General features: G+C 62.2%; 2 protein-coding genes across 2 annotated transcripts; one reads left to right on the plus strand and one right to left on the minus strand.

Annotated features, from left to right (window-relative positions):
- Nucleotides 1-8043: 8043 nt before the first annotated feature.
- Nucleotides 8044-38523, plus strand: PGS1 (phosphatidylglycerophosphate synthase 1). The gene is made up of 10 exons (XM_037157828.2): nucleotides 8044-8195; nucleotides 15822-16011; nucleotides 18666-18743; nucleotides 20057-20156; nucleotides 20970-21159; nucleotides 22074-22252; nucleotides 23847-24368; nucleotides 31105-31253; nucleotides 34338-34466; nucleotides 37978-38523. Exons 1-9 carry the CDS (start codon nucleotides 8062-8064, stop codon nucleotides 34455-34457), a joined length of 1662 nt encoding a protein of 553 aa, XP_037013723.2. The 5' UTR covers nucleotides 8044-8061; the 3' UTR covers nucleotides 34458-34466; nucleotides 37978-38523.
- On the minus strand, nucleotides 37616-119239 carry DNAH17 (dynein axonemal heavy chain 17). The gene is made up of 80 exons (XM_053660379.1): nucleotides 118895-119239; nucleotides 118168-118361; nucleotides 117251-117443; nucleotides 116936-117035; nucleotides 116618-116703; nucleotides 116363-116488; nucleotides 115581-115733; nucleotides 115388-115474; nucleotides 114645-114812; nucleotides 114275-114391; nucleotides 111769-112034; nucleotides 111059-111254; nucleotides 109476-109622; nucleotides 107791-107899; nucleotides 107224-107327; nucleotides 105214-105354; nucleotides 103394-103537; nucleotides 102311-102493; nucleotides 100398-100652; nucleotides 99460-99629; nucleotides 98645-98867; nucleotides 97056-97172; nucleotides 96877-96963; nucleotides 95462-95614; nucleotides 92210-92458; nucleotides 91026-91148; nucleotides 90280-90627; nucleotides 90089-90180; nucleotides 89595-89721; nucleotides 88842-88994; nucleotides 87408-87533; nucleotides 87196-87303; nucleotides 86330-86461; nucleotides 86005-86165; nucleotides 85363-85519; nucleotides 84636-84740; nucleotides 82598-82755; nucleotides 82083-82221; nucleotides 81734-81961; nucleotides 81195-81332; nucleotides 80088-80220; nucleotides 78941-79068; nucleotides 78158-78306; nucleotides 77559-77841; nucleotides 77300-77473; nucleotides 76866-77073; nucleotides 76218-76383; nucleotides 75977-76079; nucleotides 75230-75377; nucleotides 74809-74900; nucleotides 73605-73766; nucleotides 72866-73030; nucleotides 72554-72745; nucleotides 69057-69323; nucleotides 68131-68292; nucleotides 66519-66752; nucleotides 65801-65965; nucleotides 64471-64566; nucleotides 64119-64336; nucleotides 62068-62275; nucleotides 61794-61909; nucleotides 60085-60277; nucleotides 59603-59838; nucleotides 58822-58944; nucleotides 55028-55232; nucleotides 54535-54699; nucleotides 54217-54357; nucleotides 53890-54060; nucleotides 53249-53371; nucleotides 52602-52795; nucleotides 51124-51272; nucleotides 50134-50261; nucleotides 49199-49426; nucleotides 45048-45239; nucleotides 41815-41994; nucleotides 41287-41469; nucleotides 40165-40347; nucleotides 39598-39741; nucleotides 38968-39193; nucleotides 37616-38070 (listed from the first exon to the last, which is right to left on the minus strand). Exons 1-80 carry the CDS (start codon nucleotides 119237-119239, stop codon nucleotides 37823-37825), a joined length of 13389 nt encoding a protein of 4462 aa, XP_053516354.1. The 3' UTR covers nucleotides 37616-37822.
- Nucleotides 119240-126953: the final 7714 nt, after the last annotated feature.

Raw genomic sequence — 126953 nt, forward strand, 5'->3', positions numbered from 1 at the left:
CCCTGGCTGCCCCAGTGCAGAGCTCTCAGCCGAAGCCCCTGCCCCAGCGGGCCTGATGGTGGGGACCGGCCTCATTGGCAGTAGCCGTGACAGAAGTGACAGAAGTGACAGTTGCGGGGCAGGAGCAGATGTTTGCGAGTAGAGGTCACGGAGCAGGTTGACCCCAATCTGTCTCTTTCCTGCTTCAGACAATCCCTGCAGGCAGGCAGGAGTCGGTGGCAAGACCAGGACAATGGCTTACCACCAGGAAGCGGCATTCCAGTTTGCTGGCCTTTGTTCCGCCCAGAGGGGCCGCAGAGCTAATGAAAAGGTTTGCGGCTCGGAAGTCCTTGCAGTGGAAGAGTTCTTTCAAGCCTGACATTCCAGGCCCAGCCGGCCTCTGGCATTTCCCAGAAAAAGTGCCCAGGGAGGGCAGAGAAAACAATTTGCCAGCCCCCCACCCACTCTGCCCTCTCAGATTCCTCTTCCCTCTGGGGTTGGGCTGGGCCCGAGCTCTCCACGCTGGGCCTGAGCTCTCGACCCTGGCCCTGGGGGACCCATTCTTCCACCCACAGCGGATCTGGGGGCTACTAGGGGGGGTTCCAGGAGGGTGCCGAGAGTGTGAAGTGTGTGGGGTGCAGAGGGGAGGGGAGGGGAGGGGAGTTTCTTCCCACTGGTTCTGTGAGGAATCCACATCTGGTCCAACTTTTGAACGGGCGGGTAGAGGAAGAAGGAAGCTAGCTTCCAGCCGGCTGTCTCCCCTCACCCCAAACCCACAAGCGCGGCTCTCATAGGGCCGGGTTGGGAAGGTCTCCGTCTGCCCCGAAGCGGCGCTGTGCCTGCACCCGCGCCCGCCCGGGAACAGACGCCGGGTAGCGGGCAGTTCTGGGAAGCAAGGCTGTGGTGAACCATCTGGGCTGCGATGGAAATGAGGTCTGGCCGGGTGCCTGGAGCTAAAGTGCTGGTGCCCAGGAGAAGGGGAGCCCAGGACGGGGTGAGGAGCGTGGCTGGCTCCAGGGAGCTGGGCTCCGGGGCCCAGGCGCCGTTGGAGAGCCAGGGCTGGTGGGGGAGCGGCTGGATGCGGCTGTCTTGCTTGCCCTATAGTAACCAAATGGGCTGGTGCAGCAGCAAGACCACTGGGAGCCCCTGACCCTGGGGCTCCTGGATTAGGTGCCGCTCCCCGCCTCCCCTGGGTGGGTATCTAGCACCTGAACGGACCTCCAAGGGCTCAGACTTCTGCAGCGGCGGCCTCTCCGCAAGGACCTCCTGAGTCCTCCCCACCCCACCTTCCAGGTGTGTGGCCCCCCTAGGAATGTCTCTGGCTCCTCCGCCCCGCGGAGTGCGCATTGGCACTAACTTTTGTCACCAAACTATTTGGGCAAATTCCAAAGGAAAATTATATTCTGTCTCTCTGGTTCCCAGTCGGCCACAAGGGCAGAGGTGGGCGGTACCGTGAGGGAAGGAGGAGAGATTCCAGACATGACCGTGACCGAGAGTGGCTCTCCCAGGCCACACTCGCCAGCCTTGCCCTGGTGCAGTTCAGACTCCCTGGGCCAGGGCTAAGGAACCGCTCCCGCCCACTGTAAAGCAAATGCCGCTGGCCATCGGATTCCCGGGCGGGCGGGGGGACCCACTCCCAGTCTTTCTTTTCTTTTCTTTCTTTTCTTTTTTTTTTTTGCACACACAGGCTTCTCATCAAAGTCCTGCTGTTATAAGGAGAGGGGGGAAAACTTCCACAAAGATCATTTGGTTGATTTCCGTCTGTTTTCCTCTCTGGGCACCGGACTGACCCGTGGGCAGATCGGGCGCCCGTGGCTGCCCGCACCAGAGAGGTGAGGGACGTGGAACCGATGAGGACAGCCGGGTGGGCTGATCCATGGGCCTAGGTGTTAGTGGAGCCACCTGAAATGCCACGGGGCTAGGGACCTGTCGGGACCAGGCCCTGCTCGGTGGAGGGCTGGGCCTTCAGAGGAGCAAGACCAGCGCGCCTCGGGTACCGCAGGCAGGGCTCCCTTACAGCCGGGCTGTGCGCGCTCCTCGCCGGCGGGTAACGGAGCGCCGCGGTGTGATTCCAGGCTGGCACACCTGCGGGATCCGGGTGTGCATGGAGAGCCAGGAGGGCCCGGTGCGCGAGAGTCGGGGAGCATCCTGGGTGACCGCAGCCTCTCGGGGACTCGGGGGCGGGGCCAGCTCTGGGCCCCAGCTCCTCCCACCTCCTGGACTTCCTAGGTCAGCCCTGCGTCTTTGATGGGGGTGCAAACGGTTGACAGAGGGCAGAAGTGTAGGGACTGGGCCTCGAGGCCTGGAGTGGGCCTCCGACTTACGCGCAACAGTCGCCAGGGAGTCCATTGTCACCCTGCCTCCCCAGTCACTGCTGGTTTCTGCAAGATTTATTTTACAAAACCATTCTTTCCTTCCTTCCTTCCTGCCTCTCTCTCACTTCCTTCCTTTAACAAGTGAGTGTGGAGCACCTGCCAGGGGTCCGAGACTGAGCTGAGCAGGTGTCCAGTGTCGATGCGTCTGGGCACTCAAGCCGCGTGGATTCTTTTCAGAAGGACGAGACATCATCGCAGTTGGTGTCACAATTAGTTCATTTCTGCTGCACTGAGTGCCGTGAAGATGAGGAGCAGAGGTGTGGCAGCCTCGCCGCGCCTTCCCGGGTCTCCCGGCCAGTAGGTGCCTGGAGGGAGCAGAGCCTGGCTGGGGGGGGTGGGGGACGGGGGGGGGGCTCACGCCGCCAGCTCCAGGGCCCCTGCTCTGCCACCTCGGGCCTTCTTCGCTGGCCACTGCCGCCTCGCACCGCTGCCCACCCACGGAAGGCCTCAGCTGCCTGCTTCCAAAGTCAACCCGAGGGGGCGACAAGCGGAGAAAATGAGCACTCCATTCCTCCCCCGCATGGGAGGTGGGTCAGGCACGTTCTCTGGCTGAGGGGACTTTGTAAACTTAACATGCACTTTACGAATAGGCCATGGAGCCCCTCGGTTCGACACCCAAGAGGTACAGACAGGTGGCCTCCTTTTGTTGCCCTGTCCCCCGGGGGGGTTCCAGGGACACGTCTTCACAGAAGGGGGGCACAAAGTGGCGGGCCACCGGCCAGAGACACATGGTTGGCCTCTGTTGGAGACGACAGTTAAACAGCTGGAAATTGCACATCCACCTCGGAACTGGGGGCTTTCTTTGGAAAGATCAGATGATCTGGCATCAGTGGACCCTTGTTCCGGCTGCTCGCTCTCCTTGGGCCTGGGCAGGGGCGGAGGGCCCAGGATGACGGCCCGCCCCCGCCCCCACGCACCTCCCCTCTCTTTCAGGAGCTTTGGGCAGCTCTCTGCCAATGTACCCCCCACCCTCCCTTCTCTAGTCTATTATCTTGTCTCCTAAACTCCAGGAAACCTGAAATACATCGAGCCTGGACCTGCCTGTCCAGAGCCTCTTCTCCCACCTGCCGGGGCCTGGTCCCCTTGGGCCTCCCCTCAAGCAGACCCATGCTGCCCAGGGTTCAGGTGCTAGCTAGCCCGGGGTCACGCTTAGCCTCTTGATTCGATGCACAGTGAGGGCTGGACAGGGGAAAGGTCTGCCCGGGAGCCCCCCGGCCCCTGGCCTCAGCCACCCAAGCGAGCCCCAGGGAGCTGGGATTCCCTGGGACCTAAGTGGCCACAGGCCACGGCACTTCCCCACGCTGGGCCGCCGGAGCCCGGGGAGGCCTGCAGCTCCTCGCCGGGGTGGCGCTGGCTGCCTGCCATGCCACAGAGGCTGAGCTTCCCCTGAAGATGAGAGGCGTATTCTTCTCTCACCGGGACAGAAGCGGGCTGGCATGCTCTGTCCGGGCGGCATTTCCAGAAATCTGGGCTCTGGCTTCTGGTCAATGAAATGCCACATGGCCCTGGGCCTCAGTGTGGCCAAGGAGGCCTTGTGCAATAGGTGTTTCGTGTTGCAGATGACAAGATTTTCGCCCTTGAAAAAGCGATGTGGACCCCCCCCCCCCACCGCTGCCCCCGCCACGGGAGTGGTTGCTGATTTGAGCTTCAGCATTTGGCAAGTTTGTTCGCTACGACCTTCGGCTCCTCCGGGCCTCCCGCCGACTCAGGGCCCCGGTGCTGGAAGGCCTCGTGACTCCCAGTTTTAGGGCCGTTCAGGGAAAAGCTGTTTTCCAAAGCAGAGGGTGGCACATTAGGGTGCACGAGCTGGCGTACTGTTTTTGTAAATAAAGTTTTATTGGAAACATGGCCGCTTTGGCTCCGGAGTTGAGTCATTGCCAACTGGCCCACAAAGTATAAAAGATTTACTCCTGGGCCTTTTAGGAGAACGTTGGCCAGGCCGTTCTCTGAGGCAGCTGGAGCCTTATGCCAGGGAGGGCGGGGGGCAGATCTTAAGTTTTTGTTTTTTGTTTTTAAGATTTAATTTATTTATTTTTAGAGAAAGTGGAAGGAAGGGAGAAGGAGAGGGAGAGGAACACTGATGTGGGAGAGAAACACCAATGGGCTCTCACAAGCCCCCAACCAGGGGACCTGGCCCAGGCAGGGGACCTGGCCCAGGCACGTGCCCCGACTGGGAATCAAACCGGAGACCTTTTGATTCACAGCCCGGCGCTCGACCCACTGAGCCACAGCAGCCAGGGCCAGGTCTTAGTTTTAGGGAAAGGGTATCAAGGACTGAAAAGACCAGAGTAACAGCTCAGTGGGGAAAATGGATCCCAGGAAATGAAGGCAGGAAAAGGGCCTGTGGCCTGAAGGGAGACCTAGGGCTCAGGCGAGCCCGCCCCGAAAGGTAGGCCCGCACTGCCAGGTTTGCTAACCGATCTGTGCAGCAGGTCCCTAAACCCCCAGGAGGCCAAGTCCCACTGTCCCCCCAGCCCCCACTCGGGGGTGGAAAAGCACAGAGGGCCCTTCCCTTCTGTGGCCTAGAGGCTCTGGGGTGACCACCTTCCGCAGCAGGCGCCGTGCGTTAGTTAAGCCTGGGTCTGTGGCGCTTGGGTCTCTGGTGCCAGGTCCTGTCGTGGGCACTCAGGGGACACAAGGCTCTAAGGGCCCGTGTTGGGGGGGCGGTAGGAGACAAAACACAACAATGAACCAGTGAATAGGGATAGATCACAGCGAGTGGTGGGAAGAAAATAAAATCAGGAAATGTGTTACGGGGCCTGGGAGACGTTTCTAGGGGGACAAAGGCCAGAGCCTGGGGGATGAAAGGAGCTGGGGGAAGGCACTTGTCAGCACAGGGGACAGCGGACACAAAGATCCCACGGTGGCCACGCGTGTGGGCAGTCTTGGGGGGGCAGAGGAAGGCCGGGCTGGTGAGGTCAGGCGGTGGCCACTTGGGCTCACTCCAGATCCAATGAGGAGAGCGAGCTGCTCAGGGAGAGCTGGTTACCCCCCCCCCCCCAGGCAACCTGACAGAAGGAACTGTCTCACTCCAGGCAGAAGCCGGGTAGCCCAGCCTGCTCCTCCCGCTTGAGGGTGCTAGCAACCCTTTGTCTGAGAGAGACCCTCGCTCACAAAGCCAGCTCCGACAGGAGGCCCTTCCCTGTGCACCGGGCAGGGAAGATCCCAGAGTGCGGGGTGGGGGGGGGGGTGAGTCACAGACAACAGGGCACAGGCCCTCGGCTCAGGATGTCCGGGCCTTTCCGGCCAGGAGGCCAGCTCTTCTATCAGGGGCAGCAGCCCACCACTCCCTGACGTCAACATTCCTTCCAGAGAATGGGTTTCCTTTTCCGTCTGGGAAGACATGATTTCTGTCATCTGTCCATCGACCCCCTCATTCGAACCCTGGCACCTCCTGTTTGGGAAGAAGCGAGTGGACTAACGAGAAGGCAGTGGGTGAGGGGGACTCAGCTGATGTGCTTCCGAGGCTCGCCGGGGCCTCGGAGGACAGATGCTTCCTCCAAGGTCATCACGTGTGACCGGAGAACCCTCAGCAGCCATGGTCGGGTTCGCCCAGACTGTCTGCTCCCCCAGCAGCTTGAGAGGGGGGGACTCCCAGGCTGACTCTCTGGGGCATGTGCCAGGTAGAGCAGGCCCTGTCTGCTCTACCTGGTCTCACCAACCGCCCCCCCCCCCGTGGTGCCCCCTGGAGAAAAGAGTGTTTGTGCTCTTATCATGTAAATGTCGCCATTGGAAAAAAATTGCTCAACCTCTGAAAACCATCATTTAAAATTTCTGCAATCTCTAAATGTGCATGTGCGTGCTCTGGGGCAAAGTTGGGGTTGCTTCACTCTGGTGGCCCCGCTGACAGTTTCGGCCAGTGAGTGTGGGTCAGCAGGCACTGGGAGAAGGGCTGCTGTTTGCACTCCATGCAGAGCCTGCAGGTAAGTCTCCCAAACACAGTGCTGTCGACCTCAGGGTGTGTTACTAGAACTTACGGGAGATGGGAAATGCCCAGTGGGTCAGAACCACGGTTGTTGGTCTCAATCTGTCACCCAGCAAAGCACCACGTGCCAAGGGGGGAGGGGGTGGCTCTTTTCTGGATGGGCAGGGGGCTCCCGTAGTCTGGGAGGGGCTCGCCATTTCGCGCCGTGGCACAGGGGTCCAGCGGCGCTGTTCTGCAGCGTCCCCGTGCGGCGCTGTGCTGACCTGAAGCCGTGAAACGGATGGTCTCATTCCAGTTACTGGAAGTTAGGAAATTTGATGATTCACCACTTCTAACTTGGAATAGTTGAATCAAATTCCATCTTCTATTTGTGAAGCTATCTCATCTTAATGGAAACATTAAAATCAATCCGAAATGCTTGTTGGTTGTAAACGGTTGGGGAGATTCTTGAATAGCACCAAACAACCCGTGTTAACGTTTTGGTGTCTTCCCGTCTGCCTGTGTGCACACTCTGTTTTCAATTTTTAATGAAATAAGATAAGCTTTGTACGACTCTTTGGTAATTTGGTTTTACACTTCATGTCAATAAACGTTTTTCTAGAACAAACATTCTTTTTTGGTTGTTGGTTTCTTCCCCATTGTTTTTGTTAGAACAAACATTCTTCAAGGACTTGATTTTTTTAATGGATACATGGTTTTGCAACCTAGTGACGTATCATTACTTATTTAACCAACTCCCCCACTGTTGGTTGCATTCACATATTTGTTTTTTCAAATTGTAAGACAAAGTTCATTTAGAAAGTTACAAAGGTAGTAGATTGCAGTGAGCCAGGTGGGCTGCCTAGGCTGAGGAAACGAGTTATGGAGGCAAAAACAGGGCCCTCGGAGTTTAGGAGAGGGAAGGGCCAAGGTAATGCGCCTGGGGGTGGAGTGGAGAGGTGAAGGCTCGGGCGTCCACATTTTTGAGCTTAAGAACCAATGCTGAGATGAACATTATTTGGGGGAACCTGTCCCTGCTTTGCATGGGATAAGTTGGTGGAAGTGGAATTTGGAATATTTTGTATTCAGTGTGTCTGCATCCTTCTAACCTCGAAACACAGCCCTTCCCCCTCGCAGTATGTAGGAAATGACTATCTCCTCTGGCTTTTCCAGTTTCCACAGCCAAGCCCACGTGGGGCTCCTGGGGAGCCGCACGCTACGGGCCAGAGCTACCTTTCCCGCCTCAGAATCCTGGGACGTTTTCCTTTTAAACAACTGGCCGCCAAGTGTCCCTTGGCCGCAGGGATGAGCTCCCTCAGCTTAACTAGCCAGAGACCCGTCCCTTCCGGGGCTGGGGCTGGTGACAGCAGGTGTCTCGTTGCCTACACACCCGGGGGGAGGGGGGGGGCTGCAGGCCGCGGGACTGACAAGGTGAAAATGGGGTTTTCCGTGCTTTTGCGTGAAGTGCGTCAGCGGTAACCCAGTTTTGCACAAAGTCTAACCCACACCTCGGCGGGGTGGGGGGGAGTGCCTCGTCCGCAGGTTCAGCCGAGCCGGATCGCAGGGTCTGCAAGGGAAGGTCCCCACTTATCGATGCGGAGTCAGAAGGATACTGGCGACTGCGCTCTGGCGCGCAGCACACCTGGGACCTCTCGCGCGCCCCGCCCCGCCCCTAGACGGGAAACCAAGGCTGCAGGTACCTGGCCGCCTCCCGGCCCAGGTCTGAGCGCGCGCCACCTAGTGTCTGCGCGCGTCGTTGTTAATAAAGTTCTTGCGCGCCGGAAGCGGAAGCGGCGAGTCTCCATGGCGGCGGCGGTGGCCCGGCCAGTGTTCTGGAGGCGGCTGCTAGGCCTCCTGCCTGGCCGGCCGGGGCTGGCCGCGCTCCTGGGGCGCCTGTCCGACCGCCTCGGCAGGAACCGGGACCGCCGGCGCAGGAGGTGAGAGGGGCGCGGCCGCCCCCGCCCGGCCGCGGCGTTGCGGCGTTGCGGCGTCGCGGCGTCGCAGCGAGGCCGGTGTGTCTCCGAGCCCCGGCCCGCCGTCCCGGCTTCCCCTTCGGGCTCCCCCAGGGCCCGGGCCCCTCTGCCCTGCCTGCGCCCCGCGGTGCGCAGAGGCGAGCCGGCCGCTGGTCGCGTACACGTGCGCGGAGGGCTTGTGCGCGCGCTCCGGGAGGGGGGTGTGGCCGTCTCGTTGCTGGAGGCGGTTCGGACTCGGAGGGGTCTTTTCTTTGAGCAACCCCGGCCGCGCGGTGACCCCGGGGCGTGAATCAGCCCTGCTGGGATTGTGTGCATGCGGCATTTCTCACATCCGGCCAGCGAGGGCTGTGAAGCAATCCTGAGTCAGTGCCACTCAGGCCGGGGCAGAGGAGCCACTCGAACCCCCTTCTCCACAAGCTTTCCAAAGGGCCTGCGTTCTGGAAAAGTACTGAAGTGGGTTATGTAAATGGTAAAGTAGGCTTGGAAGCGGTGTGTTCGGGCAGTGGTCTTTCAAAGCAAACATTTGCCAAGAACGTGGCGAAGTAAGAGGCCTGCTGCTATCGCTGAGATTTAAAAAAATTCTCTTGTGTTCATATGCTTTTTAAAAAAAATTAAATTCTCGCATTACACTTGATCCTTGGTGTGTGTGTGGGGGGGTTATTTTCGAAGCACACCCTTTAATACAGTTTGCATTGTCTCAGATTTGTATCTGTGGCTGCTGTGTGAGGTTTGACCCTCTGGCCTTGGGTTCTGCCACCTGTAGTCCCATCTGGTTGCCGATTCTAGGGAGGGAAAGGAACTTGCTTCATAGGGGATGACGGTGGAAGATTTACAGCAAAATCGTTTGGTTAGGGGAACTTCTAGGTGACAGATGGAGCTCTTGGAAGCCTGCTGATCAGAAAGGTTGTTAGATTCACAGTAGTGCACCCAGGGGAGTGGGGGTGGCCTCTCCGTTTTCTGTAACTGGCTCTGAGCAAAGACCACTCCAGTGAGGAGTGAAGTCAGATGACTTCTATGTCCTAGCCTTGAGCTACTGAGAAATTGGGATTAAAGTTTCAAGATTTGTTCTCTCCTGGAAGATGTTCAGGTGATTTTGTCATTTCCCTGTATGTGTTTAAACTGCGTGGAAACCATTATTAATCATTGTTAACGTTGGAATTGATTGCTAAAGGGTGTTGGGCAACCTCCACAAATTCTTCTAAAAAAGACACTTCTCTTGGGTGGTTTTCTTTTGGGGGGGTGCATTGTGGCCGCAGGGGCAGTCTGAGCTGACTCCCCAAAGTGCTTTTTGTGAATAGTGGAAGTGGGTGCAGTGTCCTTGGCCCCGTGTTTCCTTTTAATGAAGTGGGGAGAGGCTGCTGTTTTTCTGGGCCCACAGCCCCCCCAGGAACCCAGGTAAATCACACACCCAGAGGCACAAATGTCAGAGACTCGTGTCTGGTGGTCCTTGGAAGTCATGCCTGTGCTTCGGCCAAGCACTGTCACCAACCTGTTGGTTTCTGACTCTGCCTTTTTCAGTTTTTGTTGCGGTTCTGCGTGGCCTCGCTGTTTGGGGTTACTCATGTCTGCAGGGTGCTCACCCGTGGCCACTGGCTTTCGTTTCTTCCCCCTCTTCAGTTGCACCTCCCAATTCCTCATTCCCCGAATGATGCGGTTTCTTGTAACTCCGATCACTGATTCATTGACAGTAGTTCTGTGTAGTTGTGAACTGAAATTACTTTAGATTCCAGCCTGCCAGTCTGACTCAACTGTTGGAGCGCCTGGCGAATCCCCAGGGCCAGCAAGATGGCAGTGAGAGGGGAGAGGGGACGGTGCCTTCACTGCTGTGGTTTCTTTTCAGTGACAGGCAGCCATGGTGACAGAGGACTCCCCTTACCACATCTGCTAATTACTGACCCAGAAACACTGCAGTTGTCCCTGAGACAGGCCTCCGACTCCCCCCCACGGACTCCTGGGCCCGCCCCTTCAGCAGGTGTCTGGAGCCCCACTGGGCCTGGCCAGGCACCCGAGAAGCAGAGATAAGACCTAGGGAGCTCAGACCTGTAGCAGCAGCAACAGCCCAGCAAGGCAGGGAGTTGCGGTGGCGCCACAGAGGCACGCCTGGGAGTCACAGGAGGCCTCCCACTCGTGACTTCCCATCCAGTCACGGCGAGCTCTGAGCCGTGTTTCAGAGAGTGGGAGTGGGTGTGGGCACGGTGGAGGATGGGGGGTGGAGGGGGACGATGGGGGGACTGCTTGTCTGGAAGGACAGTGAGTGACATGAGCTGATGGTCATAGCAGCAGCGGATTGGCATCCTGAGCTTCCACAGGTTCTCCCCCCATTTCCAGGGGCTGCTGGGGGTGCTGAGTGGGCCCGGGGCGGGGGGGAGAGGAGTTGGGTGTAAGCCAGTCCTCTGGGGAGGCCAGCTCTGAGATGCTGTGTAGTTTCTCTTGCTGGTGGTCTGGGCCTAGGAGGGGCGAGGCTGATGGGAAGCCAGGGCCCTGGGAGGGGAGGAGAGGGCTGTGGGGTGGGCTGTGCTTCTGACTTGGGTGGCTGCATGGATAACCCTGGGCTTCGGTCAGACGGGGAGTGAGGAAGGACCAGGTTTGGGGGTGCTGCCAGGGAGAGTCAGGGGCACGTTTAATGTCCAGGGGCGCCCAGGCGGAGTGCCCGGTGTTGAGCTGACGGCAGTGGATCTGGAGCCGGGGCGGAGGGCGCGGAGACAGAAACCTCAGGGGGTTTGTGGAGCCGTCAGGCCCCAAGCACTGGCTCGCTGTTCAGAGTCGATGAGACCTAGTGGGAAATGGGTCGAGGGGGCGTGAGTTCATCACCTTGAGCTTGCCTGCCATACAAGGAAATAGTTTTTGTGTGGCCTCCTTAAAAAAAAAACACCTATTTTCAATTTGAGCTACGTGTGCAAAAAAGTCTTTGTTTTTGAAACTCAAGTTCTGTTTTTCTTATTCTAGGGGTGCGGCCAGGAGGGCTGGGGGGCTAGCTTCTCTGACTTAGGAGGGGGAGACGGAACCAGCAGATCCTTCTTTCAGTCAGACTTTCTTACACATGACGACAGATCAGCATGCTCTTGTTCAACTGGGTAGCAGTTTCTGCTCTGAGGGACCACCAGGTTTCCAGAAATGACTTTTTCTTTGAACTTGACGATGCTGGGACCCAGTCCTCCGTACTCATCAGAGTGTAGCGGGGTCACCTCTTGGTCTATTTATAGCCCTGGAACGGGTGGGAGGGGGAGACTTCGAGTTAAGGCATGATTTCCCCCAGATAATTCAGATTTGGCCTTGCCGGGAATTGAAATGTGATTTGCAGGGGGCCAGCTTTTGGGCTGGAGCTTTAATTAGGTTCGCGTTGGCCTGCGCCCCCTCCGAGCAAGTCGGTCCAGGCGGAGACTCAGGCCTGGTCGGCGGCTGTGTGGACGGGCAGAAGGCAGCCTGGGCTGAAGTGTTCGGATAATCCCCCGGTAAACACACGCTCTGATTGATGTAGAGGGGCCGGTGTCAAGGCTGCCGGGAAGTCAGGCTGGCGGAGGCGGCTTGGATTCCTAGAACAGGATTCTCGTCCAGCGGTCAGATGGACCTCGTGTGTTTGGCCAGCCTGCGGTGCGGTGTGGGTCATCCACTAGATTTCTGTCACCTTAATGTAATCGACTTTCTTTTGAGCACGTCAGGAGCAGAGTCACCGGCCAGAGCGCAGCTAGACGCTGGCGGTGCAGCCCCGGGGGCTCAGCGGGCCGGGGTCTGTCGTAACCTGCGAGAGTCCGGGAACCCACTCACTTCCCCAGCAGGTCAGGTCTTGCGTGAGTCAGGAAGGGCCGCCCGGGCTGGGCGCAGGAAGTGCGGGGCTGCCGGGTAGGTTCTCGAGGCTTTCTCAGGAAGTGTGGTGACTGTTGCTCTTTTCTCATTAGTTCACTTTTTTTTTTTTACACATTTAAACGTGTATAAGGGAAGGGGAAGGGTGGGTTTTTCTTAAAAAAGTAGTTTCTGAAAATACGGCAATCCAGAGAGCGCAGTTTCTTTTAAAACTTCCGTCATTTGGAGGGGACCCAAGCCACAGGGTTTGTACCAAGAATCTTATCTTCAAGTCCCCAAAGCCTCGTGGGGCTTTGGACTGTGGCTCCGAGCCTGTGGTTGTGGACACTCAGTCACACCCGTGATGGGGCCGGAGACTTGGCACCCCACGCTGCCGGCGTGGAGGTGAGGCTCGTGTCCGAGGCATCTCCAGGTTCTTCATTCAGAGCCCCACATGCCCTGTTTGGAAAAAGCCCTGGGCAGCTGGCCCACGTGCCTGAGTTCCAGGGTCTGCACTGAGCGTGGGGGACAGCTGGACTCAGGGAAGAGGAGAGGCATGGTCGCATTTTCCCTCGCACGCGCGTGGCCTCTGCTCCCCAAGGTGCCCCGTGTGGGACGCTGTGCCCACAGGGTCTTGGCAGCTGCTCTGCTCCGGCTGCTGGTCCTGAACTCACATCCCATGTCCCTCCCATGCCTCTCATGAGGGGCTGGGCAGCGCTGTCCTGTCTGAGACCAGGAAGGCTGCCGCCGTCTTGGCTTACTGGCGGCCCCTGGTCCAGGGTCTCAGGGACAGGGTTGTCTGGGCACACTGGGCTTGGTTGGGGCTGTCCAGACTGGGCTCCTCTTGGACACGGAGGGAAGCAGCTGCCCTCACCCCCACCCTCTCCCCTCCACACTTGGAGGGTCCCCTTGTCGTCCCCCATCACCCACCTTCCGTCCTCTCCCCTGGGCCCCTGTCTGGGTGGAGGAATGGGGCTCCAGGTCAGGAGTCCTTGGTGCTTAGGCCCAGACCACTCTGCAGATTCCAAGGGAAGCCTCAAACCATGTGGCTGCACCCACGGAGTCAGGTGCCCTCTGGGTGTTGGAGCTCGCTCTTCGCCGAGGGCGCCCATCACCCTCGCTCTTAGAATCACAGGCTGGGGATCGGTTTGCATTGTTTGTCTGGGGGCTGAATGCCAGACACCCCTGCTCTGCCTGAGCCCTGTTCTCTAAACACCCCTGCTGTGCCAGAGTGGGGAGGGGGCTTACTGGGAGCCTCCAGCTCCTGCCCTTCCCCCTCCTGTGACTAGAAATGGGAGCTGGGCAGCGTCGAGGAATGGGGACAGGAGCCCAGGTCTAGGTGTGGGATGCTCGAGTGCGTCCGAGCTGCCGGTCCCTGAGCGTGAGTGGGCCCGGCTCCCTGCCGCTCCAGATCCCTGGGGGCAGCTTCCTGACCCGGGACAGGAGGGGCGTCCTGGGGTCGATGCTCTGCCTGGGCCCAGGGCACCTGTGCACTGGGCTGCTGCCAGCAGTGGGGAAAATTCCCAGGGGCTCTTTGCTCTTTGGTGGAAAGGGGGAACTAACCCCCAAGGGGCTCTGGCACAAGTGGACGAAGACAAATGGGTCCCCAAGCAGGCTCTGGGGAAGCCCGAAGTGGGTGCTCCGGTGGGGCGGGCCACTGGTGCCCCTGTGGAGGCATTCGGCTGACGGTCACCTGGACACCCCAGTGGCTTTTTGTGGCCGCTCCTCTCGAGCTAAAACAGACCTGTGAGTCCACAGATTAAGCAGGAGGCCACCAGAAAAAGTCCTCAACACCCTGGGCTGAGGCCCTGGTGGGATGTTCCAGGGAGAGCCACCTGGTGGGCGAGGCCTGCCCATGGAGGCCCCGGGGCGCCGAGTGCTCCCATCTGCACCTGCCAGAGCACCTCTCTGCCAGCAGGACCGAGGTGGCTGTGGGCTGACACCTTTGCAGTTTCCTGCCTTTTCCGGCGGTGGAGGCTTTGGCCTTCCCCGCCTGCTCTGAAAGGCCCCCTGCCCCAGTGGCCGGCTGTGCAGGGCATCGGGGAGCCGGCCCTGGGGCTCAGGCAGCGTCACTCAGGCACATGGACCGTGTGTCAGCGTTTTGACCCTGTTTAGTTAATTTTAGCATTTTGTGTGTCGTTCCCCCATAATTGCAGGTGTGTGAGCCTGCAAGGCTGCCAGGGTTGAGGGAGGCGGGGCCCAGGCCTGGCCCTTCTTCCGGGCCCTCCGTGGCGCATAACAGGCGCTCATGTGGCGGCTTGGATGGAGGCCCGTGTTGGCACTCGCTCTCTCCGGGGTTGTGTGCCAAGGAGGAGTTTCCTCATCCTGCCTTTTGCAAACCTGTTGAGTCTCTTGGCCCGAGGGAAGGGCGTGGGGACTGCCTGCCTGGCCGGGACAGCAGGTGACTCCGGGTTCCCTCCTTAGGGTCCGAGCGCTGCACTGGTGAGTGTTGAGAACCCGGGAGAGAAGTCGATCTCAGCCACTGTGGGGTTTTCCCCCTCGGATAGGCCGTGTTTAATGAATGACCTTAGACCTGAGGTTCCCTCTGGGGCCTCGGACTAGTAGGCTGGCTGCAGCCTCCCGGGTCTTCAGCCTTCCCTTGGACTGGAATAGCACTGCTGCCCTGGGACTCGGCCCGAGCTCGGCAGGGGATGGCCTGCAGTTTGGGAAACTGAGAGGCAACCCCTGGCTGGTGTCTGGGGCTGTCCTGTGGGTGCTCGTCTCCTGGGAGCTGGGAAGGCAGCTGTGCGCGCGTGCGCATAGGTGTGGTCGCCACCGCTGCAGACCGGCAGGAGTGGGAGGGACAGCTGCCCTCCCGCCTCTGCCCTCCAGGGCTCCCAGGACCCGGGCAGCCGGCACCTTCCACGCCGACTGGTTTTCTTGGCACCGAGTCGGCCGTGACACACCGGTGGGCTTTCTGGGAAGCACAGCTGTGGGTGTCTGGCATCGCACAGGGCCCTGTGTGACCCAGGAAGATTCAGGCTTGGATGCAACAAGCAATGAAGTCATCTTCCTGGAATCTGTGGCCCTGTGGCCCCTGAGGGGCTTAAGCATCTTTTCCCCAGAGCCCTTCTGGGGGCCAAGCTGGAAGGTCACACCCGAAGGAGGGTTTTCCTGCCATGATTTTGGGAATTCGGGGTAGGCCGGGTTTGTGCTGCAGGCTAGCCTCCCTGTCCCTGTCCCTGAAGGTGCCCCGCCCTGGGGCTGCATCTCTGCAGACCTGTGTCCTGTGGTCTCAGCCCCGCTGCTGCAGGTGCTGGCCCAGGGCTGCCCAGAGAGGGTGCGACCCCAAGGAAGATGTGTCTGCGGGGAAGGGACAGTGTGGTCACTGCTGTTGCCTCTTGAGGTGGCCTCTTCCCACTGTAGCTTTTCTCTCCATATCCGAGTAGTAAAGAAAAAAATTACTTTTACCCTTGAGAATATTTTATTTTTGGGGGGTCAGATATTTAATTAATTAAGTGTACGAGGGAACCATTTTTCTGGGTCTCGCAGCAAACGTGTCCTTGTGTCCCCTGGCCCTCCAGGGGTCTTGCTGACCATGTGTGGGGGTGGTGGTAGCCATGGAGTGGTGTCTGGGGGCTCACTGGGGGCTGCTGCAATCAACCTGATGTTTGGGGTGCTTGGGGTACACCCACAGGCTCCGCCATTTCTCCAGTGGCTCAGCCAGTGGGGTTGCAGGAGAACCTTGAGTTGGACTCACTCACTGTGGTGTAGAAAATCTGAAATTGGTAAAAAACCGCCAAAACTGTTGAGAGAGGCTTCCAAGGAAGCACTTGAGAATTGTAACAACCTCTGTGTCTCTTGAACCAGGTCGCCATGGCTGCTGTTGGCGCCTTTGCTGTCCCCAGCCGTCCCCCAGGCCATCTCTCCACCTTGCTGCCTGTGTCCCGAGGGCGTGCACAGGTTCCAGTGGATCCGAAACCTGGTGCCAGAGTTCGGGGTCTCCAGCTCGCATGTCAGGGTGCTCTCTTCCCCCGCCGAGTTCTTCGAACTCATGAAGGTGAGCTGCGTCGGAGCGACAGAGTGACGGGCGTTCCAGCAGGGGCTTGGGGTGTGCGGCTGGGCGAGTCCCGGGCAGAAGTGCCTTCTGCTCTGGAAGTCTTGGCTGGCTGCCCAGCTGACCCTGTAGGCTCAGCCAGGTGGTCTTCAGTGAAGAAATGGCCAAGTAGGGCTGTGGTCAGCAGCTACCCTGCAGGCTCACAGAGAGTGGCCCGGAATGTGGGGGCGCAGGGCAGCTCTGGGTTCTGGCCCTTGTGCACCGAGTGTCCGCTGCCCTGTGTTGAAGGCAGAGCCCACGAGAAGGGCAGCAGGAGAGGGGAGCACCACACGGCATCTCCCTGCCGAGACGGCTGGGGAAGAGCACGGCTGGTCCTGGTCTGGGCACCGCGGACCTCCGCCCCAGGGGACGCTGCTGTAGCCAGTAGTGTCTTCCTGGTGGGTATCACACACAGGACACGAGGACCGAAGTGGCCCTTGGTGGGCTGTGATATGTGGGAAGTGGCCAGAAGCCTCAGGTTTAGTGAAGAGGTGCGTCCAGTGAACTGGAAAGTCAGGACCCAGGTTTCAGGCGCTCGCTCCCTGCCTCTCTTCCGGGCCGTCTCCCGAGGTTCGTGCCAGGCGGCGGCATGCAGAGCCCTGCGCCTGGGGTCCGCTCAGGCGTCTCTGCCGCGGCTCCTGATTTGTGGTTGGACTGCTAATTGGAACGAGTCACTCAGCGCTAATTAATTTTGACCGACGTGAAAACCCTGAGCTCACACTGACAGTGGTGTCTGTGTGAAGGCGGAACGAGGTCGGACCGGCCGGCTGCCAGGGGGCCACCAGGGGTGTGCGCGGACCCCCGTCCCTGTGGAGCGCGCTCGGAGGTGCGTGCGGACCCCGGTCCCCGTGCCTGTGGAGCGGGCTCGGCCACACGGGCCCACGTGTGTGTGCTCTCCTCCTGCCTTGCTGCTCTGTGGGTCTGCGCTCGGGGTCCAGCCTGGCTGGCTCCTCCCAGAGCGCCCTGCGTGTGTGTGCTTGTGCATGTGTGCGTGCATGTCAGTGTGCGGGGGTGTGTGCATGCAGGTGTGCCCCCCCACCCTGCCTGCCTGTCCCGTGCGCCTGTGTGTGTGCATCGCTCATGCAGATGCTGTTCGCTTCTTCTTGGTTCTCTGCTTGGCCCGAAGAACCTGCTTCTCCTCAGTGTCCTGATCACCTCAGGATGAATGGCCGAGTCTCCATGTGGGGGCCCACTTATGCCTGCCCGGCAGGTGCGGGGGCTTTGGGGACCTAGCAGTCTGCAACCAGGCTGTGGACAGACACAGGGGCACGGCGCACTGGAACGGGGGTGCTGCTCCCCAGGACGGGCAGGATGGCCTGTGTCCCCGGGGAGGTGTGCACTGGGTGCCGCCTGGTCCCCAGTGGCCGGTCCGGGGGCGGTGTCTGCAGGGAGCAGTCTGGGTCCCCCGGCAGGGAGCAGTCTGGGTCCCCCGCACCGAGCTGCCTGGCGTCCCACCGGCTGTGCTCCTTCCTTTCTCTCTTTCCACATGCACTTGCCCGCGTGCCTCCATCTTGCTAACAAAACAGAGGGAACTGGGAACATCCTTGGGTTTTCTGCTTGGGTGGAAGCCTTCTCCCAGGGCTGTGTTCGCGTGTTTCTCTTGTCGGTCGTGTGGGCTCTGGGTGTGGGTCCCCACCGGACAGGGAGGCAGGCCCACGCCATGCTTTTGTCCACACTCCACCACCAGGCTGCGCTTTCTGGTGTGTCGTTGCCAGCTCGGCCCTGGCTCCCGTGCCCGTCCTCTCTGCCCTGGCCACTGCCTCCTTCCTGGTGGGGTCGCTTCAGCTTGGAGAGGGGTCAGTTGTCCTCCTGTGGCTGGAGCAGGTCTAGGGAGAAGACACCAGCTGCCAGGACCACTGCGATGTGTCACCCTCGGACGTTGGAATGTGTTGTTGCCAGGTCCCGACATCTGTCTGTCTGCGTTTCAGGAGCTGGGCTGCTCATTCTGGAACTCCAGCCGCGCCGGTGGGGGGTGCGCAGGGCCCAGGTTTGCACCTGCACCCGCCCCCTCTGGCCGCTCCACTGGGTGTGTGCACTCCCATAAATGCACCTTTGCTGGTGTGTGTGGGGAGGGGCGGGCGGGAGTGTGGCTCGTTCCTGGTTTGGCGGTTCACTCCTGCTTCTCAGTAATGTGGCGCGCACACTCCTGGGCCAGGCTGCGCGGTTCCCTCCCTTCCCAGGGGCTGCGTTGCGTCTGGTGTGGGTGGGTCAGGCTTTACTCCTGGCAGAGCATTTTTCGGAGGACCGCGGTCCCTGGTGTGGTAGGTTACCGCATGGACACCTTTCGGGCTCACTGTAGACCAGGGGTGCCTGGCCTTTCGGCGTCTCTGGGACACACTGGAAGAAGCAGAGTTTTCTTGGGCCGCGTGTTAAGTATGTTGAGACACAGGATCACAAGAACATCTCGTAATGCTTCGGGTAAATTTCTAGTTTGGGTTGGGCCACGTTCACAGCCAGTCTGGGCCGCACGCGGGCCCGACACCCAGCTTTAAGTATTAATTGGTGAAGATGCAGAACAGCTCAACGTGGGGTGTTTTTGCCTCCGAGGCCAAAGGACCGAACTTGCTCAGCAAACTGAGGTGGTGACTCTGAGTTCCAGACGCCCTCTTCTCTTTCAGGAGCAGATTGGAGCAGCCCGCAGGCGGGTGGTGATGGCCTCCCTCTACCTGGGCACAGGCCCTTTGGAGCAGGAGCTGGTAAGCCTTCCGGGGGGGGGGTGGGGTGGCCCTGGTGGAAGCAGCGGGTTGCCTGCAGACCTCACGCCGCGCCGCAGATGGGGCTGGTGCAGGGCAGCCTTTCCTCGCCCACGTGGGGCAGTGGGCCGGCAGGAGTTCTCCCCGCCCAGAGGCTGGGTGTGCTGGGAGGGGCCCCGCCCCTGCGGGCCGGTGTCCCCTCCACCCAGCACTGGACGCCCCGGCTGCTCTGCTGGCCGTCCAGGGCTCCCCAGGTCTGACCTGGGGGCTGAGGCTGGTTTTTACACATTCGAGTGCCTCGTGGGAAGCGTATGGAACACCAGTTTGTGTGTCCGTAAATGAAGCTTTAGTGGAACGTTGCCGCTCTCCTCCCAGCACATTTGGTCTGCGGCTGCTTTCTCGCTGCCACGCAGAGCCGGGCGCTGGCGACAGGCCGTGTGGCCTGCAAAGCCCTGTGTTTGCTCACTGACACTTAATGGAAGGAGCTCGCCGGCCTCGTGCTGGGCACTTGAGCCAGAGTGCTGGTGGGGCAGGCGTCCGGTGCCGGGTCTGCAGCCGTCCGTGTTCTGCCTGGATTGGCTGACAGGCCATGCTCATCACCGGTGGTGGACCGGCGGGGGTGGGAAGGTTGGCAAAGGCTGTGCTTCCTGCGGCTGGGTTCCAGCACAGGTGCCTGTGTGTGGATCGCCCGTGGGCTGAGCAGCGGGAGAGTGGATGAGGTCAGCCGGTTGTGTCTGTGCCCCCCGGGTCTCTCTGCTCCGAGGCCATGCGATGGGCCCCCTGCCCACGGCAAGTGCTGTTCTGGCCCAGCACGCCTCGGGTGGGAGCTGGGCAGGGCCTGGGGGCGCCAGGGAGGGCGGGTGAGTGTAGGTGTGCCCCCCTTCCCTTCCTCTCTGAGGCGGGGTCCCCCCTGTCCCCCAACACTCTTGCCCACCCCTCCTGGAGAAGGCCACGCCCCGGCCCGTGGACCGCGGCTGTGTCCGGGAGTCCGTCACTGAGCACACAGTCACTGGTGCTTCTCGGGGGCTGGGCGCAGGCTGGCCTCTGAGGGCCGCCCGCGGAGTGTGTGGCAGCCAGTGGCTGGAGAGCCCCTTGGGGAGGGGGGCGTCCGTGCCTGACCCGTCCCCCTCGGGGCCCAGCCGGAGGGGTGTCAGGTGGGGTCCTCGGGTGACCATTCCCACGGCGTCTCAGATGAAGGCGTGGGCTTCTAGGCACAGACGGAAATGTGTTCGGAGAGGGCGGTGGGGTGTCGGCCGGCCGGGTGCCGGCCTTCTGGGGGTCTCACGCTCTGCCCCTCGGGGCCCGTTCCTCGGCAGGTGGACCGCCTGGAGAGCGCCCTGGAGAGGTCGCTCCGAGCAGAGCCCCCCTCGGACCTCCGGGTGTCCGTGCTCTTGGACTTCACGCGGGGCTCCAGAGGTGGGTCTGCCGCCTCCCCGTGCGCCCCCTCCGCCCCCTGTTCTCCAGCCCCAGAGCCTCTGCCCCGGGCAGCATGCGCGCCTGCCCCCCCTTCGGCATAGGGCGAGACTGTGGCAGCCTGTCTGGCCAGCCCAGGACCGTCCCGTTGTCCAGGTCGGGAGTCCTTCTGCAACGGGGGCTGCCTGCCCAGCGGAGAACGGCTGGGCCAGAAGAGAGTGTTGTGGCCTCTCGTGACTGGCCTGCTCCGGGCAGGGGGTGATCTGGGTTTGGACACGGTGCTGGGACCGTTCTCCTGGCCCCGTTCCTTTGAGCGCCTTCTGCCTCGGGGTGGGAGGAGGTGTGGCCTCTGGCAGCCAGGCCCCGCTCACCACGGCCTCTTGTCCACTGGATGAGTCTGCTTCCCAGGTGGTCAGAACGGGGGCTCCAGGTGTGCGGCGTTGCCTGGCCCAGCCTGGTGCTCTTCCCCTGCAGGGCTGTGCAGGCTCAGGGTGGGCAGAGTCATCTGTGCCCAGAGGGGAGATGCCAACAGTGGGGGTGGGGTGGCCCCAGGAGGAGGTCGGGTATGGTGACCGGGAGGGGGTGGAAGGGTGCTGGTGGGTGAATCGGCAGACGTCTGCTGTGCTGACCACATCAGCCCTGCCCTGAGATGGGTGGGTGCCCAGACCAGACGTGGGCCGGGAGCCCCTCTGGCTGACCGGCCCGGGTGGGCGCACAGGCGAAGGGGGCCCATGGCAGGTGGCTCCACACTGTCGCCAGCTGCTTCTCCTGGTGCGAGTCGCCTGTCCCTTCCCCTCCGCTCACCCGCGTGTTCAGGCCGGAAGAACTCGCGCACGATGCTGCTGCCGCTCTTGCAGAGGTTCCCAGAGCAGGTCCGGGTCTCCCTCTTCCACACCCCGAGCCTCCGCGGCCTCCTCCGGCTCCTGGTCCCCGAGCGCTTCAACGAGACCATCGGCCTGCAGCACATTAAGGTGTACCTCTTCGACAGCAGTGTCATCTTGAGCGGGTGAGCTCCCTCCCTGTCCTGGTCCCCAGGGAAGGGAGCCCCGTCTCTGTGAGCTGTTGAGAACCTGCCCTCCTGGCTTTAGCCCGCCTGCCGCTGCGGGTGTTCCTGGGAGCGGGGAGCCCTCGGAGGCTGGGTGGGAGACAGCAGGTCGCGGGGTCCGAGAGCAGCTCGACGCCTGCCGGCGGATGGGGGATGAGGCAGGGCTGGCGCGTGTGTGCAGCAGTAAAAAGAACAAAACCTTGCCGCTTGTGGTAGCAGCAAGTTTCACGCTAAGTGGATGGAGTAAGTCAGAGAGATGATCCCACTGATATGCGGAGTCTAAAAAAAACCCAAACGAGTCAACAAAACAAAACAGAAACTGACCCAGATACGGAGAGTGGGCTGACAGCTGCCTCGGGGGGAGAGGGTGGGAGTGGAAGGACCCAGGGCTGTAAGCGAAGTTGTGCCGCCCGTCCTTGGTTGTGGAACCAGAAGGGGCCTCCGGTGCACTTCCTGTGTGCGCCCCTGTGTGGAGCCCTGGTGGCGTCTCCTGCAGCTCCTCAGGGACCCCGGGCGGTGGGTTCCTCGCTTCGGACTTGAGAAACCGGGGATCGGGGAGGACGGTGACTTTGTCGGCAGAACCACCAAACAAACGAGCGGAGAGGCGGAGCCGGGAGGGGCCCGGGTCTTGCCGAGTGTCCAACACGGGCACCGTCACTGTGCAGTGACCTGGGCTGGTGGGGCTCTCGGCGAGGGCGGGCTCTGCGGCCGCGGCCTGTGTCGCCTCGGGGCCACTCACGCCTGTCTGACCAGTGTCGTGCTCAGTAGCCAATCGGTGGCTGCCGCAGCCACCGTGTCCTGCCCCTGCTGGCGCACCCGAGACCCACACCCACTGCGGCCCCGGCCTGAGTCCTCGCCCCCTTGCCCTCCCCCAGTGCCAACCTGAGCGACTCCTACTTCACCAACCGCCAGGACCGGTACGTGTTCCTGCGGGACTGCCCCGAGGTCGCAGACTTCTTCGCGGAGCTGGTGGAGGCCGTGGGGGACGTGTCCCTGCAGCTGCAGGCAGATGACACGGTGCAGGTGGTGGAGGGCATGGTGCACCCTTACAAAGGTAGGGCCAGGCCTCGCGGCCCCCGAGCCTGGGGTAGGGGCGGGAGGGCGGGGAAGAGCGCGTCTCTGGTGGCCTGGCCACAGGCGGGGAGTCTGGGGTGGCGGGGCCTGCTTCTGCTTTTGTCGCAGGAGCCAGACAGATGACTCACTGCCATCGGCCATGCTCTGTGGGCGAGGGAGCCAGCCGGGAGGGTGGGAGCGAGGGCTTGGGGCTGAGCCCGGGTGCGCGAGCAGGGAAGCCGCCGTGCGGTGTCTGCCCTCCCCAGGGCCAGCTCTCCAATCTGCCTTGTAGGGGCCCTGTGGCCTCCTGCCTGTACAGTGACCTGGAGAGCCCTCGGCCTGGTCCTGGGCCGGCCCTGGCAGTGAGGCTCCCGGGGGCATCTGCATTCCTGCGATTCCTGTGGCCGAGACTTCCCGGTGGCCTTCAAGGTCTGCTGCTGAGTCTGCAGGCCTCAGCAGTGTGGGTAGGGGTCAGCCAGGCCCGAGAGGAGCTCCTTACGGCCCACCTCGAGTGGCAGCATCTGGAGCAGGCGGCCAGAGGCCAGGGGGCCTTGGGGCCCACCTGAGCTGGGTACCTGCCTGGTGTGCCGCCGGTCCGGACGCTCGGCTAATAGTGTCCTTACAGAATTCACAGAACCCAGTTTTCTCTCTCGTTATGTGAACCAGTGTTCTGCACGTTAGCCTCCATTTTGCCCTTTGGCTCTCAGAGCCAGAAATGTTTGCTCTGTGTCCCACGTGGAAAGGGTTGGCTGACCCCTGTCAGAGCCAGCAGGCCAGGCACGAGTGTGCTCAGGATGGGCCGAGCTTGTGGGAGGAGGAGGGGTGGGTGCTGGAGGGGCAGTCGCAGGTGCAGGCCCAGAGCCCCACAGTGCAGGGGACGCTCCCTGGAGGGGGCTGTGCACAGACTGCCGCCCCTTCCCCCCCCCCCCCGGTCGCCCAGCAGGGACACCCTGGGCCAGCTGTGCCCAGGCCGTTTCCCCGTTGGCCTCCCCTAGAGCCCGCCTTCGACAGCGGTGACGTCCCGCTTCTGCCCTGCTTCTATTCGCCCGGCACCATTTCTTCTCTTACACTGACATTGGGTCTCCTGCACCCGACAGCAGCACCCCCAGCTGTGCCTTGCCACTGGGAGTGTCTGGTCGTCTGGTCTGGACAGCGCAGGCACCAGGCCGGTGTCCCTAAGTACACAGGCCCTCAGAACCCCTCGGTGCGCCGTGGCCCAGAGGGCACGTGCTGCTGCCCACACCTGCACTTCTGTTTGCTCGCGCTGTGCTCACTTGTGTCCTTATTGCTTACAGCCCCAGGCGTGGGGCTTGTGCGTGTGTGCACAGGGGTCAGGTTCCGGAAGCCCCCTGGTCTTATCCCCAGGGTGCCTGCACCCGAGGTGGCCCATGTCAGAGTTTTCTCGTGCAGAGCAGTTTGCGGCCTTTCCCGTGCCCGAGGGCAGGCTCCCTGTGCTGAGGCCCTTTTCTGGCACTTGCCTGTGTGGCCGGGTACCCAGTGGAAATGCGCTCGGCACCGACCAGCTGTCGAGGGCCGGGCGGGAGTGCAGAGCTTCCATTTCTGCCCCTTCACTCCCCCTCCCTGTGCCTCTCCAGGTGACCGGGCGGCGTACTGCAAGGCAGCCAACGCAAGGGTCATGGGTGTGATCGAGTCGGCGCGGACCCGCCAGCAGAGGCTGCATGCGCAGACCTTCCACGGTGACGCCCTGGTGCAGAGGGAAGACGCCGCAGCCGCGGGGGACTGCAGGCCTGCGCCCGACACCTGGATCTACCCCCTGATCCAGATGAAGCCCTTTGAGATCCAGATTGACGAGGTGGTCACTGAGGCCCTGCTGACCGAGGCCGAGCGGGGCGCCAGGGTCTTCCTCACCACCGGCTACTTCAACCTGACACAGGCCTACATGGACCTGGTCTTGGGCACACGGGCCGAGTACCAGATCCTGCTGGCCTCCCCGGAGGTGAACGGCTTCTTCGGGGCCAAGGGCGTGGCAGGCGCCATCCCGGCGGCCTACGTGCACATCGAGCGGCAGTTCTACCGGGCGGTGTGCAGCCTGGGGCAGCAGGGGCGCGTCCGGCTGCAGGAGTACTGGCGGAGGGGCTGGACCTTCCACGCCAAAGGTACCCGGGACCGCGGGGCAGGGCGAGGCCACCCCCGCCCTGCCTGCCCTCGGACGGAGCTCTGGGGCACGTTCCACTTGTCCTGCTTGGTGTGTGTCCCTTGGGCAGAGTCTCACGCTTGTGCACTGAAGTTCAAGACTGGGGTGGCTGGGTGGTGGCTCTAAAACCCGTTCACCTGGCTGCTCTTCACAGCAGATGGCGGGGCGTGTGACTCGGTCTCTCCTGGATGTGGGCATCCTCTCTCGCGGGTCACACCCTTCTCGGGGACAGGACGGGTGGGGATTTGTGTTTGGTACTGAACAGCCCACACCACGGTCCTTTGTTTACAGTGGAGAAGGTCAGGGCTGTGCCTGTGGAGAGCTCACGTGGACGCTGCTGCCCCCCCAGAACGGGCTGGGCACTAGGACCCTCTCAGGCGGCGCATCCCAGGGGCACCGTGGGGGTGGGACTGGACCTGTGCTCTACAGAGGGGTTGCTGCTCAGGGGCCCTCACAACCCTGTTGGGTGGTCCTGAGTTCTGCGGGGAGGGGATGGTGGAGAGGCCAAGCCGTGCATGGGGCGCCTGGCTTTCCTGACTCCCCTGTGGGGGCTCAGGAGCCTGCTTGGCTCCTGAGCTGGTTCTAGAGGAGTAACTGAGCGGGGGACAGAGGGGTGGTGTGGCCTCGGTCTCCTGTCCCAGGTGGGGACCCTGGCTGCAGGCGGCCGCCACCCCTCATCTGTGCTGTTAGACTGGAGGTGGTCTCAGGACCCCTGGTTTGAAAACTCCCCAGGAGCTCGCGGTGCTTCCTGGGTGGCTTGTGCTTCCTGTCGGGGGCCCATGGTCAGGGAGCTGCCCCACAGGGCTGTCCAGGAAGTACCCAGGTGGCACCGGCCAGACCAGGCCCCAGGTCAGCTGTCTTGGCAGACAGGCCGGCCAGTGGAGGGGCTGTAGAGAGCGTTCCAGGGTTGGCTCTGGGCTCGTGTCAACAGCAGCACTGCCGAGGGGTGGGGCCCTGGAGACGGGGCTGGGCAGCAGGAGCCGCTTCGATTTTCGGAGGCTGCTCTCGAGTACGCATGTCCGAGTGCACCTGGGGGTGCACGGTGCTCACGTGTCTGCCCCGTGGCTCCCTCTGTGCAGGGCTGCTGTCGCTTGGGCCCCAGGTCAGCCCGGCCCCCCAGCCCTGACTCCTGTGGGCCGTTTCCCCGAAGCTGCGCTCTGCAGTGACTCCCCAGTTACTGTTGAAACAGAAACACTCAACCGGCTTTTCCAGTGCGTCGTGCCTTTTCCCGGACTGGTGACTCCCGCCACTCCCTCCCCCGCCCTCCTGTGGGCGGGGCCCGGGAGCCGGGGATCGCTGGGGAAGGCCAGGAATCCCAGGGCATGCTTATGCCTGTGCGGGAGGGAGGCGGGAGGAGACGAAAGGAATGAATGGGGGAGGGTTCGTGGAGAAGGGGCCTCCTCTGAGAGCCAGGCGCCAGTCCGCGGCGGTCATTTGGAGCTGCGGTGAGAGGCAGAACCCTGCCTGCTTGATGGCTGTGATTGGCAGTGGGGGTCTTAAGCCAGCCTTATTTTCTTTCTCTGCTTTTGATGGGCATGGTCCCCGGCGCAGCCTGTGCCACGTGAGCAGGCAGACTGTCTGTGGCCTGGATGTAGACGGTTGGAGCCGTGGCCCTTTTGCCGACACCCTCTGCAAGGGCCATGCTTGGTACCGGCGGTGTGTCTGTCTGGGTGTGCCCGAGTTTGGACCCTGGAAAACTCCTGCCTGGGGCTGGGTGGCCATTACCACCCTTCCCCTACCCAAGTGCCTGAGGACAGACCAGGGCCGCTCTCGGCCCCCCTGCTCCCAGGAGCCCCTGGGCAAGGAGAGCGAGTAGGGCCCCTGCTCGCTGCCTCTCGGTCCAGTGCTGCATACCCTTGGGCGTCGTGGGCTCACCGAGTCCTGTTGGCGGCCCCACAGGCCTGGTTTTGCGAGGAAGCTCTGCTTGGTCCCTGCCCACAAGACACTGGCTGGCCAGGTGGGGAGGAATGGCCTTGTCGTGGGGAGTGACCACTCCGGGCAGCAGGTGCCAGACCACTGTTCACTCGGTGGCCTGCATGGGTGCAGGTGTGCCCTGCCATGTTTTCTGAGTCCCTGTCCGTTGGCAGTGCTGGGCCGAGGCTCGGGCCGTGCTGCAGAGCTGCGTGCTGCTGGGGGGGCCCGGGCGGAGGTGTGCACTGGGGGCCTGCCTGGCTCATTTCTCGGCAGACGCGGTACATGTGCGTGTACTATGATCCAGCTGCCTCAGCGAGCCGGAGGGGCCTCCCACTGTTCAAAGGCACCTGCTAGAGCAGGGGTGTCAACCTCCTTTCCACCGAGGCCACATCAGCCTCGTGGTGGCCTTCAAAGAGCCGAATGTAATTTTGGGACCGTGTAAATGTAACTACTCCTTAACTAGGGGCAAGGAGCTGGGCCCTGCCGCCAGGTAGAAACAAGGTGCCGGCCGGATCAAACAAGGCGGGCCGAGCCCGCAGGCCTGGTGTCTGCCGCCGGTGTGCCGGAGACTTCTCTCTCGCCGTGTGGCTTGCGTATTTCGTTGGGTTTTCACAGAGGCTGCCTGTTGAGAGCTCTGAGGAGACCCGTGTGGACTGAGTCAGTGCAGAGGCTGCTGCTCTTGGAGTCTTGGAGGGGCAGGACCTGGGGCACTGCGGGGTCACCGTGGGCGCTGGGGGTTCACGTCGCTTCACGTCCATCACTTCACTTCCTCGCTGTGCAGGCGTCAGTGGCCAGGTACCGGGGTGCACAGTAGCTCACCCGGCAAGCTCTTTTCTTGTAACTGAAGGTTTTTGCTTTTCTGTTTGTTTTATTTATTTGTTAGAAGACTTCATTTTTTTTAGAGCAGTTCTGGGTTCACAGCCCAGTTGGGAGAAAGGCACAGAGGTTTCCCGTGTCCCCTTGTCCTGAGCGGAAGCGGCGAGCAGTGGGCGCGCCCGGGCCGGTGCCCCCCCACGCCAGGCGGGGGCGGGGCAGGGCTCTGCCGTGGGTGTGCGCCTCAGGGAGAGGCTCGGGAGAAACTTTGATTCATCTGGGCGCAGTGTCCCAGGTCTGCGTGTGGCCGGGAGGGGCGCGGCGGGGGGCTGGAGGGTTCTGACTCGTGAGGACAGCGGCCTGTTAATGACGACAGCGAAGCTGCCACTCCCATCCTGCCGTCCCGACAGGCTGCTTGGCACAGGCTGGAAAGGGAGCTTGAAGGGCAGCTGGGCAGCGCCGCCCGCTTGCCTGGCCCTGGTGGGTCTCGTCCCACCTGGGAGCTGGCGGGTGTGCTCACCTGAGGCTGAGCCTGCGCCAGCTCGGGGCCCCTGGAGGGCTTGGTGCTGCGCCGGCAGCCGACAGGCAGCGCCGTCCACTTGAGGAGCGGCTGTGACATCTTCTGTCCCCTCCTGCTCAGGCAGGCTGAGAGCCCCGAGATTTACTGCAGAATACTGGGGGGGAGGGGGCATTTTGGATTTTTCTGGGTGTAGCCCCCAAAGAGGCCTCTGGCCCAGTGCCCAGGAGCCCCCTGCCTTGCAGCCTCAGAGTACTCGGGGGTCATCTAACGGTCAGTTGTTGGCAGGGCCTCGCGGTGCACACAGGCTCCCCAGACCCTGGGCGAGGCCACAGGGCCAGGCCCTGGGCACAGGGCAGACCGACGCTGCCCCCCAGAGGCTTACAGTGGAACAGGGCAGGTCTTGGGCAGGGGGTCCAGTTCAAACACAGTGCCAGGTCCAGCGGGTTCAGGAAGGAGGTGGGAGATGAGGGTCCCTGCTGGCAGGGGTCTCAGGTGGGGGGGTCGAGGAGGGCCTCCCTGAGCAGGTGGCACTGGGGCACGGAGACATGCAGCCAGACACTGAAAAGCCACACTGGGCCCTGTGGAGGGCAGTGGTGTTGGAAGGTGGCCGGGGGTGGGGCGGTCGGCGAGGGCTGGGACCATGCGGTCAGTGCTGTGGGAAGCTCTCGGTCCCCTGGTTCCCTCTTCAGAGTGAGGCTTCGCTGTGTGCGGACGGTACTGTCGGGCCCGTGGGGTGGAAGTAGGTGTCCCCCTTCCTCAAGGTGGGGCTCAGGGCGTGCAGCAGGTCGTCTGGGTCCGTCAGCTCCCAGCGGCCTCAGTGCTGCTCCCCAGGCCGGTGGTCCCTGGGATGCTGGAGGCGCCGGGCCTGGGTGCCGAGGCGCCGGGGCTTCACAGCGGATCTCGGGCCTGCTGGGAAGTGTCACGTTTCCGGGTGGCGAGTCTGTCCCCCAGTGCTCCTGACCCGAGGGATGGACAGGCTCCACAGCGCCCTTGGCTTCCCAGCCCCAGGCAGGGCGCAGCGCAAGGCCTGGGCGCCCCGGGCCAGCGGGCCTCGTCCGGGAGGACCTTGCTCCCGGCTCTTGTGGCCCCGGCACTGTGAGGCCACCCGCTGCACCGTTTATGGTCTTTATCTTCCTGTTTTAAAGAGCTTATTGTTACTATTTTTTATGTTCAGAGAGTGGGGAAGGGAGGGAGGAGGAGAGGAGAGGTCACTGGGGTGAGAGAGACACAGTGACAGGCTGCCCCTCGGACACGCCCCAGTCGGGACCACAACCCAGGCCTGTGCCCCGATCGGGAATTGACCCGGCAACCTTCCGTGTGCAGGGTGATGCGCAGCCAGCTGAGCCACACCGGTCAGGGTGGCCTTTATCTCCTGAGGGAAAGAGGTTTCAGTGGAACTAGGTTCCAGAGGAAGTTGGTGGGGGCAGGCTCCCCCGAGGGGCTCGTGCTGTGCAACCTGTGTGCCCTCTGTGACCCCGAGCCCTCGGCTAAAGCCCAGCCTGGGAGGGGGAGGCGGGGGTGGAAGCCCTTGTGGGTTGCTCTCCCAGGTTCTGGGGGGCAGGCGGAGGGGGGGTGGGCGGGGGTCGGTGGCACCAGCAGGACCTCAGACTCACTGCACGTGAAGTGCAGGTGGGTGGACACCTTGTCCGTGGTGATAGTTATTTTCAGGGGGCAGCAGTGAGGGAAAATAGGCCTTAGAAAGCTTCTTCAGGGCAGAACGAGTTGAGGAGCAGAAGCGGAGGTGCCTGTGGGGGCTGTCCGGGTGGGCTGTCCAGGGAGTGGTCCCTGTTCATGCCAGTTCCACAGGTAAAAGTGCCTGTGTGACCAGGCCCTTCAGACCCCATGGTCCAGGAGCCCGGGATGGACACAGGGCGGCGTGATTCACACCCACCCTAACCTGGATCACCCACGTGGGTGTCAGGCATCCCCTTCCTTGCCCCCACCCCCGTCCTCCTCCTCCGAGTGGCCCCGGGAGAACCCAGAAGAGCTGGGGCAGTAACGGGAGGTGGCCAGAGCGCTCGCCTTCCCTCGAGCCCAGTTGCCTGTCCCTCTGGCTGCAGGCTTTGTGGGCCGTGGGGCAGCGGAGTCAGCGGGGATGGGTGCGGAGGATGAGGGTGGCGGCTTGCTTGGACCTCCCTCCCGGGCGGCTGCAGCAGAAGGCCAGGGTCCGGGACCGACAGGCAGCCCTGGTGGCGGCTCAGCAGCGGCCCAGTGGGGTGGGCAGGTGGCGGAGTGTCATGCACAGGCAAGCAAGTGGCTTTGATGTGGCCCTTTCGAGTGTGTGTGTGGAGGGGTCAAGTGCATTACAGGAAGAGGGAGCCGAGCATCGTCATTTCTTGCCCAAGATGTTCTTGGAAGTGCTCTTGCTCCGGGTGAGAATTAGGAAATGGCCTTCTATTTCAGGAGCTTGGTGTGTGTTACTCGTTGTTGATTGCTTGTGGCCGTGGGCCCTTTGCAAAGGTCATGCTGGCAGAGAGGCCGGTGGGGGTGGGAGGGTGCCGGGGGCTGCTGTGTGCGGGGGCCCTGCCGAGCGGCCAGGTGGCCGGGTTCCCGGTGAGCGTGCTGGTGCTGGTGCACGTGCAGCCTGTAGGGAAGGGGGGCCGGGGCCAGGGCTGCCTGGGTCCTGGGGAGGCTCGGGGAAGAGTGCTTTTAGGAGCAGCCCTTGTGGGCTGGGCTGTGCCAGCCGGCCCCAGCCTTGGCCCTGGGGGGCGGAGAGCGGGGACGGGGTGCAGAGCAGGGGGCCGGCCTGCGCTTCATGTGACGTTGTAGGTTCCGAGAGAACCTGTGATCCCCATCACGGGGTGTCCCTGTGGTCACGTCAGACTGTACCCCATTCCCACGGTGGGGGGCAAAGCAGCCCCTGCCACATGACCAAGTGCACCATCGGGCCTCGCCTCCGAGTGCTCCGCCAGCTCGGGGGCTGGTCCTCGGGGAGAAGGGCCTGTCGGGCTCTCTGTCCACGGGCCCCCAGCGGGTCAGGAGGCTGAGCTGGCAGCATGGTCTGCCCCTCGGCGCAGGGCCCCACAGTCTTCAGGTGGAAGCAGAGTGGGGCCCTGTGCTCACCCCGCACCTCTGCTGCCAGCCCCTGGGGCTCAGGGAGGACGGGGTGAGTTCCAGTCCCGGGCTTGGCGTAGGCCACTGAGAGGGCAGGGCTGCGAGGCCCCGACTCGGGGGAGGCCCCGACACGGGTGCCAGCAGCTCCCTTTCGGGGGCCCACCGTGGCTGGCTGGGGGGGGCAGTGTGGCCCAGAGAACAGGACCCACCCAGTGAGCCCCCTGAAGGGGGCGCTAGGCTGCCCGAAGCCCCTGGGGCCAGGAGGGACAGCAGGCCTGGGGGAGCCACGGGAGGGGGTGATGGGGGTCTGCTTCTCTCCCAGGTGGAGCGAGGCGTGGAGTGGCCTCCCAGGCGGCGCGGTGCTCACTCCTGTCTGCACCTTTCCTCTTCCCTGCAGGCCTCTGGCTGTACCTGGCAGAGAGCAGCCTGCCCTGTCTCACGCTGATTGGCTCTCCTAATTTTGGGTACAGGTCAGTGCACCGGGACCTGGAGGCCCAGATCGCCATCGTGACGGAGAGCCAGGCCCTGCAGCAGCAGCTTCATCAGGTCGGTGTGGCCAGGGCGCCCGGGAGATGGGGGCGGGGCGGGGGCTCAGACCTGCCCGCGTCCTTGTGGTCTGCGGCGGCTGTCTGAGGTGCCCGTGGCGCTGGTGCAAAAGAGACCTGCAGGGCTGCCTTTGGAGCTGCGCCTTGGTGGGCAGAGGACAGCGCTGTCCCCAAATGAGCACAGCGGGGGTTCCCAGCCTCTCTCAGGGCCGAGGGCCCCTGTGGAGGGACGTGGGCGAAGCAGGGAGGGCTCCAGCCGACACCCCATTGTTCCCAGAAAAGAGCCCCCCAGACGGGAGGGAGCGGCTGAGGGGCTGCGGGGCAGTGTCCCCACAAGGGAGACACAAGTGGAGAGGGGCGGCTGGAGAAAGGAGACATTCCCAGAGGGTCGGCGGTGGTCTCGGTGCTCCCCAAGTGACAGTCAGACTTGTTATCCTCCGAAGGACAGTCACAGGAAGTCACCGGAGTTCGTGAGGGGTTTTGCGTGAGTCCCTGTGCCCAGTGCTGGCAGGTGTCCCAGGACGCGGCTGGGTTCCCGTGTGTGCGCCCGGGCGGGGCTCCGGGCGGCGGGTGCGCAGGCAGCCCTGCTGCGGGCCTGCCCCGCAAGCCTTCAGCCGGTGGCCTTGTGCAGCCCCTGTTCCCGAGTGTTTGGGAGTCACTGTTGCGAAACAGCTGGGGCCTCTGTGGACGGGAGGAAACGGCCACAGCCTGTCCCCGGGTCAGCCTCCTGCGATCTGGGAACCTCGTCCGGCCAAGCAGGGCTGTGGTGCCGGGAAGGGCTCACGACCAGGGGCCAGGGGAAGTGGCAGCGGTCATGCTCTGGGTGGCCACCCGGAGAGTCCGATCTGCTTAGCAGCTTCCTGGCTACAGGGAGGCTTCCAGCAAGTGACCAAGGAAAGCCTGCAGCGAGGTTCCAGCCGGGGATGCTGGCCTCAGAGCCGGGCTGGTGTGAAAGGTCCCGTCTGCAGCCCCCATGGCAGCGAGTGGCGCTGGACCCCGCCTCTGCCGTACAGAGTGGGCCGTCGCCATCACGGGGGGGGGGGGCCCTGCCCACAGTGGGTCTTCGTGTGAGCTTGGCCTCGGGCCAGGACCGGTCTCATGGGTTGGGGCCGATTTAGGGGAGCAGCCCCGGCCTGAGCCCGGGGCCCTGGGACTGCCTCTTCACCCTACTTCCTGAGTTAGGGGACTGAACCCACATCCTGGTTCTTGGGAAAGGCTGGGCCGGTTGTGGTCAGCAACTGCTTTCCCAAGCGACGTGTTTGGGATGTTTTCTCTCTCTTCCCAAACCCGACTCCCCGGGGCTTTCGATGGCGGGGGGCAGCAGGCCCGGCCACTGCGGCTCAGCCGTCCTTAGAGGCGGGCTGGTTTCTGGCCTCGGAAATGCAGAAGTGTGCTTCTAGATGATTCCACCTACATGTTTAATGTTTTGGGACTGCAGCTGCCCCCCCTCCCCCGGGAGGCCTGTCCAGTGCCCAGTCCTGGGACTGCCCAGCCACCCAGAAAGTCCCTAAAACCCCGCTGCCCGCGGGCCTGCCCTGTAGCCGCCGCTGCAGCACCGCTGGGGGTGCGGGAGGGGCCCGCTGGGTCACAGTGGGCGCAGGGAGGGGGACGTGTTTTTATCAGAGCCTGGAGCGCCTCCCTTTGCCCAGCGCACACAGTTGATGCTGTAAGCTTCCTGGTTTTGTCCGGAGAACACAGTTTACCACTCGTGACCCCAGAAAAACTCCCACAAACGGCATCGTGACTTCGTTCAGCTGACTTCCTTCTCCGTCCACATGTGGGGTCGGGGAGGAGACTCAAGTGTTTCCGGTAATTTAATTGGAATCTTGGCTGTGTATTCATTTGAAAACCTAAAGCCGGAGCCAGTCCGTGGAGACTTCTGCAAACCAGCCCCCCGAGACCAGAGCTGGCTTGTCTGTTGGCGCACCAGCCAGGCTGCGGGTCCTGCAGCAGCCGCCCGCCCCGGGGTTAGAGGGGGGCGGCAAAGGGCACCCAGGTTTGGGGGCTGTGCAGACCCGGGCCGGGGAGTGTCACGTCCATGGCCACCAGACCCCTGCCCTGGGCGGTGACTCAGAACTGGTTCTGTAAGGCTCTCCTGGGGGCCGGAGCAGCTGTCAGGGATGGCCTTCGTGCCTGTCCCAGGGCACGCGTCACCGAGTGCGCAGGCGCTGCTGGCCCTGCAGTAGACGGATCGTCTCCATAGCCGGGGCCGAGCCGTGGGTCCCGCCGTGGCGTTAGGTGGGGCGGCTCACAGCCGGGGCACAGAGGTCCAGGAGGGGCCTCAGCCCCTGTGGGCCCTTGTTTCTGAGACGGTCCTGCCTCCACTGGCCGTCCACGCAGTCCGTGACGAGGCTGAGAAAAGTGTTTCTTCGAAGCAGACGCAGGCACTGCCCGGGGTGAACCGCGGGGTCGTGCCTGCCCCGTCTCCGTCCCGTGGGCCGGCGGAGAAGCGGAGCCTGGGTCTGGGTTCACGCGGTTAGACTTACAGCGTGTGTGTCGCCTCACATGCAGCGTCTTTTTGCTGAATGTGTTGTGCACTTTCCCGTGTCTCTAGAGGAAGGCTCTGGGACACGGCCACCCGTGGAGAGTGCTGGGCCGGCCCCTGGGTGTGTCGTGTTCCAGTGGCTGCCTCGCACCCCACTGGTTCCCGGTCGTTCCCAGCTCTGTGGGTGCAGTGAGAGGGTCCGTGTGGAGCCCTCAGCCCGGGGTTCCGTGCAGCCCTCCCGAGGGGTCAGGCCTTGGGAGCGGTGCTTCCAGAGCTCCTGAGACTGTCCGCATCTGCCCCGGCCGCCCCGGGGGATGGCGCTGTGGGCGCTCGGCCGTCTCGTTTGAAAAACGGCCCTGATGGGCAGCACCTCAGGCAGCGAGGGTGGACTTTTAAGCATCTTTTCTGCCAGCCGTGTGTCTTGGATGCTGAACTGCCTGTTCCATGCACGTCTCGGTCCGTAGGTTCAGGGACGTGGGCTCCTCAGCCTTTCTCAGGAGCGTTCGGAGGGGACCCTGTGCATCTGTTCGCTGACACTGGGTCTGGGGCCGCGTTGCTCGGGCCCCGGGCGGCCCCTAACCCGTCGGTTCCCTTCTCCAGGAACAGGAACAGCTGTACCTGAGATCGGGTGTGGTGTCCTCTGCCACCTTTGAGCAGCCGAGTCGGCAGGTGAAACTGTGGGTGAAGATGGTGACTCCATTCATCAAGAACTTCTTCTGAGGACCACAGGTGCTGCCTCTGTGCGCTCGGCTCCCCAGGGACTGGTGGGATGGGGGGGTTCCGGGACCTCCTGTGGGAGCCCCAGGGCTCCCGCCTGGTCGGGGTTGCTGCGTATGCCTCTCGCATCGAGGATGCTGAGTGGGGCCGCCCTCCCTCTTCTGTCAGGGAGCAGGCTGGCCGGGGCGGTCAGCATCCAGGGGCCAGGGCCCGGCGACCTCGGGACACCAAGGGGAGACCCTGTGTGCCCCCCTGGAAGCTGAGCAGGTGCTGAGAGGGCAGGATCGGGAGGAAGGGACGCTCAGCCGGCCTCTCTGGGGTTAGGGGTTAGATCCCCAGAGCACGGCCGCGGCTCCCTGCCAGTCCTGTGCCGCATGTCCCAGGGGCGCCGTCACAAGCCAGCTCTGGTGATGGGGCGCACGCACTCCACCCATTGAGAGAACTGACTGGGCGTGGGGGGGCGGTGGGCAGGGCACGGCCACCGTGTGTGGCAGGTCTCCCCCAGCTGTCCTCTGTGTCCTGGGCCCTGCAAGTTCCGACGCCACCCACAGATGCCTCTCACAGGCTCAGGCCCCCGGCTCCCCAGCCCTGGTGGCACTGCCCTGGCGGGTGGCAGTGGTGGGGCCTGGGGCCCGTGGGGAAGGGCGGGAGAGACGGGTGGGAGAGGAGAGCGCGGGGCGGGGAGGCGCCGCTCAGTGTTCACAGTGTCGGTTCCTTCGGGTCCCCCTGGGGTATAAAGGCTTCAAAAAAACTCCTACCCCCAAACACGCTTCCAGCGTCACACCTGCTTAAAGCAGGAATTCCTTTGGGCCATGAGATGCCTGGGAGGTGCTCACAACGCCAGTTGGTTTTTTAAGCATTTTTTTCCTTTCAATTTCTTGATGCCTTAGACCGACGTCTGGATAGGGCCCCGGCCTTGTGATTGGTGACATGTTACCCAGGTCCCGTTTAACATGTGGGTTTTTCTTTTGTTTGCCTTGAAGCCCCTTTGTTGAAGAATGGACCTCACTTTTGTTGGGTTCACTTAAAACACTTTTGTGTTACCTCAGCACGTCCTGGGTGCTCATCAAAGGCCAGGGTGCCCCGCCACACGTCTCCAGGGGCCGGGACCCGCTCAGAGATGGGCCTTCGGGGGGCAAGGTGGGGCCCGACCCTGCACGCTGCCTCTGGAGTGGCCTCACGTCTGCCTCCTGGGGGCTGGCAGCGCCGAGGGCCCCCTCACTGGCCCTTGAAGACGGGCTGGCCCAGCCGCACAGGCAGGCCCGGGTGTGTGCCAGGCAGCTCCGGGGCCGGGCGGCTGGCAGGGCTGGGGCTGGAGGTGGGCGGTGGCCGGACACACTTCCCTGGGGCCGCAGCACGTGAGCGAGCCCTGTTTACACTGCGACTAGTTAGTGAACTGTCCTGGGGGACAGTTGGACCAGAGAGGCCAAAAGAATGTGCCGGGCCGGGCTCTGTTTGGAGAGAGGCTTTGGGTGAGCAGTGCCGCACCCCAGGCTCTGTGGGGCCCCGCTCGTCCCCTCTCTTTGCCTCTCCTAATTACCTTCCAGACAGCCCCAGGCAGGTCTCTGCCCCCCACCCAGGAGCTCTCCCCCAGACCTCAGTGCTGGCCTCCCCGGTCAGCCAGGTGCGGGGCGCAGACCAGAAAGGCAGTGCTCCCTTGGCAGCGGGGCGGGCTGGCCCAGGCCCTGCCTCCCTGTCACCGGCCTGCACCCCGGAGCCGAAGCTTCTCTCGGGAAGTTTGCAGATAACCATCAGCCTGCGGTGTGTTGTGTGATACGACTATTTTAGGCCCTGAAGGCAAAACTGGGAAAACTTCCCATTTTGTGGTTATCACCAGGGATTGAGATGAGTTGCCTGGGGGCCAGGCCTGTTCGTCTCCCGCTCCCTCCACAGCTGTCCCTCCGGCCTGCACGTGAAGGGCTGCAGTGACCCCTCCCGGCCGGCAGAGGTGGAAGCTGGGCAGCCAGGCTCCTGGCCCTGGTCCCTGCCCTCCTGGACACCCCGGATGGTTGGTCAGTTGTGAATTGCCAGCCTCAAGTTCAGGGCTTCCAGGGCCACCTGCTGAGCCATAGACTGGGCAAGAGTCCTCTGTGTGTGCCGTCTGTGGGCCCTCTGGCTTCCGTCTGATCTGGCGTTTGTGGGCCCCACTAGCAGCCTCCCTGTGCCCCTGCTTCCCAGTTTGTCCCCTCATGCCTGCCCCCCACAGCCCTAGCCAGCCTCTCGTGGCAGCCCAGCCACCTGCTGTCAGATGCTGAGTTGGTGGTTCTGGGGGCAGGTGATCGGGGCTGCAGGCCTCAGCTGGGTGTGTCCCAGGGCAGCTGGTGGTGGCTCCACAGCCCCCCATCCCCCTGGGACAGGAGCCCTGAGTGAGGAGGGGCGGCTGCTCGCCCCCTCTTGCACCTTCCCTCCTGGCCACTGTGTGCAGCCACTGGTGTGTCCCAACTGCCTTTCCTTGGAGGTCCCAGTTGGGTCCCTTAGCTCTGTCCACCTGGACAGGGTCGGGGACTGGACCCAACACGTGGGGTGAGGGACTTGCCCACGGGCTTGTTCCCGGGGCCACAGGCGTTGGTGGAGAGGCCTCCTCGCTGGTCGGGATCAGGGTCCCTTCGCTGTTGGAGGGCAGCGGTGCCTCGCCTGGCGACCTGCCAGGCTCGCCCGGGGTTGTCGGTGAGACCACTGGAGGCACATGCCGTGGGGCACAGGGCAGGGGCTGGAGAGGAGGAAGGCGAAATGCTGCCCAGTAGGAAGAGGGGGCTTGTGGACTTGGGGTTTTGTGTGGCTGCCCAGGACAGTCATGGCTAAGTTGGTCCCTGTTCCCAGTGGTTTGGGGACGTGGGCAGGGGAGGGAATGTGCTTCAGCTGCATGGAAACGGTTCCTCTGAGACTGGAGAGGGCACTGGTGGAACTGAGACAGGGATGGAGGGCGCCCTAGGGGACTGTGTGGCCATGGCAGCTCCTGTCCTCCCATGGTGGGTCACCGCGTGGTGGCCGAGCCCTGACCCTCGGTGCTGCTGGTAGGAGGAAATTAACTGGCCCTCCAGGGAGGTCAGGACGTGGGGTTTGGTCCCTGGGACACTTGCCCTGGTGGCTGGGAATCGGCTCCTGTCCCCAAGCCTGTGCTGGTCCGAAGCTGCTTGGGTGACTCAGACACAACTTGGTGACGCCGGTGCTTTAATTGGCCCACACCCCCTTCCACACTGCCCCCGCCCTGCACTCAGGGGCCCCCAGCTCTAAGGGGCCCTGGTTACTTCGGGGAACGGAAGGCACCTGCGGCTGCTGCAAGAGCCAGCGCTGGCTGCAGGACGAGGTTTCTGGTGGTCAGCACGACCTTCGGAGAGGGTCCGGCGAGGGTCCGGCCGGGGCGCGGACTAGGCCTGCAGGAGCAGTGCCACGGCTGCCAGCACCCACTTGGAAGCCTTCTCTTTGGTCTTCAGGTTAAAGGTCCAGACGTAGGTGGGGCCGCGTACACGTGTTTTGTACACGGGACACTCATACATGTTCTTGGTCTCCATGCGGTCCACAGGGATGGCCTTGACGAAGATGACCGGCATGGCTGGCGTCAGCTCCTTCAGCCGCGCCTCAGCGATGACTCCAGTCTGGGTGTCCCAGCGAGCCCCTGCGGGATAGTGCTGGCGGTGAGCCAAGGGGAGGGCGTGGCCTGCCCTGGCCCCGCCCCCACGGGTAATAGCTGCAGCCCGCTTGCCAGGGGCGCAGGAACAGTAAACTTGGGGCTGTAGACCAGGCGCTGTGGGGGGCGGGTGACTGCCTCTGTCCACGGCGCACTGGCCACACACTCCGTGCTCGCCCCATCGCTCACTCCTGATGCTTGGAGCCTGGTCCCTGACCTCTGCTCAGTGCAGGCCCGCGCTACGTTGCGTGAATCACGGGGTTAGGAGCCCCAGCTCCGCCCCCTGCCCCCTCGGTCCTGTGCGCATGCGCAGTGCAGCCTCCACAAGTGCCCGCGCCCAGTTCTCCCTTTGCCCGGGCCACTGTCTGTTCCCACCTCGGTGATGGTTATGTTATATTTCCTGTCTGTAACTAATTTCAAAATAAATACGGAGGAGGGCGGCATGCCTGTCAGTAGTGATGTGGGAGCAGCCCGGACACCGCGCAGGGCACGGCACTCGGCTTGCTCAGCAGGACGGGCTGGCCCCCCTGCTCGATAGAGGTGGGGCGGGGACAGGGGCCCTGGCCGAGGGGTCTCCGGGCCCCTCACCTGCCAAATGCACATCTGTCCTGGTGTCCTTGCCCCCTGGTGTTCCTGCCCCCTGGTGTCCCTGCCTCCTGGCCTGGGAGGCCAAGTCCCTCCTCTCAGACAGTGCCTCCCATGGGGGCGAGCCTGCTCCTTGCCTGAGGGGCCGTGTTTCCATCCCCCAGACCTGTCTGTGCTACCCTGTCACTGTGGTCTGCTCTGGGCGCCTGTCCTGTGCCCCTGCCCTGTGCCCCCGCCCCCGCTCCGCTCACGGCATGGGCGGCTGTCATGACCAAGAGCTGGTCCTGGAGACCCCCTTACCTTCCATGAAGAGTCCGTACACGTAGGAGCCCTCACGGGGTGGGGCGGTCACATCCTCCCGGTTCTTTTTGGTCACCTCCACGGACAGACACATCCTGTCCAGTGGCCACTCGTTCTTCCTGGCCATGGACTGCATGATGGCGGTGAGGAAGGACTGCGGGTTGAAGAAGCCAGCGAGCCACACGGCGGTGGGCAGGGCAAAATCCGTGGTCCAGGCCTCGAGCTCCTGCAAGGAGGGGAGGTGGGCTGGTCATGTGGGGCCTCTGCCCCACCTTGGGCAGGGTGCTCGAATGGCGCCTTGGGGCCTGTGGCCTGGCTTCCTGCCTGCCTCCGATTTACATGGGGGAGCGGGATGCTGGGACCAAGTGGGGCGGGGCACACGCTGGGGAGGACGTGGGGACTTGCAGGAGGCTATTGCTTTGGTCACCTGGCTGCTTCCAGAGGGCACGGTGGCTTCCTGAACCCTGTTAGCGCCAGCTCTCTGCTGGTGGGTCGGAGGGAGCTGCTTGCACTCCGGCCCTCCGCCGTCCTCCCTTCGGAGGCAGGCTGGCGTCCCGGCCCGCTCCGACCAGGCTGAGCCCCGCCCCTGCCTGCTTTTCCCCGCTGAGGGGCTCGGGAGCCAGTGCTCACCCTGATGCGGAGCAGCAGGTCGGCGTACCAGGCCGCCAGGCCCATCATGGAGGGGTAGGCCCGGGCCACCCACGTGTCGGGCACGGTGTCGTAGAACAGAGCCGTGGACAGGTCTTCCATGTCAGGGGTGATGGTCAGCTCCCCCTGAGGGACAGACAGGCAGGCAGGGCTGTGCCTCTGGGCTTGTTGTAGAGCTGGTCAGCCAGAGGCCGTGTTTCGCTGGCTCTGGGCAGGGAGGGGGCACCACCTGTGTGTGTGGTGAGGATGTAGCTGCGTGTGGGGTGTGGGTCGCTGGGCTGCTGCCGCAGTCGCCCCGTGGGGGTCACACTGGTGCCTCCTGCTGGGGAAAGCCTGCTCCAGACGCCCACAGCTCCACTCAGGGGAGGCAGGGCCAACACCGTGGCCCCGAGCTGCCCGGTCACCTGCAGATGGTCGTTTGTTCTGCGGTTGAGGTGGTGGGTCCACCGGTGGCAGCCAGACTACTGTCCCCAGGCCTGCTGACCCCTTGGTGGCCAGCCCGATCCCCATGGTGTGTCCTGGGGCCCAGCTGGTCCCTGCATCTTTTACCTTCAGCCCCAAGTTCAGCTCCTTCAGTGAACGACGCATCTCGTTGGTTAGGATGTTCATTCGCTCACATTCCTGAAAGGCAACCACCACGTAGGGGGTCTTCTCGGCGGCCTTGGCCATGATCTCGGCCATGTTGAACATCTCCGGGGTCTTCTCGAGGATCTCATCCAGCACGGCCTTCACCTGGAAGTCGGCCCCCAGCAGCCCTGTCACTGCCCATCCGCCCTCTGGCGTCAAGGTCAGGGCCGCCCCCATTCCCAGCCCCGAATCCGGGAGCAAAGGCAGTGGAGTTGCCCAAGAAACAGGACCACGTCGGATGAGGGGAAGGGAGTCTCGGCCAACAGGCTCTCAGTGTCCTGGCCTTGAGACACGCGGCCTCCTCCCCTGTGGGGTCCCCGGGCGGCCGTGGGGCTGGACTGTGTCCTCTACATTAGCCGTCTGCAGGGGCCTGCCCGGTGGCCAGGTGCACTCCCTGCCTTTCAGGAGACTTCTGGTTTCCATCATTAGACCAAGAAAATGGTCACGGGGCCGAATAGCACCGAGGGTCTTCCAGGCAAGAATCTGGTCTCCAGCCCTGGCCAGTGCAGCTCAGTGGACTGAGCACCGGCCTGTGAACCAAAGGGTCGCCAGTTCTATTCCCAGTCAGGGCACGTGTCTGGGCTGTGGGCCTGGTCCCCAGTGGGGGGCACACGAGAGGCCCCCTTTCTCTCCTTTTCTCCCTCCCTTTCCCTCTCTGTAAGAATAAATTAGTAAAGACCTTAACACAAAAGAATCGGGTCTCTTTCCCTGGAAGTTCACAACTTGGCTGATTGTTAGCAGCGCTTGTCCAGGACACATGACAAAGGGCAGAGGGGTGACACCTGCTGAGGCGGGCCGGCCACGTGGGGACACACTCGGCACCCTGACGGCCTCAGAGCTGCGCTGGGTGCCCGTGGGGCTGCCCACGGTTCTGGAGGGCTGTCCTGGGACAGCCCGCCGCTGTACCCTCTGCACCGGGGTTTGCGTGCTTGGGCAGGGGCTCCCCGGGCCCGTGAGGCTGCACCCGCCCGGAGTCTGGTTCTGAGGTCCGAGTGTGGCTGCCGACCGGGGGCACACGTGTGGTGGGCAGCCTGAGGCTCCTACCTTCTCCTCGCGAGACACGCCGGTGCCAGCGCCGGAGTCCGTCTCCTTGGGCTGCATTTCCAGAACAGTGCGGAACAGCTTCTCCGAGGTGACCGTCAAAAAGCCAATCTCTGCGTTGGGGTGCAGGCCGTACAGGTAGGGACTCTCAGGGGGCAGGTTCTCGTTGATGTACTCGTGGTACCCCTGAGAAGGGCAGCAGGTCAGCAGGCTGCCCGGGCAGACCTGCGCGGGCCGGGGCCTCCTTACCGGACGCTCCGCCCCCATCTCGCCCTCTGCTCACACCTGCGGGCCCCCGACCCGCCTTCCTCCCCTTCCTGCCCTTTGCTCTGCAGCTACTGAACTGACTGCCCCCTGCCCAGAAGCCGCATTTCAGATTCTCTTTGGTGCCCTGACTTCTCACTCTATGACTGATGTCCTACTGGCCGCATCTGCTGGGCATCGGCCAGGATGCCGTTGCCCTCTGGCTCAGGGCCTCACCGAGTGAGTCCGTGTTTAACGGGCAGTCCGTCCTCGGGAAGCCCTCCTCACCTTGTAATCCAGGTTGGGGGGGATCTGAAACCCGGGGGCCAGCTGGACCTCCCCCTCCAGCATCTCCACCCGGATGTACTCCAGCAGGTAGGTCCTGCAGAGCCGCCTGTCCCAGTCGTCCGTGATGTGGCCACCGTACATGATTTCTCCAAAAAGGTAGCGTAGGTCGTCCCACGGCACCTTGCAAGAGAGGGCGGAGTCAGTTCTGGGAGCGCCCGGCCCTCCACCTGCGTCAGTGCGAGGCCGGCCCCTGCACTGTGGCCTGTTACATGCCCGCCAGGGTCACCTGCGTCCCTCATCACCGGGCCGGGGCTTCCTGCCTCCCCACCCTGGCGCGTGTGACTCGGGTGGCAGGGGATGGCCCCTGGCTCTCTGTACTTTGTGACTTCACCAGAGCCCTGCTGGTGTCCCTGGTGCCTCCGGGCCTGGCTCGCCCCTGCACACTCCTCCTGTGTCGGCCGTGCTGCGGCCGGGGAGGGCCCCCGGGACTCCTTCCCTCCACCTCCACTCTCTGCAAAGCAGTTCGGTGCTGCAGCAGCTGGGCTTTGACTCCCACGCCCCGTGTGGCTTTCTGGTCCACGGGTGGGGGGTCTCCCTTCGGGTCTCATGGACTCTGCCCCAGCCCCCCGTTCCCTCACACATCCTTCCATTCCCAGCAGCTCTGAGTCCACGTGGCCTCAGGGCTTTGCAGCAACCAGCTATGAGCACGTGACCACTGACCAGAACCTGGACTCCCCAGGGCTCACGAAGCAAAGACCCAAATGGGCAGGCAGCAGGACTCTGCTGGCCGTGTGCCATGACACACTTGTACTGGTCACCCGGGTCCTGGAGTGCAGCCAAGCAAACCGACTTGCCAGCCCGTCGGCTGCCAGTCTGCACCCATCCAGCCTCGGCCACCGTGGCCATGCCCTGTTCTTCCTTCCTCGTGGTTGTTACATCCCTGCTGGCCACTCGCCAAATGCTGCTCATCCGGCGCAATTCGGCCCCTGCGGCAGAGCCAGGGTTTGTTCTGGAGCAGCCACGCCCTCCCACTGACCGACAGGCATATCACGGGAGCCACGAGTGACGGCCGAGTGTTGTCTCAGGTGTTCTAGCAGCCACTTAAATAGGAATGTGCCTTCCAAAGGTGTCAGCGTGACAATTATTAGTGAGATTGTTTACGTGGTTTTATTTCTGCCCCTGCACCGAGGGCGAGGTGCTCTCTGGGTGACCCCGTGGCTCGCTGTTTACCAAATGCTGACGGGCTCAAGTTCACCGAATAAAAACGAGTCGATTAATCAGCTGTGTGATTTGCTCTCGTGGATTTTCAGTCATAATGTTGATGTTCTCTTAAAGTAGCATTTTGTCACGATGTGTTTTTCTCTGCTCAGTTCTCTGGGGGTTGAGTGGCTGCTTTGGCATTTTACTGTTTTACTGACTCACCTCAGGGGCGGCTCCACCCCTCCTGGGAGCACACCCCACCCTGCCTCCCTGCCCCCACGAGAGCTGCCTCCAGGGGCCTGTCCGTCCCCTCCGGGTGGGGACAGTGAGCTAGCCCCAGGGACACGGGTGGGCGGAGTCTCTAGAGGGCCTGTTGGACATGGCACCGGGCCCCCCAGGGAGTCTGAGGAAGTCTCGGTTTGTAGCAAACACTCAGCAAGGGAAGCACAGATCTCCTTCCTCAGGGTTGGAAGGACCGAGGGACGGGGTGACCTTGTCACTTAACACTTCCAGGGAGTTCGGACATAGCGAGTGCCCTCCCGGTACCGCCACCTGCCCCCTGCACTGCCCTGAGTGCAGGGCACAGCAGGATGCTGGTGTGCGAACGGTGGGAAGGGCCTGCGTGGGCCTCTCACGACACCGCCCCTCCCCCCACTCGAGTGCCCCTGGAGACAGCAGCCTCGGTGATGGGACGCCCTTCCCGTGGGCTGTGTGTCCATTTACATGGGAGCTTTTGGCTCGGATCCTGTCCCAGCTAAAGTGGCCACCTGCCCCGTCTGACCAGCACAAACCAGAGACCACCGCCCTTTCCCTTCCCCCAAAGAGCAGCTACAGGACCTGGGGCCACCACGGGGGTGGAGGGTGAGGCAGGAGATGGCTCCTGCCCCCTTGGGCCTCCTGCCTCCTCCAGGTCTCACCTGGGAACCAAGTAAGCAAACAACATTCCAAGTTCACACGTGGGCGACAGCCACCCTGTGAGGCCCAGTTCCAGGGCAGTTCCCTGCCCTCCCAGGTCTGGGCCGCCTAGACTGGGGGGTCCCTTCTGTCAGCCATGGGACAAGGTGACCATAGGTCATCAGAGGTCACTGCAGGGCTGGGTTCCCCTCCTGGACCTGCCTCCGGCTCCCTTACAACAGGGAGGGAAGCAGTAGGGCTCCTGGGCGTGGCCAGTGCTTCCCAGCTTTCCTGGCTGAACCCCTGAGGCCTGCAGGCCAGGCCTTGGTTGCCAGGCTCCGGGAAATCAGCTAGTGAGGGGGCAGAGCTGCACCCTGACCCCGGGCCCCTGGCACCAGTGTCCTTTCTGACTGCACTACAGAGGGGCGGCCTGGCCGAGGTGCTGGGAGGGGCAGCCTTCCCGGGCGAGCCCAGCGCTGCTCTGGCTGCCTGTCTTTTCCCCTGCCTAAGGTGCTGGGGGCCACAGTCCTCGCCACTGTGGCTTCGGGGGCCAGGTGTGGAGCAGGAGCCCAGGGCCTGGCCCCAGGGGTCTCAGACAAGCTGCCAGGCCGCCCAACCGGGGGGCAGGAGCCACTCGCTGCGGGCCCGGTCCCACACCTGAAGTTGCTCTGAGGCCAGGCCTGCCGCGCCCTCACGGCTGCAGGCCCTTCCCGGAGGGCGTGCTACTTTCTTTTCCACCCTTTGCAGCCAGGTGCACCTCAGCGCGCAGGCATTCTCGGTGGAAAGGACAGGAGGCATCCCCCCCACTCCTCGCATCACACTGACTGAGCAGCAGCCCGTCTGTTCCCGCTCACTCCGCCCAAAGGGGCGGGGATTTCTCGGGGGAAGCCCCGCCCAGATCCTGGACACCTGACCCTCATGGCGTGGGACAACAAGCAGAAACACTGCCCCACGCCTGACACGGGGGAGGCGGTGGCCGAGGACCAGAGGCCAGTCGTACCAGGCTGGCGGGCTCGGTTCGAGGTGACCCTTCCAGCTCACGTTCCCCTTGGCCATGACACATCTGTAACATCTCTCACACGCCGGGCAGAGACCAGGGCAAAGGGAGGAGGGCTGAGCTGGGCCAGGGCGCACCCTACCTTGGCGTTGGCCTCTAGGTAGTTGTACAGCACGTTGATGGAGATGGTGAGGTCCCCGTTGTTGAAGGGGTACGACCTGTTCCAGCCCTGGGCCCCAAACTTGCGCCTCTCGGCCACCACTGCGTGGAAGTAGCAGAGGGCGAACAGGATGCACTTGAACTCAATCTCCTTGCTGCACATCTCCAGGGTGTCCTGCAGGGGGCGCACACTCCGAGTCAGGCGGGAGGCGGGGTCCACAGAGCAGCCAAGCTGACCCCAGGGTCCCATCTGCCCGCTGCTTCACAAAGGGTGGGGTGCAGGTGGGGTGCGGGCAGGGGACAGAGCCAGCAACGGCTCTGGGCCGTCCCTCAAGTCTCTCGGGTCCGGGTCCGCAAAGCCTGGGAGAGGAGACTCAGGACACGGACAGAAAGGGTTTTATCACTTTGACCACAAGTCAGTCTCTGACTCTCTGGGACACTGTCCCCAGAGGACAGCCAGCGGACACCCAGGGGCCTGCTCAGCACCCCCCACCCCGTCCGCACAGTGCCCAGCACCCTTCCTCTCGGGAGTCCCCACCTGGGCCGGGCTTGCCCTTCTGGGCGAGCAGGTGCTCAGTGAGGACGGGCCGGCCCCGCCCAGGCTGGGACTCAGGTGTGTGAGATTTGACTGATTACGATTATTCTTTGCTAAGGGGCAGCTGCTGAACACACCGAGGCTTCCAGAAAGAAGCTCAGCTGTGTCTGCTTGACCAAGAAGACATCACTGGCTGAGGGCCTTGAGCTGGAAGGGGGCGGGAGGGGCTGGGAGCTGACAAACGGTCACCATGACAGGAGTGCAGGGGAAAGGCCCGGCTATACGGAGGGGCACCCCTCACCCTGGGGAGCCACTCCGGGTCTCAAAGGCCCCGAGGCATGTTCTGCTCCCAGACCTCCGGCCCCTGGCTGATCCAGACACGCCCCCTGCTCTCAGGGGTCTCCGCCTTTGCCCCCACTGCCCAGCAAGCCCCGGCTCAGGTGTCCCCCGTGCCTGCCACGCCCTGGGTGCACAGCACTTCCCGCATGGCTCTCCCTGCCTTCAGTCCTTCTGGACGTCACTCGGACCCTGGAGGGTCCTTTAAAAGCCAGCAGGGAATGTTTTAGTCAACAAGCCAGCTGTTGTCATTTATCATTTCACTTGTGGAGTGAATTGGATACAGAAGCTACGCATTCTTGGCACAGTGCACTCTGTAGGTAGATGGCTGTGTTAGGGGTTACCAGGGAAGACAGGGCTTCTAACTCAGAACTACACTTTAGACCCCCGCCCTGGCTGGTGTGAACCCCAAATTCACCAGTGCGATTCCTGGTGAGGGTACACGCCTGGGTTGTGGGCTGGGTCCCCAGCTGAGGGCCTGCGACCCATGTTTCTCTCCCTGCTTCTTCCTTTCCCTTCTTAAAATAAATGAAATCTTGCCTTGGTTGGTGTGGCTCAGTGGACTAAGCACTGGCCTGTGAACCAACGGGTTGCTAGTTCAATTCCCAGTCAGGGCGCACACCTGGGTCTCAGGCCAGGTCTCCAGTAGGGGGCGTATGAGAGGCAACCACACGTGGATGTTTCTCTCCCTCTTTCTCCCTCCCGTCTCTTCTCTTTAAAATAAACAAGATCTTGCCCTGGCTGGTGTGGCTCGGTGCATTGAGTGCCGGCCTGCAAACCAAAGGGTTGTTGCTTCAATTCCCAGTTAGGGCACACAACATGCCTGGGTTGCGGGCCGGGTCCCCAGTAGGGGGTGACCCTCACCTTTCCTCTTGCTACTTTTAGGATTCTCTTCTCTTTAGTCTCGGGTAACTTAAATTATGATGTGCCTTGGTGTGTTCCTCCTTGGAGCCAACTTTTTTGGGACTCTCTGAGCTTCCTGGACTTCCTGGAAGTCTGTTTCCTTTGCCAGACTGGGGAAGTTCTCCTTCATTACTTTTTCAAATAAGTTTTCAATTTCTTCTCCTCCTGGCACCCCTATGATTCGGATGTTGGAATGTTTGAAGATGTTCTCCTGGAGGTGCCTCAGCCTCTCCTCATTTTTTTTTTTGAATCCTTGTTTCTTCATTCTGTTCCGGTTGAATGTTTCTTTCTTCCTTCTGCTCCACACCACTGATCTGAGTCCCAGTTTCCTTCCCGTCACTGTAGGTTCCCTGTACATTTTCCTTTATTTCACTTTTCACGGCCTTCACTCTGTCCTCTACTTTGTGACCACACTCAGCCAGTTCTGCGAGCATCCTGATCACCAGTGCTTTGACCTCTGCATCTGATCGGTGGGCTATCTCTTCATCACTTCGTTGTAGTTTTTCTGGATTTTTGATCTGTTCTTCCATTTGGGCCTCTTTTTTTTTTTTTTTTTTTGTCTTGGCGCACCGGTTACGTAGTAAGGGGCGGAGCCGTAGGCATTCGCCAGGGTGGGGCAACACGTCCCTGTGTTGTGACGCTGTATGTGGGGGAGGGCCCGAGAGGGAGCAATGCCGTCTGCTTAGCTCTCAGCTGGCTTTCACCCACTGCCCCTGCTTCCCACAAGCAAATTAGGCCTTGCTGGTCCTGATTCCCAGGCGGGTGGGCTTGTGTACGTTCTAGGACCCTGTGGGTCTCCCCAATGGACTCTCCTGTGAGGCTGGGAGTCTCTCCTGCCGCTGCAACCCCCACAGATTTTTATACCCACAGGCTCTGAGGCTTTATTTCCCACGCCACAACCCTGGGGTGCTCAGCCTACCTCGCTCCCGCTCCTGGTTTACCCACATGCTGACGTAGGAACACTGATTTGCCCGCTGCCGCCTCGCCCACCTGGTCCTCCAGGGGTTGCCTCGCCACAAATCCTCTCCACCCGGCGGCCCGACTCCACCCCTCTCGCCAGTCTGCACGAGTGTGTCTTCTTTAACTCCTTGGTTGTCGGACTTCCGCACAGTTCGATTTTCTGGCAGTTTTGTTTTTATATTTGTTTTTTGTTTTCAAGTTTGTTGTTGCCCTTTTGGTTGTGTGAGGAGGCAAATTGTATCTACCTACGCCTCCATCTGGGCCGGAAGTTTGTCTTTTTCCCTCTCTTTCTCCCTCCCCCCTTCTTTCTAAAAATAAATAAATAAAATCTTTAAAAAGAGGTTTTAGCCCTGGCTGGCATGGCTCAGTGGATCAAGTGCCTGCCTGAGAACCAAAGGGTTGCCAGTTCGATTCCCAGTTGGGGCACATGCCTGGGTTGCAGGCCAGGTCCCCAGTAGGGGGCATAGGAGAGGCAAACACGCACTGACGTTTCTCTCCCTCTCTTTCTCCCTCCCTTCCCCTCTCTCTAAAAATAAATACATTAAATAAATACAAAAGGTTTTAGACTCCAACTTTTCGATCAGGTGTGTGCACCCAGAAAGTTCTAGCAGGAGCAGGAGATGACAGAGGCCGGGAGAGTGAGCACCAGTGCTGAGGGTGAGGGGCAGAGGGCCAGGACACGGTGGGGTGGGCAGCAGAGAGGGTGGCAGCCTGGGGCAGAGGTGTGGGGGAGAGGGCAGGCTTGCGTGAGCCAAGATCCAGCCGAAACGGAGGGGCCAGGCCCTCAGACCAGGCGGGTGGGGGGCCTGCATCCCACCCTGGGGGACCGAGGGGCCCGGGTCAGCGGCCCCCTGAGGCAAGTGGGGACCTGCCTGGGGATGGAGGGAGACCTGGATGGAGCACAGAGCTCAGTGAGGCCACGAGGAGGAAGGGTAGGGGCCAGCGAGGCCTCGGCTTGGCCTGGCCGAGCCCACTGACCACTGCAGAACCACCCTCGGGAACTGGCCCCCTGCCTCGGGCGCCCGGACAAACCAAAGCCCCAGGACGGTGTCTACCTGGGCTGACCTCACAGGCCCGGAGGCCGAATAGACGTGCATTTCTGGTCTGAAAGCTGCGAGTGACGGGAGCTCCCAGGGCTCTCGGCTCAGTCTTTCTGGGATGTGTTGGCTGTGCAGTGCCAGGTGTGTGCGTGTCTGAGCATGCATGTGTGGGTGTGCATGTGTGTGGGGGCGTGTGTGTGTGCATCACAGGCGGTGTGGATGGGAGGGAACCAGAGAGGAACGCCCTCCGAGTTCAGAGTCTGGCCCTGGAGCTGCAGACCCAGCGACTGGCGTGCTCTGGGGCCCCCGGGGCCGCTCAGACGGGGCCGGGCCCAGGGCACAGGCGGGAAGCCGCCCTACCTGGGTGAAGAGGTCCAGGGCCTTGTGCAGGTTGGCGTGCATGCCGGTGGGCGGCTCGTTGGTGATCTTGATGGCGTTCTCCAGGATGCCCTGCGGGATGATGTGCGCCTCGGGCGTGGGGGCGGGCTCGGCGCTGATGAACACGCGGTAGTCCTCGTGGCTGCCGGTGCTGTACCGCTCCAGCTTCTTGTCCAGGGTGCTCAGCCACCGGGCCACCAGGTGGACGTTCTGTGGCCGAGACCGGGGCTTAGCGCCCCCCCACGCTCTGCCCTGCCCTGGGCCCTCAAGGACAAGCCTCTTGGCCGTGTCTGCCGCCTAGTGGGCCTCCCCTCACTGCACCGCACTCCCCACCCTGATGCCCGCCCTTGTAGGGGTGCTGGGCATGCAAGGTAGTTCCAGTGGAGCAGCCGCAGCCCCAGAGCCGATTCCTCTGCTCAATTAATCCGAGACTCCAGCCTTTACCAAGCGCACCCTGCCCGCCCTCCGCTGGCACTGGCTGAGGCCCAGTGGCCCCAGCACTCCGCTGGGAGGTTTGGGTAAAGAAGAAGGGACCGGGCGAGGCCGCCTGGTTGGAGTTAGCCTCACCGAGGGCTCCACGGGAGCCAGATGGCCCGGAGGTGCCAGCGGTCGAGGAGGGGCGGGGAGGCAGCTGCACCCAGGACGGGGTCCTGCTAGGGTCCACTGAAAAGTGACACACAAGCCTCCCCGCCATTGGCTGGGGGTGGGAGGGGCACTTTGTCACTGGTGTCTCTTGCTCTTAATGCTTTCTCTTCCGGGGCTCTCTGGCACAAAGCCCCGTGTCTTGGTCACCACTGAGGGGTCCACACTGTCACCCGCACGGTCCCGACGCCCCAGGCAGAGCTGCACTCAGGGCGGGTGCCTCCGCCCACCTGTGACGGTGGCCCGAGTGGCCCTCGGGTGCGGGCGCCCAGTACCTGCAGGATGACCCAGTGCCCCTTCTCCGCAGCCACGTCCAGTGCGTTCTCGGCCACCACCTCCTGCCCCTGCCCCAGGGACACGTTGTGCAGTTTCCCGTTGTCGATGGTGAACCCCAGCCTTTTCCCTGGAGGGGAGGAGAAAGGGGAAAGTCTGGGGGAGACCGGGTGACCAAGTCCGGGGTTCCCCGTCCCCCAGCTGGGACGCCCGCACGCTCCCTCATTTGCCTCTGCTGTGGCACAACACGCACGGCTCCCACGCTGCCGTCTTAAATGCCACCCTAACCCGCGGGGCACGGCGATGGTCAGCACATTCATGGTGTCAGGTGACCCTCTCTGGTTCTGGGGCACTTTCATCAGCCCCGGAGGAAACCCCACACCCATTAAATGACTATTCTCCACCCCTCTTTCCCCAGCGCCCAGCAGCCGCTGATCTGTCTTCTGCCTGAGGACTCGCCAGTCCTGGAAGTTCTGCACAAACGGAATCACGCGGTGTGGGGCCTCTGTGCCCGGCATCTTCCCCTTGGCACAGCGTTCCCAAGGTTTACCCCTGGGCAGCACAGCAGGGCCGCACTCCTTTTTCATGGCTGAGTAATATTCCACCACATGGATTGGTCACACTGTGATTGTCCCTTCCTCAGTGGAAGGACATTCGGGCCACATCTGCCTTGTGGACATTGTGAGTGACCGTCTGTGTAAAGCGCTTGTCTGAACGACTGATTTAGTTCCTCTGGGGTCTGTGCCCAGGACTCGAGGTGCTGGGCCATGCGTAATTCTCTGTGTAAGTCACCGATGAGCTGCTACGCTGCCTCCCACAGCGGCCGCAGCATCGCACGCCCCCACCAGCGGGGGCCCCGGCTCCCACCTCTCCCCCTCCTCCCAGCACTCGTCATGTTCTGGGTTGGTGATAACAGCCGCCCCACAGGTGGGAGGGGGCATGTCCCTGCAGTGGTTCGGATCCGCATTCCCCGATGACCGGACGACACTTACCCAGGGCTTCCACGTCTTTCAGGGGGTCGACCCCGGGGGAGAGGATGAAGAAGATTGGGGTAGAGGGGCTGCTCTCCTCGTAGGACTTGGAGAACTCGACGCTCCGGCCCTCCACAAACTTGCTGCCCATCTTCTCCTCCACGAAGTTCCTGGGGGGACACGCTAGGTCAGCGTGGACCGGGGGAAGGGCTGTTTTTCTGTGGACTTTCTAAAGCAGAGAAAGGCCGCTGTCCTTGTGCAAGGGAGGGAGGATGGGAGGTGGTGTCCGCTGGGACCGTGTTTGCCGTGGGTCCCCCTGGCCCCCTGGCACCTGGCAACGCGCTCTTCCTCGGGTGGCCCCGTGTGCGCAGGTGCGAGGCACACAGGCCAGCTGGGGGGGGTACGGGCTGAGATGGGGCCGCTCTTGGGGCTCACAGGTGGTCGCGCCTCGGGGCCAGGAGCCCATGGCCTCTCAGGGCCCTGAGCGCCCCCAGGAAGGGCTCCGTTTGTAACGCTTCCCTGGGCCCCGCACGTTTCCTGTGAACTGTGCAGACAAAGGCAGCCGGGCCAAGGGCAACATAGATGGGTCTGTGTCCCTGACGCCCCCTGAGACGGGCGGGGGCCATTGAGGAGGAAGGAGGCTCGAATCGTGGCCATCTTCTTTAAGGACCATGAAATGTGGTCAGAGAACCCAAGGAAAAGAGTGGATCTGACCTAAATCTCTCTTCCCGTCTGGACCCCCATCGCCTCGGGGTCCATCAAGCCCCTTCCCGTGGGGACCCAGTGCTGTCTGGGGTGGCCTTCTGCACGGCCCCCTCCCTGACCCCGCCCACCTCGGTCCGGTTTTAGGCTGGTGGGAGGACTGGCTCCCGAAAACGTGCGCTGGGCCCAGTCGGTGGAGAACTACAGGAGCCAGGGGGTCACCCTGGGTGGGGCCTCACCCAGATCTCAGGGGGCCGAGCCACCGAGTTCTGAGTGAGTCCTAGGGGGCAGCATTAGTCCATAGGGCTTCTCCGCCCGCCCAGTCTGAGAGGGACCACCAGAGGCCACGTCCCCAGGACAGCTTGCCGGCCTGCAGGTGGGGGCTCTCCAAATGCTCTCGGCACCCCCCAGGCCCTTCCGGTGGACCTGTTCATTTAGATGCCACCCACAGTCCCTTGGGGAGCCTATGGCCAGGTGGGCCGCCCCATCCGGGACCCTCTGGGACCCTGATATCTGTCATTGTCCCCCACTCTGGCCTTCGCTGGCTTCTGATCCGGACCTAGGCTGCCCTCCCTCCACGTGACTGGGGAGGTCCCCCTGCTTTCTCCCACCTCACAGGAGCCCAGAGCTTGGTCGGGGGCGCCTGGCACAGGGCCAATGCTCCGGCCCCTCTGGGCCCCACTTTTTCCCTGTGCGCCGGGGTCCTCACGGAGCCATGCCGTGGAGGCACCGTTACCAGTGTGGCCGAGATAGTGCCCCGCCCCTGCCCCCCCGCCCCAGGCCGGCCGGAGGCTCACTTGATGGCGTAGGTCATGCGGTCGGGCCGCATGCACCGCACCATGCACAGCTTCTGCAGGGCCGTCTTGTTCTTCCACTCCTTCGGGAAGATCTCCTTCTCCGGGGCCTCCGACTCCACAAACTTCTTCCAGCGCTTGGCGGACCCTTCGATGTCGTTGTCCAGGTTTTTGAACTCGTCCATCTCCGAGAGCGCCTGGGGAGAGACGGCCCTCCCGCGCTGAGACCCTGAGCCACCCGCAAACCTGGGACAGCAGCGGGGACCTGGGAGCCCCGGGGACGGCCTTCTCCGGGCCTTTCTGAGCAGAGACGCGGGGCCGTGCACGTGTGCACGGGCATCGGAGGAGTAACCTCGGCACTTGGCGTTTTCCTGGAAACTGCAGGCGGGGGAGCTTTGGGGGGGGTGACCCCTGGACTCGCCCTGGGCCTGTCCTGGCTCAGCGTGTGCCATATGGGGACGTGTGCAGGGACCAAGAGATGGCGCTGTGTTTGGATAGGAGAGCACAGTCCCCTGGGACTGGCGGCAGTCGGTGTCCTGGGGCCCGGCCCCTAGCGCCCCCAGGTTAACCGAACGGCCTGGCTGGTGAGCCTGGTGAACGTGCCCAGTGGGAATGCAGAGAGGGGCCCAAGTTCCCGGCTGAGCGCCCACCTTGATGCCGCCCCACCCCTGGCTCTGCAGGAAGTCCACGGGCGACACCACGCCGGCCTTGAAAGGGAACCGCAGCAGAAAGTCCAGCTCCACGGGGTTCAGCTCCTTCTTCATGGACAGGACCTGTGGGGGGGGGCCAGGGCCGCTCAGCGTGGGAGGGGTGAACAGGGGTCTGCAGCCTGTCCCGCCCCTTGGGGTCAGGGCAGAACTTTGTCTTCTTTTGAAGATTTTATTTATTTACTTTTAGAGAGAGAGAGGGGAAGGAAAGGAGAGAGGGAGAGAAACATCCATGTGTGGTTGCCTCTCATGCGCCCCCTACTGGGGACCTGGCCTGCAAACCAGGCATGTGCCCCAACTGGGAATTGAACCAGCACTACTTTGGTTCGCAGCCCATGCTCAATCCACTGAGCCACACCAGCTGGGGCTGTTTTGTTTTTTTAAATCGTGGTAAAATACACGTAACAGAACACACCATCTGAACTCCAGTGAAGGGCAGTGACCTCGGAACATTCGCGTTGTTGCACGGCCCTCACCTGAAGGGACGCCCAGCACCCCCCCCCCCCGTGGTGGCTCCCCATCCCACGAGTCACTGGGCGTGGGGGCTGCCATCCCGCACTCGGGGTGCAGCAGCGGGGCAGTACCTGGAAGGCGACTTGGGCCAGGAAGATGAGCTTGTCCCGCTCGAAGAGCCCGCGGGCCGTGTACATGTAGACGGAGTAGGTGATCTCGTCCGTCAGGTTGATCACCCGCTGCCGGACCTCGTCGGCGGGCACCGTCTTCTGTATGGCTTTCTCGAAGACCACGTGGAAGGCCTGGGGAAGGCAGGTGGGCCCGGGGGGGGCGCTCCAGGACCGGGACCAGGACCCCTGCCCGGCGGGTGCCCCAGCTCCCGGTCCCCACCCCCGGCTGCTGCCTGTGCCGCCCCCTCGCCCTGGGGGTGCCCAGACCCGGAGCCGGCGCAGCCGCACCTTGAGGGAGAACTGGTAGATGGGGTTGATCTTGTTGAGGTCGTTCAGGATGAAGTACAGCAAGGATGCCCTCTCCGCGGCCGGCCGGTAGTTCTCTCTGGCCTCATTGATTTTAACTTCTGTGATCTTTGCCTCTCGCACCTGGAAACCAACCAAAGGGGCTGCCGTGGAAGCGGAGGTGCCCGCCCCCCACCCCACGAGCAGGTGGGCCAGCCTCCCGTCCAGCCCCTCGGCTCCCTCGGAAGCCACCCTGGGTGCTCTTGGCTGATGCTGGGTGCTGGGGCCGAGCCTGTGCACCCTGGCCCGGGGCCGGCCCACCTTCTCCTCGATCTCGCTGGCCGTGTGTTTGGTTGTCTCCAGGTTCTCCACCAGGGCCGTGTCTCCCAGGAAGTTTCCGGAGGCGGCCGACAGGCGAGCCAGCAGGGAGTCCTCCAGCTCCTTGAGAACGATCTTGAACTCGTTCTGAGACTTGGTAAGGTTCGCCTGCAGGAGGGGCAGAGATGGGGCCCTTCTGTGCCCTGAGTGTGGCTGACCGGCACTCGGGGGCCAGCAGCAAGGCCTGCCTCGTGGGGCGGTGGGCTGGTGCTTTGGGCCACCTGGGCACCACTGTGCCCCCCGGCCTTTCCCAGAAGTCATTTCATTGACAGCGACACATCGGGGCAGCCAGGGAGGGAGTGGCCGTTCTCTTGTCCGAAGTGCAGTTCAGTGTGACAAGCAGAGGTGGCTTCACAGGGAAGCGGAGAGCCAGGGAGCCTCCGTCACCCACGCCCCCTTCTGTCCTTGAGGTCGCCTGCCCCGTCTGGCCTCGTACCTTCAGCTGCTCTAGGTCCGGGCGCTCCTTGGCCACCACAGCGGCCAAGAGTTGGTCCTCGAGGCCGTCCCTGGTGACCAGGAAGTTGATCAGGGTGCACTGGGCCTGCATCTCGGGCTTGTAGTGGGGGTTGAAGTACTTGGTGTGCAGGATGAGGCGGAACTCGGGGTGGTACTCCACCTCCTTGTCGCCGATTTTAATGTACCTGGAGGTCAGCAGAGGAGCGGCTCAGAGGGGCGGCTCGGGGCGGCCAGACAGAAGACACCGAGCGCCCTCCACACGCGCCTGGTGGCCGGCTTCCCCCCGCTGCCGCCTGCCCCCTCCCGCGGTTGCTGGAAGGGACCGTGACTTTCTGTGCTCATCTTCCTCTCTGCCCCGTGACCAGCCCGGCTGAGAGGTGCGGCTGCTCCAACTCCGGCCGGCTTGTTCTGATCTCTACAGCAGTGTCCTCTCGGCGGGGCCGTCTCCCTGGGGGGCTGCTGCAGAAGCGCTCAGCCGGGGCCGTGCCCCGGGGCCTTCCCGGAGAAAGGCCCATGCGCCCCGCTGCAGCGAGCCAGCAGGTCCCGGCACCTCCCTGGGGGCTGCTTCTGTCTGGCTCCCCGCTCTGCTCCCCTCTTTCTGGTCACATGCACACATGGGGGCCTAACGTCGCCCTGGGCGCATCGGCCCCCCTGCCGGGCCCTCCTCAAAGCCCAGACCGCAGTGTTTCCTCGCCACTTCCGTGCGGGGCTTCCGCACGGGCCCCTGTAGCTGAAGGTGGCTCCCGTCAGCTCCGATGCTTACACTCTTTATGCTGATTTATTTATTTAAAAAAATATTTTAAACAGAGATTTTATTTATTTTTTTAGAGACAGGGGAAGGGAGGGGGAAAGGGAGGGAGAGAAACATCCATGTGTGGTTGCCTCTCACACGCCCCCTACTGGGGAGCTGGCCTACAACCCAGGCATGTGCCCTGACTGGGAATTGAACCAGCGACCCTGTGGTTCCCAGGCTGGCATTCAATCCACTGAGCCACACCAGCCAGGGCCCTTCATGCCCATTTAATTCCTTTAAGTTAGAAAGGTAAATATAAGCTCAACGCCTCAGGCACGACTAGAGAAACAAAACACGGTCCACCCACAGGATGGAACATTACTCGGCCAGAAGGAGGAGCAAGGCTCCGGCACCGGCTGCGGTGTCAAGGTTGCACCTGAGCGGCATGGTGCCGAGTGGCAGAGGCCGGCCGCACAGGGCCGCGCAGTGTGGGTTCCGCTGCTGGGAAGTGTCCAGGGCAGGCGGCTCTGTGGGGACAGAGAGCAGACTGGCGGCTGCCAGGGGACGGGGAGCAGTGGGGTGACAGCTCCGTGGCACAGGGTTTCCTGCTGAGCAATGGGAATGTTCTGGAATTAGATCTAGTGGCGGCCACACCACACTGTGAATCCACGAAATGCCACTGAATTGTACAGGTTAAAACGGTCCTTTTCAATGTGCAAGGTACGAACTTCACCTGAACTTAAAAAACTAAAATAGACTTCTGGCCAAGATGGAGGGGTAGGTAGACACACTGTGCCTCCTTGCGCAACCAGAAGAAGGACAACAAATTAACAAAAAACCCAGAACTGCCAGAAAGTTGAAATGTATGGAAGTCCAACAACCAAGAGGTTAAAAAAGCAACATTTATCCAGACCAGAGGGAGGGGCGGGGACGGGCAGCCCAGGTGGCAAGGTGGCAGCTGACGGAGCAGGCGGTCCCACATTTGCATGCAGATAAAGGAGCAGGAACTAGGGAGCCAGACAGGCCCGGCAACCCAGGGCCCCAGTGCAGGGAAATAAAGCCTCAAACCTCTGATTGAAAACACCTGTGGGGTTGAGGCAGCGGCAGGAGAAACTCCCAGCCTCACTCGAGAGTTTGCTGGAGAGACCCACTGGGTCCTAGAACGTACACAAACCACCCATCCGGGAACCAGCACCAGAAGGACACAGTTTGCTTGTGGGTAGTGGGGGAAGTGACTGAAATCCGACAGAGAGTGGAGCAAGAGCCATTGTTCCCGCTAGGATCCCTCCCCATGTACAGCGTCACACCAGGTTGCCCCACCCTGGTGAACACCGAAGGCTCCGCCCCTCACTACAGAACAGGTGCGCTGAGACAAAAAAAAAAAAAAAAGGCCCAAATGAAAGAACTGATCAAAGATCCATAAAAACTACAACTAAGTGATGAAGAGATAGCCAACCGATCAGATGCAGAGGTCAAAGCACTGGTGATCAGGATGCTCGCAGAACTGGCTGAGTGTGGTCGCAAAGTAGAGGACAGAGTGAAGGCCGTGAAAAGTGAAATAAAGGAAAATGTACAGGGAACCTACAGTGACGGGACGGAAACTGGGACTCAGATCAGTGGTGTGGAGCAGAAGGAAGAAATAAACATTCAACCGGAACAGAATGAAGAAACAAGGATTCAAAAAAATGAGGAGAGGCTGAGGCACCTCCAGGAGGACATCTTCAAACGTTCCAACACCCGAATCATAGGGGTGCCAGGAGGAGAAGAAATTCAAAACTTATTTGAAAAAGTAATGAAGGAGAACTTCCCCAATCTGGCAAAGGAAATAGACTTCCAGGAAATCCAGGAAGCTCAGAGAGTCCCAAAGAAGTTGGACCCAAGGAGGAGCACACCAAGGCACATCATAATTAAATTACCCAAGATTAAAGAGGAGAGCATCTTAAAATCAGCAAGAGAAACGAGACAGTTACCTAGAAAGGAGTTCCCGTAAGTCTATCAACTGATTTCTCAAAAGAAACCTTGCAGGCAAGAAGGGGCTGGAAAGAAGTATTCCAAGTCATGAAAGACAAGGACCTACATCCAAAATTGCTCTATCCAGCAAAGCTTTCATTTAGAATGGAAGGACAGATAAAGTGCTTCCCAGACAAGGTCAAGTTAAAGGAGTTCATCATCACTGAGCCCTTATTATATGAAATGTTAAAGGGACTTATCTAAGAAAAAGACCAAAAGTATGAACAATAAAATGACAACAAACTCACAACTGTTAATAACCCTACCTAAAAACAAAGACTAAAACTAAAACAAACTAAGCAAACAACTAGAACAGGAACAGAATCACAGAAATGGAGATCACATGGAGGGTTATCAGTTGGGGGGGAGGGGGAGAGAGGGGGAACAGGTGCAGGAAATAAGAAGCATAAATGGTAGGTACAAAATAGATAGGGGGAGGTTAGGAATAGTATAGAGAATGGAGAAGCCAAAGAACTTACAAGTACGACCCATGGACATGAACTAAGAGGGGAAATTGCGGGTGGGAGCGGGGTACAGGGTAGAGGGGAATAAAGGGGGGAAATGGGACAACAGTAATAGCATAATCAATAAAATATATTTAAAAGAAAAAACTAAAATAAGTCCAAGATTTGCAAAATGTATAAAATAGAAAGAAAAATGTAGCCATTAAGAATTACCACCTAGGCCCCCTGGCCGGTGTGGCTCAGTGGATTGAGTGCTGCTCTGCAAACCAAACAGTTGCAGGTTCGATTCCCTGTCAGGGCACGTGCCTGGGTTGCAGGCCAGGTCTCCAGTTGGGGGTGTGAGAAAGGCAACCAGTCGATACTTCTCTCCCTATCTTTCTCCCTCCCTTCCCCTCTCTAAAAATAAATAAGTTAAATTAAAAAAAAAAAAGAACCAGCATCTGGAGGTCATCACCAATAAAACGATGCATTTATCCCTGACTGGGACATGGCCCCGCGATCGCGTCTCCCCTCTGAGCTGGGTCCGTCACACGCGGCAGCATTTTGGGGAAGGGACTCGAAACTCACTTCCCCTTTTTGATGGTGTTCCTGCCCAGCAGGGGGTCCAGCACCGGGTCCACGGTCTCGCCGATGTTCTCGATGAGCAGGGTGTCCCCTTCGGAAACGGCCTGCTCGATGATGTCCAGGTAGCTGTGCGCACAGGGCCCAAGGCCGTGAGCCCCAGAGGGCGCCCCGGAGGCTCCGGAGGAGAGGCGTCCGAGGGGCCGCGGCTCAGGGCCCCGAAACCCGTCCTTTCCTGAGGGGAGCGCAGGGCTTCTGTGTAAGCCTCCCCGTGGGGTCCGGGGGGCAGAGGGGAAACGGGGGCGCAAACGCTTTCGCGCCTGCCCCCGTCCGACGTGCCCTGTCCTCCGGACAGAGGGACAGACAGACAGACGGACGGCGTGCAGGGCGGCCCTTGTCTCGGCCCCGTTCCTCATCGGTGACGAGGAGACAAACGAGACGAGGGACGAGAAAACGAGCAGCTGGAAGCCACTTGGGCTGCCAACGGCCAGGCCGGAGTCCAGCCGGGACGGGAGCCCAGGGCGGCGCACCTGACCCCAGGAGCTGCAGGTCACGGGGGTCAGAGCCCCAAGTTTAATTCTTTCCTCTTGGTGCCATTCCAAGGGCCAGATAGTTTTTAAAAAATCCACCTGTTGCTAGGATGTGCATTTGAAGACCCACTGGGGGCTTAATGAGTGTGAGCCCTCCAGGGCGCGTCTCCCAGCACAGCCAGCTGCAGCTGCTTTGGGACCCCGACCCCCCCACCTCTGCCCCGGCGGCCCCTCCCACCCCAGTGGGCTCCCGGCACCTCTTCTGCCCCAGGCGGATGGCTTTCAGCTCCTCCCCGTATTTGTTTTTGATCCACTTGATGCCCTGCAGCTGGGCGTCCACGATGAGGGGCCAGCGCTCCGTGTTGCACAGGATGGTGGCGTTCTCGGTGGACATGCGGTCACTGGGGAGCCCCTGGTTGTTCCAAGTGGCCACATCCGCGTCATCAGTCAGCAGGCTCAAGGGGTCCAGGCCCTCCGTGATGGGGATGGGGACCTGCCGAGGGGAGGTGCTGTCTCTCAGAAGCGGTGGTGTGGCCTCACCGCCCTGCGGACACAGATGGTGGGTGCAGGCCACCTGCAAGGCCGCTGCCACTCCCACTGCCCTGACGGGCGTCGGCCACAGCAGGCCACAGTCCGGACCCCGAACGGCCAGAGCCTCAGTCTCGGGGTCAAAGGGGAGACCTGGCTGGGCCGGCCCCTTGGGGACCACCCTGCATTTCCTGAGTGACGGGCCGCTCACCGCTAGCTTGTTTATGTAAGGGACCCAAAACTTCTCCATCAGCTCGTTCCGGTACTTCTTGGTGAAGTAGCCCACGTATGACACGAAGGCTGAGATCAGCAGGACGTCCCCGCACAGGGTGACCCCCTGGCTCCTGTAGTTCTCCACCGACTCGGCCCAGCGCACGTTTTCGGAAGCCAGTCCTCCCACCAGCCTAAAACGAGACCGAGGTGGGCGGGGTCAGGGAGGGGACCGTGCACCCAGGGGGCTCAGACGAGAAGAACAAGGCGGGCACGCCCCTACCTGTGCCCCCTGAACCCTTGCTTAGCACACCCCTCACTTTGCCCGATGCTTCAACAGTGACAGCCCCGGGGGAGGGGGTGGATGGGGGGTAGAATTCTGGGGAAGAAATGCTTCAGGGAAGCAAAACCAATGCTTTCTGGAGGCGGCACTGGACACACCGGGTCTCCCTTCCCCAGGCCGTCTGCGCGGATCCACCGCTGCCCTGACGCTCCGACCGCTTCGCCCACCAGTGGGAGCTGCTCCCCAGACACCACTGAGCACTCTGGCTGGTGGGAAGGCTGTGTGGCGGCCACGGTGGCCCCGGGACAATGCAGCCTCCCAGGACACCTGGCCGCGTGGGTAGCGGGCACTCCAGGGTGTGCCTCAGGCCTTGGGACACCAGCTCAAGGCCGGGCCCTTGACCCTCAGTGGCCCACCACGAGTTCCAGAGTGTTGACCTGAGTTTGCAGGAACGACGGGCTGCTGGATGTGGCTGGTGGTGGTCTGTCTTCAGCGTCATCCCCACTGACTCAAAGGTGAGGGCCCCACCCCTCTGGGGCCAGCCTCATGCTGCCTGGGGACCTCCCAGGGTCCCCATGTCATGCTGACAATGACCACTCCACCGTCAGCAGCCACTGTGGAGGGGACAGGACAACCTGAAGCCATGTCCTAGGCGGACCCTGCCCACAGTCCCTGCCAGGCTCACTTTCGAAAACACTTTTGAGGACAAAGCTGTGGAGCCGCACCGCTCATGGGGCGGCCTCGAGTTCTGGCGGCCAGCACCCCGACGTGCTGGCCTGGACCGAGCCGGCCGTGGCGCAGACACACCCGGGGCTCATGGATGCAGAGAGAAATGAGCGCAGGAGATGTTCTCACATTCATCACTCATCCACACGACCAGGTTTGGGGTTAAATAAAACATTATCAAAAACGTTTTCATCTGCTTCTCCGCGCTGTTTCAAGGTGGCAACTAGGAAGTTTTGAAGGACAGATGTGGCTCACATCATGCTCCCCCAGACAGTCCGCTCTGGAGGCCACATGCTCGGGTCACACGATGCCCCGTGCAATCAGCCTGCGGGCCTGCACCCACCTCCACGGTGCCGGTGGCCTGGGGACACAACCGGTCCCCCCTGAGTGGGCGCCCCAGGCAGGCAGGGCCTTCGGGACACAGTGCTGTGCCAGGTGCTGTTTCCTGAAGGTCACGGAATGCCCAGGTCCACCCGGGGAGTGAGCGTCACCAGCTCCAGGAGGTGGGGGCTCGGGTCAGCAGTCAGCCATTCCATTTATCCCAGTGACCTTGTGCTCAGAGAATGAAAGCTGGGGTGTCACTGCCCCCACCAGGGGCTCATCCCTCCTCCTCCAGAGGCCATGTGGCAGGTTCGTCCCTTTCGGGGCCAGGAGGAGCCCCTAAGGGACAGGAGGGTGGCCCTTGGGGCGGAGCCAGCTACCTGTTGGCCAGCGAGATCACCCTGTTGGTGGAATCGGCCTCCTGCTGGCACTTGATCTTCTCCGCTGTCGCCTTTTCGAACGCCGAGGTCAGGTTGCTCAGGTTGGCATTGAGTTCCTGGAGAGACAGGGTGGAGGGTCTGGAGGTGGAGCAGGGCAGCGGCCCCCTGGTGGGACGGGACCCCCCCCCCGCATCTGCCCGCAGGCACCTTCCCCGGGCCTCTGAGGGATTCCCGGCAGCAGCGGCAGGGGGTGCGGGGCGGGCCTCGCACTCACCGCAATCTTGTTCTTGATCCTCGACAGCTTGTCCTGGGCCTCGGCCAGCTCCGCGTTGGCCTCCTCCAGCGCCTGCCGCTTGGGGGCCACGTCACAGTAGACCTCGTAGAAGCGCACGATGTTGATGCACCAGGAGCACAGGCCCGCGGCGGCCGTGGACTTGGAGCGGATGAACTCGGGGTCAAACGTGGGGTTGCCCTGGTAGGGCCTGGAGAGGGGGGAGGGGCGCTGGCCTGGGCTCTGCAGGACACAGGCTGGACGCCCATGCCCCGAGCCTGGGCCCCGCACTGTGTGTGGCCACTGGCCACAGGGGCAGCCGTGAGAGAGCAGCGGGTTTTTTCCCCCTTGGTATCTTAGCGACTACAGGGAGAAGGAGAAGGGAAGAAGGCCTCTGGGGTGTGATCTGGGGGGTGCAGGGTCTGGAGGGTAGCAATTTAAGGCACTTCATCCACTCTGTCCCCGGCTGTCCCACAGCCAGTCTTGTGGTCTGTCGTTCAGGGACCTATGTGCAAGCTACCTTGGTAGAGAGACCAGGGAAGGTGCGCACAGGGGCAGGGTAGACGGTCCAGAGACCAGGACTGTTTACATGAGGACGACACCCTGGAGCCCAGCAGGGAACCGCCTGCAGGGAGGATCAATCCTGCGGAGAATTCAAAGTGCTGGAAAGAGGTATTCCAAGTGATGAAATCCAAAGACCTACAACCAAGGTTGCTCTATCCAGCAAAACTTTCATTTAGAATGGAAGGACAGATAAAGTGCTGCTCAGATAAGATCAAATTCAAGGAGTTCATCATCACCAAGCCCTTATTATATGAAATGTTAAAGGGACTTATCTAAGAAAAAGAAGTTAAAGAAACATGAACAGTGAAAGGACAGCAAACTCACAGTTATTAAGAACCACACCTAAAACGAAAGCAAACTAAAAGGACAGCTAGATCAGGAGTGGAAACATAGAAATGAAGATCTCAAGGAGGGTTAGCAACAGGGGAGTGGGAGGAGGAGAAGGGGGGAGAAGGTACAGAAAATAAGTAGCATAGACGGTAGGTAGAAAAGAGATGGGGGGGCAAGAATAGTATGGGAAATATAGAATCTAAAGGACTTGAGACACATGGTCATAAACTAAAGGGGGTTAATGGTGGGGACGGGGGGGTAGTGTGGAGGGGAATGAAGGGGGGAATAGAACAACTGTAATGGCATAATTAATAAAAAATAAAAAATAACCAAAAAACAAAGTGCTGCGGAAAGGCGACTTGGACTCTGCGCCCCCCCCGGGTGCATTTCACAGGGAATCGGGCCAATGTGGCACGGGGTTTGCTTGTTTCACACACACCGGAGAGTGCGGGGCGGGGGAGGGGGCTCGGGGGTGGGGGGCCACGAGCAGAAGACGGTCACGCCAACGTCGACACGACTCGGCTGTTAAGAACGAAGCTGATGGAGAAGTTTCTGGTTCCCCAGCAACGTCAGGTTGAGAAAGTAAAAGCAGAACAAGTGGTATTTCCCCTCCGGGAAAAAACTGCAGGAAAGGGACCGAGGTGCCCTGATCGTTGACTGTGGCAGCTCCCTGGAGGTGGCTCTCTCAGGGCTTCCCGCGTCTGTCCTCTTATACTTCACATTTTATTTCCAAACGCTCTTCAGTCACCCAGGTGTTTCCTCAGTGAGCAGGGGCTCGGAGGGGCTGGGGTCTCGCCAGGGGCCCTGGGAGCGGCCCCTCCTTGGCCGGGGTCGAGCCGACCCTGAGTCTGGGTTGCCAGGGGAGATGCGGGCAGGCCCCCCAGAGGTGTAAATGGAGCTTGTGCAGTGCCCACAGGCAGAGCCCCGCCAGAGCTAGTGCACTGGCGTCTACGGGTAAAATGCAGGTACGTGGAAGCCCCCTGCACGCTGTCCCAGCCCCCCACCCAGAGGTGGCACTGCCAGCTGGGTGTGTCCCCCCAGGAGTGGCACACCTGCAGGGGCAGCCAGGCGGGCCCAGGCCGCCACCTGCTGTCTGCAGGGCCCCACCTCGCTGTGCGGCCCGGCCCCTGCCCTCCCCCGTGGCGGCCCAGGGGACTCACTTGAACGCCTTCAGGCAGGCCTCGGGGATGTGCTCCTTGTCGAACTTCTTCAGGGAGTCCAGGAACGTGTCCACCTTGCCCATCATCATCTTCGCCGCCTTCCAGCTCTTGTCCTTGGGGATCTTGCCCCCGGGGGCGGTCAGAATCATGACGGCGGCCGTGACATTGACCACAGCATCCGGGGGGGACCCGAAGGACTTCAGCTCTGTCAGGTTGTTCTGCAAACGGCAGGGGCCACTGACCTGGGAGGGGGCCCTGGACACCCCAGTGACAGTCCCGGGGAACTGGCCATGAACGAGCGCCCCGGGGACCCGCAGCCACGGTCCCTGCTCCTGTCTGGCTCTTCGCTGACCTTGTTCAGGGTGTCCAGTGCCTCCTGCGCGGCCAGCAGGGCCGGCTCAGCCTTGGCCAGGTCCGTCTCACAAGCCTTTTGTTTCTCAGTGACGTTCTGGAAGGAAGCCAGGCAGGAACCATCAACGCGGGTGGTCTGCCTGGGTGGTGGTGGCTGTGTGTGTGGGGGGTGCTCGGGGGAGCCGGGGGAGCAGGGGGGGGGCGTGCTCCCTCCCTGCTCATGGAGCGCCAGTCACCACCTGGAGCGCGCCCTTCTCCCCCCTGCCTGCGTGGGCCCAGCCCCTCCACACTCAGGGCGGTGAGCCTGCCACGGCCCACGGGGTTCAGGACGGGAGCTGTTCTTGCTGCCGGCTCCAGCACCCAGCTGCAGGGGAACCCGTGGAGCAGCCCGGACCGGACCGTGAGGCCTCCCTGCCCCAGGGAAAATTCCGGGGTGCAGCTCCCCTCCCCTGGAGAGCGCACGGGTGTCTTCGGTCCTGCACAAATTCCTTCCTTCATTTACACACCCAACCACGCACGCACCCGTGCATTTGTGCACACATTTATTTGCCCTGTGGGTCAGGAGGAGCCCCTCCGAGCCTTTGGGTGCCAAGCAGACAGGCCCATAGAAGCCTGGTGTCTTTCAACAAGAAACAGCACCTGCGTGACACCAGAGAGTGATGAGGAGGACGGTGTGGGGGGCTGCCTGGGGCTTTGCTGGGCGCTGAGGGTGGCCCTGCCCGTCCTGTCCTCGAGAGGACGAAGAACCTCCTGGAGAAAACCCTGAGCCTGACCCTGTCACCTGCTTGTTCTGAGTCTTGCCAACCACACTGAGCCTCAGTGTCCCCATCTGCCTCCCTCTCAAGGGACAGCAGACGGCCTCCGGGACGCCCTCGATTCCAACGCTCATGCAGACTCCGGATAGAAGGCCCGCAGCCGTGCAGTGGGGGGGCAGGGGTGAGAAGTCAGACCAACAGCCACAGAGAGCTCCAGCCAGGAGTCCACCCCGCCAGGGACATCGGAACTTTGGGGGGCTCCGGTGCAGCAAGTCCGAGGACCAGGGCTGTGGGGCAGTGTCCCCAGACCTGGCCATGCTTAGCGGTCGCCGGCATCTGGTTACGACACAGACCCAATTCAACCCAGCAGGGCCAGGGCCCGAGAACCTGCCCTTCTTACTGGCTCCCACCGATGCGGCTACCCGGCCTGGGGACCGCACTTTGAGGGGCGTGGCCCCAGGAGGACATTTCTCTGAAGACCAGGCCTCTTCTGAGAGGCCCTCCCTCCAGGGATGGGGCGGCGCCCCAGGATGGGGAGCCCTCCTGGCCTGTGCCCGGGCCTCCTGGGCTGCTCACCTTGTTGATGACCTCCACCTTGACCTCTTCCTCATCGGCGATGGCCTTCTCCTTGCTGACCTTCTCTGTCTCCACGCCCACCACGTGGATGAGCTTGTCCGCGTTCTCGTTCTTCTGCTTCAGCTCAGCCTCCTGGATCGCCAGCTTGGCCTTGAGGTCGTCCACCTGGGAGAGGAGACGCCAGCAGGCGGGGCGAGCTCAGGCCCGGCCCAGCGCTGCCCTCCCTCTGGATGGGCCGCGGCCAGGGCGGCCCCCGGGCCTGGCGGAGCTGCAGGCCCCTCAGGTGCTCCCAGATCCCTGGGACACAGCTGGATGCACCTTTGCAACTTCTCTCAGGTAGGTACTTATTGAGCACCAACTGTGCACACAGGGTCACAGGTATAAGACATATATTCCTGTTGCTTAAGGAGTTGACATCCGAGCTCCCCCAATTAAAAAATGTCAACAGCGTCAGAGTTCTGGGGGCTCTGGGGAGGCTGGGGGGCAGCCGGGAGCGGGAGCCAGGAGCCAGGAAGAGGCACCCTCGGGGGAGCGGCGGGAGGGTGGGCTGGGAAACCGTGGCTGGTGGAGCCCTCTCCCCCTTCCTTCCGGTTCCTACCACAGGAAGGCCGCTGGGCAGCTGCAGGTGCCCCCCCAGGCATGCTGCCCCAGGGGGGGTCTGGAAGGCACCTCGGGGGGAAAAGCCTCCCGCCCCCTCCCCCCCCCGGGCCCTTCCCACCTGGGAGGCGGTGCTCTGCAGCTTCATCAGCCCGTTCTCCAGCCTCTCGATCTTGGCCACCAGCTCCATCCTCTTCCTGGCCAGCAGGTTCTGGTAGAGTTTGATCTGCTCCAGGAAGGTTTTGGGGGTGGTGTAGTTGTAGCGTCTCTCGGTGGCCAGGTACACCTTGGACATCTCGTTGACCGTGGTGTGCACGTAGGCCATGAACAGGCTGATGGAGGCCTTGACCTCTGGCTGCAAAGGCAACATGGGCCCTTCGTTGCCCGTTTGCCGCCAGGCGCACCCCCAGCCCTGCAGAGGTGCCCGGTGACGAGGAGGCCGCCGGCCTCCGGGAATCAGCGAGGCACAGCTTTCCTCCCTCGTGAGGTCCGCTGTCCCATGAGCTGCGACACAGCCAGGTCTGTGGGGGCTGTCCTGGGCTCCAGTGACGCCAGCAGGGTGTAGCTCAGCACCGGACACAGCACAGCTTGTCACTGTCATCATCTCTCAGTGAGTGTCACACACACGCTCTCACACCTGTGTCCCTGGGGAAGTGCCGAGGACCCCGGGTCGTCCAGCGGGCTCACGCGGGGTCTCTCCTCTACCAGAGCCCAGGCTGGTGGTGACCCTCTCAGCAGCCTCCTCCGTCCACCGTGCACACCACAGTCACGTCCCCCACCGCCTGGGCCCACCCCACCTGCCCAGAGACAGGCACTGGGAGCTTCGCCCTGGGAGTCGGCCGAGGGGTACTCGGTTTCATTTGGGTTAACATGCAAACGTGTCCAGCACACGTTTCTTTGGCATGTGGCCGGCAGCCCTCGCTGGTGCCAGCAGCGGGGCCACGCCCGGATCCCAGCAGGCCTGTCCTGGGGCTGGACACCCACCTCCATGACCTGAGTGAAACGCTATGGCCCACCCCGCAAGTGACCGCTCCAAAGATGCCCAGCCGGGGATCCCACCCCGCTTTAAAAACTTGGGAAAAGGCCAGTCTCAAGTTCAGTTTATCCTCCTGCGCAGCTGAACCTGTGGGCAAAACAAAACAGGATGTCGGAGCGCTGGGAGCCAGGTCAAGGAGCGGCCGTGGGCGCCGCCTCTCAGCCAAGAAAGACGCTGTGGAAGGAAAGGAGATGGTCAGGGCCGGGTAAGGCTGGGCCGGGCCGAGTGAAAGGACCAGCGGCGTCTCGTGTCGCTCATCACAGTGCACACGGGGACCCCCCAGCAGCTGCTCCAGACGGGAGCTGGGCGCAAAACCCGAGTCACCCAATCTGACGGCACATGGGTGTCAACCCCCCTGAACCGGCCTTGCGGGGCGTGGCCACGCGGGCCGAACCCCCAGCTCACAGAAATGACCTTCCCTGCCCAGAACTGCAGGGCCGAGACACCGCGGAACAGCAGCCCCATCTTGGTTTACAGTTGCGTTTGCTGTGAGTTTTTTGGCCTGGATACTGATTTTAGAAAATACTGCATTACAACGCCACTGATCTCGGCCACTGAGGTTGCTGGCACCCCGTCACATCTGGTGGCCGCGGTGAGCGCCTCACTGGCCCCGCCCCAGCCGGGGCCTGGTCTCCGGTGACCGCTCGGCAAGGCCGGCGCAGCCCGGGCAGGGGGGAGCTGGGCCCCGGTGACTCACCTGGATCCCCTCAGTCTCCTCCAGGAAGCGGGCACTGACAGACACCAGGGCATCCTGCGGCCACTCGTGGAACCAGTCGATGGCCGTGCAGTTGACCACAGCAGGGAACTTTCTTGCCCGGACGCGCAGGACAGAGCCCACGGGGGAGAAGCACAGGATCACCTGTGTGCAGGACCCAGAGGAGCCACTCGTGGGGCGGGGCCAGGCCGAGTCCTGCTTCTCGGCAGGGGCTCTGTTAGAGGGAGGAGCCCTCGCCTGCACCAGGGCTCCTGGGTTTAACCTGCTGCCCCAGCAACAGGGCGGGCCACGCTCGGCTGACGCCCCAGCCCTCCCCAGAGATGTCAGGGTGCAGGGGTCGGCCCCAGGCCCCCCCGAAATGACACTACTCTCCAAGGGGCCGAAAAACTCGGGATGAAGGACGAACGGGGGATGGGCGTCCATGCTGGGTGAATGAGGCTGGCCATCAGGGAGGAACACACTCCCTTTAGCGGGTCTGGTCCCTCCCGGGACACACAGCCCCCTCCAGGCCCCGGAGGGCGGCGGCTGGTCCCCACACAGGCTGGGACTTCCTGGGACCTGAGCTGCAGAAGGTCTGTGGGGGTGGCCCTTTTGCAGGACTGGGGTCTCCCTCCTCATGGGAGCCTCGGCCTAGTTCTGCCTCCGTCCCCTCAGGGGGAACGGTGAAGGTCAAGGTGCACTTACCTATTTGAACTCGCCGTTTGTTTGCGTGTGTGTGTGTGTGTGTGTGTGTGTGTGTATAAAATACTTCCTGTGGCCATGAAATGGCCCAAAGGCCCCTTCCAGCAGGCAGCCCCACCGTGCACCCACTCCTAACGGATTTCCACATCCTGGGGGGAAACGGCCCCCACCTGCACCCAGACTGAAGGCTGAGCCCCACCAGACCCCCACCAAGACGGAAGCCGTACCTTAAGCTGCCTGCGGACCTTCTCAATGAAGAACTTCCAGCACACCTCCCGCGAGTCGGCCATGCCCTGGGACTTCACCTGCGGCCGCATGGAGGAGATGATGTTCTCCACCTCCTCCTCCGTGAACAGCCCCGGGATCTCCCCCGAGGCCAGCAGGTCGTTGATCAGCACCAGGAACTGCTCCTCGGCCACCTGGGAGTCCGTCATCAGGAACACGGAGGCCACGTTCTTCACGGCCGCCTTGACGTGCTGTGCGCTCAGGTCCACCTGCATCGGGAGGACACGCGGAACGTCCGTGCCCAGGAGACCCTCGTGCAGAAGTGTCCCCACAGAGACCTGGGAAGGAACAGCGGCTGCGGTGTGAGCTGGGCAGGGTCCGTAGGGGGAGGCGGGGAGCCTTGGACCGGGAACACCCGAGTCGCCGCGATGCTGTTCCCCATGGCCGTGTGTTGGGGTGCCCGGAGGGGGAAACGCAGGGTGGGCCAGCCCCACTGCCGGGCGGAATTCAGACCTAAAAGCAAAGGAAATTCTGACCACGGGTGGGCCTGGAGGACATTACCCCGAGTGACACTGGCCAGCCTCCGGCCATGGTCCCACCTGTGTGGGGCACCAGGACGGAAATCCACAGAGACAGGAAGAGGACAGCGGGCGCCGGGGGTGGGGGCAGGGGGAGGGGAGTTGTCGGTTCAGGGACACAGGGTCGGTTTGGGACGATGACAGCGTTCTGGAGACGGCAGGGGGCGGGGGATCGGCTGCACACCAGCGTGAAGGTACCTAATGCCGCTGAGCTGAACGGTCAGGACGGTAAATCAAGGTCTCTGTGGGTTTTGCCACACACAGAAGAGGGGGAACCCAGGCCTTAAACGGAGACCCTGAGAGAGGACCCCAAAACACGTGCACCCCAGGCTTGGACTGGGAGACCCAACGCTGGAAAGAATGGTTTTCCAAGGCCCCCCAACACGAATGGGGATCCCTCCATCAACGGCGGGGTTTAAAGAGAGAACCACACCCTCGCCTGGCCGCCTGGAAGGGGACAAGAAGGAGGGAAGTGGATGGAGAGAGAGCGGTGGGCCCGGAGAGCTCGCGGTTCTGAGACGCACACCACATGTGTGTGTAAGTGGTAAGTAGACATTCGAAGTTTGAGTGTCATATATGTGTTAGGGTGGCTTTCCAGGGGTTGGGGATTCGCTTATCTATGATGCCTAACTTTCCTATGAGACCTACGGGCCTCTGGAATCGTTAGAAAGAGTTTAAAAACTTCCCTGACAGGCGTCCCGAGGGCTCGGGTCCGCCCTGTGGAGCGGACGCCTCTCTGTTCAGAGAGACACAGCCAAGCTCCCTCGCTGAGGTGGACTGGGGTCAGGGCCAGCCTCAAATTCCTTCTTTCATAAGCTACAAAAAACCCCTCCAAGGGCGGCGCTGAGCTCTGAGAGCAGAGGCCACACCCCGGGCACTGCCCCCCCACCCCAAAGCTGGAGCCTCGGAGGGGAGCGGACCCCCTCCTTCACTTCACAGCCGTGTGCAGCGCGTCTGGCGGAGGCTGGCCGCGCCAGGGCTGGCCATCTGTATCTGCTTCGGGAATCGATGGCACGCGTGGACCTCGGGTCGTCCCGGGGAGCAGGAAGGAGGGGGCCGCTGGAGAGGGAGGCAGAGGGCAGCTCGGGCAAGCCTGGCCCGCAGCCCGCGTCCGCCGTCCGGGAACTGCCGAGGGTGCTTCGCCCCTGCACCTGGGGCGGCCCGAGAGGAGAGCTCCCGAGGTCCACCCAGTTCAGACTCCGGTCGGACCGGCCGCGGCCCACCCCGGCTCCTGCGGTTCCCAGCCCCGCAGCATTCTCCGCCGTCAACGAACCGTCTTCCACCGGGGTCCGGGTCTGGCCCCCTCTGCTCAAACATCTTGATGGTCTCTCGTGTCCTTGAAACCAAGAGGTCCCTCAGGGTTGGATCCCAGCTCCTCCCCTGCTGCCTCTGTGCCGCCCCCCAGGGGCACCTGCAGGGTAGGGTCCGACCCGTACAACACGAACACACACGTCCCACCACTAACACACACACGCTGTTAACATCGTCCTCTGAGGCTATTGTCGGAGCCACAGGGACGCGCCTCGTGACTATGCAGCAGTTTGGGAGTCCGCTGCCCCTGCCAGGAGGCGAGGGCCTCTCACCCCGTCTGTCCCTGGGCTTCCCTCTGAACCCACGGAAGCTGCTTAAATGAATGGAGACGGGGGGGGGGGGGACCGGAGCAGAGCCACCTGCTGAGGGCGGGGGGGGGGGAGTGAGCTGGGGGGGCAGAGCCCGGAGCAGCCGTAGCTCCCGCCCGCCCGTGAGGAAGCACTGCACTCTCGACCGGCCCCGAACTGGGGCACCAGGAGCAACACCAAGCAAGAACAGAGACGTGCAGGACGCAATCAGAAAAACAAATCAACACGGTGCGGCGGATTGAAGATCCACGCGGTAATACAGGAGGCCGGCCCCTCCAGAGAAAGGAAGAGTAGAATCCAGCCCTGGCTGGTGTGGCTCAGTGGATTGAGTGTCGGCCTGCGAACCAAAGGGTCATCTGTTCGATTCCCCGTCAGGGCACATGCCTGGATTACAGGCCGGGTCCCCAGGGCGAGGACGTGTGCGAGGCAACCACGGACTGACGTTTCTCTCCCTCTCTTTCTCTCTCCCTTCCCCTCTCTCTAAAAATAAATAAATAAAATCTTTAAAAAAAAACATAGGAGAGTAGAATCCACTGGGCACAATGACGATCGGACGGCCCGTGCAGAGGTAGCTGTCCCCACACTGCCCGGCTGAGGACGGATGAGCTCATTATCGCCGTCGTCCTTCTGGGGGCCTCTGGTCACAGACATCCCCCCACTCCCTGCAAGATCCAGGGCGCTGAGCTGTGCGGGGCTCCAGAGGCAACCCACTACAGCCGCCGGTGCAGTGGGGAGGGCCCCCTGGGTGGGGCGTCACCCTGGCCCACAGAAGCCGCCTGGCACCAAGGCAAAGAGAGACAGACGTCCCCACGCAGCGCGGCCAAACCGCCTTCAGCTCTAACTCGAGGCGGCGTGACACCTCGTTCTGGACGAGCCTCGTCTGCCTCGCGCGCAGCTTCCCGAGAGAGCAAACTTTCGGGAAGGAGAAGTCGATGCGAAGCCTCAGCGGCGAGTCCTGGGGTCGGGAGGCAGGATTACGCTCATGTCTGTTTCATTCGCTCAAAGAGCGGCCGGCACCCGGAGCACACAGCTGGACAACTAGGGAGGGACAGCGGCGAATTCCTCCACCTGGAGAGCCCCGCCCAGCGGCGGGGCCACAGCGATCCCTGGGCTGCCACCCTCTGCACGGATTTTACGGACTCCGACCTACTGCTCAGCTGCACCCACAGGTCCTTCCGCCTTTGTCACTGGGGCCTGGGCCGTGGCCTTTACTTTCCAAGGTGCGGAGCCCGCTGGACACGGTCAGCCGGCCTGCCTTCTGGAAACGGGGTGTGAGTTTCCCCTCACCCTGCGCCCCCTCACCTTGAGGTCCAGGACCCCGTAGCCCTTCTTGAGGGTGATCTGGAAGACGTCCAGCGCGCTGATGTAGGCGGCCAGGCGCGAGAGGCTCTGCTTGCCGCTGCCGCCCACGCCCACCAGCAGGGCGTTCCCCCGGGGCGACTCCAGGATGCGGTTGATCCGGCAGACGTGTGCCACGGCATCTTCGAACAGCACCTGCGGGGCCGGGTGCAGCTCAGCGGCCCTGGACACCCCCAGGCTGCGTTTGCCTCCGTCACAAGGCCCTGGAGCGCCAGCTCCGTGTTCGTGCAGTCGGCTGGGGTGCCGCCCACTCACCAAGTTCATGACCGCGTTGACCTCGTTGTAACTGTCCAAGACCTCCCCTAGAAGCTTGTTCAGATGAGCCCCGTCGGTGACCGGGAGGTACTTGGGATCCCCGACTCCTTGGGTGAAATGGCTGAAGATGTTCGGTCTGGCAAATAAAAGCTCCTCGCTGAGATCCTGCAGAGCAGGGACAAGAGACCCCTGTCGTTTGCCTCCCCGGCGCCTGTGGACACGCCGTGGACACGCCGTGGACACCCCGCGGACACTGCAGCCCTAGCACCTCGCCACGGTGCCTCAGGAGGCCGGGCTACGTCTCCAAGACCCAGACCACAGTTTCCGGCAGCCCTGCAGACGGCCGAGCAAAACTCCCCGGCGGGATGGCCCATCGCCCATACACAACTAGGGAGGGATAAACTGACGGTCCCCCCAAAAATGAATTCAGAGAAAACAAAAACAAAAGCAAAAGCGAAGGCACCAAGAACACCCAGGACACAGCAGCAAGAGCACGGGGCCCAGGCGGGGCCCGTCTCCACCCCGAGGGAACAAAGAAGGTCGTTGCACCCTGACCTGCTGAGGGGCTGGGTCCTCCTCGCTCAGGTGCGCCCCCACCTGAGTCGTGGGGGACCCAACGTGGTCCTTCCCATCCCCACTGAGGGCTCTTCCAGGGGCGGTGAGGTCCTCATGGGCCCCAGCGCGCTGCCCATTCGAGGCATTTCCGGGCTCAGCAGAGGGACCCGGTGGCCGGACTCACGTCAAAGAATTTCTTGGTGGACGCAATGGTGACTCGGTGCAAGGTTTCCTGGTCTTTCTCATCGACCATCTTGTCCCCGTACACCCTTTCGGCTTCATGCAGCCAGAGTCGGACGAGGTCCATCGGGGTTTTCAAGATCTCTGCTGTGGAGAACAAGACCCCCTGCCCCGGGCACAGGACAGTCAGCGCCCCCCGCAGCATCAGGAGGTCAGCCAGCCTCGTGCTGGGCGTGGGCGAAACAAGACAGCGGGCCCTTCCCCGGGGACCGAGCCAGCAGCTGCCGTGCAATGTCTCCTGGGGCCCAGGGAAGCCGCCGGTTGCCAAGACCACGCAAATCCTGGAGGCTGGAGGGCATGTCTGTGGCCAGAGAGACGTGGGAGAACCCTCCCCACAAGACAAGGTTAGGAGTTTCACCCTCTAGCGGGCTGGACAGTGAAGAAGGGACCAGAAAGGCTCATCACGGGGGATCAGACTATCGAAGGCCCAGGGCGGTGGGGGACCAGCACGCCCTGCAGCCGCCGGCCTGGCTCCGGCTCCGCCTCTCCCAGACCAAGGGCCGCGGGCAAGTTCAGCAGGTGCTCATGGCGGGGTCTGCTGTTTCCAGAACTCTCCTGGGCTCCAGGAACACGGTGCCCACAAGATAGACTCTGCCTTCACAGAGTGGGCACGTTAGTGGGAGAGGCAACCAGGCAAACAAAATAACAAGGTAAATTACACATCGTGATGCGCTCGAATGATGTCCACAGGGGCAGCCGACGGAGGGCGTGGGACGAGGAGGAGAGCGCACGTCTGAGCCGACACAGCCGAGGGGGAGGGGATGGGCAGGACCCAACCACCCTGAGCCTTGGACTCTCCTCCTGCACAGTGGGGGTGCGAGAGCATCGCGTGTCGTGTGGAGGGGAAAACGGGTGTAAGTGGCCAGGCTCAGACCAGACAGTCAGTAAATGAGAGACAACAGCATCACTACCATCCCCACGACCCTCACCATCACATCACACCACCATCATCACTGTGTCACCATTATGACACCATCACCACCATCATCACCGTCACTAACACCATCATCACCATCACCATTGCCACCATCATCACCATCACTACCAACAGAAGCACCATCATCACCACTGTCATTATAGCGGCAGAACCCCCGTGGGTCAGGGCTGTGCCGGGAGGTGGCGTGGGGCGGAGCAAAAGGCTCGGTTACCTGGAAGATGTTGGAAAGGTCCCTGAGGTTGAAGATGTAATGAAACTTAATGGCCGTCGGGAGAAACGTGGCCGTGACTTTCTGGTGCAGGGCTGTTGTGGGAGAAGACATTGACCCTCGTGGTGTCTCCATGGCCTTGGCAAGGGCAAGGCTGAGGGCACAGTGTCTAAGGCAAATGGACTATGAGCCGGTGACGCTCTAAGTGAGGAACCTGCAGAGCTGTGGGGGGAGACTGCTGGCTGCCCCAGTGACGCGCAAACCATCTCTGTGCGCTGCCCCCCTTCCCATCCCGCTGGGCCCCCTCCAGCGACAGGATTTCACAATGTCTGGGTGGAGACAGAGCATCACTTAAAAAGTATTGATTGGAAAGTGCAAATAAAATATTAACCAGGGAAAACAGGAAGGAGCAGGGCCCGCTTACCCAGGGCCGAGGTCACCAGCTGGCCGCTCATCCTCTGGACCACGACGGGGGCCGAGCGGTAGGCCAGGTGCTGGGACAGGATGGTGCTGTAGATGGTCATGAGGGCCTCCTGGCCCGGGAAGCTCACGGCGAAGACACAGAAGTGACGCTTCCCGGGACAAGCGCGATGCCACGTCAGGCGGCTCTCGGGGGCCGGCCTGTGGTCCAGCCACCTCCCGAGGGAGCAGACCCTGTCCCCATGGCCCGCCGCCTTGTGGGCGCGGCCGGGGGTCCCGTTACATAGCGATTATTTCTGGAACTGCCTTTATTTAGCGCTTTCAAGACTTCGGCAGGGGCGACAGTGTCTCAGCGTCCAGGCCCGGGTTCACTCCCCAGGTCTCTGTCTGCTTAGAGTTTGGAGCCAGGGTCCCACCTGGGCTGGGGTGTGGGAGTGACCCTCTGAGCCTGTCCCGGATGCCGCAGTGGACATGTGCCTTGTGCACAGACGTCTGCGGTTCACCTGAGGCCTGGATTTGACAGGGTGCCCGTGTTTGCATTTGCTAAATCTGCCAGCCCTGTGGGGTCCCAGGGCCCGGCTGGCTGCCTGACACCCCCAGCCCCTGGAATGTCTGAAGTGTCAGGGAGTCCTCCAGGGAATGTCCGCCTACAGCCTTCGTGCCCCCATCGAGGCGTTCCTTCTCCTCCTCCTCCTCCTCCCCGGGCACCCTCGCACCCCGGTGGCTGCGGAATGAGTCTGCCACCACCCACCTGAAGTCTCGGGTCGATGGTGAAGGACCCGGAGGTGGGGTTCATGCAGGCCACATACTGGCAGTTGTGAATGTCCTTCAGTGTCAGCTTCTGCCTGTCGTACCTGCACAGGGGGACCAGCACGGGGGTCCCGCCCCAGCCCCCACCTCACCCCAGCAGTGCCTAGCCTGTGGCAGAAGAGGAGAACACCTCCACCCGCGGCCCCGCCCACCGCGGCCCCGCCCCCAGCAGCCCTCCTCACCAGTGCCCGTGGTCCATGTGCTGCCGGATGAGGGTGTGCGGGGCCACGGTCCCGTACTTGTCCACCTCCGGCATGTTCATGTCGTCGATGAAGTAGATCAGCTTCTTCGTGCCTGGCGGCCCGTAGTTCCTCCCCGATTTCTTCTCCAGGGGCTTCTCGAGGACCCCTAGGGAAGGGAGCCAGTGAGCAGCGGATCCAGCAGGAGGCCCTGTGGGCCCAGAGTCCCCAGCACTGGATGCTGGGGCCCAGGGAGTGGGCCCTGGAGGGGCCGCCCACCCCCAGGCAGAGGGGAGAGAGGTGGACCCCATGGGGGGCGGCAGGGGCTGCGGAGACCTTGGGCCCCGTCAGCCTCGGGGCCACCTCAGAGCAGCTGCAACGGGAGTGTCCTGTGGGGGCTGCCTGGGGGCACCGGGCAAAGGGGTCCCGGTCCCACTCTGTGCCCCCGACTCTGGTGTGGAGGCCAGCGGGTGGGGGTGGGGAGATGAAGAAGCAATTGCCTGGGTCTGTGGGGAGAGAGGAGGAGGGATGTGTGTGGGGGAGGCGCAGCCGTGTGGCTGGTGGGTCCAGGCCGGGCTGTGCGGCTGCACCCCGGTCTGGGACGTCGCCCCGCGCCCCCGCTCCCGACCGCGCCCTGCAGCCCAGCCGCACCCTGCAGCATGGCCGAGGTCGTGTAGAAGTTGAAGGGCACGGCCTGCACCAGGTAGTCGTCGGTGCTCAAGCTCTCCAGCTTGTCCCCCATCAGCACGGACTTGCCCGTCCCCGCGTTGCCCACCAGCATCACCGGCCTCGACTTCCCCATGAGCAGGTCCATGAAGAAGCGGATGCGGATCGTCTCCGTGGTGTGCACCAGAGAAGCCTGCGGTGGGGGACGCAGAGGACGGGGGTGTGCGGGAGGTGCGGTGACCCTCAGGCACACGGGAGGTCTCCACCTCCGACCGGCCTGCACACCCGAGGGGTTTGTTGGGTCCCCAGTCTCACTTAGGAGACCATCTGCACCTGGAGGTCTTGTCCCCAAACGCGGCTGGGGCGCTGGGCCCCGCCCCCACATCGCCAGAGACCGGTCTCCCCTCTGGGGCGGTCACCTGCAGGGGGGCGTCAGGGTCTAGCTCAAAGGCTGGCACTTTATCGGTCCAGGGCAGGAACTTCTTGGACTCGGGGTCTAAGTAGTAGTCGAAGACGGTGCCCTGCGAGGGGAGCTTGATGGTCTTGAACTCGTTCACCCACCACTTGCTGAACTCGACCCGGTAATCTACAAGCTGTGAAAGGACGCAGCGGTGAGAGGGGCCTGGTGAGGGCCAGACCCCAGCCGCGCGGAGGGGCCGCCCCGGGGCCGGCGCCCACCTGGTCCTGGAACATGGCGCCCCCGAAGGCCCAGAAGCAGGCGAACACAAAGTAGAGCTCGTACAGCTCCTTGGGGGAGTCGGGGGGCGCGTTCTTCTCCGTGAGCAGGCACTCGAGCAGGTACAGGATGGTCTGGATGACCGTGACCTCGGGCACCGGCGTGATCCTCTTGAAGCCGAAGCGCAGCTTGTCCAGGCACAGGGGCAGGTACTTGTCGAAGAGGATCATCAGGTTGGCCTTCTCCGACTGCACCTTGCGCCTCTCGATCCAGCTGCTCACCACCCTGGGGACGGTGGGGGAGCTGCCAGGTGAGGACCGCCCGCTGCGTTGGCTCCACCCAGGGCCCCTCCCTGTGGGCGTGCCTGGTGCACCCCCGTGGGATTCTGGAGCCCCTGCCGGGCGGGCGGTGCAGAGTGTAAGAAGATCCAAGGACTGGGCTGGGGCAAGACTCCTGCGCCCCTGCTCCCTCCCACCCGCAGGCCCACCGCCCCGGGCAGCCCCTGGTGCCGGAGCACTTGCGGGCCGTGCCCCTCTGACACGCCACCACGCCTGTCTTTCTCCGCCCCGGTCTGCAAGGGGAGAGCTAACACCCCACTCACGGGTTCCAGCCCAGGTCGGTGGGGTTGATGTAAAGGATCCCGGCTCTGGAGACCGTAGCCGGGGTGGCCGTCCTCAGGTGGCTGATCTCAAACACCAGCCTCATGGTGCGATTCAGCGGGATCCGCTCGTTGCTGGCCAGGGTGAGGACCTGGGGTGGGCCGGGCCCATGGGCTTTCAGCGGCTTGCACGCCATCATTGCGGAGGCAGGCCACAGGGACTTGGCTCAGAACCGAAAGGAGGCAGCCGGAGACCCCCACACTGTGCCTCGCCCTCTGCTGCCAGCGCCTCCAACCCAGCGTTTCTCAGTGACCTTGACACCAGCCCCGCCAGGGACAGTGTGAGGCTGTGGGGGGGGTGTGTCTGGGTGCTGTGTGGGGCCTCTCTATTGTATTAAATTTGCACTGACCACCCCTGTCCCCCGGAATCGTGGAGTTCACTCCTCTACCCGGCCGAGACTCGTTTTCTTAAGCTGCTTCCAGAAAATTCTTCCTCCCAAGGTGTTAGCTGTCTTTCTCACATTGTGCCTGGTGGGACTGGACCACAATGTCTCCCTGTCTGCACCCTCCACCCGCACTGTTGCCAAAAAGTGACCACGGTGGGGGGCATGGGGGCTGGGTCTACAGGGGACGCCCTGTGACATGGGATTCTCCCTTGTTGGTGATGATGTGTGGAGGGGCCCATTCTGCCCGCTGCGTGTGGCAGGTTGCGAGGGGGGCGCTGACCATGTCCCCCGCTACTGTGACTCTGGGGGGATCAGCTGTGAAACCCAGGTCCCCTCGAACCTTGTTGTCATCCATGACGGTGTTGAGAGATTCGATCCACATGGGGTCAATGTCCCCGTCCAGGACGATCCACTTGGGGCCGTCGTGCGTGATGTTGGCCAGGTCCCTCATTATGGTGGAGAACAGGCCTGTGCGTGAGCGGGCCGGTGTGAGCCGGGCTGGTGTGAGCAGGTGTGAGCAGGGCGGGTGCTCGTGGAGGCCACAGGGGCTGAGACCACCCTGCCCCTCCAGTCCCCAGCAGGCCTAACCCTTGCCTTCTTCTCCTGCAGGTGGCCTGTCCCCTGCTTCAAAGGACAGGGGAAGGCCTCAGAGAGGGCTTGGCTGAGCTTATCTTCTGCCCTTCTGCCTGACCCTAAGGACCCTCTTTTACCCCCGCCTCGGGCTCTCCTCTGACCCTACCCACCTCGGCCCTCTCTGGTCTGGTTCATTTCTTCAAGATTCAGCCACCCCATGTGGAGCCCCGGGCCCCTGCTCAGCACGCCTCACTCACTCATTTCTTCACTCACACACTCACTGATTCACTCACTCATTTCTTTGCTCACACATACATTCACTCATTCATTCATTCACTCATTCATTAACTCATTCACTCATACATTCACTTACTCACTCATTCACTCACTCATTCATTCACTCACACATTCACTCACTCACTCATCATCTGACGTGTGCCAAGTGCTTGGAGCACCAGGCTGGCAGCATGGCCTCGGGGTTAGCGGGAGCTCCGCCCACCCCTGTGGACTGGGTCCTAGTTGGGGAGATGCACAAGACACACACACACACACACACACACACACACACACAACAGGATGGGGGATCTAGTCACGGAGAGAACCTGGGTGAAGGGTAGAGAGGAAGTGGGGGCTGGGGTACGCCCGGCAGCTGTAGGGGGTGAGGGCAGGTGCAGCTTTGGGACCCGCCCTCCGTGGGGACCGCACCAGGCCCAACTGCGGCCTCGCGGCTCTCCCTGAGGACCGTCATCATGCACCATGTGTGGGGGGCCCCCAGACCTGCGTTCCTGGGGTGCCTGCTGGGGGTGGTGACATGTCTCCCACACACTCACTGCGGGGGCTTGGTGAGCGGCCTGGGCCGCCCAGAGGTGACCCCACGCCCCCGTGCAGCCCACCCCGGCCGCTGCCTCTGGTACCGTCTTTCCACTCCCTGGTCGCCGGGTTGATGATGCCAAAGAGCTCGTCGCAGGTGACGGCCTTGGGGTCCAGGTCCACGGCCACCGGCTTCCTCTTCAGGTTCTGGTAGGTCTTGTTGAGAGACTTGAGGACCTGGACAAAGGCGGGGTCCCTGAGGACAAGGCTGCAGGCGGTGCCCACGTGGGGGAGGGGCCCCCCGTGTGAACACAGAACCTACAACCCCGGCCCTGGGGTGTTTGGCTTTGGTGACATGCTGGGGCGCTGGCATCCCCTGGACAAGAACTTGGGGACGGCAACCATGCTGTGATTGTTCCTGTCTGCAGACGGCACGGAGCCGCTGGCCCTGACGCTGTGTGGGGCCTTGGAAGGTCACAGGAGCTCCTGGATGCTACAAGCAATTCATGCTTGGTCCTGGCCGGGTGGCTCAGTTGGTTACAACATCATCCCGATACTCCAAGGTTTCGGGTTCAATCCCCGGTCAGGGCACAAGTAAGAATCATCCAAAGAACGCGTGAATAAGTGGAGCATTGAATCCGTGTTTCTTTCTTTCTCGCCCCGAAGTAAATTTTTTTTAAAGTAACCTACGCTCACTGAAAAAAATTTATGAGACAAAAGGAACCCCTAATTTCTCCAAGAAAAAGGCTGTTCAGTCCATTTGAGACCATCTCATCTGTTACGTATATGCTCCTTTTCAGTAAACTGGGGTCACACCGTGTCTCCCTGTTAAAACAGCAGCTCACTGTGAAGGCCCCCCCCTTCCCCGGTCCTGCCTTGGGAGAGTCCATCCCGGGGGGTGTCTGGCTGGACACTGGCTGCCTGCCCTCTGTTTCCACCGCACCCCGGGCAGGGGCAGCAGACAGCAGGGTTGGGGTGAGGGGGGCTGCCCCAGGGGAGGCAGGTGGACCTGCGAGACGGGGCCCCTTTCGAGGGACCAGGCTCCCGTGGCAGCTCCTTGCCTCCTCCTGCCCCCCACATCACAACTTCCTGCCTGTCCCAGAACGCAGCCTGGGCTGGGGGCGGGGACAGAGGGCAGCCCCTCCCCCGAGGCCCCGCCCCCTGGTGCGGGGCCGCCGCAGTGCCCTCTGGGTGGGCGGCGGGCCTCGTGCCTGCGACTTGCCGCTGCCTGCATTCCCGATGACGAACACCGAGTGGCGCACTTGCAGCAGCTCCTCCAGCTGCACCACCTTCAGCACGAAGCTGTCCTCCGCCTGCAGCTTGAGCTCCACGATGCTCTGCTTGATGATCTGGAGGCCAAGGGCGTGGACAGAGCGGGCACTGGGCCGGGTTCCCCGCAGGGGAGCCCCTACCCCGAGTCGGGGAGTCGTGACCCTCCCGGGTGGGTGCTTATAACGTTGCACCACTGAGGCTGCTGAGAGTGCCATAGGCTTGCCCACCGCCCCTGAGTTCCACCTGAGACCCCCGGCCCTGAGACAGGACAGGCCAGGGCTGGAGGAGTCGCTGGGGGCTGCAGGGAGCTACGGTGTGTGAGCGTAAGCGACCGGATGGCCTGGCCACCTCCCCCAGCACGGCACCTGCCACACAGGTGCCCACCCCGTGGGCAGGAAGAAAGGTCCTGGGCTGGCAGGAAGCTCGGACGCGCTGGGCCCCCCTCACCCCACTGGACTCCGGGCCCCAAAGGACCCACCTTCTCAAAGTTCAGGTCCCGCTTCCTCGGCACATCCAGGGCGGGGAAGAGGTCGCCGATCAGCCCCATGAACACCGGCAGGTCGTCCGTCACGATCTTGGGGATGTTGAAGTCCCGCAGCGCCCGCATGAGCACCTGGTCCTCCGCGCGGCTGGGGTCGCCCCTCTTCAGGGAGCCGGCCACCACCAGCACCGACTTGATGGCCCGCAAGCCCCAGTCGTAATGGTCCTGCCAGCCGAGGGAGCGGCGTGGGCCTGCGGCCAGGGCTCCGGGACGCCTGGCAGGGCCCGCTCCTCCGTGCCCCTGTGCACCCGAGGCCCCGTGGGCCCAGGACTCCGCCAGCACCCACCTGCTTGGAGAGCAGCTCCTTGCACAAGGTGTAGAGCGTGATGAACTTCCTGGCCAGAAGGCGGGCCTCCAGGAAGCCCTCTGCCACCAGCATGATCTCGCATATCAGCTCAAAGTCAGGGACAACCATAGCGCAGGGCCTACGGGGTCAGCGGGGTCAGCCCTGGCTTCTCCTCTTCTGCCCAGACCCCACTCCCTCCTCCCCCCTCCCCACCCAGGGGCACACTTCACCTGTGGGTGGGGGTGGGAAAAACCACATCACTGGTCTAGATGCTCCCAGCCCCTCCCCTCCTTCCTCCCCACCTCCCGGTCTTCCTTCCCCCTCTGCACCAGGTATCTTTGGGCCCCCCTCCGAGAGTCACCCTGAACCCGGCTTCCCATGGCCTTGGTGGGGGACCCTGCCCCAGGTGGACAGAGCAGGAGACACCGTCTACTCCTCAGGGCGCCCTGGCCCGCTGGATCCCGTCTGCCCCCTGTCTTCTCTCTCCCGGCACGCCGCCCCCTCCCAGCACGCACCTGAACAAAGCCTTCAAGTTCTCGGGCAGCTCCGTGCGGCCCGCGTACCCGGGGTTCATGGTGATGAAGATGCCGACGGTGGGGATGAGGCGGATCATCTCCCCCAGGAAACTGAACGTCTTTTTCTTGGCCCGAATGGCGTCCTGGACGCACTTGACCTAAACCGCGGGCACACAGACACAGCCGTGCGGGCGCGGCCGGCTTCCCTGGCGTCTCAGTGTGCGGTGGCTGTGGACTGGCAGAGGCCCCGGCCTCCCTTTGTGTAAATTACACTTTACGTTTCGAGACGGCCCCAGACAGTGTGCGGTTGTGAGACCGCACGCCGAGGCTCCGTGGGCCCCTGCCCCCACGGCCCCAGAGGCAGCGTCGCCCATAACAGTGCCGCAGCCTCACCACCAGCGGACGGTCAAGACCTGGGATGCTTCTGTCACCAAGGGGACCCTCCTGTCACCTCTGCAGCACACCCTCCGCCCTCCTGCCCCAGCCTCTCCTTGATCTGCACGACCTGTCTGCAAATCTGTCATTTCATGAACGGGACTAAGTGGCTCGTGCCTGTGTGACTCTAGATGGGCTTCTGTCACCAGCAAAATGCCCTGGGGAGTCCCCCAGGGTGCCGTGTATCTGTGGGCTGCCCCAGTCGTTGCCACCTGCTGTCCCACCTCCTGGCTGTCTCACCAGTCCCGTTCCCGCTCTGGCTGCAGCAACTGACAGCAGCCACCTACCTGCGAATCAGACAGGGTTTAAGGAAGCCGGTACCGGGTGACCTCTGAATTACAGGGGATCTTTGGGGCAGGCAGCTGCAAACCTCCCTGCCACCACGTGGGGGTGCCCACGTCCAAGGTTGAAACCACTGAAGGCCTCACTGCTGGAGTCTGTCTCACAGGGACCAGGGCTGGGGACTGGGGACTGGGGTCTGGCAGGGCTGGACCCCTGAGAACATTTTGCTGGGTCACCTGTGTGCGAGGCCTCCCCTTCTGTTCCAGTTCTCCCCCCTTCATTCCAGGCAACAGTTAAGTGCCTGAGAAGGTTCCATAGAAGTGTTCTGGCATCTGACTTTGGGGCTGGGGGAGGGGGATCAGTACTCTGCTACTGCATTGGGTTGGGGGCCCCAACCTGCTCCGAGGTTCAGGGACAGTCCTGCGCAGAGGAGGGCGACCGCGGTGCAGGGTGCCCGTGCCCCGCACTCACGGCTGACTTGCCAGCAAACCCATGTCAAGGAGCCCACTTCACAAAGCAGGAAGGGCAGGGGGCAAGCAGGGACCTGGGCAGTAAAATCAGTCGCTCCAGGCCAGGCCTTACCCGAGCATCCAGGCCCCCCTGCTCCTCCCACGGCTGGGGTAACCAAGGGGCTGCTCGGTCCGCCTGCAGCCTCGCCTTCCCCAAGGTCCGCAAGGCCCGGCTCCAGTGAGCGAGAGTCTACCCATGTGTGTACTGTCGGGTGGGGAGAACCACAGCGCCAGCAGCACCCGGACTCCGGACTCGGAGGCTGGCCGCTGCTTCCCCAAGGGAGCCCATGGGCGGCCTGAGACATTTGTCCCAAACGCAGACTCACTCCTCTAAACACACGGGCTTGGCACACACGGGCAACAGGGCGATGCTGCCCCCTCTGAAGGCCCGGCTTCGCCTCATCCCAGCCTCCCCCCTCACTTCCTGCGCTCACACTCAAGTGTCCCCAAAACACGAGGGCACATTTCCTCCTTTTCTGCTTTTCTCCCTTGCCTTCTGGTTCTCCCCCAGCCCCCTCGTCAATCTGACGAACTCCTATGCGTCCTTCAACACCCAGCTCCACTGATACCCGCAACAAAACCCGCGGTCCCATCCCTCGTCTTCTACTCAGCCACGTGGAGGCCGCCACAGCGCGTCCTCACGCTTCTCGCTTCTGTCTGTCCGACCACGGCCCGGGCCCCGGACGGGCTGGGCCCGCGCCCACCTCCGTGCCCCTCGGTCGGGCTGAACGAACGCACGGCCAGAAGGCTCGCCCACCCCGAGCGGCAGAGCAGTGGGTCGCAGATGGGACCGGGGAGCCCGGCGGCCCTACCTGCACGGCGATCACCGACAGGACCTCCACAGAGATGCGGTTGAACTCGTCGAAGCAGCCCCAGGCCCCGGTCTGGGCCAGGCCCTTGTAGATGTTGCCGCAGGACTGGGAAGGAGGAGGGGGAGGAAGGGACGCTGCGAGCCGGCCTGAGCCTCCAGCCACACTCAGGGGTCCGAGTGTCCGGCCCAGGAGCACTGGGGCCCCCGGAGGGTGGCAGGCAGGACGGCCCACTCTCCGGAGGGGGGTGATACCTAGTGGGGTGGGTGCCAGGAAAAGCCCCTCCTCCTCTGTGAGGCCTTGGCACCCAGACCCCCTAACTGGATGGGTCAGGGGCACATCCGCTCGAAATCTAGTCGGGCCACAGAGAAGAGGCTTCCCTCACACGGTAGGGGGTGGTCAGGGTGCTTCCTCGTGCACATGGGGCTCCCTCCACAGGCAGTGGGGGAGACTGGGGCTGGTTTGTCAGCCCTGGGGGCCTCTCCCAGACACTCTCCTGGTGCTCCAGAGGCCCTAGCCTCCCAGGGGGCCAAGGCCACCAGCAGGACCTCAGGGGTTGGCCTGAGGGGCGGAGGCCCTCAGCCACCTGGTGCTCCCTCCTGGGGTTCAAGGCCTGGCAGCCTGCAGGCATCTGGAGCCCACTCGGGGCGGGAGCTGCGGGCTCCTGGGGCAGGGGCCCAGTCGTGTCCCTGAGGGGGTCTGGGGCGCCGCCTGCGGCTGCGGGGCAAACCTTGTAGTCCATCTGCTCCGAGCAGTTGAAGACGTACACCATGGTGCCCAGGGCCCGGCCCAGGTCCTTCGTTGTCTCCGTCTTCCCGGTCCCGGCCGGGCCGGCGGGGGCCCCGCCCATGATCAGGTGGAGGGACTGGGTCAAGGTTATGTAGCACCTGTAAGGGACCCCCGTTCGCACCGGTGCCGGGACTCCCAGCGGTCCGCTGCTCTTTTACTGTGCTTCATGACACCCGCTCAGCCCCACAGGCAGGGAACGGCTCGAGATGTGACTGGGGAGCGAGCACCGTGCCAGGCCACAGGGGGACACCGCATTCCCAGAGGGCCTGCTCCTAGCGAGCGGGGCTCACGAGGAGTCACACCGTAGTGTCCCCATAGTGTGGGCCCTCAGAGAAGTCGGACAACTCCCCCGAGGCCGCACAGCCAGTGTGGGAGCGGGGGAACTGGAACGCAGCACCCAAGGCCGGGCACCTGGCAGCTCCGATGGCAGTTCGCCCGACCCAGGTGCCCGGCTCTTACAGCCTCAGCAGGACCTTTGGGTCTGACAGTGGGAAAGAACCAACAGGTAAACCTGCGATCTCCTCTCCCGAGAGGTCCAGGGTCTTGCATGGTGGCCCCCGGAGGCAGCCTGGGGCGTCCTCACCTGTCAGTCAGCGGCGTGATGACCAGCCGAGGCGTGTTACCCAGGTACTCGTATGAGTACTGGATCTGGGCGTCGCAGATGTTGGCAAAGCAGTGCCGCTTCTCCTCGTCCCAGCGATGCCGCAGCTGCGACTGCCAGGTGAAGGCCTGGGAGCTCTCCACCTGCGGGCGGTCCGAGGGCCAGCCTGTCCCCGGGCCTGTCCCGAAGCCCAGGAGCCCAGGGGAGCGCTCCCACCCCTCCCGCGCCGCCCCCCCCCGTGCAGGGGCGAGTCTCCATGAGGGACAAACTGGTTCCCCAGGCCCCCCCCAACCCCTAGCGCCCGTGCCTTGGCCGTGATCATCTTGGCCACCACGTCGCGGGCGTGCACGTCGATGGTGCAGATGGTCATGATCTTCATCCGGTCACCGGCGCTGAGGTTCCCGATGAGCAAGGTGATGAGCGCGTTCAGCTGGCTGATCTGAGGGAGCGAAGGCCCCTTGGATGGACGCTAGGTGGCGCCCGCCCCTCGCCGGGTGGTTTCCCGCAGCGCGCCCCGACCCGGTGTGGGAGACCACCCCGCTCTTGTCCTCGGCAATGAAACGTAGAAACAAGTTCTCAAGAGTCCCCACCTCAGGGCGGGACAGCCGTGGAGCAGCCACCCTGCCCCGTGCCCCTGAAAATGACGCAGTAGGAGAAACTCTGGTGCCGCGGAAGGTGGTGGATACTAAGTGAAAACACTGGATTGTAAAGCATTGAAAAACAACAAAAACCATAGAAAATAAGGGGTGGGGTGCATATTTTTACATATAAGCGAATTATGTGAACACAAAAGATTGCAGTAACAATGTTATATATGTTTAATGCGAAGCACTTATATAGTATATATTAAGTGATAGTATTAAAATAATATTAGAATAATAATTAGGTAATAATACTTTGAAAGCAGTTGTATCTGCTTTTCCTTCTTCTGTATGGGTAGCTTTTCCTTTTTCCTTTAAAATACCATCTTTAGTTTTAAAATTCCTAATCAGGAATCTTTCAAAATAGACCCGTGGTAGCACGTGATCATTTCCAGACCAGAAATTCAAGTGAGTCTTTGTGAAGCGGTTACTGGGGCAGAAGCACCGGCGCGCAGGCAGTATCGGACTCGCCCCCGCGGGGAGTCTCTGCGCTCGGGGCAGTTTCCCGCGCCCGCCCGTGCGGCCCCCACACCTGCTTTTTGTTGTAGTCTTTGATGGCGTTCTCGTATCCCTCCTCCAGGCGCGCGAACGCCATCCCCACCTCCGTGGTCCACCAGATCTGGGTGCACGTGAGCGCCACCTGCAGGCAGATGGCGCGCGGCCGGCGCGCGGTGAGCGGCCCCGTGCACCCGGGGCCTGCTTGGTGGCCACCCCGCTCAGCGCGCGACCCCACCACCCGCACACCTGGGCCGCGTAGTCAAAGATCCACTGCTCCCTGGGCTTCTCCTCGTACGTCACCACGGCTTCTGGGATCTCGTGCCGCAGCGTGGCGCACATGCGGTCCAGCACGCGGTTCAACCAGACCTCCACCTGCGGACCGGGGCCACACTGACCAGAGAGGCCGTGAACGCATCTAATTCCAACGACTTGCTTTATTATTTAAAAAAACTGGCCCTGGCTGGTGTGGCTCAGTGGACTGAGCACTGGCCTGTGAACCAAAGTGTCTTGGGTTCCATCCCAGTCAGGGCACATGCCCGGGGTTGCAGGCCAGGTCCCCAGTAGGGGGCGTATGAGAGGCACCCACACATTGATGTTTCTCTTCCTCTCTCACTCCCTTCCCCTCTAAAAAGAAAGGCTTTAAAAAATTAAAAATACTGAGTATTTGTCACATCTCAGGGGGGAACATGTCGAGCTTCTTCTAGAGAAGGAAGAATGACCAGTGGGAAAAGTGGGGCTGGGAAGCCCAGGGGTGAGCGGGCATCGCCGTGCCCACCTCCTGCTGGCGCCCCAGGTTGCTGCACCTGTGCCCCCTCCCGACGGGTTCTGACGGATGGAGCCCCCGCCTGCTCCTCATGTGCACTGGCTCAGGGTCCAGGACCGACACTCGGGACAGGCCTGCCAACAAGCCCTGTTTGTATTTTAAACACAAACCCTCAACGGCCTGCCACTGGGGAGGGGGTTCATCGCGCCACTTTTTCTCTTTAACCACCATCCCGTGTGGGTCGGCCTTTGCCGCGGCTCGCAGTCACTCTGAGGAGCGGGTCTGACACTCGGAGATGGACGGATCCCGCTGCAGCCCGCCACCCACCGCGGCGGCCGGCACTTGAGTCTGAATTGCTGAAGCTCTCGTGTGAGATTTTCCCCCCAAACTGACTGCCCTCTGAATCGCATTTTGCTTAGGCTGATGTCAGCATTGGCTCAGTTGGTCTGTCAATTCTTGGGCAACGAGCAGTCTGGGGGCAGGGCTGACCAGGATGTTTGCCGTCAGCCTGGGGGGGGGGGCTGGCAGCCTTGCTGGGAAAGCTGGGAAGCGGCATGGGGTCCCCAAGGTCAGGGGACCTCCACAGCCTCTCCAACGGATGAGGCCAATGGTTCTCCCCAAACAGGCTCCAGAACGTGATTCGGGTGTGTGCAACCCCCTTCAAAGCCGGAGAGAACTCCGGTGCCTTCCGTTAAACTCTTTCCTCCCCTCTTGTCCTTTCTTTTCTCTTTTTTTCCGAGACCCGCCCCCACACACTGTGGGGCGGGGCTGTGCTGGGGACCTGAGAAACCAGCCCGTTCCTCGCTCACTCTATTAAGGCAGAGGGGAGAGGGCAGAGGGACCGTCCAGACTGGTGGCGTCGCTCTTGTCAGAAGGCGTGTGGCTCTCACACCCGCTGCCCCGTGTCCCGCACTCGCCTGCCCCGAGAGGTCACACTCGCTGTCGAAGTCCATGTACTCGTCCTCCTTGCTGTACATGCCCAGCCCGCACTTGAGCGGCTTCCCATCCTCGCCGAGCTGGAACTTCAGCTTGCACAGGCTGTCAAAGAGCTTGGACAGGTGGCGGCTCACCTGGGCCGGGCGTGGGGGGCGACACCAGGGTTATGCGACCGAGGGGCTCCGAGGGGCACAGGCAGCCCGTGCTCCCTGGCATTTTGAAGAGTCTTCCTTTTGGGGGGTGGATATACTCCCCGTTCTCTGGCCAACGTTGGCTAACAGGCATAGCCACCCAAAGGGACAGCAGAGACTGCTCTCAGGCAGGACCCAGGAGCCAGCCTTGGGGACGCAGGCTGCAGAGGCCCTGTGGCTGTTCCTGAACATTTCTTTTCCTTGGTCAGTTAACCCTCCCTTCTCCAGGAACCTCTTCTTCCTGGCCCAGAGGCGGCTTTATGGGTGGGGGCAGGGGAGGAGTCCAAGGGCCGCCTGGTGAGGGGCGGCTCCCTCAGCCCCTGGCATCGAACCCACTTCCCAGGTGAGAAAAACGAGGCCCGAGAGGTAAAAGGCAGGGTTCTCGGTGAGTCCCGTGGTCCTGCCACGGCTGGGCCCCGAGGGGTTTCTGGTGTGGACGACCTTGTGGAGGGGACCCGGGGACATTGGGGACACTGCTCCACAGTCCCAGGGCTACCCAGACGAGGCGAGCACGGGGCCCGCCTGGGGGGGCGGGCCGCCTACCTCCACGGGGTCATTTCCGTTGGAAAGGATGTCCAGGAGGTCAGCCGAAGACACAAAGTAGAACCTCGGAAAAGCCAGTCTCTTGGTCTCCAGGTACTCGGCCAAGGCCTTTTCGCACATGGCCAGCCTAGGGGGCGGGGGACGAGGCCGCTGAGGCCCAGGGCACAGAGGGGCCTCTTCCAGGCCAGCCTGGCAGGTGGACCGGGAGCCGGGGACGCCCTGTCTGCTGTTCACAGCCCAGGTTTGACCAGCCAGGCCCACTCTCTGCTGGCCCCCGGCTCTGTGGGCGGGTGTCCCTGATGGGAGGGAGTGCGTTTAATCCGTACAACGGTTGCTCCCTCCCTCTCGCCCGGTGTGACGGATGTGACTGGGGAGCACCAGCTCCCGGGGCAGGGGTGTGGGAACCCTGACCTGGGGCATTTTTGCCTCGCTCTGGCCAGTCCTCGGGTTCCCGTACTGGGTGGTCCCTGGTCTAGCCAGACACGGACACCTACCTCTTCTTCAGGTCCTCAAGTTTGTTGTACAGGCCGGGCTTGTTGGTGGCTTCCACCACATTGGGCGTTTTCACTGCATCTTCCATCAAGGCCTGGGGACAGAAGGGGACCGCCGAGGTGTCAGGAGCCCTGCTTCTCCAGCACAGCCATCTCTGGACGTGCCCAGGCAGGGGCGAGACGGCCGCACTGACCTTGAACTCCCTGTCGATGTCGTCAAAGCGCTGGGAGTCCTCTGGCAGCTGGGCGCGGATGTCCTCGGAGCCCACGAAGATGCTCTCCAGGTGGCTCCAGGTCCTCTGCACCTCGAACCATATGGAGATGACCGAGTCCGCGGTGGACAGCTTCTGCTGCCAGCTCGTCACCTCCTTCAGGAAGTGGGACAGGTACTTGGACATCATCAGGTTCTGCAGCTGCACCTGGTTGTCCTCCAGCGTCTCCACCAGCACCTCGTCCGACTTGAGCATCATGAGGCCGGTCCGCGGGTGCGGCTCGTGCTCGAACTCCATGGTGGACCAGGTGCTGTCCAGCGCCTTCAGCACCTGCGGGGAAGGGGAGCCGGGGCGGTGAGCGCCGGGCGCAGGCGCCGAGAAGGGCCTCTTTAAGAAAGCCAAAGTGTCCACGAATGTTACGCACGGCAGCCAAAAGGCGGAAGCCACCAAAATGTCCATCAGTAGATGGTGGAGAGACACGGCAGAATATTACACAGCCGTGAAAAGGGAACGAGGTTCCGACACACGCTACTGTGTGGATGCACCTCCAGAACGCGAGGCCGTGGGGAAGAAGGCAGGCACAGAGGCCACATGTCCTGGAAACGCCCCGAGCAGACAAAGCTACAGAGACAGAAAGTGGGTGAGCAGCCCCGCAGAGCTGGAGCCCGGAGTGGGGTTGGGGGGGTGGTAAAGGGCATAGGTTTCTTTTCTGTGATCGTCAAAGGTACCTTCTCCATCCCGGACTCCTTCACCGCCTTGTCCACGATGTTGCGGACCTCGTCCTCGTACTTGTGCAGGTTCAGCTGCAGCAGGTCCGCCAGCGTGGTGTCCTCCGACATCTGGAACTTCACCTGGGCGGGAAAAGCCGGCACGAGGCCACCTGCACTCCAGTGGAGACGCCTTTGTCCCTCACAGACACGAGCTCGGGGAGCGCCTGGGCTGCCCGGGGTGGGTGAGCTGCCTCCCCGGCCCTGCCTTTCCTCCCCGTGGAGCCGCATGGTGGCAGAACCCTCCTACGGCGGGTGGAACGGGGACCCCCAAGTTCACGCCCCACCCCCGACCTCAGCATGCAGCCTTATTTGGACACGAGGTCTCTGCAGATGCAAAGGATTGTGGGGGGACCTCACCCTGCCTGACCCTGTGGGGCCTCGGGCCCAGGGCAGGCGCTCTTACAGGACAGAGAGGGGTCCGAAACACGGCAGGAGGCCCTGTGACCGCGAGGCAGAGAGGCAGCGCATGTCTCTCCGGGGCCCCGTCTGCTTGTCTTGCCATCTCCCCTGAGGCCCAGGCCACACTGCGCCCACTCCTCCCTCCCGTGGAGGGACGACCTCCTCCCAGCAACCAGAGTTATTGAGGAACATCCAGCCCACGGGCCCGCCCCAGTGTGACCGCGTGGGCCGTGGGTTCTTTCTCTGCTTCCGTGAGAGCAGGGCCATGCTTTCTTTCCTTCTATCCCTGACATCTATGTGGGGGCCCTTCTGGGGGCTGTCGGACACAGCTTTGCTCAATGTTAGCTGGTAGGGGGCGCATTCCCACTGGCCTTCTGGGGGGTCAAGGCCAGGACCCCCCTGTTAGGAGATGTCCTTGGGAAGGTCTGGACACCGGGACGGTGCTCCTGGAGGGCAGAGGGGACTCAGGAACCTTTCATCCCCCCAAAATTTCCTGAGTGACACTCAGCCTACAGCCAGCGCTGGCTACGCATTTGGTGGGGCCCAGGTTGAAGTGGAAACGATGGGGCCCTTTGTTAAAAAATTCAGAATCTCAGGACGGCGACCGGAGAACAGTCAGCGCAGGGCAGGCTGCTCGGAACCGGGAGCATGAAGCCGCCTCGTCCACACAGGCCTCGGACGGCCCCCAGCCCCACGCACTCGGCGGAGCGGCCCAGGCCAGCGGCGCGCGTGGCCGGCGGTACCTGGGTGGCCTGCATCAGCTGCTGCCAGTGGCGGTCCCGGATGGCCGGGTTCTGCAGCTCGCTCACGGCGCGCAGGGACGTGATCATGTTCTTCACGGTGTTGTCCAGCCCCACGAAGGCGTCCCAGGTCCGCATCTCCTTGTCCAGGGACCTCACGTCCTTGGCGAACTTCTTGCAGTCGATGTCCATCTGCTCCACGTTGATGTTCTTCCACTTGGTGGTCTTCCAGTCGTCGATGCTGGTGTTGACCTGCGGGGGGAGCCACTCAGGACGGCCCCCCGGCTGCCCGCCCCCGCCTCCACCGCTCCTGCCCAGCGAGCACCACTGGAGGGGAGACAAGCTCGCTGCAAAGACACAACTTGGAAGATAGAAACGCCGAACTTTGAAAGATACAGCTTGAAGGTTGGCAGATAAAACATATGTTTTGGCAGAAAATCAGGACACAGAAGGCCCGGACTACAAGTTCAACCTCTGCGCCTGACGCCCGCAGGACACTCCGCCCAACGAGAGCGGGGCCTGCTTTTCCCCCTCAGGTGCCGTGGAGCACCCGCCAAGCGGAGCCACGCCCCGCGCCGCACAGTGGGCCAGGGCACAGTGACAGTAGTGGAAGTCACAGCGAACTAGGCACCCGTGGGAGAAAGGCAACAGGAAAGCCCCCAAACGTTCAGACATTAAAAGCACACTTCCAAATAATCCAAGGCTGGAGAGGAAAACCTCAGGGGACATCAAAGGTCACCCAGAACTGAAGGCGATATCCAAACAGGGAGGACGCAGCCCACGCGGAGCGGCGAGTTTTACAGCGCTGTTTACTCTGGGAAAGATGAAAAGTCTCAGACCGGTAAAAATCAAGTCAAGGAACTAAAAACAGGGCAAAGTAAACCCACAGCAAGTAGAAGGGAGAGAATAACAGATAGGACCAGACACCGGTGAAAATGACATTAGTACAACAGCGGAGAAATGTACTGAATACGAAGCCGGTTCTTTGAAAAGTCAGTACAATTGATCATTTACGACCTCCCGTCCTGGAGACAGAGGTTGTGGCTAGAGGGAAGGTGCGAATGGCCAGTGTTGGGGAGGCCACTGGAGAGGGCGACGAGGGGAAGCCGTGGCAGCTTCACCCTCGTGAACCAAACAGCGCGGAGGAGACGCAGCAGCTCCTTGAAGGCCGCGGGTTACCGGACGCGCCACCAAGCTTCTCGCACAGCGGGGACAGGCAGCCGAGCGGGCTGCACCCACCGAAGAAATGGAATTCGTAACCCAAAACCTCCCAGAAGAAAAATCTCCAGGCCCAGGTGGCTTTCCTGAAAACTTTATCAAACAGTTAAAGAAGAATTCACACCGATTTTACACAATCTCTTCAAGAAAATCAAAGACGAGAACATCCGTCAACCCACGCCACGAGTCTAGCATTACCCTGGTGCCGAAACCAAAGACGTCACAAGGAAACTCCGGACCAAACTTCATGTGCACTCAGGTGCAGAATGCTCAACAAACGGTTGGCAAGCTGAATCGAGTGACACCTGGAAAGAGTCGTAAGCCATGACCAGACGGGGTTTATTCTGACAGCCGAAAATCAATAATGCCACCCACCATATCGGAGAAGAAAAATCACCCCACCACATCAGCTGGCACAGAAGGACACTTGACAAAATCCAATACCCATTCATGATAAAAACTCTCAGAAATAGGAATAGAGCACTTTCTCAGCTTTAAAATGTATAGCTAGTTATCCTGCTTAGCAGTGATATACTGATCTCTAAGGCAAGGGTGTCTGCTCACATCACTCTTATCAACACAGTACTGAAGTTCTAAGGCAAGAAAACAAATACAAGACGCACAGTTGGCAAGGAAGGAGGTGGTCTTATTATCTGTGCAGAAATTCCCAAAGAATCTATTTTTAAAAACACCCCTACAACTACTAAGGGAATTCAGCCAGATTACAAGACACAAGGCCGACATGCAAAATTCTATCATATCTGTGCACACCAAAACGAACATCTGATAACGAAAACCAAAAGCTCAGTACCACTCACAGTCACACCGAGAGAGAGAAACGAGAAGCAGTTAGATCTAAATCGAACAGCGCCTGCGTAGAGTCTGTGCGTTGAGGTTACTGACTGGAAGGCGTCACAGGAGACTCAGGTGAGTGGGGAGACAAACCACGTTCACGGACTGGAAAACTCAATGTGGTGAGGAAGTGCAACTAATGCAAGTCCTACAGAAACCCCAACAAGGTTTTTTTTGTAGGTATGACAAGCTTGTTCTACAATTTGTGTGGACAAGTACAAGCCCTGGAAGTAGCAGAGCTGTTTGAAAGAGAAGAGTAAAGTGGCAGGAGTCACTCCAGCCGCCGTTAGCCTGGCAGGCAGACGGCTCGGCAACGAGACTGCAGCGTCGCAGAGGGTCGGGCACAGCCAGGGGAGAGGACAGGGAACCCACGAGCACAGCTCCACGAGAACAGGCTCAGCCGGTTTCTGATGATGGCGTGGACCCAACTGGGCGGAGGGAGACCCGCCTTCCCAACAAGGGGTGCTGGGCCCACAGACATCCCCAGGCGGAGAAACGAACCTCGGCCTACACCTCCCCCCCTGTACAAAGAGTGACTCACGGTGGATCAGGGACTTAACTGTTGAACGTGGCCCAGTACCACCCTTAAGAAAAAAGCACGGGAGAAATCTCTAGAATGGCTCTCTGATTTGACGCAGAAGGCCCTGCCCAGGCAAAAGACTGACGGCTGGGCGTCACCAACACCAGGAGCTCTCGCGCCTCGAAAGGCCAGGGCCGGGGAGGCGTGGCCCAGCTCCAGACCGCAGGGAGCAGTGTGCAAACACAGGCCTGACTGGGGGCCAGCTTCTAGACGCTATAAAGGAACCTCAGAACTCAAGAGCAAAAAAAAAAAAAACGTTAGAAAAGGGGCCACAGTCGTGTGCAGCTGGGAGAAGAGCAGGTGCCGGTGTCCTACAAGCTGGGAAGAGAGGCACCCCCACCCATCCATGGGAGACGCTGATGAAGGCCACAGGGGTCTTCCTTTCCAACAGACCAGGGTGTGTCCCTTATTTGGAAACGTTGTGAAACAGGTGAGCAGCCGAGCACAGGAGAGGAGGAAGACGGGAGGAGAGAGGCGGTGGAATGCGAGACCCCTCTGGGGTCCTTCGGGCACCTCCACTGAAGGCCAGGAGAGCCTTCTCCTGGGGGCCGCCCGCCCACCCACCCACCCACCCACCCACGTCCCAGGGCCGCCGGCCCGCTCACCATGACGATCATGTCCCAGAGCTCCTTCAGCAGGCGGACCTCTTTGTGACAAGCCTTGAGCTGTTTGTAGTCCGGGACGGCGACCTCGAACAGGCTGCCCGACTTGCACAGCGTCTCCATGACCCCCTCCATGGCCGCAATGCTCTTTTGTTGCTGGGCCGGCAAGGAGGGGGGGTGATCAGGGCTGCCCGCCCGTGTGGGGGCGCCTGCCCTCCCCTCTGCCACAGGCTCGCTCTCCTCCATCTCTCTGCCACACCAGCACGGTGACAGCAAACGTCCCGGGGTGGGGGGCAGCACCCTCCCGCCCCCCTTCCCAGGCCCCTGGCTTCTGCTCTGATGGGAAGAAGGCGGTCTCTGTGAGTCCAGGCCCAAGGACCAACTTTTCACGGATGCGGTGGGAATGCCAAATTTTCTCCTGAGAGCTCCTGATTTCCTGGAATCTCCACCTCTTTTATGCTACACGTATTTTTTTCATCTTATTAAAAATCATATAGGTAACGCTTGGTTGCTTTAAAAATTAGAAAAATCTAGGTAAGGAAAGCGGAGGGAAAGAAGAGCCACCTCAGACCCCCGGACTGAGCCTGGACCGCCGGGGGGCGCTTTGCTGTGTAGCAGGCGCCGGTGCAGAAGCGTTGCGGGTGGGCACCACATGCGCCCCGGCAGAGCACACCTGGGAGCCCTCCACCTCCAGCCCAGCCGTGGGGACGTGCCCTGGCTTCCAAGGAGGGTTCGTCCTGTCTGAACTGTGATCTGGGGAACTGGAGGTTAGGCCATAGGCAAAGGGTAGGACCTGGACCTTCAGAAATAGTGGGCTTCGAAGCTAAGCAAGCAAAAGAGCAGAGGCTTGAGGGCAGGGAAGTATGGGGTGACCTGGGGGGAGAACTTGGGGCTCCCTGCACTCACACCTGTGGCTCTGAGGGGTGAGAAAGGTGAGGACTGGGTGGGGTGCTGGGAGGGGAGGCATCTGCAGGCCCGGTGTGCTCCTGGGGCTCCCCGCTGGCCCTGAGGAGTCCCTGGGGCCCAGGGCTGCGGAACTTGCAGGGTGGATGCTGACCATGAACTTGATGGTGGGAACAGAGTAGAGCAAGGGTGAGGCTTGGCCACTGGTGGCACATGGTGGGCCAGGGACAAGAAGGCATGGGGGGTGATGGGCGACTGCTAAGCCTGGGGACAGGAAACTGACCCCAGGCTTTGCTGAATGCGGACAGGGTTGGGAACCTAGGATATGGGATGGGGTGAGGGACAGCGTGGGTGCGTGGGCTATTCAGGTGCGAGGGCATCAGCTGCCGGCCTGGGGCGGGGCCGCTCCCACGGGGCCATTTCTGGGCTCGCAAGAATGACAGCCTGAGGACAGACGGGAAAGCAGCGGGGCCCCCAGGGTCACTGCGCAGCTCGGGCTGGAGCAACGCCGCTACCTTGTTCAGGGACCTGTAGGGGTCGGGGTCGCTGAACATGAACGGGGCTTCCTGCCGGAACTTCTCCCTGAACTCGTGCTGCTTGATCTGCGGGAGAGGCGCGCGGAGACGTCACACGCGCGCTCCCCGCGCGCGCTGCGGCCGCTGCCCCCGGGCCCCGCCCCCGGGGGTCCAGGAACCTCGAACTGCTGGCACTTCCTCCGCAGGATGTTGACCTCGTTGGCCTGGAGGGGCGCCACGTTCTGCTTCACCTGGAGGGCCAGCTTCTTGGTGTTCGTCCACTGCTCCGGCAGCTCCTGCGGCGGGCAGAGGCCTGGCGGCTCCTTCTCCGTCCTCCTCCGCACTACCCCTCGTGACGTAATTACGGCCCCCGCGGGCGGGGGCGGCGCGGAGGGCAAAGCCAGTCCCGTGTGCCTCCCGCCTGCCTGCAGGGAGCGGTGTCTGCGTAGCCCCCGCTCCTCCGCCACACCCGGCGATGGCAGGTGTGCGTTTCTGTCGCCCAGGTGACCGGAAGCCATGTGTGCACGTGTGCGTGTGCCCACAGGGGTTGTACGTGGGTGAACACACACATTGTGCATGGGTGCGTGCACACACGTGTGCTGTGTGTGTGCTGTGTGCCTTGTAGTCCTAGGCAATCTCATCCAGTGTGTAGATTCCTGTGGCCACCGCCACGGTCCCCACACGGAGCTGTCACTGAGAAGGATGCTGTCGGCTGTGTCACCTCTGTGCCCGCACCCATGCACCCTGTGCCTGGGCAGCCACCACCGTGTCCTCCATTTCCCTGATGTCACCAACTCGGGAATGGCTTTACCAATCAGAGGAACGTCTGTGTGTTCCAAGGCCTTCGTGCCCCGGCAAATACTGTACCGACAAACACAGCATTTGAACGAAAAATCCCAGCCCACAAATTCTCTGCCCACAAACGGCCGTGGTTTTACTTTCCACTGTGACTGGCCCGTGGTTTCTGTCAGCAGGGGGGCACCTCTAATGCCATCTGTCACCCTGCGCCCCCCCCACCCCACCTCGTGCACGGCCCGGCGTCCCTGGTGACCGGCCACACACGCTCCTGGCCCTCAGCACCCCAGGCCCTGAGCCTCCTGGCTCCTCCCGCTTCGCCCACAGTCTGGTGCCCCCTCGGCTGTGGTGTGTAGGGCACTAGGTGGGTTGTTGCCGTGCCAACATCAGGGGAGCGGGTCTGTGTGACCGGACACAGAGCCGGGCACAGAGAGGGGAAAGGGCGGGGAGGCCGCCAGATCTGGGGGGACACTGACACTCTGGGCCAGGGTCTTCAGGCCCCATGTTCTCTGTGCTCCCCGCCACCCACCCCGGCCCTCCTGCTGCCTAGAGGCTGAGCCGGCTGTGAAGGGCTGTGGGGCCCACCCACGTGCACAGAGGCCGGAGCTGGCCTGGGGCCTGCTGGGCTGGGTGCCCTCGGAGCAGCGGCCCCCCTACCGGGCCCCCCGCTCTCTCCTGATCTCCGCAGGGCCTCTGCTGACCGCAGGCTCTGTCCGCTGAGCCGCGTGCCCCGGGACTGGCCCAGGATTGAGGAGGAGGGCAGGGTGGGGGGCATGTCAACCCCAGGAACCAGCAGCGACAGAGGAAGTCTGGTCTACCTTTGAGGCCACCTCACTGTCCACGGGGATCCGTGCCCGGAAGGGAGGTCCCGCCCACAGGCCCACATGGGAGGCCTGGTCCCCCGTGACCACAGCCCTCCCCCGGCTGAGGGGCCCCCCTCCCCCGGACACACAACACGCCTGGGACTGCGCACCTGCAGCTTCAGGTGAGTCTCCTCCGGCATCTCCTCCCCGTACGTCTTCAGCAGCTCGATGGTTTGCTTCAGGGGCTCGAACATGGTGTCGGTTGCCGTCTGCCTCTCCTTGACCTTCATCAGATGCCCCATCATCTGTACAAGGCCGTCATAATCCCCCTCCTTGAGCGGCGCTGTCAAGCCAGTCCTGGCGACTTTCATGAAGGCTTCCAGGTCGTCGAGACTAAGGGACCAGAGAACAGCCTGTGAGGGGCGCCCCCCACGGGGGAGGGCTGCGGCCATCGAGGTGGCGGACCGAGGGACGGTGTCCGCCTCGGGGCCTCTGCTGCCTCCCCACCCGCCATTGCCCTGTGCCCCCAAGCTCCGCTCTAACTGATGGGCAGAGCCCAGGGTGAGGCCGCGTCTGAGAGGCCCCTGACGGCCTCCCAGCGGCACTCGGCTTGATGACTCTCCCTCATGACCCTGGCCACCACCTGGCCGCCACCTGTACCTGCACGGTCACAGGCACCTTCATCACGCCTCAGGCCTCCCCGCCAGGCTCTGTGGTCCTAGGGGTTTCCTCGGTACATGGCACCCGACACTGTGTGCCCATTAGGCGGGTGTTGAGGGGAAGAAGCGGGGCACCCCCCATGGCCAGGTGACCCCTTTTGGGGACCACCTTTGGGGGAGTCGCCGGACTCTAAGCTGGAGCTGGACCTTCACCCCCTCGTCTGCCCTGGGGGAGGCACCGCACACTCCCGTGGAAGGTCGTTCGCCACGGCCCTGGGGGGGCGGGGTGGTCCCTCGAGTCCCCCTAGGGCTGGGCGGGCACCCACCTGCTGACCACGTGGTTGCTCAGGTGGCGCTTGAACATGAGGCTCCAGCGCTTGATGGTGTTGAGCAGCGCCTGCTTGAAGGGCCGGCAGTCGCACTGCAGCCAGCCGCTGAACACCTGGGTGCTCTCGCGCCCGGACACCTCCTCGTACAGCTTCTCGTAGGAGTCGATCTGGGGGGCACGGCCCCGTCACCCGCCTGGACGCCTGGCGGGGACCCGGCCCTGACCGCCCAGGGCGTGCCGTTCTCCGGCCAGCACCCGGGGCCCCCGGCACCCTGCTGCGTGTCCGGGCTCAGCAGAGACCAGCAGTGAAGGCCAGCTCCCCAGGACACCACTGTGGAGGCCAAGTGGCCACCTGGTCGTCTCTGGAAAGCCGCCAGCCGGCCCCACCTAGTGTGGCAAAGCATGCCCACCGGGGTGCCCCGCTGCGGGCAGGTAGCTTCTGTTCACAGAGGGTGGGGCCTCTCTCTCACTGCGCAGCCGTGAACAGGCGGGGTTCCTGGGCTTGCCACCTGTCTCACTGTCCGCATTCTCAACGCTCTGGAGTCTGGGCCCTTGCTGACCCAGACTGTCCCCCTGTCCTGGTCACCTAGGGCCAGGCGCCAGGCGGCTGGGGAAGCCCCACCCCCAGAGCCCACCGCAAGGATTCAGACTGGCCGAGCCTGAGCCTGCCCGCCCTGGCTTACTCTCCCCTTCCCACAGAAGCCGTGATGGGATGGGGGCGCTTGCCCACACCTCCTGACCGACCCTGGTGTGCCCCGTGTGGCCCTGTGGGCCTGGCACACCCGCTTGGGGAACTGGTTTTCCGGAGGCAGCTGCCCCCTGGTCTGTTGGCCTCCGTGGGCCATGGTGACAATGAAACCCACGTCGTTCTGCATCAGTCCCCACAAGCCTCCCTGGGGGGTTGGAGGCGAGGGAGGGGGAGGGGCTCCCACACACCTGCTGCTGGAACTGGACCAGGGTGGGTGGCGTCCTGGGGCCGGACTCCTCCACCCGGACGTCCAGGTCCTCTGGGCTAACGACGTGGCCGTGGATGAGGAAGTTCCGCATGGACTCCTGCAGGTCGTCCACCCAGAGGTAGGAGTACTTCTCGAAGGAGTCCTGGTACTCCTCCGCCTCCTTCAGGGTGCTGATCACCAAGTTCGACATCTCCTCCCGCATCTCGATGAGGTCAGCCATGTCCTCCAGGTCCGACTGCAAGGGGAGGGAGGGGCGCCGCCGGTGACTGTCACGTCTGCGGCCACGACAGTCACGGGACCGCCCCCGCCCAGGGGAGGGTCTCCCTGCTGGTGGAAGGGCCACCAACCTCTTAAAAGTTGGGACATGGGGACATTCAGTGACTTGCAAGCTCCTCTTTCCAGAAGACACGCCAAACCTGACTTTTGCCAGAGAACCCAGGATGACTGGGCACCAGGGATGTAGATGGAGTTCGTGTGGAGGGTGCAGCCCAGGGGGGGTCATCAGGGAGTCCCAGAAATGAGGCCCGGAGAGGGGAGGGAGCTGGCGTGGGGGGAGGGGACAGGAGTCTCCCTCGATGGCTGGAGCTGGATCTTTCTGCTCTCAAGTGACAAAACCTGGGCCCAACTGGTGTCCCCAAAAAGACAGCTAATGGCTCCCCAGAGCCCAGAGGCAGGGTATGGGTGGGTCTTAACATTTTTTTAAATTTCATTTACTTACTGTATTTTTCATACTATAAGACGCACCCCCCCCCCCCCAATTTGGGAGGAATAATGGTTGTTAATGCTGCTGTTGAGTTCTGTTTACATTTACATGGGTGAAACATTATGTTATGTTATTAAATATTTTACCACATTTTTGCTTTAATTTTTTTTTCTCCTCTAAAACCTAGGTTGTCTGTCTTATGGTCTGAAAAAACCCCACGGTATTTATTTGTAGAGAGAGGGAACGGAGAAAGAATGAGGAAGAGAAGAGAAACATTAACATGAGAGGGAAGCGCAGTGGCCTCTTGTACGCGTCCCTGTAGGGACCGGACCGGGCCCCAAACCCAGGCCTGTGCCCCAACCAGAAATTTCAATCTACATGGAACGACATGGAGACAAAGCCTCTCCCGCTGTCCTCACCCCGTCACCTGGGGCGAGCGCCTCACTTGTTCCTGAGGAAAGCATACTGACGGCTCAGGGGGCATCCCCAGAAAGAGAGATTTTTGTTTGTTTCAGTGCATGAAATCGCATTCCAAACATTCTGTCACAACTCGACACCCACCTAGTAACGTGTCCAGAGCACCGCTCCAGCCTGGCCCACGCTTGCGGCTCACCCAGACGCCCTCATGTGGACCGGCCAGACCTGCCGATCGACTCCGCTTGGAGGGACAGGTCTGTTCGAATTTGTGTTTTAGGTCATGCAAATGATGCTGGACGGACACTCCCTTGGGGGAGCTGAGCTCCGTCCCACAACCAGATCTGACCGCACGTTACTCATGGGTGGCATTTCCAGCCGGGGGATGTGGGAGCCTGTGCAGGCGCATGTGTTGAAGCATCCGGTGTCGCAACAGAGCCTCAGCACTCACGTTACAGAAGAAAAACACCAGGAAGGGGGGCGGGCACACTCTGGGTGTCCCGTGGGGGTGCGTGGGCAGGTGTTGAGGGCGGAGAGCCAGGCCCATGGAGGAGGAGCCACCTTAGGAGGCAGTATGGGACTGTGGGAGCGAGGGGAACACGCCTGTCTGTCGTCCTGGGGATGAAAACCTCTGGGCCTGAGTCACCTTCTGAGCCACCATCACTTAGAATGTCAACAACCAGGCACTGCTGGGTCCGGAAGGCCACTCTGAACCAGGAACACGACCAGAGCCCCCACAGGCAAGGCAGGAGGGGCCGCAGGAAGCCCGGACTGACCTTGTAGCTCAGCCGGCCCTTGGCCAGCCGGGGGATGAGCTTCGAGGCGTTGTAGATGTCGTTGACGAGGTCCTCAATCAGCGCCAGGAAGCCGTGTTCCGAGCCCACCTCCAGGGACGGGCTGAAGGTCATCCCCTCCTCGCCCAGCTCCATGCGGATCTCGAACAGCGGCGCGATGCCCTCCTGCAGTGGCGGTCACAAGGATTGGCGCCCCGCCCTAGTGGGGGGGGACCTGCCTCGACGCCCCACACTCACTGCGGGTTCCACCGGGGGAGGGCTATACCTCCCATGGGCCCGGTGGCCCCGGGTGCAAATGGTATGAAACTAGATGCTGACTGGAGTGCAGATCAGAGGCCGATAACTTGGGTTTGAAGCCTGTATCTGCTGCTTACCAGCTATGTGGGCCCGACCTCCCAGTTTCCCCAGATACGAAAGAGGAGAAAAACCATTTTCTAGAACAGAAACAGCAATTGTCCCCTCTCTGGGTTACTGCGGGGACCAGATGAATCAAGGGCATATAAGGCGTGGAGTGTTGGCCGGCTCCCCTCTGAGTGCTGGTGGCCGTGGCCACCGTGTGCTGCCCAGTCACAGCCAGGCCAGAGCCCTCGTGTCCCCAGGAGGTTCCCGCTGAAAAGGCACGTGCCCAGGGTGGCCCTGTCTGTCCCCAGATGCCCCACGTGAGCCTGCAGGGCAGACAGTGCCGGCCTCACTGCAGGGAGACAGGTGGGCGCCTCGACCTTTCCAATGACCAGGAGGCGGCAACGGGGCACCTGCCCACCTTCACCCGCAGCAAGGTGGCCAGCTCCCAGCTCGTTTCCTGAATGGCAGACTGAAGGCGGCCAGGTGTCCCAAGTGCCAGGGACCGAGGGCCGTCTGTCTGGGCTGCAGGACTCCCACTTTTAAAATGGGGACCAGCTGGCCCCTCCTGTTTATTTGGAACACACTAGCCTGCGCCCTCTCCAGAAACCGTCACCCGTGGGTGCCCACGCGAGCCTGGCGCGGGCACCGTCGCATCTACGTCACGCACGGCCGCTTGCAGGCTGCCCCGCCGCCCCACGGATGCGTCCTGCCTGTGCCACTCACGTCCAGCACCATGTTGTTTATGAAGTAGTTCAGGGAGCGGCGGACAAAGTCCTCGAACTCGTCCAGGACCATGCTGTCCAGGTAGCTGACGTAGTCCTTCCAGGCCTGGCTGGCCGTGTTCGCCCGGAGCAGCTCCGCGTTCTCCTGCGAACCGACCCGTGCGGCGGGGGGGCCGTCAGCCCCTGGCCCGCCCGCCCCCTCTTCGGGCAGAGCCCGCAGTGACTCGGGCCACCGGCCCTCGCGCCCGCTCTCCAGGCCCACGTCTGGCATCCGCTAATCCCTCAGTGTCAGCCCAGAAGTCACCTCCTCACAAGGGCCCTCCTTGTCCACTGCCCCACCCGTGTTCCCTCCAGCAATGCATTATTCCTGTCGTGGCCCAGGGGGCAGCACTGAGTTATTTGATTTTTTGGTCTTTCATGTCTTCCCTTGGCGCCAGGCTTCATGGGCACAGAACTGACCGACCTTTCCACCACTGCACTTCCAGCCCTCAGCCGTGTGCCTGGGACAGAGCATGCACTGATGGGTGGGTGGGTGGAAGGACGGATGATGACGGGTGGATGGATGATGGGTGAGGGATGAGAAATGGGTGGATGGGTGGGTGAATCTGTAAGACACCAAGGCCACAGGGGAGCGCAAAGATGAGCATGACCAGGTCTGTCCCCCCGAACGGTTACATTCTAATCAGAAGAGAAGACACAGGTCTGTAGAGCTCGGTGGCAGAGAGCAAGAACCGGTTCCGAGGACCACGGCAGCAGTGGGGGACTCTGACAAACGCACGTGACAGTGAAACCTCATCGGGCCGTCGGCCCGCTGGCCTCTGGCCCACCGGGTGCCTGGCCCCGCTGCCCTGCGGCCGGGCTCTGGTGCTGGGGACCTTTCCCTGACCCGAGGCCTGTGCTCGGCTCTGCCATTCGAGAGCATGAACGTGTCCGCCGGTCAACTCTTCAGTTTAGCATTTTAGTTTCGTGGGACCTTCTGGCACAGTGGCAAACTGGGGGGAGAGGATCTGAAAACAAGACCAAGTGTTCTGGGGTCCACTCAGGTCACCGCAGGGGGTAACGCCCTTCCAAGTAAGGACTTGCCTCGGAGAACAGCCCACGACAGGCTCGCTGGCCTGACGGGCTCAGAGCCAGTCATCAGAGTTCACACCAAAGATGGTGTCCCACGCGGGGACACCCCACACACTGCTTTGAAAGCTCCCTGAGCCCAAGGCAGATGTCCCTGCTTTGCAGGCTGGGGCAGAGCTCTGCCTTCCACAGTCACGTCAGAATCGCACTGGCACGCACACCGGGGGAAATGGAGGCCAAGTGGGGACAGCGTGAGGACCCCACGCTGTCTGGGACCCCGGCGGAGCTCCCAGAGTGCGGGGGTGGGGCCCACTAGCAGGGGTGGGGCCCATGGACTGAGGAGACTACCGGCTGAAAGGAGTAGCCGACCCCGGGGCAGGCAATGACGAGACACATTGTTGTGACTTCAGCACACTGCCACTGAGACCCTGGCTCACAGTCACCCAGCCTCGCTCTGCCCGGGCAACCGCTGCCACCGCAGGACAGTCAGCAGAGCCTGATGCAGTGCGTGGCCTCCAGCCCTCGCCCCAGGGAGACAGCTTGTCGGGAGCTGTCCCTGTCTGCACCTGTCGTGCAGGGCGGGTGTGCCTATCGTGCCCTCAGGACAGAGGGGGGCAGACCCCAAACAAGAGAAACCAGCTTCCCAGGCCCCGCTGGGGGGTCTGCCATCTTAAAACGAGTCTCTGGGACCACGGGCGCCGTGGTTACAGACTCTGCAGCCCTGCCCCCCACCCAGGGCCCCACGCTCCTCACCGCGACCATGGCCTGGATCCTCAGGCCGGCCTCCTTGACCGCGGTGTAGCGCTTGTTCAGGTTGACCAGCCGCCCGTCCAGGTCCAGCAGGGCCTCTTTCTTGTTGTCCTTTCTTTCAAACAAGGGGTTGGCTGACCAGTCCTGGATGGGGGGGGAAACGGGGAGTGAGGGGCAGGTCTGGAGACGGCGTCTCCGGCCTCATGCCCTCACCGCGCTCTGTGGAGCGAACGTCCTTGCCCCCCGTGGACCTCGGGGAGGACGAGGGGCTGCTGAGAGCCTGCGGTGTCTGCACGAGGGACCACCGCAGGTCCCCTTCCACGGAGGCCGCCTCCGCCCTCTGGATGACGTGTGATGCTCTGTCTGTCTGGTGTCCCCCTCTGCTCCCTTGCTCTGCCTCCAGTGACAGTGAGGGCTTAGCTCACTGGCCTCCCCTCTGCCCGGTACTTGGTATCTACACGCATTGTGTTTGAATTCTGTGTTCCAGGTCTGGTGGGCTGACTCCATCCATCCATCCATCCATCCATCCATCCATCCATCATCCGTCCATCATCCGTCCGTCATCCGTCCATCATCCATCCATCATCCCTCCTTCCATCCACCCACCCATCAGCGCATGCTCTATCCCAGGCACAAGGCTGAGGGCTGGAAGTACAATGGTGGAAAGGACAGTCAATTGTTTCTCTTGAAGCCAGGCGGCCAGATGCCACCTGCTTGTTTTTGTTGTCAGTTCTCAGACAGGGTCAAAGGTGGGAAGACTCAAGGACGGGAGAGCTGGAGTTCTCCCTGACACTGCTACCTCTGCACTAAACCGGAGTGTGCTGGTCCCTCCCGGGTTCCCACTCTGCCTGAGGCCACGCCCCTTTGCAGCTCTGGCTTCTGAGTGGCTGCAGAGGACATGGCTGGGGCGGAGTCTAGAGGGATCAGCTTTGTTCTTGCTGTGACCAGCCAGCTTGCCCTTGCTGGGTGGGTGGGAGGTCTGTGTCCCTGTTGAGGCCCTACCCCTCCCACCCCCCTGACATGGTGGTATGGGGGGGGCCTTTGGGAGGTGACTAGATTTAGATGAGACCTCAGACTCCTGTCCCCTGAGACGCCCCAGAAGTGGCCCTGTGCTGGGGCCTCCGAGCCTCCGGCGTTTGGTTGGGACCCCCGAGCCACAAACACAGGGTCGCTTCTAGACTGTTGGGAAAAAACTGTCTCCTCAAACTCTTTACCTGCACAGGGTTACTGTGTGGGAGGGTCCTAAGAAGATACTTTTGAGCAGACGGACTCACACAGCATGTCCTTCACGCACCTTTCGGAGGGCGTTACAGGAGGAAGCGAGCCCATTTGAATGAAAAATGAACCAGGAAAAACTGGTGGCCAGCAACGGTTTCTGTCTACAGTTTTGAGTAAATCCAAGTGGGTGTCACGGAGGGGAAAGCTGACTCTGGTGGAGACAGACGTAACACAAGCCAGAGTGACCCGGGATCAGGGCAAGTGACACAGCCCACTGAGACTGCTGGGACGGCCTGGCCGGTGTCAGAAACTCTGGACTATCTCAGCTTTCTCGGGAGTGTGCCAGGGCGGAAAGGGTGGGGGGCCGGGACCCTTGGGGGTGGATGGGGGTGGCAGGGAAGCAGGTCGCACTGTGGCACAGTGACAGAAATACAGCTTCAGCCCCACCCCGGTGCAATGCAATGCAGCCGCACAGCAGGCCTTGCGGACTGATGGGGCTGGAGGGGTCACCACTTCCTTTTGGAAAACTTGCTGCAGCTGGTTTTGCAAAATTAGGGCCTTGGTGACGGACCCTGGGGGTGGCCTCAGGGCGGGGGCCAGGCTGCTTCTCTTTGTTGAGCAGCGAGTGTGCGCCGGGCACCTCCGAGTCTGAGTGCATCTTCCCGCCCCTGGTTCCCGGCACCGGCCTGGCGTAGAGGGGACCCTCTGCAGGGAGCAGGGACCGCACAGTGACATCCGGACAGGCCTGGGCCCCCGGTTTCCCTAGGACCCCTCACTGCTAGACAGCGCGCTCACCTTCATGGCCTGGGAGATGCCCTCTATGTTTTGCTTGGCTTTCTGCATCCTGTTCTGCAAGTTGTGCAGAATTTCCCGCATCTCCTGAATATATTCAAACACGCCTGAAATGGAAGCAGAAAGGAACCTCGCACGAGGCCCCCCAGGGGAGGCCCTGGGGGCGAGGGGCGAGGGGAGGGCGCCCCTGCCTGGTGGTGGGGTGAAGGGAGGAAGGGGGACCACTGAGCACGTTTCTTTCTGCTTCTCCAACCCCTGCGTAGAGGCAGCCGCCACCGGCACTGTCCCTGCCCTCTGCTGTGCCCTCCTGCACAGGGGTCACCACGAGCCCCGGCCTCTAGCAAGTCCAGGTGGGCAACTTTGAGTCCCTGACGGGCCTCGGCCAGATCCCATGTGTAAGTGACACAGGCAGGCAGTGCCGGGACCGCCCAGGGGAGCAAGAGTGACCACCGCTCCACCAAACAGGCCACCCTCGCTGCAGACAAGCTGGACCCTCTGTCCCAGCCCAGAGGCCGAGGAGGCTGCCGCCTCCTGGTTTTGCCCTGGGCCACGGGAACGTGGCCTCGGTACCGTCACTGTTCCAGAACAGGGTCGTCTCCGCGTCCAGCAACCGCACGTCAATGGCTTCCAGTTCCGCCTTGATCAGCGGGAGCTCTATGTCCATCACGGTGGTCTTTATCTGCAGAGCAAACCAGACGGCCTCAGGGCCTTTGCTCCAGACCCTCGGGGATGGAAGGTCCCCGCGAGGTGAGGTGCCGGGGAGACGCCAAAGCCGGTGCAATCGCTGCTCCTCCACGAGGAATTCCAGGGAAACCCAAACTTGGGAGATTTCAACGGTCAAATTGTCCTATCACCAAAGACTATGTATATACTTAAGTCCTTAAAGAACTTTTTAAATTTTCACCCAAGGACATGCTCATTCATTCTAGAGAGAGAGGAAGTGGGGGAGGGAGGGAGACAGTGGTCAGTCCAGTCTCACACTTGTCACAGCAGGGATCAAATCCACAACCCCGACGTGTGCCCTGACTGGGAATCGAACCGGCGACCTTTAAGTTCACAGGATGACACTCCAACCAACTGAGCCACACCGGCCAGGGCTGTGTACTTAACTCTTAATCACCCGTGATATGGGATAGAAGGAGAAGAAAATAGGATAATTAAAAAACCCTGAGTAGATAACCCAAAACATCTTTTGACTTAGAATCATGCCAAGAAAGGCGGAGAGACAGGCGTTGGTGGAGAGGGGGTGGGCACTGCCGGGCCCCCGACCCTTCCGAGGTCAACGGTGGGAGGCTCAGTGTTTGGTTGCCCAGCAGTGGCCGGAGCAAACGGCGCTGATGATTCTATCTGGTTGTGACACCGCGGTGCCCCACTGCAGGGCATGGACTTGAAGCTCGAAAACCCCAGCTCACCAGGGAGAGAGGGGCAGGGTGTGCACGGGCCTCATGAGTCCCGCCTCTGAAGGACCAGCTCCGTCTGAGCTCCCGCCTTCTTTGGAACCGCAGCCCGATTTCTACGTGGCTTTTCAAGGACACGCAAACTTCGCACGAGTGAGGGCCACGCGCAGAATTATAATCGTGTATTAGGCGCCGACAGTTTGCCTTTCAGAATCATCTGTACCCACATCTGGTACTGTAAGGGGTCCCTCACTCTCCCCACCCCCGCACCCCACCAGGGCCTGGGAGGGGTTTCAGGCCACGAACCCTTCGGAAAGGTGGGCACAGGCAGAGGAGAGCCGGGAGCCTCGGGGGTGTGGAGCCGACGGAGGATGGAGCGGTAGAGCTGCTGTGAAACGCACTCCAGGACCGGCGCTCAGCGAGGGGCCGCTCACTCAGGGCAGCGGGCCCCTCTGGGCCTGGTGCCTGGCTTGGGAGAACGTCCCCTCACACGCCTCTTTATCAGGTTTGTAACCGAATCGCTGTGACTGGAGATCAGAAGGGAGCCCTTGATGCTGAATTCAACCAGCTGGAAAGAGGTGCTGAGCCTCCGGGCCCTGGGTGAAGGCCAGTGGCCGGCTGTCCGGCCGTCAGGGTCCAGGGCCCGCCCAGCAGGGTGGCCAAGGACAGAGGCCCCTCCCTCAGCTCGCTCCGGTGCTGGGGGGCCGGTGGCCATGTTCGGACTGTTTCTCATGGCGGTAGCTGGGAAGTCACCAAATATCATCACGCCACCTCACACCCATGTGGGTTTAAGCAGAACACCGACACCTGGCCAGCACACCCCACCTGGCCAGCACACCCGGCCACACCGCCGCTCACCTGGTTGTACCAGCCGACGATGAGCTCCAGGTTGCCCACGAACTTCCAGAAGGTCTCGTGCTGGGAGAAGAGTTTCTCGGCGCTGTTCGGGATCGCTTTCTGCTGCTGGAAGTTCAAGTACTTGACTTCTCTCAGAACCGCCACCAGCTACGGCCGACAGGGGACACAGAGAGGATCAGAGGTGGCTCCGCGGGCAGCACTTAGCAGCAACAAAGGGGGGTCTGTCCCCAAAGCCTCCACAGCCTGGGGGCTTCAGAGCTGGGGGTGGCCTGCGGGGAGCTGCTGGCCGGCTCAGGACGTCCTCACCCGTTGATCGGCAGTGTGGGTGGACACATCACCATACTTGTAGTCAGACAAACGTCTGAGGACCACCGGCTTCACCTGGCTCCTCCGGGGGGCCCGCCCTTCCCTGTCCGCCTCTTCCTACCTGTCACCACCCGCCCGGAAAATCGGTAACAGAGCCCTTCCCAGGGAGTCACTGCCCTCCCTGCTGGGTCAAGTCCCCGACCATCAAGGTCCCGGTGACCCCCACGTCGCTGAACCCACAGGTCACTTCATAGGTCTTGACTCACATGGCCTCTCAGCAGCTGGTCACCCCCACCTGCACACCAGACACGCCTGGTCACCTCTCCCAGTCCCTCTGATGCCTTCGGGATGTGTGTGTTGGAGGGGGCAGAGCGTGGCCCTTCCCCGTCTCCCCCCCCCCGAGACTCCCCAACATCACGGCGTTGACAGCCACCTGCGTGTGGCTGGCTCCCATGTTTGCAGCTCTGTCCCGGGGTCCCCTGGACCCTTGCAGCCACCTGCCTGTTGAGTGTCCGCATTTCGACGTCTACTGGACATCGATGTGGCCAAAACACGGCCGTGGGCCCTGCCTGGCGGCGGCTCCCCCCAGAGCTCCACTCCCCCGGCCGCCTTGCCCCCCGCACCCTGTCCACTCACATCTCAGCCCCTCCCCTGGCTCCGTGGCTCCCCCTTCACCCTGCCTGCTCTTTGGGGGACATTGTGGTCACCCCCTCCAGCTCTCCGTGGCGCTCACCCACACCCCTCCCCTGTGGGAGGGCACGGCCCCTGGCTGCCCGGCTCCCTGGTTCGCCCCAACACACACCAGCAGGTGCTCACAGGGGTTTACCCCATGAGAGGGGAGTGAGCTGTGGGGAACCCCCACCCCCCACACTCCCGGTCCCGCTCCTGCTCTCTCCTGCTGCCCTGCTGGGTCCCAGCCCTGGGGCGCCCCCCGCCCCCACCCCACCGCTTAAGCCACAGGCAGAGTCTCAGCAGCCCGCGGAGCTGGGTTAAGGGGGCAACCAGGGGCCCAGGGGCTCAGATCCTGCCGAGACCTTTTTCTTTCTTCCTCCCTTTTAAAATGTCAACTCTCAGATTGATGTTTCCTCCTGGGACCCTGTGAAAGGCGACCCAGCTTCAAAACAGCACGCTCACTGAGGTCCCTGTCAAGGACTCCAGTGCTCTGTCTCAGATCCACCATCTGTCCTGAGCTCACTTTAAAAAAGCACCCACTCGAGGAAGCATCGTCGGCAGGAGGGCAACACCCCCCGCGGCCCAGCCGCTGCAGGCACACCCACCGCCTTGCTGAAGTTGACCCGGACCAGGCCGCTGAAGGGGTCCCGCCGGATCAGCGGCTGCCCCAGGTTGAAGCGGCAGGCCTCGTCCACTCCGGACACCCACTGCCTGTAGGCCCTCTCGCGGTAGCTCCTCAACAGCTCCATCATCTCCTCGTACTTCTGGTAGATCAGCTTGGCCTCCACGCTGGACATGACCCTGGAATCCGAGTCGGACGGGGCAGTGAGGCCCCCGGCACTGGCCAGGGGTGTGGTGTGCACACCTCGTAGGGGGCTTCTGTAGGGCCCGGGCCTGGGACCCCGGAAGCGGCCGGCAGCTTTGTGCTGCTCCCCAGCTGAGACTCCGAGTCCACGAAGTGGCCCCAACCTCCTGCAAGCAGCACAGGAAGCCAAGCAATGGCCCTGGTGCCCCTGGCCCCACAGGGTCAGGACTGGAGCCACACCCACTTGCTGCCCCCGTGTTCCCCGACCCCCCGAGGTCCGACCAGCCGCAGGGGGCCAGACCTGCTTCCGTAGCCCGCGTCCGAGGGCAGCCCTCTTCCAGCCCCAGGCGGGCGCATGCGCACTTCCAGGCGCTGCTAGGAGACGCCCCCACCCTGCCCACCTCTGCTCTCCCGCAAGCCCAAGGCGGATACAGAGGACATGGCCTCGGCACTGGACCGGCCCCCGCCCCCACCCCCACCCCACCTCGGCCAGGCTGCCCCCCGACTCACGGGTGCTCGATGTGCTGGAGGTAGCCCATGGGCACCTCCAGCCGCTCCTGCAGCTCCAGGCTCCACTTGAGCTGCCCGGCCACCGACGGCATGTTTTTGTGGATCGGAGGGATGTTCCCGCCCTCGGAAGCTGCGATCTGGGCGTCGTACAGGACCTTGGTGTTGTCCAGCTCAGCGTCAAACAGCTCCAGCATGACCGAGTACCGGGGCACCACCTCGGTGAGAATCAGCGGCCGCTCCAGGAGGCCCCCGCACATGTACAGGAGCTGGGGAGACACGGGAGGGGGTCTGTCTTCACCGCGGCCCCGCCCCAGCCCACCCGCTCCGCCCCGTGGTTGCAGGCACGGTGCTCCAGCCGAAAACGCCGTTGTCGAGACAAAGAGCCTTTCTCCGCGCAGCGCCTGGTGGAGGCAGCGCCTGCTGAGGCAGACGCCCAGCTGTGACGTTCGCCGGGTCCCAAATACCGGTCTCGCACACCGATGGCACAAACCAGGTCCAAGCCTGGAAAAATGGACTCTAGGCCAGGAGAAGCCAGGGTTTGGGCAAGGAAGAGTTGAACAGTTAAAAAATACAATTTTAAAAAAATATAAAAATCCCCCTGGCTGGTGTGGCTCAGTGGATTGAGTGCAGGCCTGTGAACTGAAGGGTTGCTGGTTCGGTTCCCAGTCAGCGCTTGTGCCTGGGCTGTGGGCCAGGCCCCCGGTAGAGGGTGTGCAAGAGGCAACCACACGTGGGTGTTTCTCTCCCTCTCTTCCTCCCTGTCTTCCCCTCTCTCTGAAACTAAATGAATAAAATCTTTTAAAAGAAGATCATTGTGCAGGGGTGGGGACCGGGGAGCCGGACGCCGGGGGTGCAGGACGGCCTCATGGGACCTGGACAGAGAGGAGTGTGGGGGAAGAGCTGGCAATGAAGGGCCAGCGGCCCGGCGGCCAGGGCAGGGGCGAGGAGATGCCCGGGTTCTCTCTCCGCTGCACCCCCCTCCCCGCCGCCCCACACCCCGGGCTGGCGGGACCTCCGGCGAAGGGGGGCACACCAGGATTCATCCGCGCTCCAACCACCCGGTGTCCCTTTTATTCTGGGACACACTGGCTGCAGCTTTTGGTGGCTGGAAGGGCTGGACCTGAGCCTCCAATTTGCCCCCGTTTTTGGTTTGAAAAAGGTGACCAATGTCCCTGAACGTGACCTTTTGGGGAAAGAGTAAAAGATGGCCGCAGGGGCAGGGGGAGTGCGTTTCAGGTCCTTGGAAGCCGGACGGAGCAGCCACGGACCCCTGGGGGGCACTGAACCCCCCCTCTTTCTACCGCAGTCCCTCCTCCCTCCAGCTCCCCGCGGGGCCGCATACCAGGTCAGCGACGCCGTTTAAAAGAAACGACACGTGACAGAAACCAAATGGTCCCCATGCGGCGTTACGACCCCCTGACTTGTTCCCCTTCCCGCGCCTCTTCCCTCCTTTTCACGTGCCGTATTTTTTTGGCTGATGGCATGAGGGAAGGAAGCTAATTTTATTTTCTGCCAAGAGGCGATGAAGTGGAAAATTGCTCTAGAACTTTCCTGGCTGCGTGTGAATTACTGACAGTGAGAAATCGGGGGAAGCAGCTGGGGAAGAGGCGGGGTCGGGAGGGGCCGGGATGGGGGGCCCAGGCCCATTCCTGTGGGGGCACCGGCTGTGAGGCCGTGACCAGCCAGGTGGGACGACAGGGACACGCAGATGGAGCTGGCAGCGGGTCACACGTGGCCTCTGCCCTGATTTTCTCTTTTCGATGGGGCACAACCGCAAAGTTCACGTTCAGAAGACGGCTTGGGCTTTGAAAGCACTGAAGCCGATTGAGGCTGTTGGCAGGAGACGGCCCTGCGGTGGCGGAGCCAGAGCCAGAGCCAGAGCCAGTGTGTCCGTGAGCCGAGCTCCCAGCATGGGGCATGAGACACCCCCTCCCGGACCACCAGTCCCTCAGAGTGGGGACCTGAACTCTGGATCGCAAAGGGGTATGTGGGGAGCCACAGCCCAGCTCCATCCTCAATCTTGGAAAACAACTCGAGGTCCATCCTGCGGGAGGTCGGGGGCCCCTGCGCCCACTTTCACCCTCATCCTGGCTCCCCCAACCCCAGCTGTCGAGCTCCGGCATCATCTTTGACTTTCAGGGGCCCCGTCCCAGAGGAGAACCTGTGTGTCCACATGCAAGGGCGGGCTGGGACCCTCTGCCAAGAACTCCCTGCACTTGGGCAGCCCTTCGCCCTTCCTGTCAGCGCCCCAGGGGTGGGGGTCCTTGCCCGGGGCTGCAGGAGTCTCCGAAACGCTGGACTTTGTGTCTTAAAACCAGACAGTCCTGGGACCACGGGGGTGAGCTGGTCGCCCAAGTAAAAAGAGGCTTCTTCAGAGAGAGAGGGTGTGCTGGGCGCCTGCCTGGCCCGGGCTGGTGGGAGGGTCTCTGGGAGCGTTCAGGCCCCGCCCCCCGGGGCCGCGGGCTCCGCCTCCGCCACGTCCCCACCGCGTCCACGCCCCACGCACCTTTGCACAGGACTCGATGCAGTTGCAGTCGTCAAAGCCCTGACTGAAGATGGTGGCCAGCCTCCTGTCCAGATCTTGAATCTTGGTCTCGAAATCAGCGTAATCGTCATCAAAACTCTACAGTCGAATTCAGATGTCAACCTCTCAATCGGCACGCAAGGCCTGGGCGGTGCTCGCCCTGACGCCCGCTCCTCCCCCCGCCCCCCGCACCCCCAGGCTGGCAGGATGTGGGGGTGCCATCCCAGCTGTGCAGGCTCAGCGTCTGTAAGAAGAGGGTTGGGGCCGTTGCCCCGCACCCCCTCCGGGTGTCCCCCCACCCCGACCTCGGGGTGTCATCTGTCGCCACCCCAACCCCGGGCCCCAGACCTACCGAGTCTCCCGGGTCCAGGGGATCGTACTTGCAGTCGGCGAACACCCTCACCAGCTCGAAGACCTCCTCGTAAATCTGGGCCACCAGGCTCCCGAGGACGCTGCCCCGCACGCCCCCGATCTCGATCTTCTCCAGCTTCAGGAACTCGATGGCTGTTTTATAAAGGCTCTGGTGCAGGAGAGACCCCGGACACCCGGCAGCTCGTCTCCGTAACCACACTCGGCGGCTCGGACACTGACTGAGCTCTGAGCCCAGCAGAGAGCAGCCAGGGAGCCCGTGAGGTCCCCTGGGGCCACATGACAATGGTGGAGGGGGGGTTCTGTTCGTCGGAGTTAGAGTTCTCCAAAGTCCTTTCTAGGACATCTCCAAGTGTGACTGTGGGGGAGGGGTGGGGCTGGGCTCTCCTCCTCTCCCCACATCGGCCGAAACCAGCCAACCGCGCCATCCTGGGCGCTGCTTCCCGAGCAGGGGAAGGTAGGCGTAGGAAAGGCCCCCGGACTTTGCCCACCGACCCTCCCCCTGCGGTCCCCAGGCTTCCTGACCGGGCTCATTTCATGGGTCACGGAGGGAAGACATGAGCCGAGGGGAGAGGCCCCCAGCCTGGGTCCCTCTTGTTCCCGGCTAAGGGCTCTGGGCATGGAGGAGGCACTTGACGACTCGGCTTCCCCCAGACGCGGACGGGGGCGGTGAGGATGGAGGCCGCAGCTACTCCCAGGGGAGGGCGCCCCGGACGTCACCTTTACCTCTATGGTCTGGACGCGATGAAAGAAAGAATTCATTCTGGAAAACGCAAGCGAGGACGGGAATTCCCAAGGCACCGGCTCCTTGTCCTTCGAGGAGAGAGAGAGAGAGAAGGCTGAGTCTGCCTCAGAGGCGCTCCCTCCTGCCGACGAGGGGCCGACGCCAGCCTGGCCGGTTCTGCGGGCCGGGCTGCACCTTGAAGAACAGCTTCATGTTGGCGCAGCAGAAATCGTAGGTGCGGTACAGCTCCCGCAGGACAGCCACGGACAGGGAGATGCTTTGCAGGACTTCCTCCACCTCGCCCTGCAGGCCTTTCAGCACCTCCTCGGGGCCCAGGTAAGTCCGAGTCTGGGCAGGAGACAATGCGCGCAGGCGCACAGTCAGGCCGGTTAGAGACCAGCCACTGTGTGGCCCCAGGACCTGCTTCTCACGACCCAACCCGTCTGCCAGCTGCAGGGCTGTTTTCGGGAGATGGAGCTGCTCCCCTCGGCTGGCCTCTCACCCTGAGCTAAGGCTGAAGGGGGACGGGTTTCGGCCACAGGTGGGTGAGGCTGGGGCGCCCTGCTATGGCCCTCAGGGGGGCCCCCGGGGCCGGATGACAGGGCTGCGGCCACCGCTGTCGCGGCCACCGGCAGCCCCGGATACGATCGCGTGCTCACAGAAAGGAAGGAGAGCGAGCCCCATCCAGGAGACAGGACGAGAAGACCCCATAAAAAGCCCCTGGCTGAGTCCTGGGGCGCTGGCACTCGGGGGGCAGGGCCCCGTTCCCCTCTTCTCCCTCCAACATGGGCTGGGCAGGGCTGGCGCAGCCCGGGTCTTGGGAGAGCGCCGGTGCCACCAAGGGGCCACACGCAGCCCGGGACCTGAAAACCCGGTGCTGGCCGCTCTGCCTGTGCTGTCCTGCTGGGGACGTGGGGGGACAGGCAAGGGCAGGGCGGGGGGACCCCTGGGGGGCTGGCTGCGGCAGGGGCAGCTACCAGCTCGATGATCAGGTTGCAGAGCTCCTGCAGGATGACGATGACCCTGGAGGGCGTGTTGTAGTGCTTGGAGGTGGCCCAGATGAAGCAGATGGTGTGGAGCGCCCTGGCGATGAAGGTCGGGAGCTGTGGGGAGACCAGGGGGCTCGGTCCTGACGCCTGGGCTCTCCCGTCCCCACGGCTCCAGGGGACGCCCCCAGAGCAGCCCGGGCCAGGAGGGCGGCCCCAGGCCGTGGCCCCGCCTCGAGGACGCACCGCCGTGAAGTCGGCCTGTTCCATCTCCTCCAACAAGATCCGCAGGGGCGTCAGGTACAGAACAACATCCTCGGCTTCCTTCAGCCCTGCGCGGGGCGAGGTCAAGGTCAGGGGTGCGTCCACCCCACTGACCCGCACTCGGGGCGTAGGAGAGGCTGTCGGTGCCGCTTGGCGTCAGGTGTGCACACACCCTCAAAACACAGCGGCTTTTTCAGAGGGCAGGGGCCAGGCAGCTGCTCAGCAGGGGGACAGACTGTGTCCCTTGGGGCCCCCCACACCCCCAGACGGCACCGGCAGCTCCTGGTGGCCCCGGCTCACCTTCATTGACATTCGTGTACACGTTTTGCAAGGCTGGCCAGTAGCAGCTTTTGGCTTTTTCCAAGACCTCTACTATTTTGTTCACCTTGGGCCTGTTTAGCTGAGAAGAAGAGAGGAAGGACCCCAGCTTTTCGGTGGGACCCGCAGGCCCCAGACTCTGCCACCCACCCCCGCGGCTGGGAGTGCGGGGGTAGGAGCCTCGGGGGGTCGGCGCAGAGAGGCTGAGAGCTTGTGGGTGCTGCTGGTGGGGGTGGGGGGGTGCTGGCCATCTGGCTGTGGAGCAGGTGGGTCCCTGCAGTGGGGCGGGGGTGTCACCTGGTCGTAGATGCACTTGAGGTTGGTCAGCCGGGCGTTCCAGAACTCGAACTCCACCCTGGGCAGGGGGTGCAGCCCGTCCAGCAGGGCCTGTGCCGAGTCCTTGCTCAGCGTGTCTCTGACCTGGTGGGACCAGTCGATGACGATGGTCTCGATGGCGTGCAGTAGCGAGTTGTCCTGGGAGGCGGGGAGCCTGCAAGTACAGGGTCGGCTGGTGCTGGGACAGCCCCGCCTGCGGGGCTCCGGCAGCTCCGCCCCTGCAGCCCCAAGCACCCCCTCATGTCCCCGGGCCCCTCACTGCCACCTCGGGGAGGCTGGGGCAGTCCCCAAATCTCCCGATGAGGAGACACTCGGAGCAAAGGACAGGTGTGTCAGGTGTTGGCTCCCTCCCCCCCCCCCGGAAGAGAAGCAGACTGGCTTTGCAATAAATGTCCAAGACGGCTCCCCTGGAAGTTGGTGGGGTCACCCGGGGCATGCAGTGGAGCTCATAGCGGACCCTCGCAGGACCTGCCCCTGCCCCAGAGTGTCACCCGCTGTGGTGAGTGAATGGAACCAGCCTCTGCCCTGTCCAGCTCCCAGGCCTTGTGCGACAGGCAGTTGCGAAGGGTGGTCGGGCTCACGTGGGGCCCCTGGGACATTGCGGCCCCACCTGCTGAAAACCCCTTCTGGGCCCCTCAGTGCCCTTCAGTCCCTATGGCCTAAAGTTGGTGTCCCCTTTCCTGGCCGTGTGACACCCCCCCCTTGTGCCTGCTGTGTGATGCCTGGGCCCAGACGCGTGTGTGGTGGGTCCGGGGCTCCAGCCCCGTCTGTCCCACCCTTGTGCCTTCCACCTCGGACCCAGTGCCGCGGCCTCGGCCCCATGGGCCCCGTCAGCTGCAGAGCCTGCTCCTGGTGGGGGGGTGGGGAGGGACGCCCACCTCTCCAGGGACTCCTGTGTGCCGTCCAGGCTCCCCAGGTGCTCGGGGACGGGCAGCAGAGTCTTGCCCCGGATCTTGCCCCCGATCACGAACACCTCGTTCTTCAGCTTGTGCACCTGCTTCACAATGTCTTCCGCGACCACCTGCGGCCACCCGCTGGTGTTCTCGCTTTGGTTTAACAGAGAGTACAGGATCTGCAGGGAGAGGACTCTGAGCTCCGCCCCGCCCGCACCGGCGCCCGCGCCGACTCCGTGACGGCGGGAGGGGTGGTGAGCACGCGGTGCCCGGGCCTGGGGGACCTGCGTTCTCTTCCGTGCCAGGAGGTGGGGCCCGAGTCTTCGCAGGGGCCAAGCCACCTCCGCGGAGGGACGCCCGGCGCCTGCTCTGATGGCTTGCACTCCTGGCTGGAAGCCAACATCCTGAGTTCCGTGGGGGCACCGTCAGGGGCTAAATCGTGTCCCCCCGACTCCTATGTTGAAGTCCTGGCCCCCAGCAGTCAGGATGGGACTGCGTTTGGAGAGAGGGTCCTCGAGGGTGTGACTGAGTATAACCAGGGGCCTGCCCTCTGGCCCTTTCTAACCAGCGCCCCCCCCCCCCCCCCCGCCATGCTGCCAGCCCGTGGACCACCCTGTGGGGAGCGGGGCTCTGGGCCAATCACTGAAAATTTGTCCCTCTGGGCCCTGGACACTCCTGACCAGGCCCAGGCCGCCCGCCTGGAGGCGCCTACCTCCCCCACGATCACGATCAGCTGGTCCACAGGGGAGGGACCGATGTCCCCGTAGATCAGGTTATCCTTGTAGTTGTCCTTCTTGATAGTCTCGGGCCTCTTCTTGATGAAGTACACCCCCTTGAACTTGAGGGAGGCCGGGAAGCCCAGGCAGGGGGTGATGGCGCCGACGGGGTTGAGTGTCAGCAGCAGCACCGAGACGTCCGGCTTCTCGAAGAACTCCGTGAACAGGGCCAGGTTCTCCTCCGCCCCCATCATCTTGCTCCACTTGTCAGGCTTGAACTTCAGAATGACCGCGGCCACTCTCTCCAGATACTCTAACCGGACGTCCGGTGTGATCGTCATGGCGGCGTCTCCTCAGGCCACCGCCGGCTGTCAAGCGGACAGACACGCGGATGGGACGGGCTCCCGGGGGCGGCCCACGTCCCACCTGTCGCTGAGGTCATGGGAAACCTGGCTCTAAGCCAGGGAGAGGAAGGGCTCCAGTTGTGAATGTTTGCAACTGCTGGTGGGCGAGGGGTGGGCGAGGGGTGGGCGAGGAGGAGCAGGGTTCCCGCTGTCCACTCTGGTCCCCGTCACCGTGGACCCCAGCCACAGACAAGGCGTGTGTCTCTGTGAAAGGCGGGCGTGGCTCTGGGGCGGTCACAGCAAGGTCATCCAAAGCGGTGGGGTGGTGAAGAGACCAGAGGAGGTCGGATCGAAGGGGCCAAGGAAAGCGAGAATTAAGACATCGCACCTCGAGAATATGTGGGAGATGCAGAAAAGGAGGGGTGAACCCGGGGTGCAGGGCGAAGTTCGTCATGCTCTCCCTGTCCTAGCCTGTCACAGTGAACCCCAACTTTTCCCTGCTCTTGCATCTCTCCCTCCCCCCACACCCAGGGCACGGGGGGGGGGATTCCTCAGCACAGTCCCCACGTGCCCACGTCTCCCTGGGAGAAGGCTGGTGGCTGTGCCCGGGGACCCCGGAGGGTTGGGCGGGGATCCCCTCGGACAAGACCCTGAAGTCTCAAAGGGCCTCGACCAGCGCGCAGAGAGTGAGCTGCTCTCCATGGGCACAGCCTTTGAAGGGATGCCCAGAGTTTCAAGGTCAATGATATTTCAATATTTTTAACCAGAAAAATTAATGCAAATTCATGGTCAACAAAATATCAAAATTCCAAATAAAGACAGGCCCTCCTCGGGAGGGCCGGCAGTGGTGGGGCCGGTGGGCGAGCGCCTGGCGGAGTGCCACGCCGGCCTGAGGCTGGCTTTGCTTACACCTGGGGGGCACGTGGCGCTGGGTTTCTGGGGGCGCCTCGGGCTGCTCCACGCTTTTGGGGACCAGGAGGGACAGCCCGGCAGCTGTGGCACTCCTCCGTCCCAAATTCCTCGGCACTCTGTCCTGCTCCACACCCGCACGGGCACCTTCCCAGGTGTCTGCGTCCATAGAGGGTTCTAGAAACACTGTGACTCTGTCAGCTGGCAGTGCCACCGGGATTAAGGAAGCCACGTGCTGTGTGGAATTTCATAGATTTGGGCTTTTACAAAATTAACTTTTCTTTTAACACTGGCATCAGGGTGGACTCCCTCCAGAGCCCCCCCCCCCCCGTTGAAGTCCCCACTGTCCCCAGATCTCTCCCAATCAGCCAGCCTTATCTCCATCTCCCATCTAGCCATGTTTGGGGTGAGGGCCGGGGGTCCCTGGGAATAGTGTTGTCCCCTGTGATGCTTCGGGAGGAGGCCACGGGAGAGGGGCCCAGGGACAGCGGACCCTGGGTGCTGGGCCCTCAGGACCCGGCAGGAGAAGCCAGGGTGGGGGACTCCAGGAGAAGACGGTGGGCCGAGGTGATGGGACATCTCTGAGCGGCTGGAGTGAGGACGGGGGACAAAGCAATACGGGAGGGGCTGGGCCGCCGTGGGCAGCCCGCAGGCCAGGCCTGGGCCTCGGACAGACGGGTTCTGAGCAGAGCTGCCTGGGGGGGGGGGGGGGGGGGCGGTGACCGGCCTCCTGCCCGCCGGGGCCTGGGTGCCACCTCTCCATCAGCTGAGGGCCACTCACCGGCGACGACAAATGCCTGCTCCGTGGACTCACAGGACGAGCTAACAGGCAGCCCTCCTCCCCAGACGGGTCAAGAAAATGGCTCCCTTCCCTCCAAGGGCTCCAACTGCCACGGAACTTCCGTGAGTCCCCTCAGCACCCGGGACTTCTAGAGCCTTCTCCTCCAGACCCGGGTGACTGGGCCTCGGAGCGATCGCGCAGCCTGCCCTCCACCGCCCGCCGCGGGAAAGGCTCTCGGACCGTGAGCCTCGGAACGGGGCGCTCAGGCCGTTTTGTGTCGTCATTTCTGGGGTCTCGCTCTGTGGTCTCACCAAATGCTCTGGATCTGTTTCGCCGTTTCCGCTTCCTCCTCTCCGCTCCTGCCTTCCTCTGGATTCAGTCGCCCCTGCTATTCTCCGGCCCCGATGTCTCCTTGGGCATGACCTGTTGACCTCCCCCCCCCCCCGCAGCCGTGGGCGGGCATCGGAATGTGCCCTGTTGCCGCACTGCGCCCCGGCAGCAGGAGCACGGAAGGTGCACCCTATCCCCTTCCCTCCCAGCTCCCGTGCTGCTGTCCTGCGTTTGAGCTCTAAGAGCTCATTGCTGTTGACAACACAGGCAGGTAGTGAGTGGATTTCTCCCATAAGGCCTTTCTGCCCCTGGGACCAATGGTCTTCTGCCTCCCTGGGCACTTTCCTTCCCTTTCTGGAAAAGCCAGCGGGGGTGGCGATACGGGGGGGACAGGGGAGCGGCACCCCGGTCCCTGGAGCGCCCTCCCCACAGCCAGCCATGCTCAGTGCTGTGGCACGGAGGTCCCCTCGGCCACTCTCCCCGCGGCCGTCACACTGCCATTTCTAGGCAGGAAAAAGAAAAAAGAGGCATTCAGATTGGAAAAGAAGTGCAAGTATCTCTACCCAAGCATGACATAATCTTGTATGTGGAAAACCCTAAAAATCCATTAAAAAAACGATTTGTGATGATAAAAGAAGGCATCAAGTTTGCAGGATACAAGACGGACACAGGAAAATCAACTGAAACTCAGAAAACAATTTCATTTACCATAGCATAAAAAGAATAAAATATTTAGAAATAACTTTTTAGAAAACTAAGCACAAGATTTGTACATGGAAAACCACAACACGCTGTTGAAAGAAATGGAGGATTTCCATAAATGCAACAGGGCCTGTGGCCTGGCGTCGGGAGACTCGACACCGAGGTGACGGCTCTCCTCCAACCCACCTCCAGGTTTGACACGGTGCCCGTCAGAGTCCCAGCTGGACTTGAGTTTTTTGGGGGGCATGGAACAGCTGATTCTCAGTTTCATGGGGAAATGTGAGGGACTGAGAACAGCCCAAATGATCTTAAAAAGAATCACACTGGAGGAGCTGCCCTTGCAACAGGGCTGAGCCGTCGGCACTGAGCGTGGCCAGCTCAAGGACGGACAGACAGGTCAGCGGGATGGGGCTGAGTCCGGAGACCAACACCCGCCACACAGGCAGCTGGTGTTGGCAAGGCGCCCGGCAGTTCCCCGGGACCGAGGACCGTCTTTCTCAGAAATGGCGCCGGGGAGTCGGACCCTCCCCACACACCGTCTGCAGAAATTAACTTACAGGGGTCAAAGATATTGCTGTAAGAGTTGACATTATAAAGTGACCAAAAAAGTAGATCAGTTGGGCAACATCAAAATCGAAAACGTTTGTGCTTCAAAGCACGCTGTGAAAAAAGTGAGCAGAGAGCACTAGTGAATCACAGGTCGGAGAGGGGCCCGTATCCAGGAGAGTTAGAAGACTCGTAACACCGCAACACGAACACAGATAACAGCCTTAAAAAGGGGCGAGGGAAATGCCCTGCCCGGATGGCTCAGCTGGTTGGAGCGCTGTCCCCTACCCCAAAAGGTTGTGGGTTCGATCCCCGGTCAGGGCACATGTCTTGGTTGCCAGTTCGACCCTCAGCTGAGGCACAAATAGAGGCAACCAATCGATGTTTCTCTCTGTCAAATCAATAAGCATATCCTAGGGAGAGGATTTTTAAAAAATGGGTAGAGGAAATAGACATTTGTCTAAGACAGATATGCAAGTGACCAAAAAGAATAGATACGTGAAAAGGAGCCCAACGTCATTAGTCCTCGGGGAGATTGGGGCAGGCGAAGTCTCAGACGGGGAAGTGGACGGTGGCTACACCACGGAGCCAGTGTCAGTCCCCGCCCCCCCCTGCAGGAGCCCGCCCTCGGTGAGCACGGCCAGCCCAGAACTCGGCCAGGCCCCCGCTGACTGTCACCTGGGGACAGAGCTCCCCGAAGCCCAGCTGTGAGGGGCTCCGCTTAACCCCGTCCGGCCCCGCGGGCCCCACCCCTGGACCACAGAACCTGCCTCCCTTTACATCCCGTCGCTCCCCCGGAACAGCCTGAAACCCTCAGTCACGGTCTTCACGGGTCCACCCCCATCCAGAGCCACATTCGCCAGCTCTGTGTCCTGTGTCACTGAAGGTCAAACACGGAGGGTGACACTGTGGACCTGGCGGGGAGCCGGGAGCCCTGGGCAGATGCTCTGTCTGGCGTGGAGGAGACTCCTGAGCCACATGAAAAAGGCCACCTCCCTGCCTCCCGGCAGGTCACCCCTGAGGCCCCACCACACGAAGGGAACAGAGAAGGACCCGTTTTCCAGGTGGCAGGACAAGCCTTTCGCTGAGACTCCACCGCCCACGTTGTGGCAGACCCTGCGAGCCCCCGGGGACGGCTCTGAGGGGGTGGAAACCGGGTCCAGGCCCAGCCACGGGTGGCTGATGGCAGCTGTCACCTGCCCAGGGCGGGGGCCCCAGCTGGGACATGCCACTCACTCCCTTCCTCTGCTCTGGCATCAAGGGCCAGGGCTCGTCCCCAACCTCCCGTCCCCGGGGAGCCCTGCTGAGTTGACTTGGAAGGCGAGTTTCAGGACAGACATGACCCGTCATTAACTACAATGTCAGGACAATTGTCCCTGCTGGGGATGCTGGCAGATGGCGGGAGTCTGGGCCATCTGGGTCTCGTCACTCCCCCAGCACACGCGTCCTACTTCTGTTACTCTGCCCCCCGCCTCTCCGCCACACACGCTCAGGCCGAGTTCCCGGCAGAGGGGAGGGGAGGAGCGTGGCCTTTGTCCTCCTGCCCAGGCATCCAGGCAGGGACACAGGGGCGGGGCCTACAGCCCCGGGGTTTCGAAGACTCCGGCCCCTCCTAGTCTGGGGGAATCAGGGCCCCTCAGGGGTGAGGCTTGCTGCCCTTGGCCCATCGGGCAGGACGGCCGCTAACGACACAATGAGGAACTCGGGCCGTGGGCAGGTGCGTCCCAGCACCCGGGGACTCCAGACTCGGCGCTGTCGGATCAGAGCCCTTGCTGGTGGGCTCCTTCCTGCTGACTGTCCCCGAAAGGACAGATCCGGGAGCTCCCTTGCGGTTCTTGCAGGAGAGGGCCTGGCCAGCCCGCTGGTCAGTCCTGGCCGTGTGGCCCGCGTCCAGGCCCAGCGCCTAGGGTCCTTTTCTCAGGCCGGCTGCTCACCACGTGACCAGAGGTGTACGTTCTATGGGGGGAGGGGGCTCAAAGCCAGGCTGTAGGATGCCCACGGCCCCTCCAAGGGTTTCCAAAACATCAGCTGTGCTCCAGGAGACCTGGAAATAGCAACTATTTCTTCCCTAAAAGGACAAAAGACCCCCTTTCCTTGGACTGTTAAAACCAAACCATGCTATGGAATGGTCTCCTTGCCAACTTAGTTCACAACAGCTCACACTGGGAAAACATCTCCAGGATGGGAACTGCCTGCTGCTGGGGGTGTCTGAACCCCGAGATAGCGGCGGAGCCTGAGGACCCCGACTGGGCTTCCCCGATGTCCTGCACACTCCACAGTGTCGCTGACCACACTCCGGTTCGCCTCTGATGTCCAGGGACGGGGAGAGGCACACACGGCCTGGGGGCCTGGACTCGGCTGGAGGGGCTTCTCTGCTCTGTTTGAAAATGAACTCTGAACATAATGAGTCAGGAGAAAAGAATCCACACATGGTCTGGAAATGAAATTTCCTGCCTGCGGTTTGACGCAGCCTGTCTCCGAATGTTCCCCAAGGACATTCATTGCCCCGTGACAGGGCTGCCTCCGCCTGCCGAGACTCCTAGAGTTGTGGGGGGGGGCGGGGCACGGAAGCACAGAGGGGCCTTCCCTGCCACCCCTCACAGGTCTGGGGCATTTATCGCCCAAGGCATGTCCCCTTCAGTCCGGCTGCTGTCCCTGAATCCGTCAGGAACTGAATCTCAGCCGTCCCTGTCTTCTGCGTCTTTGTCCAAGGGTGGCTTCCAGGACAGCCCCGGACACACGGACCAGCTGGGGGCGGCACAGTGCTAACTGGTGTGACAGGCAGGGCTGACCGTTTCCCAGGACCCGGCGGGACCCCAGTGGTCCCTGGGGCTGATAGGGGGCGCTTGGTCGGGACCCACCCATTTAGTCTCTGGTGTAGATGTGCCGGGCCAGCCGGCGCTGCAGGTTCAGCCCCCTGGGGGACCCCTTTCGCAGACTTTATTTTGTGGAGCAGTTTTAGGCTCACGGGAAAACTGAGCAGAAAGGACACGGTTCCTGCCCACCTCACCCACCTGGCACCTGCCCTGTCCTGGGTTTTACTGTCATCGATGTCTGTGTTCACGTAGGGCCTTTGTCACAAGTGACGAGCCCACAGTGACTGAGGTCTCTGGCTCACAGGAGGGTCCCCTCTGCTGCTCATCCCGGCAGGCGGGCGTGCAGGTGGAGCCTGGCGGTCACGGGTGATCACAGGTGGCCCTGCCACGGAGACACATCAAGGGACACCAGGAGCCTCTGGAATGCTGAGTCACTTCCCTTTCTCTGACCGAGTTGCCCGGAATCACGTCGTCATCATAAAGGCAGCGACGGGACTTGTGACCCCATTTCCACGTCATCTGCTACCGCCCAGTCCTGAGAAAAGTCATTCTCTGGCAGCGCCCTCAGGTGGCCAGAGGGTGTCCCCCAAACCTTGGGTCCCCAGCACAATCTGAGAGGGAACAGAATGTGAAACTCTTGACGTCTGCTCCCAGGACAATCTAGGGAAGGGCCGTTCTGCCTCGTTGACCCACCAGGAAGCTCGACCCCGAACTGAGAGGTGGACACTGCATTCTGGGCCCACGGCTGTCCCTTCCGTCCCAGTGAGAGGCCGGAGTTGGCCAAGGCACGAAGGCCGTGGCCGCACCGCGGAGCCAGCCCGGGGAGCCGCCCTGCGTGTCTGGAGTGCCTCGTGTCTGCAAGTCCCCTGTGCAAACTACGACACTGGAAACATGGCCTGGCTCTCGAAGGGCACACAACCAAGTGTGTAGCAGGCCAACGCTGGGCTATTCTGGGGACTTCTGAAGTTTTGTCCCTACGTTATTCGTGAATTTCCTCTTTAAAAAAAGGAATGACTTTATTATGATTTCTGACTTCCACTGCAGTGAAGTGTTTGGATCATGTGTCATCCATCCTCTCTGTCCCTCTGTCCCCAGTAATGCAGGCCAGGTCTGTCTTGGACAAACGTGACCAAAGCAGGAACAGGCAGGCAGGTTTCCCAAAACGCACTGGGAAGCGCTGGGAGGCATGAGAGCAGACCGGGCAGCCTCGGCTGTAACCCCTCCCGTCTCCCGTGCCGGACACGCTCTGGCGTCCGGTGCAGGTGTGCGTGACCGTGTGCGCACTGACAGGCCAGCCTGTGCTCACGGCCGAACAAACTGCGTGAGCACACCAAAACCACTGGGTTGCACACTCTGTGTGTGCAACACACAGGGTCCGTGAGGGTGCCTCAGTAAAGCTGTCTCACTTGCTGGCTCACTCACACACGGTCCAGCAGTGAAGGGAAGCAGAACCGTGGTGGAAGGCGGTGTTCTCCGATGTCTGCGAGCACCCGAAGTCCCCCCGGAACTTGGCAAACGACGTCAGGCCCAGCAGGGGAATGACACTGCGCACGTCTCACGCGTTCCCGACGCGGGTCCGGGAGCCGCGGTTTGAGAGACAGTGAAACCGCTGGGAGCAACGTCATCT

The sequence above is a fragment of the Artibeus jamaicensis genome, unplaced genomic scaffold (genome assembly GCF_021234435.1).
Source record: "Artibeus jamaicensis isolate MK-2021 breed Jamaican fruit bat unplaced genomic scaffold, CSHL_Jam_final contig_2259, whole genome shotgun sequence".
In the NCBI taxonomy this organism is placed as follows: Eukaryota; Metazoa; Chordata; class Mammalia; order Chiroptera; family Phyllostomidae; genus Artibeus; species Artibeus jamaicensis.

Coding starts and splice junctions, on each gene's coding strand:
- PGS1 (XM_037157828.2), top strand. CDS start 8,062: ATGGCGGCGGCGGTGGCCCGGCCAGTGTTCTGGAGGCGGCTGCTAGGC. Junction 21,160..22,073: donor AGCAGTGTCATCTTGAGCGG/GTGAGCTCCCTC, acceptor GCCCTCCCCCAG/TGCCAACCTGAGCGACTCCT. Junction 24,369..31,104: donor CTGGACCTTCCACGCCAAAG/GTACCCGGGACC, acceptor TCTTCCCTGCAG/GCCTCTGGCTGTACCTGGCA.
- DNAH17 (XM_053660379.1), bottom strand. CDS start 119,239: ATGACGATCACACCGGACGTCCGGTTAGAGTATCTGGAGAGAGTGGCC. Junction 85,520..86,004: donor ATCACGCCGCTGACTGACAG/GTGAGGACGCCC, acceptor GGTCCCTTACAG/GTGCTACATAACCTTGACCC. Junction 66,753..68,130: donor AGGAGACTGAGGGGATCCAG/GTGAGTCACCGG, acceptor TTGCCTTTGCAG/CCAGAGGTCAAGGCCTCCAT.